The sequence below is a fragment of the Xenopus tropicalis genome, chromosome 4 (assembly GCF_000004195.4).
Source record: "Xenopus tropicalis strain Nigerian chromosome 4, UCB_Xtro_10.0, whole genome shotgun sequence".
Lineage (NCBI taxonomy): Eukaryota > Metazoa > Chordata > Amphibia > Anura > Pipidae > Xenopus > Xenopus tropicalis.
In genome coordinates, this window is record NC_030680.2 from 30,128,851 (window position 1) to 30,235,615 (window position 106,765).

The window sequence follows — 106,765 nt, forward strand, 5'->3', positions numbered from 1 at the left end:
TAACCTAGATTTTGTTACAGTTTATAAAACATAAATTTCATTAACAGAGCAGGCTTTTTCCTCCTTTGTGATCTTAGTCACTGTTCTAACAGCAATATCTCCGACAACTGCCTACTCCCTTTCTTCTGTTTTGTGTTGTCATTGTAACTAACAGTAAGTTTATTACTCCAAAGTGCATAAGGTGATGCAATTAAATAATTTACTGCTGTGGTGACTCTAGTAGTAACAATAGCATTTAAAAAAATACAAAGTAACCAAAGACAACAATACAACAACCATCATACACTGCTAGAATGCTAATTTACATAATGATGCACATCAATACTGAATTTATCAATAAAAGCAACATGTTTCCATCTATTGTACTGGACTCAATAGGTCTCACTTACTAACAAGCATCTGATCTGTCAGATCTTGCTAAAAATTCCTTGTGATCATGACACTGTTTCAAAACAAAACGAAACAAAAAAGGACACAAAGAACAAATACAGTAAAAAAAATATTTCTTCCACCTTCAGGAAGTATCAATGGTTAAATTTCTAGAAAGGAACGTGGCCCAAAAGAATGAAACGGCAAATTGCAGATTTCAGGGTTGCTAACAATAAATGTTTTCATTAAACGGAAAAAAAAATTCATAGCACACAACTTTGTATTAGTACAAAAGAATGTACAGTATATACAATACATTTATTTTTGTTTTTACAACAATATAGGAAGTAATGAAGTGTGTTGAGAGATGTTGTTGAGGTGAAGTGTGTTGAGAGATATATATCCTTGGCAGCAGTATAGCAATGATTTAACCATAGTTTAGTACAGTGATCCCCAACCAGTGGCTCAGGAGAAAAATGTTGCTCCCCAAACCCTTGGATGTATCCTGGAGTTTTACTCTGGCAATATTTTTCAGATGTAGTCATATAGATTTTGTGGGGGATAAGATCTGAAAAATAAAGGAGACTGCCAATTCAAATAAATCTGCAGTATGTGCAATAGATCAACAAGGAAGAATGAACAGAGCAAAACATGATAGATGCTAGTAACATCGTAATGTAGTGTTTTTACGCAATGAACTTGTGTGTGTGTGTGTGTGTGTGTGTGTGTGAGAATTGATTTCAGTGCCATTATGATGCCGCCATTCTATACTTGTGACTGTTAGCCACAACCAAAAATGATAAATGTACAGCTGCACATTGTATAGGGTGAAAAAAATGCACAGCTGTTTATTGGCTGCAAAAGATGTCAAAAAGTGACATTTAGGGTCTACCTAGTCCCTTTATTGATAAAGTTCTCAAACATTTTTCTGATTTCTATGAATCCATTCCTACCTCCCATTCCATCAGTTACAGTATCCTTTGCTCTCTCTGAGTCAGTATCCTCTATTTTTCACATCCCAGAATAACTGTGCAAAGGCATGGATTTGCAGTGAATTTTCTGCATTTCGCCATTGATGAATTGCACTAGAATTTTGTTTTCATACAGAGCAATGGCGACCGGGCGCGTGTTATCTCCCCACTTCTCTGTATGTGTCAAGTGGCGCGTATGTGTGGGGGATGTCGGGTGAAAGGGGGTGACCTCAAGACACCATATTCTGAAACACAGCAGTCATGTCAACAAAGGGTGTGGTCACAGTAAAATCCTGAGGCACCCGCATTTCACAAATTTACAGCCGTTTCAAGAATTTTTCCATAGTTCCGCAAATTTTTCGTGAAGCGAAATGGGACTGATTCGCTCATAGCTACTACTGAGCTTTAATTCCAATCCCCTAGATGTTCCTGCAAATTGAGCCATTGCTCCCTCCCTCAAGTATTTGTTCCTATATTAACTTTGTATCATTTCTCCAGTCACCCTTTTCATTACCAGCTAACTCAGATTGATTTTCTGGTAATGACCTTGGCTAAAGGAAGTAACTTGAATGGCTGATAAGAACCCTGGCTAGTTATACAAACCCTCTGTTTCTCCTAAATTGGCAACACATCATTGAGTGTTTTCCTGTTTTCTTCCCCTGGTTTGTTAAAAGGACTTATTGGGGACTACTTATCTTTTACTTTGCTGATTCTTCTCCTGTCGAATAAGTTAGACTATCATTATTACATACCACAATACCTTGTATAACAAACGAATGTGACCGTTACAGGGTGTTTCATTCAATAAGTTACTTCTTCCTAAATGTTACTTTCCTGATCTCAGTCCATCTTCACTGCTCATCTCTTCAGCCAACCAGATAAACAGAAGTTATGGCACTAGATATAGAGGGTTCTAACATTTAACATAACCTTTAGACAGCGGGTATTCTGAAAACTGCTGCCTGTGCTACAAAATGGCTGCCTGTGCTTAGTGCCTTGACTCATGTTACTGTAGGAGACCCAAGAGGTTAAATTTCCCTGATGGCTCAGGAAGTACCAGTTCTGTTAAGATTGTCTTATTGGCCTATGTATGTGATACCATTTCATGGCTGTAGTTCATATAATAATAAAAAGCATATTGGTGCTCATTTATAAGCTTCAAACAGTGCTGAAGGCTTTGCTCTGCGAACATATTTAGCCTGAGCATGTTTATATTTAGTAATGAGCGAATCTGTTCTGTTTCGCCTGAAAAGTCGCGAAATGACAGCAAAATTCGTGAAATTGCAAAAAATTCTCGAAACGGGTTTGTCGCGAAATTCTTTTGTTGCCCATGCCCATTTTGGCGTGACCGTGCTGGTTTTTGATGCGGCTGCGCCTATTTTGACAGGCCCGTGACTTTTTTTGATGTGCAACAAATTTTTCAGCGCCTAATTTTCTCGGAAGTTACGCAAAACAATTTGCCAATGGCGAAATGCGGAAATTCGCTGTGAATCTATGCCAGGCGAAAAAATTCACTCATCACTATTTATATTTGAAAAGCTAAACACAATTGGTGTATTTAATGTAAAAATATAATTGCATATTTTTATTCGTACTGTGATTGTCCTTAGGAGCTTTTTAAATATGGCATAATCACAGATTGCAAATATGTATGTGTATACTCTGCATCTAAGGTACACAAGGAAGCCTACTACATAGATTTAAAATGAGTGTTTCCCAAAAGGAAAAGCTAAAATGAAACAAATTAAAATGGAAATAATACCTGCTGCATGATTTTGCACCCAACATATATAAATATATATGGACTGGTGAAGATACTGGGTTTTAAAAGGACTGTGAGAGCTCATCTGTATGGGAAATATTTTGTAGGATGGTGTCAGATCAAGAAATCACTTCCTGGAGTTGCATTGGTTATAATGGGATTGATTTGATAGAAAAATCTGACCCCCTCTGTGTGACCCCCCACCTTTCTGGCTGCTTTGATGCCTTACCTTTGTGTTAACTTTAAATGGTATCAGTACTGAGATTAACTGGCCCTTGTATTGTTTAAATATGTAATCCCCTGTACTGTTCACACATTTTAATCTCTGCATTGTTAACCCCCTGCATTGTTCACACCTCAGGCTCAGACTGTAAACCCCCACATTTTTCACCTCTTCACACCTCAGACTGTAGAAGCAGTGCCAGCATTGTGTAACTGTATGTACTGCCTGCCTTATGATGCCTGTGTGTATGGCACACACAGGCATCATTGGACAGACAGAGCTTGGCACACACAGGCAGCATGGGGCAGGCAGAGTATGGCACACACAGGCAGCGTAGGGCAGGCAGAGTATGGCAGACACAGGCAGCATAGGGCAGGCAGAGTATGGCACACACAGGCAGCATAGTGCAGGCAGAGTATGGCACACATAGGCAGCATAGGGCAGGAAGAGTATGGCACACAGGCAGCATAGAGCAGGCAGAGTATGGCATACACAGGCAGGGTAGGTCAGGCAGGCCCTATGCTGCCTGTGTATGCCATACTCTGCCTGCCCTATGCTGCCTGTGGGAGGTGAAACTGGCAGAGGATTGTTGTGGGAGTTTGTTAGCAAGTAGAAATGGATGTGAGGGAGGAAGCAATCAACAATTTTTTTGCAGTGTGCAAAGTATGTATGTATGTAAAGCAAGAATGTCAGTTGAAGCCTTTTTTAAGCACATTGCACACTAATGTATAATGGAGCACAACTTCACTTCCCCTGTTAAGACAGGAGTGGGCAGAATGAAGAATGTAGATGTCCCTGGTCCCATTCCCCTACCCAGTGTCGGGCAGGGGTGTCTGGGGCCCACTGGGGCTGCCACCTCATGGCCCCCCACCCTAGTTGCAGTCTGCCAGCCTAAACCCAGATCATGTTCCATCTACTGTTGTCCACAATTGGATGTGAAGATGGAGTACCCAAAGTCCATCAGATAGTGGGCGTGGGTTGGCAGGGCAGGAGTTCACCAGTTTTTTTCCCGAGGCCTGCCAGCCCTGTCCGACCCTGCCCCATAACTTGTCATGATAAAATATGATATTACTGAAGTTATATTACCTTTGTCTACAATGAGAGTATAACACAAGTACACATATAGAATAGAAAATAAAACAATAAAAGGGAATGTGTCACACACTGAATTTTCTCTACCAGTGGGAAGATGATATATACTGCTCAGAAGCACACATGCAGACATTCATTGGGGCCGATTCCCTAAAGTGTGATAACGCTTATTGCATGCTTTTTTGCGGTAAAAAGCATGCGATAAATAAGTACCGATTCATCAAAGTCATTTCACATGCGTTAAAACGCATATCACATGCGCAAAAAAATGCACTATCGCATGCGTTAATTCTCGCGTAGATATAATGCTAACGCATGATTCACAAACACATATGAAGCGTTAAACGCACTAAATATTGCACTAGTCTGTGCAAAAATTAACACCTACTTGGGGAAGGCGGTCCTTAAAGAAAATTGTGGTTTGTGAGCTTTTGCCAACACAACATGGACTTTGCAGTGGGATTTTTTCAAGTATGTGTTGGCCCTAGAGTGATGCAGCCTCCAGTTTTCAGGGAAATGGTATTTTTCAGAAAAGTAGTTTTCCGAAAGTAATGGTTACGTGCGTTAAATCGTGCGCTAATATAGCACGCGGCAAAATATATCACGCACAGAGGGAAATAACGCACGTAGCGGGAAACAACGCAATAAAAACATTCATCGTGAGTTAAATAACGCAAAGAACATCGCGTCTAAATTATGACGCGTGTCCTTTTAGTGAATCGTTAAGTCGCAAAAAATAAGAAGCAATAAAAATTTTATTGCATGCTATAAATAGCGCTCGTTTTAACGCACTTTAGTGAATCAACCCTGTTGACTTTAATGGTATCCACCTGTTACTGCGCCCATGGGGCAGGTTTCAGCTCTTTAACAAGTGTGCATTTTCAGGCTAAACGCTGAGCTGGGTTGGCTCAGAATATCTAAAACAATATTTGATGCTTGTGTTGTATAGAGCTCTACTGGAGGTTAAGCTACTGTGTACATGAAGGTCAATCATTTACAGAGAGTACAGTGTTTATTATAGTAAAAGCACATAGTAAATTCTACGATCCCATCTCAGCCAAACTGCAGTGCCAATAGAAGCCACAGTCCAATCAGTGTTAGTACAGTATGATACATTTTCTCTTTGTTTATCTTTCTACATTTAACTTAGTTCAAGATTAATCAAGTTTTAGCTTGCATGATGCTGCTGGCTTTCACTCTTTCAGTAGGAAACTTAATATCATGGGGGATTCCAATTTTTTAGGCACATTCTAGTTTCCAAAAATGCTAATCTTATGCCCCAGGCCAATGTGCCTTTTCCAAAAAAGGCCTTTACCCTATCAGTTTTATATACAAGGAAACCATCTGCTCTTATGAATAGTGACTAGTCCTTCTTCTTGGACTTTTATAATTTCAGTTGCACTCAATTTGCCAAAATTAACACAAATGTGTGTGCATTTAATTACAAATTGGGCACAGTTACACCAAATACAGTATTTCCTAAGTCGGCCTGGTGTCATTTTCAGTGTTCACTGTGTGGATGATATGTGCCATTTGACTGAGGGAACCCCGGAGCTACCACCTGGACTGGAGGTGGGGTAGCTCCAGGGACCTCCTGCATTAATAGGCTCAGAAGCACTTGATTTTATCAAAAAATCCCAAATTAAAAAAAGCATTAACAAAAAAAGTCACAGAAAACCATAATTTGCCGCATGAAAACAACTCCTCTTTTGCATTGTTGTACAGTTTCAAAAAAACACGAAAATCTCTAAAACCACGAAGCAATGAAAGATTTTCCAGTTGTAAAAGGGACATCTTTCATTGACTTCTAAATGATCTTGACAGGTTTTAGCTGGCGTATTTTCATTTTCATACTGATTTGTTGTGGTTTTTTGGCATAATAAATTGCGACAAATTTACATTTTTTTTCTGCAACAAAATCAGATTTAAATTGAAATTTCTATCCTCCTTTCTGTTGAAACTTAAATAAGCTTGACTTACTCTGACCGGTAAAGTGTTCAATGTGGCTATTGGTGAGATTTCTCCTCGTCTTATTATGCATATATTGTAAACAAAAAACTGGGAAATAAACAATATAAAACAAAAAAAAAACCCAAACAGAAAAAATTGAGCAATAGTAAATGTTTCCTTCTCAATCTGTTTTTTCCCCCACTCACAGAGCTAAAAAATATATGGTCAATAAAATGCTCAGCCAAACTGCCATAAAGCTTGGAACACGCTTACATAAAATTGTGCAATTAGCAAAAGCATTATTCCCCCCCAAAATGAAAAAACACAGACCCGCCTTTATATCGGGATTGGGTCAGACTTATGGAACTAACAAGAAAAATGGAGAATACATAAGTTATATTTTATAACCTAGAATGACTCAGTATAGCTGGATGGATATAGCTTATTTGTAAGTTAACAACATGTAATTCACCTCATCTGTAAATATCATATGAGTAAGATGGGACTGCTCTTCTCTTATGCTCTTATTTTGGAAATAACAACTCATTATTCATATTGATGTTCTAGAACAGGCATCCCCAATATTTCTTACTCATGAGCCACAGTCAAATGTAAAAGTACTTGGGGAGCAACACAAGCACCATAAAAGTTAATGGTGCCAAATTAGGTCTAAGATTGGCTATTAGGCAGCCTCTATGCACACTATCAGCTTACAGGGGGCTTTATTTGGCAGTAAATCTTGTTTTTATTCAACCAAAACTTGCCCCCAAGTCAGGAATTCAAAAATAACTACATGGTTTGGGGGCACTGAGAGCAACACCCAAGGGGTTGGTGAGCAACATGTTGCCCCCGAGCCACTGGTTGGGGATCACTGTTCTAGATTGTACAGACTCAAAAGTATTATAAATTGAGACTCATTTTCTTAAATCTATGTTTTCTTTTCCCCCTCATCTGTCAGTGTGTGGGTGCTTGGCTAGATGAGAACATGAAAATCACCCATACCTTCACATCCTGCATTCCCAATAGAAACCAATAGAAAAATACCCATAATTCACAAATCTTTTTGGCCATGGGCTGATCAGTCAGATACCGTGCAAAGTCGAGTCGAGTATGGGCACCTTTTTTAACAGTAAAGGTACAAATTGTATGTATTTTTTATCCCAGACAGCAGCACAATAAGTGTTTATTGACTCAAGGAAACTATGCTGCCCACACGTCATGGTGACAGAAATTCCCCCCCTCCATTGAGACGATGGCAATTGCTGCAGGTAAAATATTGATTTGCATAATAGTGCACAATTTCCTTTTCCTGCTTTTAGAATGAATAACTTTTAAAGCAGTTCGGAACTCCATAACTACACTACTTTACAGTATTTCACATTGTTTTTAGGTTTAAACACTTTGTATTTTGATGTCAGTAACCCTTTATTAGAATCTGCCACTACAACATCTTCCATAGTATTCTGTTCATTTACTGCTCTAATCAAGTTTTCTGAAGGCCAAATTCATTTGCTCTAATGTTTGAATTTGATTAATTGGCTTAGGGATCACCTCCCTAAGTATGTTATAGAATGTCCAATTCCTAGCAACTTTGTGATTGGTCTTCATTACTTAATGTTGGGGAGCAATGCAAGCATTAAAAAATTCCCTAGGGGTGACTAATAAGGGCTGTGATTGGTTATTTGATAGCCCAATGATGACTGGCAGACTACAGGAGGCTTTGCTTGACAGTACACATGGTCTATGCCTCCAAATCTTGTCTTCAAGTCAGAAATTCAAAAATGAAAACCTTTGAGGCCATTGGGAGCATCATCAAAGGGGGTGGTGAGTTTTGCTCACGAGCCACTGGTTGGGGAATCACTGATATAGTGCAACCCCACCCATGCCTTGTTCCATTGTGAAGTGATGGATTCTGGGATTTGAAGTCCCTCTGCTTTACAGCAAATCTGCACACCACCTGCTATGGAAACGGAATTTCATATCCCAGAATCCATCTCTTTGGAATGGAGTTCAGCTCATCATCAAGTCTTTTGCTAAACTACATTCCAAGCTGTAATTTGAAGAAGAAAGTTCAAGAAAACTTCAATAGCTTTCAGATTAACACATTATAATTTATATTTGCCATAACTACATAATTATAATGGAAAATTGAGAAACTCTATTAATATTAATTCATCTCAATGGCCTTACTTCTAAATGGAAAATATATATTTTAACATATGGCATAACTTCCATCTGTTTTCATGTAGTCAGCACCGCAAAAGTACTCTTAGCTATTGTCACGATTGTCACCCTAAACCAGAACTAACGTCAAGATACCGGTCTCAGCTCGCTCTTCTGCCTATAGCAACCGCCTTTGGCTTCGGGAGGAGCTTCAGCCTACTCAGATGCTGCCAGGTCTAAATGCCTGAGGAACAGGATGAGAGTTCTGGGCAAGCAAAGGGGGCAAGTCTTAGCAAAGGGGAAGGCAGGAGGAAAGTGCAGTGGGAACTTAGCAGGAGTTGGTGAGGCAAAATATGAGCAAGGTCAAATAACAGGCCAAGGTCGGTAACAGAAGGCAATAAGAAAACACACCCAGGAACTGTGAATATAGAGCTACAACGAGTACTGAATCACTGGGCACAGGGGTTGTAATATTTGAATTTTCATGCCAAAGATGACATCACATGGCATGTCATCTTTTGGTGCCAATCAGTGTACATTACTTATTGGCGCAAGTGATGAGCAAATTTTTTCCCCAGGCATGGATTCGCAGTGAATTTCCGCATTTCGCCATGGAATTTCTGCATTTCGCCATTGACGATTATGATGCGAAACTTCCATGAAAATTCACAGCGGAAAAATTCATCACACATCACAAAATTCCACTGAGTGGCAAATTGGGCACGGTTGCTGCAAAATTGGGTGCGTAAAAAAGAGCGCGGACAAAAATAAAAGATGCGGGCGACAAAAAAAATCGCGTGACAAATGTATTTTGTGAATTTTTCGCCGCTTCGCAAATTTTTTTGCCATTTCACAAATTTTATGGTGCAGCGAAATGGGACAGATTTGCTTATCACTAATTGGCGCAACTATGCGCTGAGGAAACAAACACTTGGGTGCGCACTCAGTGTGGGCGTCCCCGCTGCTGCCCCACTAGGCCACCAGGTAATCTCACAGCTATCATTGACTGACAGGAGCAAATATTCTCCCGTGCAGTATACTATAGCAATGCTTAACCTATCTGCTAACAGATATTAATAATTATGTACAGATAATATCAACAAGGACACTTCTGTCAGTTATAAGTAGATAGAGCCAGGTAATCTTCAGGGATAGCATAATCTAGACAAGTTATTTATTAGCAACTAATCTACTCTCTATAGAAGAGATAACATATAGAAAAATGGCCTGCATAGTTTTTAAGAAGAACATTTTATTATCACAGTTTGATCTGTAAGATACTTTATGTCATGGCGAAAGATTTTTGACATTTAGCAGTGACATCTGCATTCCGAATCATAGATATCTGTATTGTGATGTGTTTGTCACCAATACATTGTGTATCACATAAACTTTGCTGGAAGGCAACTTTGCTGGAAGGCAAGTTCCATTGTTCAGCTTTATGAACATGTGGGAGTGTTTATGCAGGTATAGAATTTTGTGCTGGGGTTTATTAAGCAGCTAAATTGCTCTGATGTATTAGGCCACAAGGTACTATAGATCAATGTGTCAGAATCTTGTCTTCTGGCTTACTGGGCCAGTATTTACTAAGGTTGGTGAGTATTTCCTGGTAGTCGCATAGCCAGTACATGTAAGGGGTTAATGGACACCTGGACATGTTAAAAGTGTGCAATTCACTTGCTACAGTATCGCTAGCATACATTTAGAGAAAATAATGGATAAATGTTGTGTTTAGGTTTGCAATTCAAACTACTATTATCATTACAAATAAGTAGATGTATAATTCTTGTTCAAGACTAATTTTGTAATTTATGAGATCTTTACAGCAATGTTAGTGTTAGGGATCAGCAAACTAAGGAGATCATTATAAAGTTTTGCTGGGGGTTACTAGGCCTTTATATGCTGTCAAGCACAGGACATACAGTATATGCTATGGGGATGGGAGGGCCATTAGGTTCCCAGCTGGCTGTGGCAATATGTTCTGGGGCTTACTATTTAACTACCTTGTCCTGGAGGGGTCACAGGCCTCCTATAAGCTACACGCTGCTGGGTCAGCAGGTACTAAGGAGAGAGTTAGTGGTTCTGAATGTGATAGAGGTACTCTTTCAGCTATTGTTTGGGTTTAATATGCATGATATTTGTAAAATTTGTGCATGGTGTTACTAGTTTATCATGTTCTCGGATTCATTAAGCCAGACTTTGTTAGGATCGCTAGATGAGAACCTGTTGGGAGTCAGCAGTACAATATTTAGGCTGTAAGTGAGCACCATACTGGATCCTTGTGTAATGGCTACACATCCCACTGTGTTCACTTCCACAGATCACAAAACTTACAAATCCTGGACAGTACTCCAAAGCAACTTCTTCACATGGTTAAAATGCCTTTATTTCATTGGTATAGACCATCAGAGCAACATTCCAGGTCTTTGTCCCTTTGTGAAGCTTGGCAAAGGGTTAACATGGACTTGAAATGTTGCTGAAATGGTCTGTGCCAATTAAACAAATAAATACAATGATGAAAAAGTTGCTTTGGAGTGCTGTCCAGGATCTAGAAGGAGTCAATGGGGCATACATTGCTTATTTTTGTGTTGCCATCTTTTTAGAATCATCTCTATCATATCAAGCATCATGTCAATCCCAAAAAAATGTCTTCAACTGATTGCAAGCTCTTTTCTTTAGACCAGTGTTCCCCAAACAGTGGCTTGTGAGCAACATGTTGCTCCCCAACCCCTTGGAAGTTGCTCCCCATGGTCTCAAAGCAGTTGCTCATTTTTGAATTTCTGGTAAGGAGGCAAGTTTTGGTTGCATAAAAACCAAGTATAATGCCAAACAGGGCCTTCTGTAGGCTGCCAGTCCACATAGAGGCTATTAAATAGCCAATTATAGCTCTTATTTTACTTACTTTTCCCATGCTTGTGTTGCTCCCCAACACTTTTTCCATTTAAATGTGGCTCACGGGTATAAAAGGTTGGAGATCCCCGCTTTAGACTGTAAGCTCTATTGACACATGACTTAACTGGTTTAAAATCCTTTGCACTAAACAAAAACACATTATTGTATGTCATTATGTGCATGCAAATACGAAATTATTTAATATTACTTTCATTCATTACAGCATGCATAAAAGCAGATGGTATAAGTGCAGGTGAAAATCAGAAATTACTGAAATCTATTACAGGTGTGGGACCTGTTATCTAGAATGCTTGGGACCTGGGGTTTTCTGGATGAGGGGTCTTTCTGTAAGTTGGATCTCCATTCCTTAAAGGAGAATGCAAGTCAAAATGTAAAAAGCATACTGCCTCCTATTGTTTAGTAAAAACACCACACTTTTGGCTCACCTAATCAAATATTTACTCAGTCACACTTACTTCACATTTTCTAGAACAGGCAGCCATCTCTAAAAAGGTATTCTCCCTTCCTTTCCCTCCTTGCTTCATACTGCACATGTGTTTCATTCCCTCCCACCCCTCCCCTCTGCCAGATCCGCTTCTGATTGGCTGGTGGGCATGTGTAGCTCAGAACAGGAGACAGGATCAAGTTACACACATGCTCAGAGAATAGGAAGGCTGCCGCTGGCACCTACAGGAAGGGGAGAGAGATTTCAGTGATGTCACTGTAGGCTTCACACTGCTGTAGGCTGCCAGCACCATATCTCAGAGAAGCAAGCAGGGATCTGGGAATTTAGATATGCAGTAAGTACTTAAAAAGAATGCCTTTAGACTTACTTTTCATTTATATTAACCTTTCATTGCCCTTTAAGTGTACAAAAAATCATTATTACATTACATAAACCCAATAGGATTGGTTTGCCCCCAATAAGGATTAATTATATCTTAGAATTAAGTACAAAGTACTGTATTATAAATACAGAGAAAAAGGGAATCATTTTTAAAGATTTAAATTATTTGATTAAAATGAAGTCTATGAAAGATGGCCTTTCCATAATTCGGAGCTTTCTGGATAAGGGGTTTTTCAGATCCCATACCTGTATTTTGAAAATGTATGACTTATCATCATTGTTTTTTTCAATGTTTTTTAATTAAACTTCCATTCTGCTATTAAGCCCCCCTTAGTTATCTATTATTTGAAGCAATTTGAAGCTGTATCTATATATATGTTTATATGTCAATAAACTGGGGAGGCAACTGCAATAAACCTGTGGGTACACACCAATGACTCATTGCAATGGCTATTATATTCCTTTCCATTGCGAACACACCAACTGGCCGTCAGCCAAGGTGTTCTCCATGAAAAAATCTGCTGAGAAATACTGGCAGCTCATTTTAGCATATATATTGGGGTAATTAAAGTTGTACCCTTTTGATCTGTTCCACAAGCTTCATCAGTAGCTTGTATTCTGTAGGAAGTGACTGGAAGTATAGCCTGTCCTGCAGGAAAAGTGATTTAGTCTGTCTTCACTGCTATCTGCCCTATCAGTGCTTGATACTCTCTGGAGAATACCAGTGGGATCACATGATAGCCAACACAGAGAAAAGGACAAACAACAGGGTATTAGCTTGATGCTGTGTGCATGGGATGATTAATTGCTGGTGGGGCCATGGACATTGCTCCATTCTTCCGCTGAATGCCCTGACTCCACCCCTGCCCTGACTCCACCCCTCTGTCCAAATTCTTCCCTGGCCTGTCCAAGCCCCACCCATCCATAGTCCATCTTTTCTTCTCTGACCCTTGACCCATGACCCCTTACTGATATAGGCCACAGGCGACTGCCCAGGTAGGCCTAATGGGTATCCACTAATGATAAACAAATTTTTGTTGCCTGACATGGATACGCAGAATATTTCCGCATTTTGCCATTGGCGAATTGTTTCACAAAAATTCTGAGAAAATCCGGTGTGCATAAAGAAAAAAACCGGTTGAATTAGAAATGCAATACAAAAATAGGCGCAGTTGTGTCAAAAATAGTTGCGCTTGTGCCAAAAATAAGGCACCGATTTTTCCCAGTTTTGCAAATTTTCCTGTCATTTCTCAAGTTTTTCAGCGAAGCAAAATGGGACAGATTCACTCATCACTAGTATCCACCATTGGCTGTGTGTCTATGGAATTTTCTCCTTCAATAGGGCTTTGTAGGTACGAATGGATATCTCTGTGAGCATCCCCAGGTTTGAAAATCTGGTAATCTTAGGCTTTCCTAAAGTAATAAAGATCAAAAATCTGCGTCTGGCCTTTTTTGGCAGTTTAGAACAGTAGTTGAATCCTGCCTTTTTGCTTGCTCCGTCCTCAGTTTTTTAATAAAAACATTTATTTTGACTCTATGGTATTCCTTCAGTTTCTGACTGCGATGCACAATATGATTATAGGTTTGTTTAGCAATAAAATTGATGTGCTGCTGATCAAGAATGATAGTATGCTATTAAGACTGGACAGTCCAGGCTGTGGCTTCTAGCACTTCACCCATATCAGGTTAAAAATGTTATGTCCATATGGTATACAGCAGTTTGCTATTTTATGGTATCGTTTTATTAAATCAGTAAATGAATTAATTAAATTTGTTTGTGCATTTGCTTAAGTGTGCCATCCACTGCATGCAATATGTTGTTAGTGGTTGTTGGAAGGCTGATGCTCTGTGGCTTCTAGCACCCCAGCATATTGGGTTCATTGTTTAGGGTGTTAAAGGGATGGTTTACCTTTTTAATACACCTATAATTACATTTTTGCCAGTTCTCCATGTACTGAAAAGGATGTGGTATGTATGTTCTTAGATGAAACAGATCAAATGGGGCTTTATTATGTACAGTTTAATGCCAACAGCGAGCATGCTCAGATCAGCGGCCAGCAAGCAATACTCCCGCAGATAAAAGCTATTTAGCACTTCTGCCAAAGTCCATGGATTTTTATGCTGTAACTTCAGCAACTACAAAATCAACACCTTGGGACTCATTTATGAATACTGGGCAAAGTTGCACTAATTCTATCACAAAAAGATTAGCGCCCAAGGAGAAGAAACTAACCCATAGAAGCATCCCACACTTTCTCACAAAGCCTACACTTATTGTTGTTTCTACTCTGTTGTAGCGGGGGCAACAAAATATGCACCTTGCTTAATATTATATTAATCTTTCTAGCTGTTTGACAGGCAGAGTTCAATGAAATACTTTTGGACTTGTTCACATCCTCACTGACAGGGCACTTCCTGTTATGATCATTGACTGTAAATGATTGCTGCACAACATGCTTCCTGGAGGAAGAGAACAGTATTGTCAAAAAAACACTTTATTTCAAAGGTATAGTCATTATTCAATCAATACACATATATATTGCTTTAGTAATACTCAGGAGCACATTTAAGTGTGCAAAGTGCAATTTGAAACACAAAAGGGTTGATTCACTAAAGGTCGCTAAGCGTTATGGCATGCTTTTTTGAGTTAAAATTGACGCGAAAAAAAACGTGCAATTCGCTAAAGTATTATTGCATGCGTCAAGTTGCATGTCGCGTGCGTTAAATAGCGTGCAACCGAATGTGCTAATTTTACCATTAATACGTTAATTCTTGCACAGAAATAATAGTAACGCATGATTCGCAAACACTTAGGGGCACATTTACTAACCCACGAACGGGCCGAATGCGTCCGATTGCGTTTTTTTCGTAATGATCGGTATTTCGCGTTTTTTTCGGAAATTATCACGACTTTTTCGTTACCAATACGATTTTTGCAAAAAAACGCGAGTTTTTCGTAGCCATTCCGAAAGTTGCGCAAAATCGCGATATTTTCGTAGAGTTAAAACTTGCGCGAAACGTCGCGCCTTTTAAGTTTTAACGCTACGAAAAAGGCGCGACTTTTCGCGCAAGTTTTAACGCTACGAAAAATCGCCAGATTTTGTGCAACTTTCGGAATGGCTACGAAAAACTCGCGTTTTTTCGCGCAAATCGTATTGGTAACGAAAAAGTTGCGATAATTTCCGAAAAGTCGTAAAGGCCAATCGGAATTTTTCCAATTCGGATTCGAATTCGTGTCTTAGTAAATCAGCCCCTTAGACGCGCTAAATATCGCATTAGTCTGTGCTAAAAATAACACGTACTTGGGGCAGGCGGTAATTATAGAAAAGTACAGTTAATGAGCTTTTGGCAACACAACATGGACTTTGCAGTGTGATTTATTCAAGTCTGTGTTGGCCCTAGAGTGACGCAGCCTCCAGTTTGCAGGGAAATGGGCATTTTCAGAACAGGAGTTTTCCGAAAGTAATGGTGTGTATGGCTAATGTGGTGTGCGGTTTTTCGCACGTGGCGACAGTTTGTGCGCGCTGCGTTAATTAGCACTTGTTGCGTCAAATACCGCACGAAAATAGTCTTTGCGAGTTAAATAACGCAAACAGCATCGCGTCTTTATTAACGCAAGTATCCTTTTAGTGAATTGTGCGTTAAGATGAAAAAAATAAGACGCAATCAAATTGATAACGCATGCTATAAATAGCGCTCGTTTTAACGCACCTTAATAAATCAACCCTAACGTTTTTTAGCACTATACAGGGGTTTTTTTCTGATAATTCTGGCATAATGGCCAAGGGATAAGTTGTGCCCAATCTGTCAAAATGAATGCAATTTGGCAAATCAGATGCAAGTTGTGGCCAATATTTTTAGACTCCAGTGTTGCAGCACTTGGCATTAGTGCATGGTGTTACATCATGGTGCTTGTGATTCTTTTGCTCCAGCTACTCGAATGTTCAGGGTGGCAGTAACTCGCCAGAATAAATAGCTGCATCTAGGCATGATTCGGCAGAACAGGCAGCACAGATGTTATGGCACTTTATACTTTAAAAGTACTTTGAAAGTACCTTTCATGAATGGTGCCAATGAGAACAATATTTTCATGCATTTTAGTGCAATCGTTTTTGCTGCTGCTTTTCTAAATGAGCCTTACTGGTTTCTTAAAAAAATTAAAGATTGATATTGATTCTCCCCCCCCATCATATACTTTTAGGCTGATGCCACACGTGGCGTTTTTCCGCAGCGTTTTTTCTCAGCCTGAAAACGCCACACAAGCCACACAGCCCGAGACTATGGCGTTTTTCGGCCTAGTACTGGTGACGTAAGCAAATCCCTTTTCCATGGTGCTAATAGTGCGAAATAGCAAAAAACGCAGCTTATTTCGCCAGGTCTGGCAGCTGCCTTTGCGTATACATAGGAATAGCTTGCTTTGCAAATACTGGCGTATTTCGGCCTACGCTTGAAAAATCCGTGCTAAGGCGTTTTCTAGCGTATTTCCGCATTGTGTGGTTTGCTTCAAGTCTTTTCAAGCTGTTTCTATGGATGATGATATCAGGCGTTGTTTAGCCGCCGAGAGAATTAGAAAAAACGCTGCGGCAAAACGCCACGTGTGGCATCAGCCTGAATCTCCATCCCTAAAGATGTGGTGATGTTCCATGCGACCATAATGATTGGCAATATGCCATTTCTAAAGCTACATTGCTTTGGTCCAACAACCAACAGTAACTTATAGAAAGATAACTCCAAGAATTGCTCTGGGTATGTCATGCAAAACTCTCCCAATTTTCTGCAGAAATGACCTTTGGTATCAGACTTTTCCATAACACCATTACAATCTCCCTTCATTCACCCATTGTTGTAATGGCTTTGTTAGCAGGAGTCCATTATGTCAGGGAGGGGGAAGGAATTATCTACATAGTCACATAGGGGTGAAAAAAGACCAGAGTCCATCAAGTTCAACCCTTCCAACTAAACACAGCACTCACAAGCCTATACTTACCTATTTAGATATATACTGTATACTAACTGTACAATACTAACTGTAGATATTAGTATCACAATAGCCTTGGATACTATGCTTGTTCTGTGCTTTTATTATCTATCAAAAACTGTAGATATTCCAAGATGAAAACAAAAGGCAAAAAGTATTCCAGCCGAAACCCTATTTATTGCATTCATGTAGACTAAGGGGCTGATTTACTAAGACACGATTTAGAATCCGAATTGGAAAAATTCTGATTGGAAACGAACATTTTGCGACTTTTTCGTATTTTTTGCGATTTTTTTCGGCGTCTTTACGATTTTTGCGTAAAAACGAAAGTTTTTCGGCGTCTTTATGATTTTTGCGTAAAAACGCGAGTTTTTCGGCGTCTTTACGATTTTTGCGTAAAAACGCGAGTTTTTCGTAGCCATTACGAAAGTTGCACAAAGTCGCGATTTTTTCGTAGCGTTAAAACTTGCGCGAAACGTCGCGCCTTTTAAGTTTTAACGCTACGGAAAAGGCGCGACTTTGCGCGCAAGTTTTAACGCTACGAAAAAATCGCGACTTTGTGCAACTTTCGTAATGGCTACGAAAAACTCGCGTTTTTACGCAAAAATCGTAAAGACGCCGAAAAACTCACGTTTTTACGCAAAAATCGTAAAGACGCCGAAAAAAATCGCAAAATTACCGATCATTACGAAAAAAACGCAATCGGACGCATTCGGCCCGTTCGTGGGTTAGTAAATGTGCCCCAAGGGGTGCACTACCACTTTAATATCAGTTGATATGATATGGCCTTCCTGTACCAATAGTGTATATTTTGCTCTCTAAATACAAATCTCAGATATGCGGAAATTGAATACTTGAATGTGACTTCACTATTGGATCTTGGACTGAACCTGAAAAACAGGTTTTATAGCTTTTTTGAAGATACTCTAGCATGTACTAGAAGGCTAGGGCACACCCGACTTGCAGTGTGAGAACAGCTAGCATTGTAGTATGTATAGAGATATTTTATCGCGAAATAGGATCGTTTCGGAGATTTTAACTGCAGATAGAGTAGGTTTGATTGATTGATGGACTTACTATACATGCAACAAGCCCCATCCACTTTCCTACTCTAGCAATTTTGTCCCATGTTCTTTAGATGCACTGTTAAGGCATGTTACATGTATAAGTTAGTTGACCTTATATAATTACAATCCAAAATGTTTTTTTCATAGTGTTTGTATGGCAATATAAAGCAGCTACCAGCCTGGAATATTGTTTTCCCTCTTGCGTGCTATTGCCTGGTATGTTACATAATGCTATCCATGTCCAGGTCCATATTAAAGGTCTACTGCTCAGTAATGCAGCTAAAGGGATATTTATTACCTAAGGGGCTGCTGCTCCAATTATTGCAAGGTAGCTGTTGTCCTACATGTGGTGTATTTGTATTCTTTATAGGGGTCCCAAACAGCTGGATCCACATATGACAAAATAAAAGCAGAAATTTCACCCAAGGGAAGTAGAAAGGTCCTTCTCATTTATAAGCATAAGGCTTAATGTTGAAGGTAGAAGATTAATGTAAAAGGCATAAAGGAGTAACCATGAAATAAAATGCCAATGGTGGAATGTTCAGTAACAGACAAGTATGTGCAATAAAAACTATTTTTACCTAGAGTGGACAATTTTTCCTTTGCACAAATTTAGTACAGGTTTTGTAAAACCAAAAAAAGTATTTGGCAACCCATCAACCAATGGAAAACAGATTGTGAAGTTTATCATGGCCTTGGCTACCCCACAAAATTTTATTTAACCCCCCCCCCCCGAGAGCCACCAGCAGTGGGAGGGGAGAAATCATGTGTGATTTTGCATGCATCACAAGTCAACCATGGACCCCTACAGAGGAACCAGACTTAGAGCCCCTTTCTGTCCTTCTTCCTCTGTGGTTATGCCACTAAACTCCGTGTATGTCATAAAACTTCATACTGAGAAAATCTTTTTTAATTAGTTGTGGTTTTTGAATTATTTAGCTTTTTATTCAGCAGCTCACCAATTTGGAACTTTAGCAGCTATCTGGTTGCTATGGTCCAAATGACCCTAGTAACCAGGCAGTAGTTTGAATAAGAGACAGGAATATCTATTTGTGAGAGCCCAAATAGAAAGATAAGTAAAGTAACAATAAAAATGCAATTGTAGAAGAGCAATAGTAAATTGGCTGCCGGGGTCAGTGACCCCATTTGGAAAGCTGTAAAAGAGTCAGAAGAGTAAAGCATAAAATTCAAAAACAATCAAAAAATAAAAACCAGTTGAAAAGTTGCTTAGAACTGGTCCTTCTGTAACATACTTAAAGTTAACTTGAAGGGGAACCAACCCTATAAAAAAGGGATAATAATAATAATAATAATAATAATAATAATAATAATAATAATAATAATAATAATAATAATAATAATGATAATAATAATAATAATAATAATAATAATGATGATGATAATAATAATAATAATAATAATAATAATAATAATAATAATAATAATAATAATAATAATAATAATAATAATCATGTCTGAAACAATCTGTATAGATCCAGGTAGTCTGTTTGTGGGTACCAGGCCAAACTGTAAGTAGTAGTTAACAGACCTGTACAGACATGAACACATGTAAATTCTGAAAGCAGATTGAACCATGTTTTGCTACATACTCTCCCATCAGTACAGTCCCCGAGTAGAAGACTTGGGTCAGTCAACACATGCAGCTGAATGTACACATAAATCCAACAGCAGCATTTGTATAAGGGCCCTTAGGGTTTAAAAGGTAGGGCATTCAAGCTGGTTTGTTGCTGTTACATATCTTCTATATCTCTATTAAAAAAATGTTTGGTATAACAAATGTTTCTAAGGCTGACAATGATAAATGGATAATTCCATGTATGTTTGTGGAACAAACATTACTTACAGAAATGTAAAATAAAAAAATAATTTAAAAAGACATAGGGCATCAATATGCAGGGCAGCTGGCACAGTACCAAAATGGGTGCAATCAGACATTGCCACGGGTCTCAAAAATATGAGCAGCGTGTTGCAAGGATGCCAAGTTAAAGAGTGCCCACTAGAGCTGCACTCTGCACCTTGCGCCAGTTTTCTTATTTAGGGCAAGGTACCAACAAAGCCAAATCGTCTTCTAAATGAGTGCAAAGGGAGCACTTTTGTGCCACCTATAGTGTTCTTATACATGACTCCTAGGACTTATATAAGTGTTTAAGGAAAAAAAATGGTGCAATTTGATATTGAACAAAGAAAAATTGACACAAGTCTTACAAATGGTGTGTATTTATGAGGCGCATGGGTTGTAATAGGTGACTCCACTCCTGTCCTGTTCCACCTGAAAAAAAAACCATAGATATCACTATCATTATTATCTGCCTCTTGCCTTTCTCATCAAAATAATGGAATTAGAGCCTAACCCCTGTCTTTCTAGAAACCTTTTTTTCTTGAATGAGCAGTGGTAGCATAATAGAAAGGAGCTTGTCTAACAAGATAGGGCATTGTATATGCTTTTGTGGAGCTACGAATGCTCTAATCACAATATAATATTCTGGTGACTCTAAAGCTTTTAGGGAAATTTCAAGGATTTATTACATTTTGGGGGGTTAGGGGGTAAAATATACAGTGAAAAAAAGTTGATTATTACTGTTGGGATTGATTATTTTAACTTAATTGTAGACATTGGAATTGAAGACTTATTCAGCAACCTTATTTCCATATAAAAGGCACTAAGTTTGCCCAGTAGCAGAAACCTATAGCAACCAATAAGATGTTTGCTTTTAAACAGGTAACCAGTAGATTCTACCTGCTGATTGGTTGCTATGGGTTACTGCTCCTGGGTAAACTCAGTGGGCGTCATAAATAAAAACTGGGCAAATTTTCACCTGGGAATTAACCCGTGAAAACTTGTGGGCGCAATTCATTTTGAGGAGAAAAAAACCTTTCTACTAATTGAGTTCCAGTTTTTTTTCTATTAGACTCCAATAGAGTTTTTTTATGTTATCTCATCAAACTGAATCTTGCCCAGTGTCTGAATGTTGGGTATGGCTGTGGGGAGATGAATAAAACTGAGTGTGTGCATATTCCAGGGGGAATAAGGTTGGTATAAGTTACATTACATTTGCTGTCTCATTAGGATTTATGAGGATCTCTGGAGCATAGCTAGTTAGTTAAGGGGCGAAAAAAATTGTCAGGCATGGATTTGCAGCAAATTTCCGTGTTTCATTATTGGTGGATTTTTTCATAAAGCGGATGACAAAATATGCTGCAGAAAAAATCACATTGTCGCGCATCAAAAAGACTTGTCTCTTACCAAAAAAATTCTCTCTCATCAAAAGAATTGTCTCTCATCAAAAGAATTGTCTCTCAGATCAAAAAGAATTGTCTCTCATCAAAAGAATTGTCTCTCAGATCAAAAAGAATTGTCTCTCATCAAAAGAATTGTCTCACATCAAAAAGAATTGTCGCTCATCAAAAAGACTTGTCTCTCACCAAAAGAATTGTCTCTCACATCAAAAAGAATTGTCTCTCATCAAAAGAATTGTCACGCATCAAAAAGAATTGTCTCTCATCAAAAGAATTGTCACGCATCAAAAAGAATTGTCTCTCATCAAAAGAATTGTCTCTCGCATCAAAAAGAATTGTCTCCGATCAAAAGAATTGTCTCTCGCGTCAAAAAGAATTGTCTCTTATCAAAAGAGTTGTGTCTCGCATCAAAAAGAATTGTCTCTGATCAAAAGAATTGTCTCTCGTGTCAAAAAGAATTGTCTCTTATCAAAAGAGTTGTGTCTCGCGTCAAAAAGAATTGTCTCTCATCAAAAGAGTTGTCTGTCATGTCAAAAACAATTGTCTAACATCAAATGAATTGTCTTGTGCCAAAAAGAATTGCTTTTCTCATCAAAAAAGTTGTCTCTCACGTCAAAAAGAATTGTCACGCATCAAAAGAACTGTTACGCGATAATTTTTTTTTTTTTAAAGTGCAACATTTTTGCTGTTTCTTGAATTTTTCACCATTTTGCGAATCTTTCAACAGATTGTGAAATGGGACAGGTTCCCTCATCACTATAGCTAGTGACTAGTGATGGGCAAATCATTCGCCAGGCATGGATTCATGGCAAATTTTCGCATTTCACCATTGGCAGATTATTTATTGAAATGGGTGACAAAATTTGCCACATAAAAATTTGCCATGTGACAAAAAATTACCACCCACGTAAAAAAAAAGTGTCGAACGCACAAATAAATTACCACAAACACTGACCATTTGCCTATTCTGTATAAGTTCTATTGTATGTGTTATTTCATCATCTTATCATCAGATAATCATGACTGGTAAATATCCTTATCAGCATGGACTGCAGCTTGGGGCAATGGCACACCTGACAAAACGTCCAAAGTTCCAGTAGGAAAGCATGCATGTATGTATAAATGTATACTTTTATTTATATCACGCTATTTATGTACACAGCGCTGTACAGAAGAACATTAAACACATGGGGGTCATTACAATAATAGATACATAAATACAAAGTACAATAATGAATACAAAGAAGTAAAAAGTACTGTTGCATTAAAAATTCCACAGAGCTAAGTGACAAAAGGATGGAGTTCCCTGCCCTGTAGAGCTTACAGTCAAAATTTTTGTAAGCTTTACAGCTAATATGTATATTATATTAGCCCAAAGTTACTCCACAAGGCCATTTCAGGCCAATATGGGCAGCAGAGGGGATGCATATGTTTTGCCACTTGTGATTTATATTAATGATCACATTATACTAATTATTGTTATCAAATAACAATAAAATAAAAAATAAAATGGTTATACAATATTAATTATTACATTATATTAATATTTCTATTTTTAAGTGTGAAATTTGAAAGCTTACCTCAGAAAAACTCACCCACTTTCTATTCATTCCTATTGGATGTTAAAAACATATTCAGAAAATGGTGAACTCCAAATTTTACTTATTGATTAATACATTGGAATAAAATGAAAGTTGGTGAGTTTTTCTGTAGTGAGCCTTAATTTACACTGCCGCTAAGTATACACCAGTATTTAGTCATAAACATGACTTTAAAGAACCTTATAGTTTATAGAGGCTTTTCCAGGCAACTCTTTATCAGCCCTTCCCCCCAAGAGTCACCCAGCCTGATTGCCATGAATGAAATAATCTGATAACTGGTTGTGCCTGCGTGTCAGACAATTTCATTTAGTCTATGGGGGGGGGGGGGGGGGGGGGGGGGATTATACAATAAAAAGCCCCATTTGACTTGGAGTTACCTACTGTGCTTAGTGTAGATATATTCTTGCTGTATTTTGAAAACCTAATTTTTCTCATACCATCATACAGTACTGCAAGTACAGTATGTCTTTCCTCATGTTTTTCATTTTTGTGTGTCCCAATATAGACACAGGTGCTATATATTTTCCAATAGCAAACTAGCTACCCCAGAGACAAATTACTGAATTTTCCTTTACAAATAAATTGTTTTTGTCACATATTTTGGTTAACAGGTGGCAACATTTTTTTGTCTGTAAATTAAACTGCTACACAGCAAATAGCACCACTGCCCTTATTTATTTATATTTTAGGGATTTTATTGCATTCTCCAATGATTATACAATAATGTAGTGCCAATATTCAAATGGATATTCTGTTCTTAACATGATAACTATAGGTCTTTGAACTAACTTTGAAATCTAGGGAATCTTTTGGAGAGTGTAATAAGGTATATTATAGTTCAAATCACAATACAGGTATAAGATCCGTTGTCCAGAAAATTCCGAATTACGGAAAGGCCGTCTCCCATAGACTCCATTTTAAAGAAATGGTTCTAGTTTTTAGAAATTATTTCCTTTTTCACTGTAATATTAAAACAGTATTTTGTACTTCACCCAAACTAAGATATAATTAATCCTTATTGGAGGCAAAACTTTCCTATTGGGTTTAAAGTTTTAATATTTTTTTAGGAAACGTAAAGCACACTGCAAACTACAAAAAGATCCCTTATCTGGGAGACCCCAGGTCCCATACATTCTGGATAACAGATCCCATACCTGTTCTATTGTGCTTGGGGCAGCATGGTTTTGGAAATAATTTTTTCCCAGAGAAAGAGAATTGCCTAATATGAAGTGGTGACCAGTAACCTTGGGCATGCAAAGGATCTTTACTATTTAGATTTTTATAATTTGATTACATAGAATGGCATAGTATAGATTACATAGAATGGTAATGCAAAGTTGTTATGCAAGGGGAACTAGTGGAATCCTCACTAGGAGGCATTTACTAGTGTTCGTTTTTTTTCTGTTCAGGTTCTTTGTCACCAAAAAAAATTGGAAGATCTTTCTTTTCTTTTTTTTAACACTGGCTTTTATGTGATGGTATGAAAAAGTCACGGTTTTCATACAACAAGTTGAAAAACTTAAAAAAGTTTTTCCTGTCTTTTTCCGTAACTTATTTCGTTCATGCTTTTTCCGTTCAGATTTTTTAATAAATGACTGACATTCATGGAAATGAGTTTCGTTGTGGTTTTATCATTTTTTTTTTTCAATAACATTTTTTATTGATCTTGAAGTTCCAACATTACATTGTTTTGTGTCTTAAGGTCAGGCAAATAAGAATAAGTCAGTTGCATTGCAATTATACCACTTAGCTGATATTGTTAACATACCAATGCAAATAGGAAAGGAAGAAAAAAAAGTGAAATGCCTGAAAACATGAAAAAGAGAAATAGATACTGTTAAGAGCAGCACAGTAAGTAGCAATTTTGAGTTCGTCCTGTTGGAACCCCAAGAGTTTTTTTTATTTTTTAAGGGGTTGTGATTTTAATAAACACAAAAGTAATAATTACTATAAAGTAATAGTAAGTAATGAAATAGAGCAGTGGTTCCCAACCTTTTTTGCACCACGGACCGGTTTCAAGCAAGACAATTTTTCCAAGGACCGGGAATGGGGGATGCGGCGCAACTAGTGTTAGTTACATTTTATATTATGCACTTTACTATTAATATTATTATTACATACAGCTTAATAAAGTACTTTGGTCCTTTTCATAATCAGTAGAAATCTTCCTGGGCTTCGTATAGCTATTGTCATGGCTGTGTAACGCATCGGGGAGTTGGGATCACAAGTAATTGGGACCAGAGGTGGCCCGGTTCAGCACAGCCCACGGCCTGAAATAGAGAAATAGGGTAATAGGATAGGATATAGTGAAGTGAAGAAATATGTAAAGAGGGAAAGATAGTTCAGTACCGGTCTCAAAAACATACAGTAATAAATCAAACAAGTAGATGCTTTAAGTTATGTTTGCGCAGGCTCCAGATTCTGATGCAGAGGGAGGTTGCGCAGAGTGTGCACCGTTTGAGTAAGAGCTGTCATTCCAAATTGACCACTTAGAGTGATATTTGTGTAGTAGATTATTGTTATAGTAGAATTCCAAACTGTTGGTTTCGTTTATCAAATTGATTAGTTCTGTAGGTGACGGTGGTAGGGTAGATTTCCACGACCGTGCTAAGACCAATCTGGCTGATGCCAAGATATGTATGATTAAGGATTTTTTTGTTCCACTCTGTATTGTCCAAGTCCAAGTTTAACAGTGCCAGTCTTGGTGTGCAGGGTAACGGAGTGTGGAAAAGATTTTGTAGCATATCAAATATGAATTTCCAGTAGAGAGAAATTTTTGTACAGTCCCACCAGATGTGAAGAAAAGAACCAATTTGTCCGCAGTTTCTCCAACATGAGTTAGAAGCTGAGGAAGGGAAAATTCTGGACAACTTTAAAGGAACCATATACCATCTGTACATAAGTTTGATACTTGTTTCTAGCAACCGAACTGAGTTAGTTGCGGTTGTGATAAGTAAAAAAGCGTTATTTCAGTCAATTGGATCAATAGGTGAATTTGTGTCTTGCTCCCAGTTATTCAGGTAGGAAATAGTATTATGTGCATCTATTGGTAGTAGAGATGTAGCGAACCTCGCAAAAAAAGTTCGCGAACCCGTTCCGCAAAAAAGTGCGAACGTTTGCGAACTTTGCGAACCCCATAGACTTCAATGGGAAGGCAAACTTTAAAACCTAGAAAAGCTATTTCTGGCCAGAAAACTGATTTTAAAGTTGTTTAAAGGGTGCCACGACTTGGACAGTGGCATGCAGGAGGGGGGATCAAGGGCAAAAATTTCTCTGAAAAATACGTTGTTGACATAGTGTTTCGTTTTGTGCTGTAAAGGGCAGAAATCACACTACATTTCTAAACTTGTGTAATAAACTGCTTTTAAAATGTCCGGCGTTTCCTGCCAATCAAGTCGTGTAAAGGTTACTAGCCGGTTCACACGCAAAGACAAAACACGCCGCGTTTACTGCAACGAAAAAAAACGCAATGAGCTTTAATGATACTGTCAAGTGAGCGAATAATAGTTTTTACTAGTTGCTTGTCACCTCCAGGACGTTCGTCCTGTCTGAAAAATTAGGGTTTTTTTTGTCGCAGCCACTAAAGCACAGAGGCCAGAAAAAATATGTTAGATAAATTTTGAAAATATTCATTTTTTTGTTGTTGTGGCAGCCACTGAAGCACAGAGGACAGAAAAAATATGTTAGATAAATGTTGAAAATCTTTGTTTTTTTGTTGTGGAAGCCACTGAAGCACATTTTGCTCTGCAAACTCTTTCCAAAAACTAATATAGCGTACCAAGTAGAGATGTAGCGAACTGTTCGCCGGCGAACTAATTCGCGCGAACATCGGGTGTTCGCGCAAATTCGCGGACTTTTGCTGATGTTCGCCACTTTGGGTTCGCCGCGTTTTTTTTTGGCGCCACGTTTTTTCGCCTTGGTTTTTCCGCCGCGTTTTTTCGCTTCGTTTTATCGCCTATGCATATACATAGGAATAGCTTGCGGTTTTTTTTTTGGCGTTATTTTTTTGCGTTATTTTTTGGCGCTTTTTTTGGCGTTTTTTTTACAAGTATTTTTCAGATAAGTTTTTGCCCTTGATCCCCCTCCTGCATGCCACTGTCCAGGTGGTGGCACCCTTTAAACAACTTTAAAATCAGTTTTCTGGCCAGAAATGGCTTTTCTAGGTTTTAAAGTTCGCCTTCCCATTGAAGTCTATGGGGTTCGCAAAGTTCGCGAATATTCGCGAGTTTTGGCGAAAGTCCGCGAACGGGTTCGCGAACATTTTTGCGCGGGTTCGCTACATCCCTAGTACCAAGCACTGATCAACCATGTTTTAACAGCGACTCGAATTTCGATAACTCCAACGCCAGCCTGACTGTCCCTTCTCAGCCTGTCAGTTATAGCTTCTAATGCTAACAGACATCTACTGCACAAATATGGCCGCCCCCTCATAGAGGGACATGGGGGATCAGATAGGGAATGTAAAAGCTTGGACAAATATATGTTAGATAAATGTTGAAAATCTTTGTTTTTTTGTTGTGGAAGCCACTGAAGCACAGAGGCCATAAAAACTCAGGATTTACCTGTTCAAAAAGGAGGACGCTAAAGGACAGCTGTGTGTGGAGTCATGCGGCGTGCAGAGAAGGACAGCTGCATGGGGAGTCAGAACAAGTCTTCTGGTGTGCAGTAACCCTCCGAGATCCATGCCTCATTCATTTTAATAAAGGTCAGGAAATCCACACTTTTGTGACCTAGGCGAGTTCTCTTCTCAGTTACAATCCCTCCTGCTGCACTGAAGGTCCTTTCTGAGAGGACACTTGAGGCGGGGCAAGACAAGAGGTTTATGGCAAATTGTGACAGCTCTGGCCACAGATCAAGACTGCGCACCCAGTAGTCCAGGGGTTCATCGCTCCTCAGAGTGTCGATATCTGCAGTTAATGCCAGGTAGTCTGCTACCTGCCGGTCGAGGCGGTCTCTGAGGGTGGATCCAGAAGGGTTCTGGCGCTGCCTTGGACTGAAAAAACTTTGCATGTCTGATGTTACAGAGTGGCCAAAGTGCATTGTCCTTGCAGGTGTGCTCGTGGGAGGATTACTGGCAGCTCTGGCCCTGGAATGTGGAGTGACATCACCCTTAAAAGCATTGTAGAACATGTTTTGCAGGCTGGTTTGGAAATGCAGCATCCTTTCGGACTTGTGGTACGTTGGTAACATTTCTGCCACTTTATGCTTGTAACGAGGGTCTAGTAGCGTTGCGACCCAGTACAGGTCCTTCTTCTTAAGCCTCTTGATACGGGGGTCCTTCAACAGGCATGACAGCATGAAAGACCCCATTCTCACAAGGTTGGATTCAGAGGTATCCATCTCCCCTTCCTCGTTATCAAGGACTACGTCATCCACCACAGTCTCCTCCTCCCAGCCACATACAAGACCAGGGGTCCCAAAAAGGTGACCACAAGCCCCCTGGGAAGCCTGCTCCTGTTGGTCTTCCTCCTCCACAAAGCAACCTTCCTCCTCTGACTCCACTTCTGACACCTCTCCCTGCATTGCAGCAGGTGCCTGGGCTCGTTCTGGTGATTCCGCCCACAAATCGTACTCTTCCTGCTCCTGGTCACGCTGGTCTACGGCCTCATCTTTCACTCGTCGCACGGCACGCTCCAGGAAGAACACAAAGGGTATTAGGTCGCTGATGGTGCCTTCGGTGCGACTAACCATATTTGTGACCTCGTCAAAAGGGAGCATGAGCCTGCAGGCATCGTGCATAAGCACCCAGTAACGGGGGAAAAAAATCCCCAGCTCTGCAGATCCAGTCCTACCACCCAGTTCAAACAGGTATTCATTGACGGCTCTTTGTTGTTGCAGCAGACGTTCAAACATGAGGAGCGTTGAATCCCAGCAAGTCTGGCTGTCGCAAATTAAACGCCTGACTGGCAAGTTGTGCCGCCGCTGAATGTCAGCAAGGCGTGCCATGGCTGTGTAGGAACGTCTGAAATGGCCAGACACCTTCCTGGACTGCCTGAGAATGTCCTGCAATCCTGGGTACTTCGAGACAAACCGTTGGACTATTAAATTTAGAACATATTCCATGCAGGGCACATGTGTTAAATTGCCCAGTCTAAGTGCTGCCAACAGATTGCTTCCGTTGTCACACACCACTTTTCCGATCTTCAGTTGGTGTGGGGTCAGCCACCGATCGGCCGGTGAGTGCAGAGATGACAGGAGTGCAGATCCAGTATGGTTTTTGCTTTCCAGGCACATCGTGCCCAAGACAGCATGACAACGGCGTACCTGGCACGTCGAATAGCCTATGGGGAGCTGGGGGTGCACAGGTGTGGAGGAGGACACAGCAGCAGAGGAGGAAGAAGCTGAGGAAGAAGCCAAGTTAGAAGACGAGTTAGAGAGCGAAGGAGGAGTAGAGGTGGTGGCAGACCCGCATGCAACCCGTGGCGGTGACACCAACTCCACTGTTGTTGAACCACACATTCCCTGCTTCCCAGCCATAACCAGATTCACCCAGTGGGCAGTGTAGGTGACATACCTGCCCTGACCATGCTTGGAGGACCATGTGTCAGTAGTCATATGGACCTTTGCCCCAACACTAAATGACAGAGATGCGGTGACTTGGCTCTGCACATGCTGGTACAGGTGTGGTATTCCCTTCTGGGAAAAAAAATTGCGGCTGGGTACCTTCCACTGCGGTGTCCCAATTGCTACAAATTTGTGGAAGGCCTCAGAGTCCACCAGCTGGTATGGTAAAAGCTGGCGGGCTAAGAGCGCAGACAAGCCAGCTGTCAGACGCCGGGCAAGGGGGTGACTCGGAGGCATTGGTTTCTTACGCTCAAACATGGCCCTCACAGAAACTTGGCTGGGGGCAGATGAGCAGGAACTGGTGGTCAAGGTGGAAGGCGGAGTGGAGGGTGGTTGAGACGGGTCAAGGACAGCAGAGGTAGAGCAGTAAGATGCTGGACCAGAAGGAGGGTGGCTTTGAGTTTGGCTGCTGCCTTTGAGGTGTTGCTCCCATAGTGCTTTGTGTTTGGCGTTCATGTGCCTTCGCATAGCAGTTGTACCTATGTGGGTGTTGGGCTTCCCAAGACTCAGTTTCTGACTGCACTCATTGCAAATTACAGCGCTTTTGTCAGAGGCACAAACATTAAAAAAATGCCACACTGCTGAGCCTTTTGATGTGGGCTTTCTAGCGGTAACAGTAGAAGCTGGCGGGTGCGTTGGCTGGCTGACCACAGGTGCCGATTCATGTTGTTGCCCTACTGTTCCCTGCGAGCTGTCCCTGCTTCTTCTAAGTCTTATTCTCCTCCTGCCTCTCTGACTCTCTGTCTCTCCATCTGAACTATCCTCCTCTTGCTCTCTTCTTCTGGGCACCCACAAAACATCAATCTCCTCATCATCATTCTCCTCAGATGCATCAATTTCTTCTGACAGCTCACAGAAGTCAGCAGCAGCGGGGACCTCATCACACCTTATGTCCATCTCTGTTGTGTTGCCTGCCTGAGTTATGATATCTGGTGTAACGTCCTCATCTCCTTCATCTTCTTCTGGCAATAATGGTTGCGCATCACTCAGTTCAACAAACTCATGAGTAAATAACTCCTCTGACTCCAGTGAAGAAGGGGCGGCGGTGGTGGAGGAAGTGGTAGGTGGGGTGTCCATAGCAGAGGAGGATGAGGATGTTGTGGCAAAGTTAGAAACGGTAGAGGATGGGGTGTGCTGTGTAAGCCAGTCAACTACCTCTTCAGCATTTTGGGAGTTCAGGGTAAGTGCCTTCGGAAAACTGGGCAATTTCCTAGTGCCACAGGATATCATAGCAGCACGGCCCCTAGTGCCTCTGCGTGGCGGCCTGCCTTTGCCTGGCATTTTTTTTATTTTTACAAAACAACAACAACTTGGGTGATGTTTCTGGACACGGAATTATTATTGTTATTTAGACAGAATGTGAAAAAGCTCACACAGCTAGGTGGCACTTGGTTGAAGACACCGGGCAACAAGGCCTGCAAGGGCAACATATACAGTAGTGGATACGGAATATATTATTGCTGGTGGAAAACCGTCACTCAGCTGATGTTTCTGGACACGGAATTATTATTGTTATTTAGACAAATTGTGAAAAAGCTCACACAGCTAGGTGGCACTTGGTTGAAGACACCGGGCAACAAGGCCTGCAAGGGCAACGTATACAGTAGTGGATACGGAATGTATTATTGCTGGTGGAAAAACGTCACTCAGGTGATTTTATTGCAATGCAATGTCACTACTATGTGTAACGTGTTTGGTGCACTACTATGAGCAGCACGCCTGTCTCCAACACACACAGACAGAGCTGCAGCAGTCAGCAGATGAGATCAGCAGGACCGCTGCCCACAGCAGCTACATACAGAGCAGTAGAAAGTAGATTACTAGCCAGCAAACCTACTTAAACTGTCCCTCAATTCACTGCACAGCTTCTCTCCCTACACAAATACAGAGCAGTAGAAAGTAGATTACTAGCCAGAAAACCTACTTAAACTCTCCCTCAAATCAATGCACAGCTCCTCTCCCTACACAAATACAGAGCAGTAGAAAGTAGATTACTAGCCAGCAAACCTACTTAAACTGTCCCTCAAATCACTGCACAGCTTCTCTCCCTACACAAATACAGAGCAGTAGAAAGTAGATTACTAGCCAGCAAACCTACTTAAACTGTCCCTCAAATCACTGCACAGCTTCTCTCCCTACACAAATACAGAGCAGTAGAAAGTAGATTACTAGCCAGAAAACCTACTTAAACTGTCCCTCAAATCACTGCACAGCTTCTCTCCCTACACAAATACAGAGCAGTAGAAAGTAGATTACTAGCCAGAAAACCTACTTAAACTGTCCCTCAAATCACTGCACAGCTTCTCTCCCTACACTAGCTCTTCAAGCACACACAGGCAGAATGTAAAATGGCTGTTGGGCTTCGGTTTATATATGGAAGGGAGTGGTCCAGGGGGGGGGTTGTTCCAGGAGGGAGAGCTGCCTGATTGGCTGCCATGTATCTGCTGGTCTGGGGTGAGAAGTCAAAATTTGGCGCCAGCTAAGGCGAACTCAAATTGCGAACATCGCTGAAAGTTCGCGAACTTGCGAACACCCGATGTTCGTGCGAATTAGTTCGCCGGCGAACAGTTCACTACATCCCTAATTGGTAGTAGAGCGTAGTAAAAGTGGGATATCCTCGATGGCTGTTTCATTACATTAGTAAGGGTTAATTTTTGCTTTGAAAGGTTCTTAGGTCTATCAAGTTGGTAAGTTTTCAAATAGTTGCGTAGTTGTAGATAGGTGAAAAAGGTATTTTTAGAAAGCTTATATTTCGCCTGTAGTTGGGAGAAGGTTAGTAGCGTGTGTCCTTGATAGAGGTCTGCTACTTTTGTAAGTCCAGAACTTATCCAGGATGTTAGGTTCAGATTTGGTATTACTTCTGAAATCCCACTACTGGGTGGAGCGGGTTTAGGCCTTCCGAGATGTGGTCTGTAAATTGGTATTTGTCCCAAATCTTAAGAGAAGCTTGAGTGGTGAGAAAAAGTGGCCATATCGGATTCTTGTTGGACCCATTGGGGTTGATTGTCAGGTAAATATATTTTTTGTAGGAAGTTCAGATGTGAGGCATGGTAGTATTTCTTAAAGTGGGGTAGGCCAAGACCTCCGTCGGTTTTATGTTTACACAGTATCCTTACTGAGAGTCGTGGTTTACAGTCCTTCCATATAAATTTAGAGATCAACTTTTGTAGGGATTGAAAGTAATGGTTGGGTATCTGTATAGGGATAGTGCGGAATAGGTACAGAGTTTTTGGGAGCAGGTTAGATTTAATCGCTGCAATCCTTCCTAGCCAGGAGATGTCTTTGTACATCCATTCTTGCGTAGATTTGTGAAATTTGAGTAATAGGGGATTGAAGTTTTCTTTAAATAGATTTTTCACAGATATGCACAGTTTAATACCCAAATATTTTATAGAGGTTTGCTGCCAATCAAGTAAGTAAGAAGTTTTTAGCTCTGTTAATGTATGGTTATCAATCCATATAGGGAGCGCTTCGGTTTTTGAAGTGTTAACCTTTTAATATGAGACTAAGGAGAATTGGGATAGTGTGTTAAATAAGGATGGCAACGATTTAGCTGGGTCAGTGAGAGAGAGAATTACGTTGTCTGCAAATAATGAAATCTTATAGGCGTGGAACCCTATTGTATAACCCTTAATGGCCGGGTTAGTTCTAATGGCTTCCGCCAGTGGCTCCATGAGCAAAAATTAAGGGCGAGAGCGGCATCCTTGCCTAGTCCCATTTGTGAGATGGAAAAAAGGGGAATTATATCCACTAGCACAAATCCTGGCCGTAGGTTTACTGTATAACACCATGACACTATCTAGGAAAGGCCCCTTAAACCCGTATTTACTCAGTACTGCTGATAGAAAGGGCCATGCTATCCTATCGAAAGCCTTTTCAGCATCTAAGGAAAGGAGCAGGCATGGAGTCTTGTTTTTATTAGCATGGAGGGCTATGTTGATTAATTTCCTTGTGTTATCGGGTGCTTGTCTTTTTGGTATAAATCCAACTTGATCATTACCTATTAGCTGTTGAAGTATGGGATTCAGTCTAGTTGCCAGGATTTTGGCATAAAGTTTTATATCAGTGTTTAGCAGGGATATCGGACGGTAGTTAGCTAAAGAAGTAGGGTCTTTCCCTGCTTTGGGGATTGTTATAATAGTAGCCTGGAATAATTCTTCTCTGTGTGTTGTTGGGTTTTTCAATTCATTAAATAAAGGGGTGAGCATTGGGAGAATAGGTTGGGCCATAGTTTTATAAAAATTATTTGGGAATCCGTCAGGCCCGGGAGATTTGTCAAGCTTAAACATCCGGATAGCCTGGGTGATTTCATCTGCAGTAATGGGGTTGTTAAGTGAAGATAAGTTTCCTTCTGTTATCACTGGCAGGGAGAAGGTTGAAAGGAATTGTTCTATGGCTGAGGCTGAAGGTTGTGGGGTAGAAGCGTCTCTTTGTAAATTGTATAGTTTTGAGTAGAAATTAGCCAATTCTTCTGCTATGTGGATAGGATTAGTAATAGTTTTACCATCATCTGTTTTTATGCTTGAAATTCTTGTCTTAGATTTAGCTTCCCTTAACTTAAGAGACAGCAACCTCCCACATTTATTATCTAACAAATAATATTTTTGTCTTAGCATTGTAAGTTGAAAAGCAACCTTTTCAAGGTTAATATCATTAATCTGTTTCTTTAAGGAAGCCACTTTTTGGAAACATGCTTCGGTCGGTTTTAACTTTAGATTTGTAGTTTCTGTACTTAGTTGTAGATTTAGTTCCAGTAGTGTTTTTGTCCTTTTTTTTTTTAATACTTGATGTTAATGCGATTATATGGCCTCTCATGTAGGCCTTATAGGCGCACCAAATCACTTCTGAGTTATATTCTAGCAATGAATTGTTCTTTAAGTATTCATTAGTAAGATTGGTTAGTAACTCTATTTGCTTTGTTGGAAAGTATGGAATTATTCATTTTCCAGGAGGAGAATGGCGGAGGAGTAGAATTTAGTTTAAGGTATATGCCGACCGGAGCATGATCTGACCAAGTGGCTATCCCAATGTAAACCTTTTTTGTAGTTTGTAAAAGCACCTTGTCAAGAAGCAACAGATCTATATGGGAGTGGGAAAGATGGGGAGGAGAGAAATATGTAAAATCCTTTTCGCTTGGGTGCCATGCCCTCCAAGCATCGTATAACCCGTGTATTTTAAGAAGTTGTTGGAATCTTCTGGATAAATTATATGCTGTTCTCATAGATGGCCCTTTCAGGACAGGAAATTTATCTATATAGGGGTCAGGGAACATGTTAAAGTCCCCTGTTATAATTAAGTGAGTGGTATCATTGATTGCAGAGGAGATTTGCCGAAGCGTTTTAGCAATAAACTTGGTTTGTTGGGTGTTTGGAGCATATAAATTAAGTAAGGTATAATTTTTTGAGGCCACATTGAAGTTAAGAACAATAAACCTACCGTGAGGGTCTGACATTGTATTGGTTACTGTGATTCTTGAATTATCTCTAATCAGAACCGCTACTCCATTCTTTTTTACAGGAGCATTTGCATAATATGCTTCCGAAAAAAAGGAGGTTTGTGAGAAGGGATGGTATGTTGCTTTGAAATGTGTCTCCTGTAAACATACAATATCAATATTCGTATCCCTTGCCCAGTTCAGAACCATTTTACGCTTTGCAGGGCTGTTAAGGCCCTTAGCATTAACAGTTACTAGGTGTAATTGCATGTTAAACTTAATACAACCATAACTATAAAAAAGCAAAAGGAGAGACCGGTACTGAAGGAAATAAAGAAAGAGAGATAACTATCTAATAAAGTAAACATAGCACTAAATAGAATGCCCAACGACAGCACTTAGGGCTTGTCAGGGTAACTAAGCAGTATTAAACTTTTCTGCTTATTCTAGCTGCACATTCCAGCCCGTGGGGGAAAGTGCCTAGGTATCGTAATATTCCCAAAAGCTTGATCCTAGGTCTGTACGATTTCTAGGAGTTTAGTTAACATAAGGTAAGGTTAGGTGGGGGTAGGAAGGGACAAAACAGAGAAAAAAAAAATATTGAATAGGTAGGGGGGGAGGGGGAAAGGGAAAAGAAAAAAAAAAGGGGAAGGGACTGAGCTGAGTCCCCTCTTACATTAATAAAACTTACAAACTGTTAAGCTATTAATTAAGACCAAAACAAAAAGAGAGTTCTTTTCAACTGTGGAGATTTTGTACTCATGTCGGGTTGGATCTCTGCTGTTGTTTCTCTTTTCTGGGTGAGACTGTGGTCCAGTCCAATAGGCGCTTTTTTGGTATTTTAGGTGCTGAGATATCCATCTGTGTAGCTGTTATTCCCCAATCTGTGAGAATGGTTTTGGCTTCGCTTGGTGTGGTAAAGGAGAATTGTTGACCATTGCGCAGTACCATTAGTCACACAGGGAAGCCCCATTTGTAGGGAATACTTTGTTTCCTTAACGCATCCGTAATTAGGGAAAATCCCCTTCTCCTGTTTAGGGTGTGGACTGATAGATCCGCATAAATGTGTAAGGATTGGTATTGATCCAGAATTTGGCTGTTCATTCTAAAGAGTCTCAAAAGTGCTTCTTTTGTAGAATAAAAGTGAATTCTAGCAATCGTATCTCGTGGTACTTCTGTTGGAAGGTTTTTTGGCTTTGGGATTCTATGAATCCTGTCTACTGTTAAGTGAGTAGCATTCACGTGCGGTAGCAAAGTTGTGAGCAAAGTGTCAAAGTAAGGGGTTAACTCTTCTTGCTTTACTTGTTCTGGGATACCCCTGATTCTTATATTGTTGCGCCTTGATCGATCCTCCAAGTCAGCCAACTTGTCTTTCATAGTTAGCACTTGTTTGTTAAGGGATTTAAGGCAATCGGAGTACTGGTTTTGCACATTAGATATATCGTCCACATGTTTTTCTATGGCGTCTACTCTGTTACCAATATGGTGGACGTCAGATCGTAGTGTTTGTATAGCCTCCTTAATGTCAGAATGCAGAGAGATTTTTAGGTCGCTTAATAGTGATTTAAGTATGCTCACCGTAATAGGAGCAGTGTCGGTAGTAGAGGTGTCTTCCCCGTCCGAAGCATTCTCCGATATCGCGCGTTCACCCGCCTCCAGCCCAACTGCGCCATCAGATGGTTTAAGGCTCGGTGGGTTTGTTTTAGCCAAAAATGAAGTCAAATCAGCTTGGGGATGTTTCTTGTTACCTTTAGAAGGCATAACTGCATTGAGAGAGGACTTCCGTTTGGTTAGTTCTGTGTGTAGCCGGAGTAAGACCAGGTCAAGCAGCGGAGCTCCTTAACTCACATCCGCCTGCATGCGCGTCCAAGCCACGCCCCTCGGTTTTATCATTTTTAAAACCACAACTAAACTAATTTCCATGAATGTCAGTTATTTTTCAAAAAAATCTAAGCTGAAAAAAGCATGAACAAAATAAGTAATCAAAATCCGAATGTTAATAAATATCCCTGTTAGATAAGGGATGGTGATGAGTCTTTCAGACAAGTGACAATCTGTTCTTAAAATGGGTATAGAACAGGACAGACTGGAGCAAGATGATGGGTGGAGAATAGAACAGCCTAGAATAGGCTAAGGCAGTACTAAGATACTCAAGGGATAGCAGATGTTGCGAGAACTAGGAATAGAATATAGTACTTAGGCTACTGGGTGACCAGCACAGAAAGCGAGAAGGGGGAAGGGTTTGTATAAACAGCTGAGATACAGTAAGTTATAGATAAAACAGACACATTTTAAACACATATTAAAAAAGGCAGGTAAGCCCAAATACACCTAAAACCACTCAGTTGCCTTCCAGACACAATGATATGAATAATATTATAATATGATTTTGGTTTAGATACAAGCAGAAATTTTTCAAGTTTTCACAATGCTTTCAACTGGAAAACTTCGGGATTTTTGAATGGAAACTCAATGATCGAGTTTAATTTGAATTTATACCATGTCGAGTTTATATAACATTTCATAAAAACTAATTTTAGTAAATGTGCCCCTAGATATATAGACATAATAGGGTATGTTTAAACATATAGACAGTATACATTTTTGGATAAGAATATTCACCATGCAAAGACGAAAAAATCCTGTTTACTGTAAAGTTTTCTGTACAGTTTTTAATTTGTCAGATTTTATAGGAGGGAATATACAGTATATATATATATATACAAGGAAGAGTGGAGCACACCCTATAAAGCAGGGGTGGGCAAACTTTTTGGCTCATGGGCCACATTTACTTACCCCCGGGCCAGACCGGGCCAGGGCGGGCAGGGCCAGGCCAGCGTTACGCCCCCTTAGTCTGTTTAATTCCGGCCTGCCAATGACACCAAGTCTCGCGTGATGAGACTTGGCGTCGTCGGCGGGCCGGATTAAAAAGGCCAAGGGGCCGGATGTGGCCCGCAGGCCGTAGTTTGCCCACCCCTGCTATAAAGGCTCAAATGCCTTGGGTGCTGGCAAAATGAGGAAATATAAGGACAGAGAGCCGCACACACAAGGACTTAGTGATTGGTGAAAAAATGTATTTGAAAAAATCCAAAGAAGAGTACAGTCAGTACTCGAAACGTTGGATTTTTTTAAAATAAATGATGTGAAACAAAGAAACAACATGAGTTGTATTAATAAAAAGAAGTAGACAAAGACAATTGTAAATAATTGACATCAACTGAATATAACTATCCATATATAACGATGCCAGCATTTGCAGAAAAACCATTACATTGCATTTTTTTAACTAATTTAAAGAACAGTCAAAGACCTCTAACTATAATTTTTTTTTTAAAGGGGATAAAGATCATAGAAACTCCATTCAAAACCAGTTTGTCGGGTTTTATCAGATTTCCTTGTTTGTTCTGAAAAAATAACTTGAGTGTAACATATATGATTGATATTTTCACATAAGGAAATATGCACCATTCCTAATGAACCAATCATCCTGTATGTGAGGTAATAGGAATGTAGCTTGATGAATAAGATATAGATTTTCTTAATAATGAACCAGAACATTTGGGCAAATTTCTAAATATTAGTGCAACAAATTCTACATCTTTTAAAACACATACTTGATCCCCCTCCCCATGTTATTCTGAACTGAGTTTACATAAGTAGAGTAGAGTAAATCCTTTATTTAATATATAGATTATTTTAATGGCGGAGAGTAAGGAAGAATGTGTGAATTGAAATGTACTTAACAAAACCTAGGGGCACATTTACTAAGCAGTTTTGAAATGAAGTCGGATTTTTTCTTATTTCTATTTAATTTCGAGATTTATGAATGGGTTTTAATCAGAATTTGATTTTTTCCTTATTGTTCCCCAAGTTTTTTTAAAATAACTCCCATAATTCATGATTTATTAATGTTTAGTACATTTTTTTTGTTAAAAAAAATGACAGGTTTGATATGCCGAGTACAATTAAAACCTATAGAGGCTTAGAATAGTAGAGGAATAGAAAAGTCAGTGACAGCCTGTCCTTGACACTTTTCAAGGACAAGTTAATCCCCTCATTGTTTTCAGTTTGACCCAGCTTCAAGAGTAACTTAATCCCCTTATTGTTTTCTATTTCACGCTTTTCAAGGGGAAATTAATCCCATCCCATGTTTAAGTTTCACTGGAAACTCGGTGAAACTTAAACACATTACTGTTATCCAAGAGTGCCAATGCTTCTAAAATGGCCGCTGGAGCATTTCCTGTTTGGGAAAAATTAAAAAGAATGCATGGAAACGAACGTTCATTTAAACTCAAATTTTTAAAGTTTTAACAATTCTTTCAACTGGAAAAATTCGGGATTTTTGAATGTAAATTCAAAATTTTTGTACAAACGATTCCAGCATTATCATGACATTTTATAAATACAGCAATGATCAAGTTTAATTTGAATTCATACCATAGGGTTGATTCACTAAAGTGTGATTACGCTTATCGCATGCTTTTTTGCGTTAAAATTGACGAGAAAAAAAACGCGCAATTCGCTAAAGTATTATCGCATGCGTTAAGTTGCATATTGTGTGTTAAATAGCGCGCAACCAAATGCGTTAATTTTAACATAATATATAAATAGACATAATAAGGTATCTTTAAACATATACACGGTATACATTTTTGGATAAGAATATTCACCAATCAAAGATGAAAAAAATCCTGTTTACTGTGTAAGTTTTCTGTACAGTTTTTCAGTTGTCAGATTTTATATATATATATATATATATATATATATATATATATATATATATATAGGGAATCTAAAGCACTTATTTATTTGGGTAGTTATTACGAATTCAGTGTTTACCTAAAAGTATTGCTAAAATATATAAAACAAAGAAACATGAGTTGGATTAATAAAAACAGTAGACAAAGACAATTGTAAATAATTTACGTCAACTGAACATATCATTTAATCATTAACTATCCATATATAACGATGCCAGCAATTGCATAAGAACCATTTAATTGCATTTGTATATCCAGTTAAAGAACAGACAAAGACCTCTAAATATACAAAATGTTGTAAAGGGGATAAAGATCATGGAAAGTCCATTCAAAACCACTTTGTCTGGTTTTATTAGATTTCCTTGTTTGTTCTAAAAAAATAACGTGACATGTATATGATTGACATTTTCACATAAGGAATTATGTTCCATTCCTAATGAAGCAAGCATCCTGTATTTATCAAGGTAGCTTGATAAATAAGATATAGATTTTCTTAGTAATGAACCAGAACATTTGGGCAAGTTTCCAATGTTTTAAAATACATAATTTTCCCCTCTCCCCATGTTATTCTGAACTGAGTTGAAGATTACATAAATACAAGTAGAGTAAGTTCTTTATTAAAGGAAAAGTAACACTAACATTTTTAAAAAAAAAAAGCATCCACTATGCGGCGATCGATTGATTGATCCTAGCCTGTATAGGAAGGAGTCAGGCTAGGATCGATCAATCAATTGCCGCATAGTGGATGCTGCCCCTGCATCGCCGTATTGCCTTTTTTCAAATGACCAGAAGTCAAGTTTTAACAGGTATTTTATAATAAAGCATTCAAAATACTAAATACTAAAGTTTGAAGCATAGGGCAATTATTGGGGCAGGGTAGAATAGATTCTTTATTTAAACATTTTTAGTGTTACTTTTCCTTTAAAGAGCAGTATAGATTATTTTAATGGAGGAGAGTAAGGAAGAATTAGTTTGAACTGTGCGCACTGAAATGTACATTACAAAACCTAGGGGCAGATATATCAAAAAGTGAGTTCAGAGCTTAATACATAAATACTCACCCACATTCTATTCATTTCTATGGGATTTTCTAGAAGCGTATTTATCACCCAGTTATAAATATGCTTCTAAAAATACCATACGAATTAATAGAACTTGCGTGAGTTTTTATGCATTAATCTCTAAACTTTTTGATTTCCATTATTCTGAATCTCCTTGAAGACTACACAAAAAAAATGTCATGAAAAGTAGTGATGAGTGTAACTGGCGCGTTTCACTTCACCAGAAAGAAATTAAAAGCATGATTGGAAAAAGTTTGGAGTAACCACAATAATTTCTGATGTGTGAAAATGCTTTTCTTGGTCGTATGAAAATATTGTGGTTGCGATCCGAAAGTCACAAAATTTTCAGACCCTAACGATTGTAAACAGCGCAAAAACCTTACTGGCTTTGAAACTTCAATGTGTGATTTTGGAAGCCTTCCATAGGACTCAGTGGCACTACAGATCCAACCCCGCCAAACGATAGTCACGATACCAAAGCTTGAATGAATTCCGAAATAGTCGTAGTCTTGGCACTCTAAGGGGGACATTTATTAATGTACAAACGCTCCAAGCGTATTTTCTGTGACAATTTTGTACCTTGCGCAACAATTTTATACCTTGCGCGACAATTTCGTACTTTGCAACAAAATTTGTGCAACAAAATCGTATTGCCTCGCCGAGTACGAAAGTTTTGGATTCATTCGAGCTTCGGTATCGTGACTTTCCTTGGGCCAGGTTGGAGCTGCAGAGTGCCATTGAGTCCTATGGGAGACTTTCCTTGGGCCAGGTTGGAGCTGCAGAGTGCCATTGAGTCCTATGGGGAGGCATTCCTTGGGCTGGGTTGGACCTGCAGAGTGCCGTTGAGCACTATGGGAGGCTTTCCTTGGGCCAGGTTGGAGCTGCAGAGTGCCATTGAGTCCTATGGGAGACTTTCCTTGGGCCAGGTTGGAGCTGCAGAGTGCCATTGAGTCCTATGGGAGACTTTCCTTGGGCCAGGTTGGAGCTGCAGAGTGCCATTGAGTCCTATGGGGAGGCTTTCCTTGGGCTGGGTTGGAGCTGCAGAGTGCCATTGAGCCCTATGGGAGACTTTCCTTGGGCCAGGTTGGAGCTGCAGAGTGCTATTGAGCCCTATGGGAGACTTTCCTTGGGCCAGGTTGGAGCTGCAGAGTGCCATTGAGCCCTATGGGAGACTTTCCTTGGGCCGGGTTGGAGCTGCAGAGTGCCATTGAGCCCTATGGGAGACTTTCCTTGGGCCAGGTTGGAGCTGCAGAGTGCCATTGAGCCCTATGGGAGACTTTCCTTGGGCCAGGTTGGAGCTGCAGAGTGCCATTGAGACCTATGGGAGACTTTCCTTGGGCCAGGTTGGAGCTGCAGAGTGCCATTGATCTCTATGGGAGACTTTCCTTGGGCCGGGTTGGAGCTGCAGAGTGCCATTGAGCCCTATGGGAGACTTTCCTTGGACCGGGTTGGAGCTGCAGAGTGCCATTGAGCCCTAGGGAGACTTTCCTTGGGCCGGGTTGGAGCTGCAGAGTACCATTGAGCCCTATGGGAGACTTTCCTTGGGCCAGGTTGGAGCTGCAGAGTGCCATTGAGTCCTATGGGAGACTTTCCTTGGGCCAGGTTGGAGCTGCAGAGTGCCATTGAGTCCTATGGGAGGCTTTCCTTGGGCCAGGTTGGAGCTGCAGAGTGCCATTGAGTCCTATGGGAGGCTTTCCTTGGGCCGGGTTGGAGCTGCAGAGTGCCATTGAGTCCTATGGGAGACTTTCCTTGGGCCAGGTTGGAGCTGCAGAGTGCCATTGAGCCCTATGGGAGACTTTCCTTGGGCCGGGTTGGAGCTGCAGAGTGCCATTGAGCCCTATGGGAGACTTTCCTTGGGCCGGGTTGGAGCTGCAGAGTGCCATTGAGCCCTATGGGAGACTTTCCTTGGGCCGGGTTGGAGCTGCAGAGTGCCATTGAGCCCTATGGGAGACTTTCCTTGGGCCGGGTTGGAGCTGCAGAGTGCCATTGAGCCCTATGGGAGGCTTTCCTTGGGCCGGGTTGGAGCTGCAGAGTGCCATTGAGCCCTATGGGAGACTTTCCTTGGGCCAGGTTGGAGCTGCAGAGTGCCATTGAGCCCTATGGGAGGCTTCCAAAATCATGCACAGAAGCATCAAAGTTGGAAAGGTTTTCCCGCTGTTTACAATCGTCCGGTACGAAAATTTTGTGACTTTCGGAGCACCAATTTTTTTTGGGATTCGAACTCGTGATTTGATGAATGTAGGCCTATATATATATGAAAAACAATTATTGAGAAAAACAACGTGCGTAACAATCTTTTTTTACTTGGGCGACATTTCTTTTGACGCAGATGAAAATTTTGTTGCAGTGAAACATGGAAATTCGCCATGAATCCATGCCTGTTGAATTATTTTGCCCATGACTTGTTAAAACTTCCGAATGGTTGCCCTTTTATTGGCTCCACTGGGATCACCTGACTGTAGCTGGGAAGGGTGGGAGCTACAACATGGAACCCACTATAAATGTTTATACAGTATATTGCCAGAGAATTAAAAAAGGCTATATACATACAGTTTTTTTAAAGAAGAACATTGATGGTGGAAATTTTAGATCTATTATTAGAAAGCTTTTTCTTTTAAGAAATGTGATACTGACAGTGGAAACCCAGCATTTCTTTCATATACAGTAGAACCCCCATTTTACGTTTTTCAAGGGACCATGGAAAAAAGATGTAAAATCAGGGAAAATGTAAAATCAGGGAAATGTGTTAAAGACACATAAATGTAAGCTATTTAAAGGAAATAAGCTCTCTTGTAGATTGTAAACTCTTTTGGGCAGGGCTCTCTTCACCTCTTGTATCGGTTATTGATTGCTTTATATGTTACTCTGTATGTCCAATGTATGTAACCCACTTATTGTACAGGGCTGCGGAATATGTTGGCGCTTTATAAATAAATGTTAATGTAATGTAATGTAATGAAATAAGTACAGGAACCATTTTTTATTTGCAACACAGTTACTTTACTGATTTATTTCAAGTTTAAACATACAGTACATTGTATAGTAGTACAGTATTGCAAAGTACTTCACCACTGACACCCCATTGCCACAGGACACTGACACAGAGGAATCCTTTCCCCCCCCACCCCAAGAGCGTTCACCACTGACACCCCATTGCCACCCCATTGCCACAGGACACAGAGGACCCCTTCCCCCCCTCCACCCCAAGAGCGTTCACTACTGACACCCCATTGCCACAGGACACAGAGGACCCCTTCCCCCTCCCTCCACCCCAAGAGTGTTCACCACTGACACAAAGGCTTTGACTTGCTTTTAAAACCAAAACCTTTAGCATTTTTAAGAGAATTCTTAAATGCCCACCTTACTTTTAACCTCTCAGAAGGAGCCTGGCGTTCTTGTGGCGCAGTCACAGAAATTCCCCCTGTGCAACTCGCAACTCACGCGAGATTTTGTAAGCTCCCAATAGGCGCGCATGCGCAGTATGCATTTCTAGCCTCAAGTCATGACGCTGACCTTCACAAGATGGCGTCCGCGATCGCTAGCGATGGGGGAATCTTTAGTTTATAAAGTAAGTGCACTTTTTAGCAATCAAATAAGCGGTTTGCTAGGCAGAGGAATCTAAAAAACAGTGCAAAATGCGGGAAATAAAAACGTAAAACCCGGGAAGAGAGCCCATAAGAATGAATAGAAGTTGGTGGGACCACAAAAAAATGTCGGAAATGGCGGGAAAACGTATAATCCGGGGACGTAAATTCGGGGTTCTACTGTATGTCACATCAAACAGGATGATGAATTGAGATTGTGTTGCTTATTTAGATTATACTGAGACTTTTCAACCAGGAAACTAGACATGAGCAATGGGATTCACAATGTGTCACATTTTTAAATTCACAGAATTGTTTTGTGAATGAGGAGCTCAGTGTGGTTTCAGCTTTCCTCCCACTCGGCCTAACCAGAAGTTACTTTGTAAAGTAGAATTTCATTTGTTTTCTAAAAGTTTTTTGCCAAATAATAGTTATATATCACAAATACAAATATCAATAACTTAATAAAAATATCAATAATTTTATTATAAATACATTGTACAAAACTTGATCTTTTGTACAATGTATTTATAATAAAGTTGATAGATAGTTGATTGATATTTTTAAAGGTTGTGCTGGTCTGAAAATAAAATCTATATACAGATAATTATATACAAATAAATATGTATATAGTGTATTTTCAGATGTATACCACATAATAGCCTGATTTGTATTTGCCATTTTGCAATTTTTTCTCCGCGGAAATTCACCGCGAATCCATGCCTGGCAAATAATTTCACCCATCACTATTTACTGTAGCTCTACCTCCATTTGTCTGTTCTCACACCCTTTTAGCTACCAGAGTCTTATTCCCTACCACCTTTACCTACCAATCATTGTTAATCTGTCCATGTCCAATTGTATTGAGCTAGACTGCCCCATGTGGCTTTGCCGAAAAATGCGATTGGACCGATTGAATGAACGCTCGGAGCATTCGTGGATAAGTAAATGTGCCCCCTTGTGTGGGTCTGATGCACAATTTTCCATATATCCAAGCAAAACATGGGACCTATAAGATTTTGCGGTTGGAACATCTATTTTTGGTTTGCTAGTGCCTGTTATCTTTTCCACCTACTTTTTTCTTCTCTCTGCTTCTGCTCTTTTTATGTGCCTGGTAGTAGTGATGGGCGAAAAGTTTTGCCAGGCATGGATTCGCGGCGAATTTCCGCGTTTCGCCATTGGCGGATTGTTTCGCGAAACGGATGAAAAATTTTGCCGCGGAAAAATTTGCCGCACGTCCAAAAATTGTCGCCGGCGTCAAAAAAGAATAGTCGCAGGCGACAAAATAATAGCCGCGGGCGCCGAAACAATAGCGCACGACAAAATAATAGCCGCGGGCGACGAAACAAGAGCCGCGCGCGACGAAACAATAGCCGCACGCGACGAAACAATAGCCGTGCGACAAAATAATAGCTGCAGGCGATGAAATAATAGCCGCGTGACAAAACAATAGCCGCGGGAGACGAAACAATAGCCGCACGACAAAATAATAGCCGCGGGCGACAATTTTTTTTGTCGCACGACATTTTCGCCGTTTCGCGAATTTTTCGCCGTTTCGCGGATCTTTTCAAAGATTCGCGAATTTTTCGGCGAAGCGAAACGGAACAGATTCGCTCATCACTACCTGGTAGCTGTTAGTCATGAGAAAAAATTTTCTCCAGGCTTTTTTTTGCTAAACGGAACATAATCACTCATCACAAGGAGTTGTACTTGCGTGCCAGTAGTTTCTGTTTACATTGTGTGACTGCATATGTTTGTGTATATCAAGTGTGTTACATTCACGTATACCAAAGTTACTGATGGACCCTAGACATTTACAGAGACATCAATTTTACTGGTGCAACCAAGCTACCCCAGTTTGACACTAAATAGTGACAGAGTGGCCTGATAATTGGTGCATCTTAAGCCCCATCATAAGACACTGAGATAAGACACAAAAAATGAGCACCAAGCATGAGTGTTTGTATTTTGTATTCTCAATTCAACTGTGGAGAACCCTTGGGCTACCACCTGGTGTGGAGGAGGCGATAGCCCTAAGTTTCTCTTGCGTCAGTAGGCACAAAAGTGCTCTATTCAAAATGTAAGGCAAGAAGGACTAAGTTCTGCCAGGAGCAACTATAGTCAAGAGCAAGGAGTGCATTTTGATGCAAGTACCTTTAATGAAATGGGTTTTTCCTGCAACTGACTACAGGGAAGGTGCAGGGGCTGCAACTGAACTTGTTCTTGTAAATGTGCCCAATATCTGCATGCCAGTGATCCTTATACCTGAGTAATAATCTAAATATTCTTGAGTAAATAAGGATTATCCTTTGCTTTGAGTCTGAAGATATTTACAAGAATCCCAAAAGAGCCTTAGTTTTAATTTCTCAGTACATTGGTTAATGGTTCTTAGAGATGGGATACTAAAGATGGGATACAGGTAGGTGTTGGGCTGATAAAGATATGGGATCTATAATTGAGAATTCTTAGAACCTAGGGTATCTGTATAAGGGTTTTTTCAACTCTACTCCAGTCTACTGATAGCATTGCTGCCATCAATAGAAATTGATGCAGCTTAGTTAACTTCATGTTCTGAGTCAGAGCACTGTCCCAGACTCCAACCTGAACAGAGTCACCACCAGATGCAAGAGGCCGGACATCACAGGAAGGGCAGGCCTGCTGTATCCTTTCTCAAATTGTGAGAGTGGCACTTAAGTTGGATGGGTTTATTCTGCATAATGCTCTCCAGTGGTTCTTAAATGGTTGACCATTTCTACAGTGTGCCTAAGGTTAGAGCAATCACTGCCCCAAATGCATTTATTTATTTATTGCACCAGTAAGTGAACCACATACTTTACATAACTGGTTTCCTCTAGTCTAGGAGGCAAATTGTTCTGAGAGTTGTTTAAACAGTCTCTGAAACATTGAGATATGTGTTTTTTCAGCAAGCAGTAGATGTGTTATGGATTGCTTGCTATTGGTTGGTGAGCCCTTGAAATTAGATTCTCCAGGTTCTCTACATAGGTCATTGCTCAATTAAAAACAAGCTTTAAAGAAAAGAGGGTATCAGAACTGGGTGTACCCAGAACTGGGTGTACTGTTTAAGATTAGCAAATTTTTCGGCAAAGCAAAACGGGACAGATTCACTCATAACTATACATGGCCCACTCTCAGAACATCGAAACTTCCTCCTACAAAACATATTCCTGAATATACAATAGCATATACCATGCTGAATATAACACTGAATATACCCAGCTTCTTATTTTCCTTTTACCGCTAAATACCCGAATAGTAAAAAAAAAAGACATTATTAAAATGCTAAAATAGATTTTTTAATCTCTCACATTGCACATTTGTAAAAATGAGGATACAAGTCAGATAATCACTTGTTCAGACAAATAAATAGCTGAAAGCTTTCCTTGCCCAAGAACATGGAAATAAGAAGTGCGTACAAGTTCTGAAAATACATTTGTTTAAGTTAAAAAAATAAAGTTTACAGTCCTTCATGTTTACCTATTGGTTAAATACTCAAATATAACGTTTTGCCCTTGTTTTATTGTTGTGTTGCATTTGTAAACAATATCAGTGTGTAGACACAAGCCAAAGACTTTTGGTGGACAATTTTATGTGTATATTCACTTTCTCTCTTGATTATATACATTAATGTTTGTTAAACCCAGAGAAAGGGCAAAAATGTGTATTTTGTTTCCTACAAATCTGACCTATGTCTTAAAGTTAGAAATATAAAGAGGAAATGAAAGTTTGCACTAAATGATTACTACTGGCAACAGAGGAAACAGTGGACATGTAACAGTATAAAATAATGGCAGTGTAAAGTAACAGATTATAAGTAGGCTAAATGCTTTTTCATATATTCATTATTAGGTCTTAAGTTGCATTTACATGTATAGATAATGATATAACTAAAATGTGCTTACAGTAAGAGAAAAATATCACTAAAGGGAAATTGATAGGTTGTGTTTTCCAGAGGAAAAAAGGTGTCATGGAAGATCATGCTTAACATTCTGTCATTGTTAATGTCCACTTTCATCATCAGCTTAGAGCTTCTTCTTTGACTGCTGAGTATTGTCCTGGCATTCAGTACTTGTGCAGCCACACTCCTCTACATAGGTGTAAGAGAATACTGATTTGCTTCCATCTTTGCATTTCAGATCCACCTGCCGTTGGCTAGTCTTCTTCTCCTGGCAACAACTGCACGAATGCTCCATTGAATTGGAATCTGCAGAGTAGCTGTGGGAATAAAATTTCAGATTGTTAGTAATTATATTATAACCTTTATCAAAAAGTCTGTTTTCCCTTCCTATAATTTGACACAGGTAAGAGAAGAGGTAAGGAGAAAATACAGTTCTTGATGTATTGTACATTTTTGTACCCTTGTTTTCATCTTTTTAGGGCAATGTCACCAGTGTCGGACTGGGAACCCAGGGGCCCACCAGAAAACCTTAGACTCTAGGCCCACTTTCCTATTTTTCCTCCTTTCCTCACCCAACCTCTTTATTCTCCTAGTCTCTTTTATTTACATGCTAGCATTTATTCATCCATCTATTTCTCCTCTTTCTTCCCATTCGGAAAAAGGGAATGACCATGAAACAGGCCAAATTATCAGGAGTAGGGGGGCCCACTGACACCTGTGGTATCCTGGTGGGTCGGTCCAACACCCAGGGCAATTCCAAGCACTTTGTTCACTTTGCTCAAGCAGCTAAAAGCTCAGTGGGTGACGACACACTTTTCGTCACTGACTTCAATGGGAATTTCCTGCACTCATGATTTGGTCAGCATTTTCTAGCAATAATCAACGGAATCATGATTGCACCCCACTGGTGTAAAAAATAGAAATTAATAGGAGGGACATTCCATGCATTTTGTCATTTACACACTGAGCTGTAAATCAAGTGGGCAACAAAATATTTGGAATATCGCCATGTACCAGTGTCCTTAATGAATATGTAACAGGAAAATCTTTGAAATTGCTTGCCACTGCCAGTTTAGTAGGGATAGGATGTACTCACTCATGAAAAACTGTCAGTCAAAGATAGAATTAAAAGGCCCAATTACTTCTGGTGAGGATTCCATTAAGTAATAAAAGTTAAAAAAAACAAATAACATTCTTATACTTGCAATGTATCCCTTTTTTATGATTTGAACATTTGTAGCAGTATTTTTTAGTACAATTTGCACCTAAATATAATGATAAATATATGATATGGTTTCTGCATATCAGCCACCCACAAAACTTACATTGATTTGGTACTGCAGGTTCCCTCACAGTAGGCCATTTCCACTGTCTGTTCAGACTCACAAGATCCAAATGTGATGATCTTGACATCTTTTTGGACAAGGCATCCCGCCTTTTGATGAACTGGAAATGAATATACAGTTAATATCCAATAGACTACGGCAAATCATTTGATATTAATAGCTTATATATACATACAGTAGACTATCATTTCTAAAGATATTAGAAGTCACCAAGGCTTTTGTGATCATATAAAAACACAAAGGTTTTATTCTGGGCACAGAATCCTGAAAAGCCTTCTACTATATATGTAAAATACAGATTGGGATATAATATCCCCATAAATAAATAATATACAAATAAAAATTAATTTGTAAGTTGTTACTGTTTATAACCCCTCTACTACCACTGTCAATGCACAAATAGTTGGAGTCCAAGGTTAAACATATTCAGTGCTAGCTTCTACTGACTGCATGTCCCTTGTACTGCGTGACCCTTGCAGTGGTAGCTAATTTTGTGACATGCAGAAAAACTAGATTTCCCATGGTGCACCATAAAATCATTACTTACAATAGTCAGGTAAGTACCATTGTTTTACAATGTTTGGCGTTAATTTCTAAGACTGGTCATGGTTCAAAAGACTACAAATCCAGTAATGCACTATATAATGTCTGATGACTAGAACAGATGGAAGGCTCTCTATTACTGGTAATGCAATGCTAAATGTTGCAGTGACTTGTTGAACCACAAACAGTAGAAGCTGGAACTGGCAACATTGTCAAAAAAAAGTCACGATCGCATCAAATTGGGCGCGGCCATGTCAAAATGGTCACGGTCGTGTCACAATAAGTTGTGTGCGACAAAAAAGTCTCGCGACAAATGCTTTTTGCTAATTTTATTTGCTCAGTTGTAATTCCCAGAAAGTCATTTTAGAAGGTAAAAAATAACTGGACGTTACAGCAATATAACAGAACATGTCCTTACTTTCACAAAGCTGGCAGCAGCCATTTGCTGACATCTTTACAGTACCCTGTTTCTAAAAAAGGGGATAAAAGAAAGAAAATTAGTAAATATGTAGGATTGTTATAGAAATTCAAATAACAATTCAAATAGCTTTATATAGAGAGATCTCTATGTTATGTCATTTTAATGATTATATCAGTTAGTAGAATATAATAACACCAATTTGCGTTTAATTAAGAATTTAAAATGTTGGCTTGAGAACAAAATTTACCTCTTTGCATTCATTTGCATCAAAAGCAGGACAGGATTCCATTATTTTTATGATATCATAAGTAGGTGAGCACTTATAGGTGATGCACTTGTCGTCTTTAGGGGTATAGGTCTCGTCAGGCTGAGAGATAAGCAAAAGTTAAATGTGCACAGAGACAAGATATTATTGAAATCATTAAGCAGAAGCAGTGGAATATCACGACTGATGTTTGTTTTATATTATAAAATCTGCGCTAGTAATCATCCTAACCTTGGAAACAATAGCAAAGTCTGTTTAATATTATAGGAACTGCTCTGAGCTTTCTTATTGGTGGATTTCTTACACTGGAACATCTTTCTCTAGAAAAAAAATCATTGTACAGGTATGGGATCCCTTATCTGGAAAACTGTTATCCAGAAAGTTCCGAAGTAGGGAAAGGCCATCTCCCATAGGCTCCATTATAAGCAAATAATTCTAATTTTTAAAAATGATTTCCTTTTTCTCTGTAATAATAAAACAGTACCTTGTACTCGATCCCAACTAAGATATAATTAATCCTTATTGGAGGCAAAACAAGCCTGGGTTCAATTTTTTAATTATTTTTAGCAGGCTTAAGTTATGGAGATCCAAATTATAGAAAGACCCCTTATCTGGAAAAACCCCAGGTCTCGAGCATTCTGGATAACAGGTCCCATACTTGTACTTGAAAATTGCATAAACGTACCTTCATGGTTTTAGTGGAATTGTCACTTGTGCTCATTACACATTCTACTTGTTTGCATGATCCACAGCATTTGCCATCAGGTTTTTCATATTCATATCCCTTGTGAGACAAAAAATAGCCTTGAGAATAATTATGGATCCATGGACTCCAATGCAAAAGTGGAGACTTGACCAAAGCTTCCTGACACTTGATCGCTTATAGTCATGGAATGACCAGTTTTTCATTCCTACCTCCTCTCTTCACTGGCATCACCCTTACAATGCCTATTTTCTTTGTTTGAGGTAAAATATCACATTTTTTGTGCCCTTGGAGACCACTCAGGCATCAAGATCTAGTAATGGTTGAAACCTCTACAAAATTTTTGTAAAATACCCAGTCAATAAAATGTGTGCCATACAATACCCATAGAACTTCCTGATGCACTGACATTAAAGGCAAATACTAGATTTAATTCTTTATTTTCTACCTTCTCTAGATAGCAAACTGGGGCAAGAATATAAACTTACCTCTGGACACTGGGATTGCTCATTGATGGCACATTTCTCCTTCAATGTTTCCACTTCTAAGTCTGGTTTACATGTGTATGTGATGCATTTGTCATCCACTGGTGTAAATGTCTCCCCAGGCTAAAAATGGAATTCAGAAGTAAAATAATGAATACTTTATAAATATATTTAGTTTTATTTAAATATATATAGTGAATAAAGTACCCCCAGTTGTAAAATATAAAGATATTATAAGTCACCGAGGTGTTCCATGATTATATAAAAGGCTGAGGGCCGAGTGCTTTTATACAGGTCATGGAACTCCAAGGTGACATAATATCCTCATATTTTACAACAGGGAGTACTTTATTTATTATAATATACAAGTTTTATTGAGTCATGTGACAGGATATTACATCACTAAGCTCCGATTATAACCGATGACATCACTACTCACTGTTTATAAGGATATAATTTATGGTTTGGTCTCATAGGGAAATGACCAAACTGTACATTATACTCAAATTAAGTACTATTATAAAGTTATATAACTTTTCTTCTGAAAGAGAATTCATTTACAATAGTTACCAACCAAGCTTTGCTTTTTAGCATGTGTCTCCTGATATAAATTCTTTATTTGTTTTTAAATGTACTGCTCCAAGTACCTTTAAGATGTTAACAGAGTTGTCGCTCATCTTCACCGGGCATGCCACCTTAATGCATGACCCACAGCAGGCATCTTTGGCTGGTTGATATTCGTATGCCTATGGAATATAGAACAAGGTGAGGCAGGAGTCAAGACAAGAAACCCATTCAATAGACCTGTAGGGGCACATTTATCAAAGTATGACAGGTCCGAAATACAAAAAATTTGTATTTTTTTAAGGTTACAACTTTTGCGTATTTTCTGCAACTTTTTCGTACTTTGCTCGACCAAAAAGTGTGTCAAAATTGTATTGTTGCGCCGAGTACGAAAGTTTCGGATTCATTCAAGCTTCGGTTTGTGACTTTCCTTTGCCCAGGTTGGAGCTGCAGAGTTCCATTGATTCCTATGGGAGGCTTCCAAAATCATGCACTGAAGGTTTAAAGTCAGAAAGGTTTTCATCCCGTTTACGATCGTTCAGATACAAAAATGTTGTGACTTTCGGATCGCCAATGTGAAATGGACCATTAATGGATAATCCATTGTGAAAGCCAAGCTTATTCTTACTTGAAATGCAGAACCTTACCTCTGGGCAATCTGATTGTTTTGTGATGGGGCATGTCTCCATATGTGTTTCCACTTTCAAGTCTGGTTTACATACATAGGAGGTGCATTTGTCTTTATCAGGTGTGTAGGTCTCTCCAGGCTGCAATTTAAATACAAAAATAAAATAGATGTATAAATTAAACTGCTAAATTTCATCCACGCTACTATAGCTATAGAATTTTGGTGATATATAGTACCTTCATGACTTTAATTGTGTTGTCTTCCATCTTCACTGTACATGCCACTGGTACGCATATTCCACAGCAGGCTCCCACCTCTATTTTGTATACTTCGGCCTGTGAAACAAGAAAAAAAGCACCATTATTTTCTTTATTCTACCGTAACAGTTTATAAAGGGTAATACATTAGAAAATGTACCTACTTTATCACTTTACATATAAGGTTCTTAATTGGTAACTCAATGTAAAGGCAATGTGGATTGTATCTAGAAATGCAGGATCTTACCTTTGAGCATTGTGATTGATCTGTGATGGCACATTTCTCCTTTTGTTTCTCCAGGTCAAAGTCTGGTTTGCATACATAAGTTGTACATTCATCTTCTTTAGGTGTGTAGGTCTCTCCAGGCTGAAATGTGAATGCAACAATAAAATACTCTAGTTGAATTTCAAAATTGTATCCAGAAATGGGATTCTAGATAGTCTCACAATAAGGTTTTCTGGCATCATTGTGGACCTTTAAAAGTAAAACACTGCTAATTAAATAGATGTTTATATTAATGTTCCATCCATTCAGATAAAGAGATGGAATTCTAGTCTGAGGGATGTTTGTTGCTTTTAGAGTAGATATTTATAAACCGTATGGCAGTTTTTTTGGACCTTTAAAGGCTTATTTATGAATACAACTACAAGTTCAAAGTGCTAGTTAAGATGAATTGGCACTTTTTGTGAAAGCAACTTTACATGCTCCCACCAACATGGACACTAGGGAACTTTGCCAGTCTAGACGTGGCAGTAATATCAGGCTTGACAGTTGCATCAATAGCCACAACTGACATGAAACATGAGAATTTGATGATAACAACACCACATGACGGAGGTGCCACTATCACAATCAGGATTTTGCCACTTGTATGCAATTAACCAAATGGGTATTTTGTATCCATTTTGTTGCATGATGTATAAGTTGCAGCCCAATTGGGTGCCTGCAACAACTCTGACATTCTGTAAAAACACTGCATTGTACAGAAAAACATGGCAAATTGAACCTAAAAATGTAATCTTGCATGTTGCACTATCTTTGTCTTGTCAACTATTACATACAACAACATTCAGTGGGATCACTGGTCAGCTTTTGCAAATCTAAACATTAACATTGTGTTGTACAAGAGACCAGAATATCTACTTTAATTGGTGATTTCCATTCCTAGATTATACAAATTGTTATAAATGTCATGGTTCAACAAAGAATATAATGGATCATTTCAAAAAGTACCTGAAGGACTTTGGTTGTGTTGTCATCCATCTTCATTGTACACGCCACACGTACACATGTTCCACAGCAGGCATCCACCATCTTTTCATATTTATATCCCTGTTTGATATAAAGCACAATCAGTTTATGTTATCCGAAAGCAAGAGAGCACAAAGTACAGTTTATAACAAGTAGTAAGGAATATTACTGCTAATAGGACCTTATTGGACAATTCATTCTGATAATCTGAATGTGTAGCTGGATATGCAGAATCTTACCGCTGAGCATTCTGACTCTGTGATGGCACATTTCTCCTTATGTGTTTCCAGCTCAAAGTCAGGTTTACATACATAGGTGGTGCATTCATCGTCTTTAGGTGTATAAGTCTCGCCAGGCTAAAATGTAAATACAACAATAAAATAGTATAGTTGTCCATAATTATATTTGCTATTTTATCTATGCATATATAAGAACGGAATTCTAGATAGTCTCACAATAAAGTATATTCACTGGCATTATAATAAACATTTACAAAGCAAACAGCTATTTTGGAACATTTGTGTATTAGTTTATAGGACTTTTAGAATTGTCAGACAGATTTCTTTACATTGGCCTTGATTTAATGGTTTAACAAAGCATATCATTTTATATATACAGGTATGGGACCTATTATCCAGAATGCTCGGGACCAAGGGTATTCCGGATAAGGGGTCTTTCCGTAATTTGGATCTCCATACCTTAAGTCTACTAAAAATTCAATAAAACATTCATTAAACCCAACAGGATTGTTTTGCCTCTAATAAGGATTCATTATATCTTAATTGGGATCAATTACAAGGCACTGTTTTCTTACTACAGAGAAAAAGGAAATCAGTTTTAAAATTCTGAATTATTTGCTTAAAATGGAGTCTATGGGAGACAGGCTTTCCGTAATTTGGAGCTTTCTGGATAATGGGTTTCCGGATAAGGGGTCCGATACCTGTAATAATTTTTGCAGTTAGTATGAAAAGTACCTTAAGGACTTTGGTTGTGCTGTCATCCATCTTCATTGTACATGCCACACGTACACATATTCCACAGCAGGCTCCCTTCACCTTTTCGTATTCATATCCCTGTTTGACATAAAGCACACTTTTTTTTAGCCTATAGCAAGAGATTAATAAGTTCAGTTAAGTGAGTAGTTAAGAGAGTAGTTAAGGAGCAAACATTTCAAATTTTGTTTGTCTAAATACAGCCTTTAATGGATAATTCCACCTGGAAACGCAGAACCTTACCTCTAAGCATTCAGATTGATCTGTGATGGGGCATTTCTCCTTAAGGGTGTGCAATTCAAAGTCTGGTTTGCATTCATAGGAGATGCATTCGTCTTCTTTAGATGTGTAGGTCTCTCCAGGCTGAAATGTAAATACAACAATGAAATATTGTAGTTGTCTACATTAAAGTTTATATTTTATCCATGCAAATACAAAACAGGAATTCTGGATTGTGAGTGGGGACTGGAGGATGAGCGGAGAGGAAGCATTTATCATGTACCTCAAGGAGTTTGGTTGTGTTGTCATCCATCTTCATCACACATGCCACATGTACACATATTCCACAGCAGGCGCCCTTCACCTTTTCATAGTCATATCCCTAGTTGACATAAATCACAATACATTTTTGGTTATCCGAAAGCAAGAGAGTAATACGTTCATAAAGTGTAATAAAGCAGTCAAAATGAATACCTTGGTGCTCTGAATAGGGCTCTGAATGGACAATTCAGTATAAAAGTCAGATGCATGTAGAAATGCAGAATCTTACCTCTGGGCAATCTGATTGATCTGTGATAAGACATTTCTCTTTAAGGGTATCCAGTTCAAAGTCTGGTTTACATTCATAGGAGACGCATTTGTTATCTTCAGGTGTGTAGGTCTCTCCAGGCTGAAATTGAAATGCAACAATAAAGTAACCTCTTTGAATTTCAAAATTGTGCATATACAGAAATGGAATTCTAGATAGTCTTAAGGTAAGGTATATTTGCTGGCATTATTGTAGACCTTTAAAAAGCAAGAAACTGTTATATTCTAGAACACATATATTATTATTATTATATGCTTTGCTAATCTTGCTGTACAGCAGATAATCAACTTTTGTCAGTGATACCATTTCATGGACAGATGTTTCACATTGGTCTTGATTTTATGCTTTATGCAAAGAAGTGGCATTCTAGATAGTGTCTCTACAAGGTATTTTTGATGCCATTATAGAAAAAGTACCTTGAGCAGTTTGGTTGTCTTGTCATCCATCTTCATTACACATGCCACAGGTGGACATGTTCCACAGCAAGCACCCTTTACCATTTTATAGACAGTTCCCTGTTTGATATAAAATACAATCATTGTTTGTTATCCTTAAGCAAGAGAGTAATAGCTTCACTTCAAAAAGAGTATATATATATATATATATATATATATATATATATATATATACTGTATATATATATATATATATATATAAAAGCAGAACCTTACCTCTTGGCAATCTGATTCATCTGAGATGGAGCATTTCTCCTTAAGAGTTTCCACTTCAAAGTCTGGTTTACATACATAGGAGACGCATTTGTTATCTTCAGGTGTGTAGGTCTCTCCAGGCTGATATTAAAAACAATACTTATAGCAATATAATAGTAATAATAACAACAATAAAATATATAGGAATGGGATTCTAGATAGTCTCAGCATAAGGTATATTTGCTGGCATCATTGTGAACATTTAAAAGCAATATACAGCGTTTGTATTCTGGAACATTTGTATTTTATTATATAAGGTACAGTACCTTAAGGATGTTGGTTGTGTTGTCATCCATCTTCATTACACATGCCACACGTACACATATGCCACAGCAGGCTCCCTTCACATTTTCGTATTTATATCCCTGTTTGACATAAAGCACAATCATCTTTTGTTAGCCTATAGCAAGAGAGTAATAAATTCCGTTTATAAAGAGTAGTTAAGGAGCAAACATTTAAAATTTTGTTTGTCATATCCCTGTTCGACATAAAGCACAATCATTTTTTTTATCCTAGCAAGAGAGTAATAACATTTAACTTTTAACCGTTCACAAAGAATAGTAAAGAAGTAAATGTTAATACTTTGGTGCTTTATAAACAGGACTCATTTTCATTGGACAATGCATTGTGGAAGTCAGATGCATATAGAAATGCAGAATCTTACCTCTGGGCAATCTGATTGATCTGCAATAAGACATTTTTCCTTAAGTTTTTCCAGTTCAAAGTCCGGTTTACATTCATAGGAGGTACATTTGTCTTCTTCAGGTGTATAGGTCTCTCCAGGCTGAAATTGAAATGCAACAATAAAATACCATCGCTGAATTTCAAAATTATATTGTGCATATACAATATTGGGATTCTAGATGGGATTTTAGATAAAGCAAAACACTGTTATATTCTGAAACATTTGGCTGTTATTCTAGAGTTGTCATTCTATGATTCATATTTTGCAAACCAAAACATATAAATCTATTGTTTGCTGTACAGCAGATGATGAACTATTATGGGTGATGTAATTCCATGGCCACATTTTTCACTTTGGTCTTAAAGGGGACCAGTCACCCTAAGAAATAACTCCAAATTATTTTCTATATTGTTAGTTGAGCAAAATAAACTTTACTTACTCTATATAAATAATATAAATCTTGTTTCCTTCCGTCTTGGAATTACTCAATCAAAGCAAGCAGGCAGGCACCATTTTGTGGACACTGTTATTAAGGCAAGCTTTGTATCATGCCAACATCTTGTCTATGTGCCAGAATGGGGGACCAGATGCCCATGCCCATGCACTGGCTACACAATTAGATGATGAGGAGGGAGAGGAAAAGTGAGATGTGCAGTGACATCTAGGTAGTGCTGAACGGAAAGCTAAAGTTACTGTCTGCCCCGCCTCTATGCCTAAGGCATAGAGGCGGGGCAAGCAATATATGATTGACAGCTGGTATTTTTAATTGCCTTTATAATGGGTTTGGATGTGTTAATATAAAAATAAATTTGGGTTTCATGTTTAATTTGAAAAGGACTTTTATTATAGAGCTTTTTATGTCTGGGTGACAGGTCCATTTTAATGTTATGGTTTTACAAAGCATATTATAATATGTATTTTTTTATTTAGCTTGAAAAATACCTTAAGGATTTTGGTTGTGTTGTCGTCCATCTTCATTGTACACGCCACACGTACACATATTCCACAGCAGGCATCCACCTTCATTTCATATTTATATCCCTGTGAGACATAAAGCACAAGAATTTGTTGTTATCCTAAAGTAAGGGATAAGCACTGCTAATTTGGAAACAGGACTCTGAATGGACAATTCATTGAAAAAGTCAATTGTATGTAGTAAAATAGCAGAATCTTACCTCTGAGCAATCTGTTATGGGGCATTTCTCCTTATGTGTTTCCAGTTCAAAGTCTGGTTTACAAACATAAGTGGTGCATTCATCATCTTCTGGTGTGTAGGTCTCTCCAGGCTAAAATGTAAATCCAACAATGACATGTGGAATTCTATAAAGTGTCTGTACAAGGTGTATTTGCTAGCTTTAAATTAGGCATTTAAAAAGCAAAGCATAGTGTCATATGCTGAAGCTCGTATTTACGTTGCAAGTACAATTGCTAGCTTAGATGCAGAGGGGAGCAAAAAAGCACCTGTCAAACTCCCTCTAATAAATTTGGTACAAGTACATACATGGTTGCTAGGAAACCAATTCCAAAAAAGATTTTTCACACTGGTCAAGATTCTATGATTTAATATATTTAAGCATATCTTTTGCATTTATCGTACCGTAAGACGTTTGCTTGTTTTGTCATCCATCTTCATTATACACGCCACACGTACACATGTTCCACAGCAGGCTCCCACCTTCCTTTCATATTTATATCCCTATGAGACAAAAAGCACAAAACCTCAGCTCATAAAATGTAGTAAAGGAGTAAACAGGACTACTTTGGTGCTTAACAGGTCGTTGTGAGAGCCAATAGTATATTGAAAGGAAGTAACTTACCTCTAAGCATTCTGCTTGATCTGTGATGGGACATTTCTCCTTAATGGTTTCTATTTCCAAGTCTGGTTTGCATTCATAGGAGATACATTTGTCTTCCTTGGAAGTGTAGGTCTCCCCAGGCTGAAATAAAAATGCAAAAATAAAATACTGTAGTTGTCTATATTACAGTTTAACATTTTATCAAGGCAAATACAAAAAGGGATTCTAGATAGTCTCAAGGAAAGGTATATTTGCTGGCATCATAACAGAATCCGGAAACCTGTTATCCAGAAAGCTCCAAATTATGGAAAGGCCATCTCCCATAGACTCCATTATAAGCAAATAATTCTAATTTTTAAAAATGATTTCCTTTTTCTCTTTAATAATAATAAAACAGGACCTTGTACTTGATCCCAACTAAGATATAATTAATTCTTATTGGAGGCAAAATAATCCTGTTGGGTTTATTTAATGTTTAAATGATTTTTAGCAGACTTTAGGTATGGAGATCTAAATTACTGAAAGACCCCTTATCCGGAAAAACCCCCAGGTCCCGAGCATTCTGGATAACAGGTCCCATACCTGTATATATATATATATATACAATTCCTCAGGCCGTCTTATTCATGTTGGTCTTGAATTATAGTCAAGCAAATAATATTATTGATACTTTTCTTGAAAAATAACAGGGAAAAGTACCTCAAGGACATTGGTTGTGTTGTCATCCATCTTCATTGTGCATGCCACACGTACACATATTCCACAGCAGGCACCCACCTTCTTTTCATATTTATATCCCTGTGAGACATGAAAAACAAGCTTTTTTAAACTGAAGTAAGAGAGCAATTGGTTAACTTAACTAATTTATCTCTTTGATGGGCAATTCATTGAGAAAGCCAAGTGTACATAGGAATCTTACCTCTAAGCATTCTGATGACTCTGTGATGAGGCATTTCTCCTTCTGTTTTTCTATTTCAAAGTCTGGTTTACATACATATGTTGTGCATTTGTCTTCAGGTGTGTAGGTCTCTCCGGGCTTAAATTTGATTAGACAAAAAATGAACATTACATAAAACCACAATATGCACTAATAGCATCTTGATCCAAAAACTTGTTATGACACTTAATAATGGCTACCTGAACAAATTCTCTGGATTCTAGTTTCATGACCTAATACCTTCATGTTTTAATATATTCTTTTAGAAAAAAAACACAAAATATTTATTCTGTCAAATAAATCAATATCATACCTTTAAGACTTTAGTGGAGCTATCACTCATTGTCATTACACATGCCACTTTTCTGCATTTTCCACAACAGTCACCGTCAGCAGGTTTTTCATATTCATACCCCTGTGATAAATGGTAACATAGTAATTTAGGGTGAAAAAAGACACACATCCATTAAGTTCAACCTTTTATGTCTATATAAAACCTGACCAATTGCCAGTTGATCCAGAGGAAGGCAGATAACCTCTTCTAAAGCCTCATGAATTTACCTCAGAAGGGGGAAATTCCTTCCTGATTCCAACATGGCAGGATATACCGAAGAATTGACAAAGGCTAAATAATACCTTCTTGAAATACTCTTAACTCCAACTAAACTAAGTTGGATATATGATTATGATTATTTATATCTGTGTTCAATGACTTCTGTCTAGAATGGACATATAATGACATTATCTATGCTTTACAGTGTTATATATATTTGTGAACAGTTCCATTTGTTTAAACAGATGGAACTGCCCTGGATGCAACAACTAAGAGAGTATTTTTGACTAAATCTTGTATGGATGTGTTAAAACAATTGTAAGTACAAATGGCTGATTAAGGACCAGCTGGATACTGAAATGTGTTTTCTTAGATTTATCTTACTAACCTATCCACTCTTATACTTAAATTCTCCCCCTGTTTTTAATGTAAATTGGTCACATCCAACCTCACACCAAAAAAGTCCTCCAAGAATGACCAACATCTCAGAGTAGTCATTCTCTTCTTTTGTTAATGTGTACAATTTGCCCTCCATACAATGCTGGAGGTAAACAGAAAGCAACAGAAATCCATTTATTTCAGTTTAGGGTCTTAAAATAAATTAATTTAGTTTTTAATTTAGTTTTATTATATTCAAACTCTGCAGAAATGAACAGTTTGACTAGTACTCTCATTCAATCAATCATCATTACAGTCCATCCACAAAGATATAACAAATCAGTCATTGGTTTGCTAAACTGACCTCTGGGCATTGTTGTGCTTCAGTGATGGTACATTTATCCTGCTGCAATATCACTTCATTATCATGTGTACAATAGAAGGAACTGCAATTGTCTTTTGGTGAAGGAATAGACTCGCCAGGCTAAAATTTAGACAAAAATTATAAGAACATCACAGTATTTCAGGATATCAGTTATCCCCAATTAAACAGTTATCACCCAATTTTCCATTTAAATGGAAAAGCGTAAAGGTTGCAATATTTTATTTTACCATAAGTGTTTTAGTTGTGTTGTCACTCATTGTAATTGTGCAGTCTGTTGAGATGCAGTCTCCACAGCACTGTCCAGGTTTAACCTTGTATTCATATCCCTGATGGAAAGATTAAAACATATTAAGGTTAATGGGTAGCCCAATTAAAATCACTGGTCATAGATGAAGTATTGGTAAAAGTTGCCTACAAGTGGGCAGTTTTCTTCACATGTTTTCTTCACTGTGACAGGAACAAACTGGTCTTCGACTTTATTGCATTCATGGTGAAAACAGGGCCTATCAGGCAATGTCCAGATATCACCAGGCTAAAATAAACAAAGAATAATTTTAGGCATTTCAATTAAAATATTTCATGTCCAGTTAAGTTTAAATCCAAAATCTACCCAGATTCTAACTGCTTTGAATCTGCCACATTTTTAGCTGGAATTGCCAAAGTAACCCAAACAAATTTGCCCAGTAACCCAAAGCAACCAGTAAGTGGAACACGTGACTAAACCTGTAGCAAATTTGCACTTTTTATTAAATAACCCCATCTATGTTCAAAAACTGCCTACATCAAAGATCACACATAATAATACCATGATGGGCAGTCATGGTCTGTGCAATTAAATACCATTGGTACTCATTTTATTCATGTAAACAGGAAATATACCTTTAATATTTGGATCTTATCATCTTCCATCTTTATAATGCAAGCCACCTGTACACATTTCCCACAGCATTCATCTTTTTCTTTCTCATATGTAAACCCCTATTACAAAGAAGGTTAGACATTATTATTGAGGATCTTATAGAAACCCGAGTTCCCACCAGGAACAAACTTCACTCTATTACATAAGGCAAAGACAGGCCAATTCTTATTATTTTACAAATAATTTACCAATAAAGACTATTAGCATTGCAAATAGAATGTAAAACATTCATCATCTGCCTTTTCGTATTTGTATCCCTGTAGGGGAGTAAGACTTTTTAATTAAAATGTTCTTCTTTCTTCTTTTAACATAAGCATACATATTTTTGTAAGTCCTTCATGTTCATGTTTTTTTTTATTGTTTACACACTGCAACACTGTCAGTAATACTTTTGTTAAAAGTTAAACCATAATCAAATGGCCTTTTTATCCTCAGCTAGCTACCATTATGTTTATTTGGCAGAATAAAATAGATTATAATATAATATGGACATGAACATTGTAGATCAGCACAACAGCTTTAGAAAAAAACATTAGAAACTAACCTCAGCACATTCCTCTGAGCTAGTGATTGGACAATGGTACTTCAAGGTGTGTATTTCATAAGTAGAAGTACAAAGATAGGAAATGCACTTGTCCTCTGGTGATATGATGCTCTCAGTAGGCTGAAATATAAATACAAAAAGTCTTAATACAGAATTTTACAAAGTAATATATTATCCATTAACACTAGTTAGTTATGATTTCCTAAACTTCCTAAATAAACTTTACAGCCAGGTTTTAATGAAACGTTTACTTTTTTTTATTGTGCAGGACATCAAGTTTTATGGACCACTGTGTTCTTGTTCTATTCACAAAATACATATCTATTTCAATTCATTTCATATGAAAATATGGTACCTTCAAAACTATGGTGGAGTTGTTCTCCATATCCATTCATATCATATGAAAATATGGTACCTTCAAAGCTATGGTGGAGTTGTCCTTCATATCCATTCATATTGTATGAAAAAACAGTACCTTCAAAGCTATGGTGGAGTTGTCCTTCATATCCATTCATATTGTATGAAAAACAGTACCTTCAAAGCTAAGGTGGAGTTGTCCTCCATATCCATTCATATTATATGAAAATACAGTACTTTCAAAACTATGGTTGAGTTGTCTTTCATATCCATTCATATCATATGAAAATACGGTACCTTCAAAACTATGGTGGAGTTGTCCTCCATATCCATTCATATTATATGAAAATACAGTACTTTCAAAACTATGGTTGAGTTGTCTTTCATATCCATTCATATCATATGAAAATACGGTACCTTCAAAACTATGGTGGAGTTGTCCTCCATAGCCATTCATATTATATGAAAATACAGTACTTTCAAAACTATGGTTGAGTTGTCTTTCATATCCATTCATATCATATGAAAATACGGTACCTTCAAAACTATGGTGGAGTTGTCCTCCATAGCCATTCATATTATATGAAAATACAGTACTTTCAAAACTATGATTGAGTTGTCTTTCATATCCATTCATATTATATGAAAAAACAGTACCTTCTAAACTATGGTGGAGTTGTCCTCCATATCCATTCATATCATATGAAAAAACAGTACCTTCAAAACTATGGTGGAGTTGTCCTCCATATCCATTCATATTACATGAAAAAACAGTACCATCTAAACTATGGTGGAGTTGTCCCTTCATATCCATTCATATCATATGAAAAAACAGTACCTTCAAAACTATGGTGGAGTTGTCCTCCATATCCATTCATATTATATGAAAACATAGTACCTTCAAAACTATGGTGGAGCTGTCCTCCATATCCATTAGTATCATATGAAAAAACAGTACCTTCAAAACTATTGTGGAGTTGTTCTCCATATCCATTCATAGTATATGAAAAAACAGTATCTTCAAAACTATGGTGGAGTTGTTCTCCATATTTATTCATATTATATGAAAATACAGCACCTTCAAAACTATGGTGGAGCTGTCCTCCATATCCATTAGTATCATATGAAAAAACAGTACCTTCAAAACTATTGTGGAGTTGTCCTTCATATCCATTCATAGTATATGAAAAAACAGTACCCTCAAAACTATGGTGGGGTTGTCCTCCATATCCATTCATATTATATTAAAAACAGTACCTTCAAAACTACAGTAGAGTTGTCCTCCATATGAATGACACATTCCACAGGTACACATTCTCCACAGCATTTACCTTCTTCTTTGATTAGTTCATATCCCTATGAAACAAAATGCATATTAATAATGTCCCAGTTTTTGGATCATATAATATTCCTCATTTCTGTGTTGTTTATGCTAAAAATAAAAAGGCCATACCAAACTACATTTAATGACAGGGCAGGACTGTGATATGCTGACAACAACTAAGTGCTCGTTGGTTTTATTGCATTCAAAGTAAGAACACTTGTTGGTAGGCGATTGCCATGTCTCCCCAGGCTGTAAAACAAAAATAAAAATGAATATTAATTAGCATTGCTAAATACATACACAAAAATAAGCGGAGCTGCTCTACTACTGAAAATGAGGCAACAATTTAGAATAATGGGATCCTTATTTCATACATATAGTTATATTTCAAGTCTTGCTTGTATTTGCATTATTTAGTTATCAAGTGATTTTTTAACTCAAGTACTGGGATGCTTACCTTGATAACAATAATAGTTTCATCTTCATCCTTCATTATGCATTCCACTTGCTCACATTTTCCACAACATTCACCCTTCACCTCTGTGTACTGGTAACCCTGTTGTAAACAAATAATGGGAATATTATGTTATTATACCTGGTATTAGTGTATTATTGTTAGTAAATAAAGGCCTGGAAGCACAGAACTTACTTTGTCACAGTCTTCATTGCACTGGATTGGACTGCACTGGACCTTGTTTAGAGATGTGCTGGAATCCATTTCATCTGTGCACTCACAGTTATCACAGGAGTCTTTGGCTCTTGGAATAGGGGTCCCAGGCTGGAATGTCAGAAAACAGATGAGTTTGCTTGTGAAATGGCTTTTTCTTCGTTTATTAGCTGTCTTTTTGATTAAATAATGTTACCATTTTCTCAGATATTGTAAAACCAAAGCATGCTGCAACTTTGAGGATTGCTATTCCCACCAAGACCATAATTAAGGGAAAACTATACCCCTAAATGATGTAGGCCTCTAAAAAAATAAATTGCATGAAACAGCTTATTAGTAAAGTCCTACGTCATCTAAATAAACCATTTAAATATATATACATATACTTTTTCAATAGTATATGCCATTTAGTATTCCTAAATAGAAAACTGACATATTAAGTACTAAGGGCCATCCCTTGGGATCGTATGATTCACAGTGCACACAAACAAACCAAGGGCACATATACTGTACATTAGGTCACATCAGCCAATTAATGAACAGACTTCTGTCTTTTACTCTCACACTACTTCCTGTTACAGTTAGAGCTGCATTATTTCCTGTCAGGTGATCTCTGAGGGAACACACCACATCACAAAATGGTGGCTCAAGGGAAATATATAAATGGGCAATATTTACTGAAATATATATATTCTTGAAGATAAGATTTTTGAATAGGTTACTTAATGTGATATAAACTGTCTTTTGGTTAAGTATTCATTCTGGGGGTATAGTTTTCCTTTAAACTAGTATTTTTTGCTATGATTAGTGGTCTTCCATGGTCCTCAAGGCCGTCATTTCACTCTTTTCATTTCATGACATTTGCTCACCTTGTATATAATGTCATCCACAACACAGACTTTCATGGGTTCTGGAAGAACATGAAAATAAAGTTTGAAAATGATAGATTGGTACCGAAATAATCCAGAAGAAAAGTATTTGTATAGCATCTTTTTCTATGTGGCTTGTTGATGAGATAAGGTCTTTTAATAATAGTCTCAGAGAGCCGATCCTGAGATTTCAGTCATTATATCTGTCTTGGGATATTTATGCTTTGTTGCCATAATTCATGTGATATAATAATTACCAGTATTTAATACTACTAAAAAAAAAGAAACACTTACTGCAATCGAATGAGGGGCAGCAGTCTCCTTCCTTTACAGACAGGACTGCTTCAAATCCAAGAGGACAGGTCTTTATATCATTCAAACAAGTGCTAGGCTTACACACTGTGGGGGAAAAGAGGGTAAATTGAAAATCTCTAACTTAACAGTCTTTATAAATCACACACATTGCTTCGTTGTTATTATTTCTTTTAGAATAAAGAAACCATTTTTGGTCTTACCGCATTTGTATTTCTTGCAACAGGGTTCACTTGGGTCGATCTCTTCCTCAGATACAAATCCATCTTTATCGCAGGTCAGAATTTCAGGTTCACTACATGGAAGCGGCTCACACTTGGCAGAAAGAGGTGTTTTCTGACATGTGCATTTGTTGCAGCCACTGGTCCAGGAATCTCCAACCTGGTGAACATTTTATGGTGTCAAATTAGAACATGTAATTGGGGGTAGAATATATAAAGCATTTTCCTGTGAATCATATATGGCAGACCAACAATTAAAGCTAATTCTTCTCAAAACAGACCAGACCATTGTCAGTCTAAACATTTAGAAAACCAGGTTTTTCAAGTGCCTTAGCCAATAAAGTTAATACAATACATAAATAAATACACCATCAGTTCCCTCAGCTGCACCACATCTTCTTTTAGTCCTTTGACAGAAGCTCACTCCCACTCATTAATTCCAACACCTCTATCGGCTTTTCAGCCTGAGTGAACACAGCCCCTGTTGTCGCCCACATATGCTCTGTCATAAAGAGCTTTCTAAGGAAGAATTAATTTCCTTTAGGGTTTTATAGTTATTATATAATATATATATATATTTGACTCACATTCATTGGGCTTCCATCAGGTCCATAGCAGACTATATAAAGAAAAAAAAGTTAAAATACATTTATACAATATGTTCAATTTGAAATGCATGAAATATTTGCATGGGTTTTATAACATTTTACATCACTGATAACTTTCTAATTTGTATACAACAGTGTAAATTGCAAAGCTTATATCCCTGGTTAGGAATCATCCGACTGTAATATTATGTCTAGTGATCTACTGTGCTAAAGATTTGATAATCGTATGGTGAAGTGGAAAGTAGTAGCATCCTCCACACTGTTAGAATGGATTTATTTAGTAGAAGAAACCAGGAAACTACTATTACAAATTGTACTGGGACACATGGACACCATGGTTGAGAGCAATCAAGATACTGTAATTAGAGATGTAGCGAACCTAAAAAAGTTCGCGAACTTACACCAAAACCCGTGAATATTCGCGAACTTTGCGAACCCCATAGACTTCAATGGGAAGGCGAACTTTAAAAACTAGAAAAGCCATTTCTGGCCAGAAAACTGATTTTAAAGTTGTTTAAAGGGTGCCACGACCTGGACAGTGGCATGCAGGAGGGGGATCAAGGGCAAAAACTTCTCTGAAAAATACTTTGTTGGCACAGAGTTGCGCAAAAAACGCAAGCTATTCTAGCGAAAATACGCGGCTTTTTTGCTATGTCGCGCTAAACACCATGAAAACGGGATTTGCGGAAAAACGCCATGTGTGACTTATTATTGTGCGGCGTATTGTACAATACTTTTGCGACGATAAAAAACGCGGCGGAAAACGCGGCGCGAACCCAAACTGCAATCATACGCTTAAAGTTCACGAACATACGCGTTCGCGAACACCCGATGTTCGCACGAATTTGTTCGCCGGCGAACAGTTCGCTACATCTCTAACTGTAATATTACATCTGATTACCCATAGAATGACTTGTTGGTGACATTCTTTATAAATAATTTGTATAAAATAATTGTTCATTTATATAAGACCTTCCCTCCCTTCCTTCCTACTTTCCCTCCTTTCTCTTCTGTACCGGGGTGGGGAGGAGGTTGGGCTGTGATGTTGTGGGGTGGAGGCGGGCTGTGACATCACAAGGGTGGGGCAATGGCACAGTGATCAGCGATTGTCAATATTACTGAGTCCTGCCAGGTTTTCCTAAATAGGGAAACCGGGCAGGAGGTTTTGACCTTGGCAGTCCTTTCGAAAACAAGGCTGTCCGGGTCAAAACCCTATCGTAGAGTGATAGCAGAGATGCACAGGAAGTATGGGATACTATTAGACACATAAGGACACTTTTGTAAAGAAAGTATAATCCATGCAGCAGCTTGTGACAAATAAACTTCATCTTACACCTCAAATGGCCTCCGGTATCTGAATTTCCACAGCAAATATTACATGGAGATTTTATATAAATGCTAGATATTTGCTTATCATTTCAACCTACCCTCACAACTTTCTTCAACACAGATGCCACTGAAGGAGTTGAAGAGTACAGTTCCCTTTGGACAGTAGCAGCCTTCAGTCTGATAGTCGCTGACCTTATTTATATCCCTTTAATTAATTAATAGTGGAAATAATTTAATCACAGGGTTACATTAAATACATTTAAATACATAAAATAAGGCAAAATTATGCAATTCAAAATAAACATGCTTTTACAATGTAGTGAATACAACAATAATAGTAGAAAACATGCTAAAATACTCTGCTATCTTTGATAAATACTCTTAAAATGAAAACTTACCTTTGTTCACAAGTTGCTGGATGAACTGGACCACAAGCGTCATAGACTTTTCCAGCAGGACAACTGTATGCTGTGTGGCAAAACAAAACAGAGGTTTCTATTGTGCTCATGTGTTGTGACTCAGTAGAAAACAGTGATTGACAAGCTTATTCATCCCTTAGTTTGTTAAGTGTATACAGATATAAGAAATATTGTACAGGTATGGGACCTGTTATTCAGAATGCTTGGGACCTGGGGTTTTCCGCATAAGGGGTCTTTCCATAATTTGGATCACCGCACCTAGTCTACTAAAAAATTATTTAAATGTTACATAAACCCAATAGGCTTGTTTTGCCTCCAATAGTTGTATCTTAGTTGGAATCAAGTACAAGGTACTGATTTATTATTACAGAGTAAAAGAAAATCATTTTTAAATTTCTATGGGTGATTGCCTTCCCATAATTTTGAATTACAAGTTTCCACATAACAGATCCCATACCTGCATTAGTTATTTAACTATAGCTTCAAGAATATCTAGGACAGCAAATATATATTTATACCAAATCTCACACTAAGCCGCCCCCAGCACTGCTTCAACCCCCAGCCGCACAGTTTGGGATCTACTGATATAAAATATACTTCTGACCTTTTTGACCATTGCTTTATTAATGCCAGAGGTGAATTTACTCAGATTTCTTGAAATCTGAGCCTTGTGGATACTTTGGGATAATCCTATTTACATTTAATAATACCTACTTACTTTTATATTATAAGTCATAACAGGATTCTGGGAAGAAATTCCTTAAGGCTCCTAGTAAAGTCCCATTTACATGGGTTTAAACTATAGGCTAAAGCTCACCCACTGGGTTTAAAGCAGAAGCCAGGATAATAGCTGATCAGATTCCCAACTACAGACCGGTTTCGCCCTTTTTGGGGCTCATCAGTGTTGTGCAGGGTTTTCTGATCAGCTTAGGCTGATGCCACACCAGGCGTAGGGCTGATTTTTTCGGCAAGCGGAAAAACGCTTGCCGAAAATTCAGCCCTACGCCTGCTACTTGTGCCTGCACCCGAATGAATGGGATACGCTCGAGTGCAGGCACATGTAGCCGATAGCCGAAAAGCGTTTTTCCGCTTGCCGAAAAAATCAGCCCTACGCCTGGTGTGGCATCAGCCTTAGGTAGAGCCAGGAGTGGGGATTCACGAACAAACTAAGAGGATTGAGGAGAGTGCCTCATACGTATGCAAATAAGTCATAACAGGATTCTGGGAAGAAATTCCTTAAGGCTCCTAGAAAAGTCCCACGAACAAACTAAAAGGACCGCCTCATACGTATGCAGACTGTAAGGACTGTACTACTACAGCTCCAATAATATATTAGAAAATGTTTAGGCTAGAACCTGTTATTCTCTGCTTTAGCACTCATAAGGATGCAGTCTGATAATTCTACCATACCTACCATATACTGCAAGCTTTAATAAATAGGAAACTAGTTAATGTTGTTTTCTTTTCCCTCTATTCTATACTTATATTGCTCCATATTATATCTCATAAGGCAGTGATTCCCAACCAGTGGTTTGTGAGCAACATGTTGCTCCCCAAACCCTTGGATGTTGCTCCCAGTGGCTTCAAAGTAGGCGGTTATCTTGAATTCCTGCCTTGGTGGCAAGTTTTGGTTGCATAAAGCCTCATGTAGGCTGCCAGTCCACATAGGGGCCACCAAATAGCCAATAACGGCCCTTATTTTGCACCCCAAGGAACATTTTTCATGCTTTTTTGCTCCCCAACTATTTTTACATTTGAGTGTTGACAAGTAAAAAAGGGCTGGGGATCCCTGTCATAAGGGGATTTTATATAGGAAATAATTCCCTTCTTTGTAAAATATATTGTCGATTTGACAAGTTGAAGTCTTGTTACTGTTGTCCTTAATAGTTTTGGTTGCTTCCATCTTATAAGTAACTTACGGCAATGGCCATGTGTCTTTTCCCTCCAGTCAACACAGACTCCATTTGAAATACACAGGGATGCATAGACTTCTAAACTGGCACATTCCACCGAATCATTTCCAACTCTACAGGCATCATAAACACAGCCTTCATGGTAAGGCGTAGGAGGGATAATTTCATGGCATTCAGCAAAGACCCTGATTAAAAGCAAAATATATTCAATAAGGGTTTCATTTTGCTAAGTAATTTACATTTTAATTGTATGTTTGTTATAAACAAGGACTGGCATGCTAAAAAACAATATACTGTATTAATGGAGATCTTTTTATTGCATTAATCGTACATGCATATTATCTACAAGGAAATATATGTATGGTTCCATAAGTTACCAATGATTATGTATAATTACTACTACATTATTTGCTAACTCTGAGTAATATTACTTACTCGCTTAAGATGATATCACAGATAGCGGAAGGTGCACATGTTGTTGGTGCTGGAGTAATCACATTTGGTGGAACTGTTGGTGGTGGGGCATTGCAGTATGGCTTCTCAGGTACCTTAACTTTCCAGTGATTGGCCATCTGACTGCAGTCTTGCACAATCTTGCCATCTGGCATTCTGCATTCATCAGTACGGTTGTTGGAGCAGACGCCTGGTTGGGAGTAATGAAAATGGTTATTTATAATAATTTAAATAAGAAATCAAATAATGTATTTTGCAAGGTCCGAAACATGAAAGTTTAGTTCACTATGGCTGTTTCTAGGCATCAAACAATAGGAATACATACATGAAGTGTTTTGTTTTAGAGCACAATTTACAAACTAATAATTGCAGACAAAAGATTTGAGTAGCTTACCACATTGGCCTTCTGTATTGTGACTAAACATGCTAAATGGAAGTTTAACCATGAAGATCATTCCACTAAATGAGATGTAGGCACCGATTTCAGGGATTTCCACAATCATGTTTATTCCGGCACTGGTAACAGTAATGCCATCTGTGGTAAATCCGGGTGTTGTCCAGACTTGGTTGAATCTAATCTGTTGGTAAATGACAGTTCTCACGGTTATATATTTTATATATGGTTTTTATTGTAAATGCATTGGCCATTAATGAACAATTACAAAATATATGTGCCAGCAGCAGAAGAACCATGGCTTAATTTAGTCAACATATAAGCTAAAGCTTCAAGTTTATGAAAATGCTTATTCCTCAAAATATTTTTGTTGGAAAATCCAGTTTCTTCTTGAGAGAGACGTAAACTACTGAGGGATACATATGGAGCAAGCTTTATTGAAACCAGTAGTGTGACATTGAACAAAATGGCACAATAAAGTGAAGGGTGTTCCTGACTTGTATATAGTACAGTTTTGTGCCAGATGTTAGATAACATTTATTGACCCCTAAAATCCCCCACAATTTGGAGTAGATGCCCTGCTATATGCATATATACTGAAACAGTGCAGCATTCAGAACCCAACAGCAGAATTCCTATATTTCTAAGGGTTCTTCTGTCTCAGTGGTCATACCCATGCCAGATTGTATAAAAACCCATATAAATCAGTATTCCTAAGCTAATATTCATTTTTTAATTATTATTTTTTTAATTCCAACATGGTAAAAATATAGCTAAAAAGCAAAGGAATATTTTACAAGCACCTACCCTGTTTGCCATCCTTCCTTGAAACATCATACGTGTCAGCAACACCTCATTGTTTTTGTAGTATACCATAATAGACTGTGGACAGGACAATCCATCTAAAGCATTGCAGAAATAGTTATCGACTAAGACACGGAAGTTATCGTATTTTGGTGTGATTTGTTGCACAAGGACATAGGTGCAGTTTTCTAGGAATGTGTAGTATATTCCATCAAAGGTGATATAATGAGGGTCTCCCCAGCCACTGCAGACACCTGTAAGAGATATTTTCAAAGAGAGTTTCTAGAATGAGAATATTAATAAATCATCTTTCAAGACCATTTTCTTTAAGTACTACAGTACAATTGTACAATATCCAATTTACACACTAAGGGGCCCATTTACTTACTCACGAACCGGCCGAATGCGTCCGATTGCATTTTTTTCGTAATGATCGGTATTTGGTGATTTTTTCGGAAAATTGTCGCAACTTTTTCGTTACCAATACGTTTTGCGCGAAAAAACGCGAGTTTTTCGTAGCCGTTACGATGAGCTCGTATTTTGACGCGACTTTTTCGTAGCCTTCGTGCCGAGTACGAAAGATTCGGATTCATTCAAGCTTCAGTATGGTGACTTTACTTGGGCCAGGTTGGAGCTGCAGGGTGCCATTGAGTCCTATGGGAGACTTTACTTGGGCCAGGTTGGAGCTGCAGGGTGCCATTGAGCCCTATGGGTGACTTTCCTTGGGCCGGGTTGGAGCTGCAGAGTGCCATTGAGTCCTATGGGTGACTTTCCTTGGGCCAGGTTGGAGCTGCAGAGTGCCATTGAGTCCTATGGGAGACTTTACTTGGGCCAGGTTGGAGCTGCAGAGTGCCATTGAGCCCTATGGGTGACTTTCCTTGGGCCAGGTTGGAGCTGCAGAGTGCCATTGAGTCCTATGGGTGACTTTACTTGGGCCAGGTTGGAGCTGCAGGGTGCCATTGAGTCCTATGGGTGACTTTACTTGGGCCAGGTTGGAGCTGCAGGGTGCCATTGAGTCCTATGGGAGGCTTCCAAAATCATGCTAAGTCTGAAAGTTTCGCCCGCCGCTTACGAGCGCTCAATACGAAAAAGTCGCGACAAGATACGAGCGCATCGTAATGGCTACGAAAAACTCACGTTTTTTCGCGCAAATCGTATTGGTAACGAAAAAGTCGCGACAATTTCCGAAAAAGTCGTAAAGGCACCGAAAAAATCGCCAAAAATACGAAAAAGTCACAAAATGTTCGTTTTCCAATCGGATTTTTCCAATTCGGATTCGAATTTGTGTCTTAGTAAATGTGCCCCTAAGGGGGCACATTTTTTGTATGTAACACATTAAGTGCCCCAGTTTTAGTAACAAGATAGTAGATCTATCTATTCTTAGGGAAAAAAAGCACAAAAAAACTATAGAAGATAATTCAGCTAGACAATATAGTATAATGTATGACAATAGATAGAAAGAGTTCACCTCCCACCAATTTATTTACACGAAGAGTAAGTAGTGAACAAGGTAGTAACCATATATTGCTGGTCAGGTAAATAAACATAAAATATATTTGTAGCCATGTATGCCCACATAAAACTAAAGATATCCTTATATCAACAACTGCACTGCATTCTGATTGTGTCAAGGATTGATTAAACCTCATATAGCCAACCCATGCAGTGAATTGCACTTACATTGACATTCATAATGGAAGCAGCAGCCATCTTCACTGTAGACTTTGACCGATGGGAAACCATTAGCGCAGGTTATCTCTTTCACTTCTGGGCATTTAACTGAATCATAAGTTATGACATTGTGCCCATGACATGTGGCCGTTGTGCAGTTGCCAACCTTCCAGGATTCATTAGGCTGTAACCAGAGAAAACCAGTCAAGGCAAAAACTTTGTAACAATACTATATAAGACCTACTAATATTTTTACTTATCACTTAACTTAGTTACTAAGTTATTAGTTATAGTCAGTCAGTTGTTGACTCTGAGCAGCAGAGCGACACTAACTTTTCCCCTGAGGTTAATAACTTATTCAGTTTTTTATTTTATTTTCTACAGTGTCTTCCAGCATAATGACTCAGTATTTGAGGTGCAAATGGCGCTGTTGTTGCTGAACTTGCAAAAAAAAAACAGTCCATCCGCAATCAACGCCACATTTATACCAACCATATCACAAAACTTTTTCTAGGTTGGTATTAATGTGACCTGTTAATTGTCTTTGGACTGAGTTGTTGGTAATAAACATGAAAATAGCAAAATGGCTTTGCTTTAAAGTAGGTGAAACCAGAAAGTGTTTGTCGGCAAGGCATATTATACCAGTGGGTGTGACTAATAATTGTGGGTGCGACTTATTTTTTTGCCCATATTTATATACATATATATATATATATATATATATACAGGTATGGGATCCCTTATCCGGAAACCCATTATCCAGAAAGCTCCGAATTACGGAAAGCCTGTCTCCCATAGACTCCATTTTAATCAAATAATTTAGAATTTTAAAACTGATTTCTTTTTTCTCTGTAATAATAAAACAGTACCTTGTAATTGATCCCAACTAAGATAAAAAAATATCCTTATTGGGGGCAGAACAGTCCTATTGGGTTTAATTAATGTTTTATTGATTTTTTAGTAGACTTAAGGTATGGAGATCCAAATTACGGAAAGACCCCTTATCCGGAATACCCTTGGTCCCGAGCATTCTGGATAACGGGTCCTATACCTGTATATATATATATATATATAGATAGATAAATATATATATATATATATATATATATATATATATATATATATATATATATATATATAACAAGAAGAATATGCAGATTTTACCTTTATATTTGATATTATTATTATTACTACCTTTTTATCAGGTTGACAGCCAGCAAAGGTTGTTGGTTCTGTAGTAGTCTTTGTAGTAACAACAGCAGCAGATTTTGGAGTAGTTGTAATAATTGGTGGACATGGTCCCTGGAATCTTTCAGCTTCACACATGTCATTGCACATTGCATAAAAATGGCAGCCGGCATGATCTGTCTTGTTGTAAATCATATCCCCTGGGGTAATAAAACGAATATGTTGGTCAATAAACAATATCTATATATCAATATATATAATGAGAAAATAAGTTTTAACCTTTCTTGTTTCCCATGAATGCTCCATTTATTTGATGGACATGTAATGCTTTATAGACTGTACCTGTTTGTCACAATACATTTTCTATTCTCACATTAGTCATTCATGGACTCTACCTCTTTATTGTGAATATAGAGGCAAAATCAGTTTAGAGAATATTTTTTCCACCACCAAAGCTGTGGCTTAACTCTGATGCAGTTTGATTATGCCATATTTAAAAAGCTCTTTAAGGACAATCGCACTGTGAATACAAATGCACAATTATGTTTGCCCATTGAAAGCTGATCTTGTCCAGCTTTATAAATATGAACACGGGCAGGGCAAATATATTCACTGGGAAATATATATATATATGTGGGATCACTTATGAACAAAATGTCCTGTCCTTATACTCTTTTTAATTAATAGTAAACTAAAAAAAAACCTTAACTTACCTGGTGAAAAGAAAACATCATCAACATGACAGAAGCAGTGAGTAGTATGACGTGTTGCTGGAGTTTTGGTTGTTGTGGTTGGTGTTGTAGTTTCTGTTGTTGTCGTTGTTTCTGTGGTTGTGGTAGTTTCCGTTGTTGTGGTTGTAGTTGTTGGAGTAGTAGTTTCTGTTGTGGTTGGGGTTGTAGTTGTTGTTGGAGTAGTAGTTTCTGTTGTGGTTGGGGTTGTAGTTGTTGTTGGAGTAGTAGTTTCTGTTGTGGTTGGGGTTGTAGTTGTTGTTGGAGTAGTAGTTTCTGTTGTGGTTGGGGTTGTAGTTGTTGTTGGAGTAGTAGTTTCTGTTGTGGTTGTAGTTGTATGCACAGGTGAAGTGGGGCTTGTAGAACAATGACTAATATCATCACAACAAAGTACTTTCACTTCGTAGTTGAGACATTCTTTAAAATCACTTTCTTGCTCTTCATCTTTGCAAACAAGGCCAACTGTTATATTACAATGAACAACCTGACCAATGCTACCAATAGGCACTTTAGGGAACTTTTTTGCTCTACACTGAATATCATCAGGCTTCTTACAAATATTTTTTCCTGCTGCACGGATATTTTCATAGGTTTCAAAATCTCCTTTGCTTTTGCCTGGCTCATCAACATCAATCCAGTCAGTCCACTTGCATTGTGGTTCACATGGAATGGTAGTTGTAGTTTCTGTTGTGGTAGTAGTGGTAGAAGTTGTAGTTTCTGTTGTGGTAGTTGTGGTTGGTGTTGTAGTTTCTGTTGTGGTTGGAATTGTAGTTGTAGTTTCTGTTGTGGTTGGAGTTGTAGTTGTTGTTGTTGATGTGGTGGAGGTTGTAGTTTCTGTTGTGGTTGGAGTTGTGGTTTGGGTTGTTGTTTCTGTTGTAGTTGTTGGAGTAGTAGTTTCTGTTGTGGTTGGAGTTGTGGTTTGGGTTGTAGTTTCTGTTGTAGTTGTTGGAGTAGTAGTTTCTGTTGTGGTTGGGGTTGTAGTTGTTGTTGTGATTGGGGTTGCAGTTGTTGTTTGAGTAGTCGTTTCTGTTGTGGTTGGGGTTGTAGTTGTTGTTGTTAGAGTAGTAGTTTCTGTTGTAGTTGTTGGAGTAGTAGTTTCTGTTGTGGTTGGAGTTGTGGTTTGGGTTGTAGTTTCTGTTGTAGTTGTTGGAGTAGTAGTTTCTGTTGTGGTTGTAGTTTCTGTTGTGATTGGGGTTGCAGTTGTTGTTGTTTGAGTAGTAGTTTCTGTTGTGGTTGGGGTTGTAGTTGTTGGAGTAGTAGTTTCTGTTGTGGTTGTAGTTTCTGTTGTGGTTGGGGTTGTTGTTGGAGTAGTAGTTTCTGTTGTGGTTGGGGTTGTAGTTGTTGTTGGAGTAGTAGTTTCTGTTGTGGTTGAGGTTGTTGTTGGAGTAGTAGTTTCAGTTGTGGTTGGGGTTGTAGTTGTTGTTGTTGGAGTAGTAGTTTCGGTTGTCGTTGTAGTAGTAGTAGTTTCTGTTGTAGTTGGGGTTGTAGTTGTTGGAGTAGTAGTTTCTGTTGTGGTTGGGATTGTAGTTGTATGCACAGGTGAAGTGGGGCTTGTAGAACAATGACTATAATCATCACAACAAAGTACTTTCACTTCGTAGTTGAGACATTCTTTAGAATCACTTTCTTGCTCTTCATCTTTGCAAACAAGGCCAACTGTTACATTACAATGAACAACCTGACCAATGCTACTAAGAGGCACTTCAGGGGACTTTTCTGCTCTACACTGAATATCATCAGGCTTCTTACAAATAATTTTTCCTGCTGCACGGATATTTTCATAGGTTTCAAAATCTCCTTTGCTTTTGCCTGGCTCATCAACATCAATCCAGTCAGTCCACTTGCATTGTGGTTCACAGGGAATGGTAGTTGTAGTTTCTGTTGTGGTTGGAATTGTAGTTGTTGTTGATGTGGTGGAAGTTGTAGTTTCTGTGGTAGTTGGAGTTGTGGTTTCTGTGGTTGTTGAATGGGTAGTTTTAGGTGTAGATGTTGTAGTTGTTGTTGTTTCTGAAATTGGAGTTGTAGTTTCTGTTGTTGTGGTTGTAGTTTCTGTTGTTGTTGTTGGAGTTGTTGTTTCTGTTGTAGTTGTTATTGGAGTTGTAGTTTCTGTTGTTGTGGGTGTAGTTTCTGTTGTAGTTGTTATTGGAGTCGTAGTTTCTGTTGTTGTGGTTGTAGTTTCTGTTGTAGTTGTTATTGGAGTCGTAGTTTCTGTTGTTGTGGTTGTAGTTTCTGTTGTTGTTGTTGGAGTTGTTGTTTCTGTTGTAGTTGTTATTGGAGTTGTAGTTTCTGTTGTTGTGGGTGTAGTTTCTGTTGTAGTTGTTATTGGAGTCGTAGTTTCTGTTGTTGTGGTTGTAGTTTCTGTTGTAGTTGTTATTGGAGTCGTAGTTTCTGTTGTTGTGGTTGTAGTTTCTGTTGTAGTTGTTATTGGAGTCGTAGTTTCTGTTGTTGTGGTTGTAGTTTCTGTTGTAGTTGTTATTGGAGTCGTAGTTTCTGTTGTTGTTTCCGTTGTGGTTGGAGTGGGGCTTGTAGAACAATGACTAATATCATCACAACAAAGTACTTTCAATTCGTAGTTAAGACATTCTTTAAAATCACTTTCTTGCTTTTCATTATTGCAAATAAGGCCAAATGTTAGATTACACTGAACAACCTGCCCAATGCGACCAATAGGTGTATTAGGATATTTCTCTGCTCTACACTGAATACCATCTGGCTTCTTACAAATATTTATTCCACTTGCACGGATGTTATCATAGGTTTCAAAATCCCCTTGACCTCCCCCTACTCCTGGCACATCAACATCAATCCAATCAGTCCATTTGCACTGAGGTTTACACTGAGTGGTAGTTGATGTTTCTGTTGTGGTTATTGTAGTTGTTTCTGTTGTGGTTGGAGTTGTAGGTTTAGGTGTAGTAGATGTAGGTGTTGTGGTGGATTTAATTGTTGTGGTAGTGGTAGACGGTGTGGTTGTGGCGGGAGCTGAAGTTTTGAAGTCACACGGCCTCATCTCACAGCATTTGACCCTAATCTCATAGTTGTAGCACTTAGGTGGCAGCTGATCCTTATTGTAGCACAGCAGTCCAAAGGAAACATTGCACTGGACATTTTTCTGCTCTAATTCACTAAGTGGAGTATCGGGGAAATCTTCGGCTCTGCATTCTAGTTCTTCTGGGTGAATACAGATGGGGTATCCTTTAGCTCTAACGTTCTCATATGTATCAAAATCTCCACCGTCAGGTACTGATTCAGGATAACTTGCATCAATCCACTGGGACCACTCACAGACTTTCTGAACACAGATTGTTGTTACTACAAGAAAATGGAAAAAATACATTCACCGTTATTTGTTTTACTAAAATGAATTCCTTAACTCATTCACGTGTTGCCAAAGTATTTCATTGGCTCAGCAAATTGTGAGCTCCTTTTTCCACCTGAGCTTCAGGAACAATAACTTTTTTGAGGGTAGTGATATGTTTTGGGGTTATCTAAGTTATTCATTTGTATTTATCTCCTCCCACTTATTAGAACACACGATTAGTAGGACAATCTTATACTTAGTACTTGTATTAATTGTTTTTTTCAATAAGCTTCTGTTTTCTTACATTTCATCTTTGTTCAGATAGATGTCAGTTGATGGAACGTAAGGGTTTGTGACTTACCATGAGGTGTGACTGTAGTGATAGTAGTGGTTGTTGGTGTGGTAAATGTAAATGTGGTTGTGGGGATTGTTGTGGAGCACAAAGTATCTCTCAGGATTGTTCCATTCTCCTTACAAATGGCGCTGAGGCACCCTCCGGTGCTATCCCGGGTGTTATAGATCACCTCATCATACATGTATTTGGTGCCATTGTACATACAGGTGCAAGCTGTAAAAGAAAAGGGGCAGAACGTAAGAGTAACGTAAGAGCGTAAGAGTATGAGAACCTCAAAAACGAAAAGTACATATGGCACAGGGCTCATTATACCTGCCAATATTAAGTGTAGTTGCCATATTGTACAGTAGAGGACTGGTCTGGACTGAGGTTCGAATAGGCCCTGGAATTTTATGTAAACAGAGGCCCAAACAACCCCCCAGCAGCCTAATAAATAGTGACTGTCTATGGCATCTTACAGCAGCCCCTCTGGCATTTGCCAGAATCCACGGATTACCAGTCTGGGCCTAGTAGAGGAGCTTGTTAAATAAATACAGAAAGCAAAATTGTTCCTCCTATAAATTTTAAAGGATAGTCAATAACTACATGGACTTGCTTGGAACCTATGTATTTCTTATTTAGGTCTCTAGCATTATATGAGACTACTAGACAGATTCATCTGTCCACTGGCAGCCCTTTAGCTGCACAAATATTAAACTTGTATTTTATATAAACTACTTATCACAGAATAACATCCTCAAGGACATCCTCATCCGTATTTCTGACTAGTTGTGTTTATTGCCAAGATATTCATATCCTTTTCTTTCCAAGCTTACCTGCCGTATCATACTTGCATTCAGTACGGGAAGACATGCTGCATACACTGCAGAAAGAAACAAATATGCTTTCAGAATGGAACACACTACAGAGCAACACATATTTCAATCATGTTAATATATACAAGGAGAAACTCCACCCTAATTGGGTGGCTGGGGAAAGAAGACTTTTATAGTTACATAGTCAAGTTGGGTTGAAAAAAGTCCATCAAGTTCAACCCTTCGTGAACCCTAGCGCACACACATAGACTAATACCGATCTATCTATCCACTCACATACAGACCCATACCGATCTATCTATCCACTCACATACAGACCCATACTGACCTATCTATCCACTCACATACAGACCCATACTGACCTATCTATCCACTCACATACAGACCCACACTGACCTATCTATACACTCACATACAGACCCATACTGACCTATCTATCCACTCACATACAGACCCATACTGACCTATCTATACACTCACATACAGACCCATACTGATCTATCTATCCACTCACATACAGACCCATACTGACCTATCTATCCACTCACATACAGACCCATACTGACCTATCTATACACTCACATACAGACCCATACTGACCTATCTATCCACTCACATACAGACCCATACTGACCTATCTATCCACTCACATACAGACCCATACTGACCTATCTATCCACTCACATACAGACCCATACTGACCTATCTATCCACTCACATACAGACCCATACTGACCTATCTATCCACTCACATACAGACCCATACTGACCTATCTATCCACTCACATACAGACCCATACTGACCTATCTATACACTAACATACATAAACCATATATATCAACATCAATACTAACTGTAGATTTTAGTATCACAATAGCCTTGGATACTCTGCTTGTTCAAGAAATTATTCAAACCCCTCCTAAAAGCATTACTAGAATCTGCCATCACAACACTTTCGCTATAGTGTTTTAAGATTTACAGACAATAGTACAGAAATATAAAAACAAAAACTGATTTCAGTTAAATTGAGTAAAGTTCTCCTGTAAGTTAGCACTTAAATAGAAGTTTCAAATGAGAAGCCAAAGAACCTTACCAGGTCTGGCAATTTTCCTTGCTGGGAATTTCGGCTCCTCGTGGGTAGTGATTTCCTTTATCATCATAGCAACCACACTGGGCTACACAATCCATTGCGTCTTCATCAAAAAAGGGCTTTTCTGCTGGGCAGCTGGGATAGCATCCTAAAGGCAAAAAAAAAATACAAATTTGTCAAGTAAAAAAAAAAAATACAAATGTGACCATTTAGAGAATGGTGGTGAATTTACAGTTATGTCTTAATGCTCATTAACCAAAGCAATGAATTGTGAGTGTAATGTTATATATTTCAAGGAATTACCTTGAGTGCAGTACATCAAAATATCGTAGATTTGTCAAGCTTTATTACTGTCATCGAAAACCAATTCTAAACATTAGGTCTTTTGAAACCTTGCCCCATGGATTCAGCGAATATTATTTGCTGGCACACAGAACAGAATTTACCGACATTGAAAACCTGGCCCTCCAGTGAATACACTCTTAAGCCCATAAGGTTACCCAGTCCAACACTGCCTATGCAGACTGTATGCTTCTAACTCCCATGTTTTATTCCATATACCAACACAACATGTTTTACACCATTGTATATTTATGCACAAAGACTGTGTGTGTTGTTGTGTATGTAGCTGCCACATTGTGTCCATGTAATTTTGTATGTTCAACACCACCCCTTGTATCTTTTATGCTACATACTCATCTCACCCCTTAGTCCATGATTAGATTTATGCTCCCCCAGCCATCAACCTTAAGTGCCTTGTAGCATAGGATCCCCCTCATTGCCTTAAAATGCTGAGCTGCTACCCCACATAATGGTATTTTTTGTGCAGTAGTCGTGCAACAATATCTGCTTGAAAGCAATATGCTTCCTTTCCTTGTAAACTGCTTAGCTAAAGAGTACTGTATCTCAGTAGTCTAACCTGACTCTGAGTAATAACAACCACTTAGCATCTTCTAAAATGATCTATAAACCATTTCTTACCTTCCAAACCTGGTAGCTCATAAAGACATTTCCCTGTGGGGTTTCTACAGGTCTTTAAGCAGCTGTGCTCACATGGCTTGTAATGCCATTCACATTCACCTTCCGAGTTGTAGTAGTCACAGAAGATAGCTAAAATACACAAACAGATACTGTTATATCTAAATTCGAATTTTTGTTTATTTACTTTGCCATCAGCCAGGATCTAACACAACCTTCAGATGAAAACAAATACATGAATAATAAGATATTATGCATTACTTACGACAGATGCTTGGGGTTCTCCAGGAAACACATATGCCAGCTTCACTACAGGCAAGAGCATAGGTGGCAATTGCAGAACACATGCACTCACAGTCTCCACCGCTGTCACAAGCACAGGAGTCGGAAACACAGGCTTCATAAAATGCAGTTGGGTCAACCTATAAAAACATATTTTTATTTTAAATTAGCATCCCACAATCTAAATGTGTAATTCCAAATGTTCTGCTGTACCTATCTGGTCCCGGCCCAACTAAGCAAAATTTACCCTGCATGTGAACCACATTGCTTCAGAGGATGCCCGGAAGAAGGCACTATGCTTCAGATATGGTGGGAGTGCAAAATAGGCTCTCAATACTGGGACATGGTGTGCCACATACTTAGGGGCACATTTACTAATCCACGAATCACGAATTGGAAAAAAACGCATTGGAAACGAAAATTTCGGAAGATCGCAAATATCACGAAAATGCTTACGAAAAAATCGTATTAGTCACAATAATATCGTATTGGCGATCCGAAAGTCACGAAATTTTCGTACCGAACAATTGTAAACAGCGGTAAAACCTTTCCGATTTTTTCGTGCAAACGTCCGAAAAAGTTGTGCGCCGTCCGAAAAAGTTGTGCGCCGTAAGAAAAAGTCGTGCGGACGCCCGAAAAAAATGGGCGAAAATACACTTGGAGCGTTCGCATGAACGCTCAAGCGTTCGTGCTTTTGTAAATGTGCCCCTTAGTATCTAAAATACTACATGCTCCATTTCAAAAAGACCCCTTTGCCATACTCTTAAGAAAAAAAACCTTCAGAAATTCACGAACTCAACACACAGATTGTGCCAACATATACTCATGGCAGCGAGGCTCATAGTTGCAAGGAACTGGAAAAAACCTACAATCCCTCTGACAATGCTGAAAGCAAAAATAATTAACATAGCAGCCAACGAAAAACTGACATATACAGTATGCTGCAAAACAACATGGAAGCCTACGATAAGATATGGCTCCCCTGGTTAACATATGAAAATGACCCCCTGTTATTCTCAGCTTTACATGCCTGAAACTACAGCCGGCGTAAACCCAGAGACAACGTACCATGCCCACTATCAGCCCTTTCTCCTACCTCTTTACTACCTTAACCCAAGACAACAAAACCCATCCACCGACACTTATCTCACTCTACTTTATTATATATTATTTTACTTACCCCTTTTATGCTCTTTTCATATCTGTTATTATTTCTTGTCGGGACTTAAAGTCCCTATTATTGATGTACCACAATGTTTGAAAACGTCAATAAAACATTTCAGTTTTAGAAAAAAAATGTTCTGCTATACTAGTTTAACATACATCATAGTAGAGCTATATTTAAAAAGTGCTGAGTGAACTACACCTACATGAGAATGGCAAGCAGAAAATGCCTTGCTGTTGATGATGCTGCATTGCTTTTGTGCCCATGATTTTCTATATGGGTTGGCAGAACAAGGATCCCTGGTTGGATTGACATCGGGACATGTTGGGTTGAGTTTCCAGCTGTTTCCAAATTCCACAGGATCCCCTACTACAGACAAGCTCCTAGTAGTGAAGTCATTGTTTCCATTTCCATCATAATTACCGCACAGACCACAGACTTTACCCTGTGTATAAATAACAATTTTTTATTTATTACCTGCAGAGATAATGACAGAAACTGTGGATAATGATATACCATGTAAAGCTCTGGTAAATAAGTGTTTATGTTTATATAGGTAGCAAATCTTACCTCAAAGTCTTTACTAAGCTTGATGAAGATGCTAGTCTTCTTATCCCACAGCAGGATCAGCCCACTGTCAGACTCAATGACAAGGTAGATACCCATGTGTCGGGTTTTAAAAGGTACCTTAGCTCCAGGCTCACTTTTCACTATTTCAAATTTCTCATTTGTGAAAATAAGTTCAAAGTTCTGGTTATGGGGGAAAAGGAAGGAGATGTTAATGTTGCCTACTTGACCAATTTCCTACATAGTAAAACTGTTATTAAAAAGGTTGATATCACTTAAATAATGGACCTGCTGCTTTAGGAAACTCTAGGCTCTACTTCTGGATGAATAATAATGTCATTAAGAGCAAAGTTCACAACTTACCCCTAGATAGACCTTGATAGCTTTAGAACAGGTTGTGCCGGTAGTTCCACATGGGATATTCTCAGTAATGACTCGGAAAGAGCTTCCGCTATCAGATTTACCCGATTGATCCTGAAATTATAGTGTAAAAACCATGTTGAACCCAAGTTTTAGGCTGAGATCCCTCAACGTGTATTCTAAAATGATTAAACTCATACTGTACCTGAGCAAGAATATATTCACAGTCTCCATTAAAGGTGTATCTTTTTCCATCAAAAGTAATATAATGTCCATCTCCATACACAGCACAGGTCCCTAGACATGGTTCATTAGTACATTCCCACTTTCGATTTTTGCATGTACTGTGGAGAGAGGGTGGGACGTTAAATGCTGTTTCCTCAATAAGATAGTACTATTCATGGGTCTGTATTAATAGACATACCAGGTATTGCATTTTTCTTTAATTTTATCTCCTGGCTGATAAGTGGCTTCATTGTGGACACATGGACATTGGTCTTCTTTAATGCAGCCTCCTTTTCCATCTGACAATAGTCCATCAGGACAGACACAGCCAGAGACACATTTTGTTCTGTACTGTAAGCAGCATGAGAAAAACATAAATAATTGGTGAGTATGGTAATTTGGCGAGTGTGCTTCATATACCGTGTGTATATTATTCATCTAGTACTGTTCCATAAGTACAGTTTTAACAGCTGACTTACACATTCCATATCCAATGTCTGGCAACTCTTCTGGCATTCCGCTCCCTTTGTGTCCTCTGTTGCATTCTTGCAGTCAAAATAAACCATTGGAGCAGCACATTCTGTGGGAAGAAATGTATATGAGTATAAATGATATAAATCAGGGATGTCCGACTGGTGGATTTTTATGGTCCCCATGCTGCTCAAAGGCTTTATAGATTTTACTTTACGGGATCATCATTTTGATTTAATGTAGCCCATGAACGTACTATAATAATAAAAGTCATCACACTAAGGGGCACATTTATCAAAGTACGATTGTTTCCAATTACAAAAAATGTGTACAGTGCATATTTTTTGCAACTTTTTCGTACTTTGCGACAATTTGCGTGACAATTTGTGCGACTAAATTGTATTTGTCGCGCCGAGTAAGAAAGTTTCGGATTCATTAAAGCTTTGTTATCGTGACTTTGCTTGGGCCAGTTTGGAGCTGCAGAGTGCCATTGACTCCTATGGGAGGCTTCCAAAAACATGCACTGAAGGTTCAAAGTCAGAAAGGTTTTCCTGCCGTTTCCGATCGTTCGGATACTAAAATTTTGTGACTTTCGAATTGCCAATACGATATTATCATGACTATTACGATTTTTTCGTAATCATATTTGTGACATTTCCGATCATCAGAAATTATTGTATCTAATCCGAATTTTACCCATTTCGGGATTTGAACTCGCACTTTGATGAATCTGCCCTCTAATGTAATAAGTTGGACAGCACTGATGTCTTAATGTTCTTAATGAAGGGGGTAGTTAATATACAGTAGGATTATCCATAAACCATTGATATGGAAACTCACTACTGTATTAATATAGTCTTAAAAATATGGCACTATTATGCACCAATTTGCCAAATTTACCTTTACCTAAGGGAAACACCCAAAAGGGCTAATTTATCACTTACACGGGTGCAGCAGCAAAGGCCCAGTGAATGGAACAATTGTTCCCATGTTGGTACATCTGCTCGCTATAACTGCCATGAATGTAAAACCCAGTGGAAGGCAAAACAGGCAAATGACTTTCAGACTACTACCTACCAAGCTGTGATTGCAGCTTTAATGCATAATGGCCATTTATCTTAGTATGGGAGCTAAATGATTTCATATTCCCCCCTTCAAGCATTATTCTATATATTGATATTGAGATATTGATTTATAGGACATTACCTGGCTTAATAGATCCAATACAGCTCAACTGCCCTTGAGTGCAGGAACTGTAAAATTAAAAAGAAATAAATAACAGCAGCACAATGCATTAGCACCCTATTCTAAACAGGAAAAACCTCCAAGTATGACCCCCATTCTACATATATTTTCCAATAAAACAGGTGAATTTGGAATTTCAGAAATCAGACCTAATGGACAAACAAATGGTCAACACAATTATATTTTGTTCTTTCAAACCTACTCCTATTTGCTAAATTGATGTTAGTTTCTAAAACAAGATCTTCAGAAGCCAATATATAATATATTCTATTGCCCTGGATTAGAGAATAAATACCACATTTTTCAACTTACCACTGTATTCCATTGTCATGGACCACTTCTCCAGAGGGTATGGCACTTCCTTTGTAGTAGCAGGGGCAGGCAGCTTCAGGGACACAATTGCCACTGTCATCCATGTAGAACCCTTTAGTACAGCCGCACCCATCTACAGGGAGGAACTTGATGTTGAAGGTGATATCCGGCTCAAAGCGAGAGCGGCAGGTTGGCTGGCAGGTGCTCACAGAATCAATATAAGTTTGCGATTTGGGACAGTTTTGGGTATATTTAGCTGAAAATAGAGTGAGGCAAAGTTGCCAAGAATTAATAGAATTCAGATTAGTTTATATTCTATACACACCATTACATTTCATATACATGTCAATATATGTGCCTACATAATAAATCAGGCACAATTGCAACTCAACTATCTAAGATATTATCATTGTCCAGTTCAATACCTGAAACCATTGATTTTACCAATATCTCTTATATCAAAGCCTCTTCAACTTACTGCAGGGGGTGGCTGCTTGCCATCCTGTTAATATGACACCTTTGGCTATGCAAGCCCGGGTATAAGAGGAGAGGGAGGCACACATACAATCTTCACTCTTCTGACAGTTACAGGTGTCAAACATACAGTTCTAAGAAAGAATAGAAAATATTCCATGAAATTTTTTTTAATGCTGTGTTCATAAAGAAGCTGAATTATCTTTACTCAAAAAAACATTTGTAATATGAGCACTAAACATCAGGAGATATAGCCGGAGGGCATTTGGCACTAGGACAATTTGGGAGCTATCTTTTTCATGACTAATTCATCAGAGGAAATGAGTGGAGAAGGTTTCCTGAGTCACTTTAAAACAGGTAGATATTTCACTAAATCTTTGTGTGTGTTTCTGTGCATGTGTGAGCTTTGAACTTACCGTTTTGTATATTTTTGGGTTCACTAGTGGGTGACATGCAGCAAAAGGTCCAGTTGGGTCAGATATGATACTACACCAATGTGAAGCATATTGTTCTACAAAAGGAAAGCAATGCACATTGTTATTTTACAATCCTTAATTTTTTTCTCATGTGGATCAATTTTACAGTGCTAATTTTCAGATAATTAGTGCTCAAGTTGCCCTTTGGAGTTAAACGTATTGTCAGTGCCCTGCTTTACTTGCAATACTTTCAGTAGTATATAGGAGATCAAATAAACGTTCACCCCAAGTTTCAGTCTTTTTACCTATAGAATGGACCCCGATTCAGTTCAGTTTTGGAACACTCTCCGAGTAGCCCAGTGGTTTGGGGACGTTTTTCCAGGGTAGTTTTCTAGGGTATCTTGACATGCACTGATTTTTACCAGTGTATATCGATGTACATCAATGCCACCCTACACTTGGACTTAGCAGTAACATAATCTAAATGAAATATTATAGTTTCTAAAAGATCAAAGTACCAAGACTGAGAAGTTTTCACAATATTAAATAGTTCATATTTTGTTACAGATATGTACCATTTTCTACACTGAGGGAGCATGGATCTTCATAGATATTTATGATGTTAGGACAATCGCTTTGCGTCTTGTATGTATTTGCAAATGATGTTCCAGTTCCTTCTATCACTCCATTTTTTGTTTGAAAATCATCACTTTGCTTGTCATTGAAGTTTCCACAGAGACCTGAGGAAAGAGAGCAGTAAGGCTGAGCTTGTAGAACTACTTTGATTTTCCTTGAGCAAAAAGCAAGGAAACAAACTTACCGCATGTCTTGGTTTTGAAGACTGGGTCTAGTACCACATGGACCTGCATGACGGGAGTAAGTTGAACAACCACCTGAAGCCCAAAGTGGGTATGAGCAATAATGTAGAAGGAGCTAGGTTTGAAGATGGTGACACTTGCTAAAAAACAAAACAACACAATAAGTGCAGATATGGACATGCCTCATTAATATTTTGTCCCAACTCTAAATCACTACTATTTAATTCTGATCAACTTCTATTTCTTTTTTCAAGAATGATGAAAATGTACAACAGGAGACACATGAGATTTCCATGCAATATAGTATCAAACATGAATATATCTTACCAGTAGATAGAGGCAACTGGGTATAGACATTGTTCAAATATACACTTCCACAGGGCATGATCACAACATTCTGTTTGGGTTACAAAAAAAATAAATAATAATAATAAATAAACAGCAACTTAACATGAGAAAACAAGGCATATTTATACATTTATATATTGATGTTCTTAATGCAGAACTTAAGCTCTAATGACTATGAGATAATGACTAGAGAAAATACCAAAATAACCTGTTGTTCTGTCTACTGGAAACGTAACACTGGAAAATATGTGCATTAAAGCTTAATGTAAAATTCTACATATACTGTCCCAGGCACATGTATGCTAGAGTAGAGAAGCTCTTATAGAAGTGGCAGCATCTGTGGACTGCGGCACAATGAGACCTAGAGGCTTATTTACTAAAGGGAGAATTTTCATTTTGTCCAAATCCACCAAAGTTTGCCTCCATTTGTTAGGTGTATTTTCACAGTGCATCTCATACTTAAAATTGTAAGTACAATGACGTCAGAGAAATGTGCCAATTTATCTCTTGGCCTAAATTCACCAGTGCATTTTCCTCAACACAATTGTCATGGGCAAATTCTCTAGAGAATTTACTCCACAAAAAACATGACTACAACGTGGACCTGAATAAATTCCTTGTGGTGAACATTCACTTTTATGCTTTTGGGAAATTGGTGAATTACAGTTTTTGGACTAAAAAGATGTGATTGTTCACCAATGCAAAGAGACTTTTCAGCAATGTGAAGTTAATTCACTAAAAGTTGTTGTATTGTTCTTTTAGTACGTTGATGATGTTGTAGTAAATTTTTTTTTTGGTGAAATTTCTAAATTTCACTCAATATTTTTGCCATCTGTATTTTGCTTAAGGGTTACAATACCAGGCTATTATCACTCATACAAGCAGGTTCTTGGACTGAAGAATCTGTTTGTAAGAGTGGTGAAACATCAACAAGAATACTCAGAACGTCTAGTTGCTTTAGAACTACAGATGCAGCCAAGTTGATTTACCATGTTGCCACGTTCCAGCTAACACAGGGGGAAAAGATACCAATATTCACCACCAGGTGATACATGGTCTGTGGAGTTTTCTATTATGTTTTGCTGGCAAGTCTTTGCACCATCTAGAGGCAGGATTTAACACTCACAAAATGGTGTCTGGACATGGTGAGACCAAATGTGAAAACTTGCTGGCTGCATTTGAATCTCTTCTAGAAACTGAAAATGATGACCTGGCTGAATGAAAGTCTTTAAAAACATTTGTCACTTAATGTTTAGGATAAGGAACATTTGTTGAAGCATCTGTGAGACATCACAGGTCTGAAAGTGTAGGTTCTGGAAACTAGCATGGTCTTACCATATATTATCTAAAGTTTTTATTTCTCCTAGAAAGAAAGAGAGTCTGAGGCTTAAGGACTTACAGTTTTTCCTCCATTGAGCAGGAGCATAATGCTCTTTAAACAGGTCTCACTTGCTGTTACACCACATTTGCGAAGTTCAGTAACAACTGTAAAATCTCCACCATCACACGTCTGCAAAGACAAAAACATCAATAAACTATTTTAGCACATTAGTTAAAATGTTGATTTTGTGTATATTTGTATAGCACCTCAAAGTAATTTTTTTTCTCTATACATGTTACTGAAGAATTTTGGAGGCTTTACCTTGGTAAGTACATAGTTACAGTCGCCATAGAAGCTGTAACGAGTTTGATCAAAGCTAGTTATGTGCGAACCTCCTTCGATGGAGCAGGTTGAGGGACAAGGCAAATCCTTACAGTTCCACTTCCCTGAAGAACATGTACTGTAGGAGAAATAATATCAAGCCAAATCATTTATCCACCACAATATATTATTGGTCACTAGAGGGGAAAACACCTAACATCTGTTAAAAGAATTATTTATTTAAACAGCCTCCAAACAGCCTCCATAAGGATTTATTTAGAGTATTATTTAAATGGAGAATGTTCTCCAAGCCATTGCTAAATATACCCCTATACCCCGTAGTGCAAATAGTTTCCATAAATGACTGAACTAATTACATTAAAAAGTGTTTTTTAAAATTAATTCTTTATGGAAAAAAGGTAAAACTTGGTTAAATTTTTATTTCTCTTTAAAAAAATCAAAAGAAATGAAAGAAAATGAACTTATCTTAAGGCAATTTTGAAAAATATGCAGGAACATCACAAAATCATAACATTCAATTCAATGAGAGTAAATAAAGTCATAAGCATAGAGCAAAACAGTTTAAGCTACATCGATAAAACTTATTATATATTATAGTTGGCTTTCTAAGAGAACTTGTGAAAATAGAAGGCGTGGTGCTGGCACATTCAGCAGAGGCCTTATCTCTGGAAAGCCAAAGTCAATATACGATTAGAGCCAAGCGGAGGACAAAGTAGATCAGGGTGGTGGAATGCTGCAAGCCTTTGTGCAATGCCATATATGTATTAAACAAGGAGAGAAGTTTGTAGTTAAACACTACTTGTTTGGATGAAGGGTGTTGCTTCTGTTATAGTTAGTTCAGGCTATCATTATAACTGATACTAAGTTAAAGGAGGGCACCACCCTGTGGGTGAGAGGGTTTGAGAAGTATGCAGAAAGCCATTCCCAACTAAAAATTCTGAGCCAACCAAGCAGGCCTTGTTGCTGGTACATTAAATTGAGATCTTAGTGCCCATGTTGCAAATTGTTTGTGGTATATTGCATTAGAGATGCCCTCAAGTACCAGTGGAAGGTGGCTATTGGTGAACGCATACTGCTGAAGATATCGTTGAATTGTTGTGCTAACTACTTCTTGCTGATTAAAGTTGCTCTCCCCATCCTTCCCCTCCCTATCATTCCTCCATCAATATAAATAGACCCCCAACTTAATCTAAGGTACAATGTTAGATGCTGCAACCTGTATCTTGTTACACCCCTACAGTTACATGATGAGACGGATGACAATTAAAAATTGAATGAACTGACCAGGTGCTGCATGGAGTAGAGTAACTTGCTCCAGAAGAGTATGTATCTCCCCTAACTGTACAGTGGCACTTATCCACAGGAATACAGCCTGAGTTGTTGATGTCATCAAAAACAGTTCCTACAAACAACAAATGTTTTGGGTTAAACAGTGTGGGTTCAGCAGAATCCTGCTGAAAAAGGCGAATCTTGGCCGAATCCCAAACCGAATCCTGAATGCATTTGCTGTATCCCTACAAAATACATTTCTAAATCACTTAATGCACAGTCTATTTTTATATGGCAAACTGGTAGAGCATACACTAGAAAACTATTATTACCTTTAGGGCAGTAACATCCTTCCAAACAATGCTGATTACAAACAGCTGCTCTTTCTTGGTTGGTACATGTGTCAGTGCAAGGAGACTCACATTCTCGGTATTCCATGTTAAAGGGGCACTTCTGGGCTATAGTGAGAATCAGAAAGTATTGAATGATAACATCAATGATACAATTCAAAATATGAGTTCTTCCTAGGCCAATAGCACTCAATAGTTTTATTAGCTGTTCAGACAAAGGAAAACACTCACGACAAAGATCTTTTGTTCTCCAGTTGATTGGCTGACCCCCAGCATGGGCACACTGTCTTGAGTACTCAGCGAATGTGTTACACATACAGGTAGAAGCCACACTGCTATCACAGCGGCACAGATCCTGCACACAGGCTGCAATATATGGTTCAACATCAACCTTGGCGTGACAGTTTGCAAAGGCTGAACCCAGTAATATTTTCTCACAGATGTTCTCCTGAAATACATTGAGCACTACAGATGAATATATTGAGCACTGAGGATGAATACATTGAGCACTAAGGATGAAAACATTGAGCACTAGGTAAGAATACATTGAGCACTACGGATGAATATACAGTATTGAGCACTGAGGATGAATACACTGAGCACTAAAGATGACTTCATTGAGCACTACAGATGAATATTTTGAGCACTGAGGATGAATACATTGAGAACTAAGGATGAATACATTGAGCACTACGGATAAATATATTGAGCACTGAGGATGAATACATGGAGCGCTAAGGATGAATACATTGAGCACTAAGGATGAATACATTGAGCACTATGGATGAATACATTGAGGATGACATTTTGCACCCCATAATGCTCTAACCCACCATGAAGCAATACTGGAAAATATACTTTGTAATAGTTGTTTTCTTCTTGAGCAAATTAAATAAATTAATCTAAAGGTTAATTCAGTATCTTTGGGTGTAAGTTCTATGCAATGATCTGCACAAATTATGGCCATCAGGGTATAATACATTTACAGGTCAATGTAAACAAAGATGCAAAACTTTTACCAGTTCTAGTTAAACATAGCAACAAATCAACAGGTAGCACCGGATAGCAAACTTTTGACTAGTTACTGAGGAATTACCCACATGGTGTTGTGTCAAATAAAGGTTCTGCACTCTGCACCCTTGTATTGGTTGTACCCGTGTGATGCACCTTACAGGTGGAGATATTCTTGGGACCTCTAGTACATTTCCCCATATGTGTTTTACTTACAAAGTCTGTACAGTTGCTTTTTGGTATTGCTGGTACATCTTGGCACTGTTCTGTGGGACCATCCAACCTCTGAAGGTTTCCAAACTGAGTTTCTGTTATGTGGACACCTTTAAAACAGACGTAAAGACACTTATAGAAAAGTTACTTCTGTGACCAAATGCCTGTGCAGATTACAGTATGGGGTTTTTTTTTGCCAGTTAGTGCTATTTCCATTGCATGGAACTGGTGAAAGGGTATTATTAGGTTAAATGACCGGTAACTCCATTACATAATATCATAACTTTTTTTTTTTTTTACATTTAAGCTTGTTTCTGTTATATCTAGTAGAAGTAAATCTAGAGCAACTAGCTGAGTATTCATTGAAGAAGTTTCACTACTCATCTGAGCTGAAGAAGCTGCTCGGATGAGTAGTGAAATGTCTTCAGGATTACTTAGCAAGTCCACTTGCTCTAAATTTACTTTTTCTAGATATACCATCACCTTGATGAATAAAAACCTTCATAGACAAGTTGTAGGTTAGGTTTTCATTCTATATATTTCTGTAATGAGATCTTCAGTTAAATACAGATCTATAAGAATGCATTTATTTAACCCTCGGTGTAAATGCTCTAAGGGGCACACAATTAGTGCCTTATGAATTTTATAAGGAAGCATAATAAAGTGGGGCAAGTAGTACAACATACAAAAGGAGACTAGAAGAGAGCAGGTAGAGAAAGGCAAGTAGATGATAGTGAAGATAAGATAGTGGGTTATGAGAGAAAACAAAATGGAAGAGAAATGCAAGTCAGGTCAAGACAAAAAGGGAAGGGATAAAAAAGAAATAAGACTTGAACTGACCATTGTTAATGAATTCATTGTGGACAGATATGCCGTTGTAGTCTCCGCACAATCCACAGGTCTGGTTAGAATACTTTTCATCCAGCTCCAGCTGCACAGAAAAACACATTTACCCAATATACTGCATTTTATAAGCATAAAATAATAAACATAAGCATTCATAATAAGATAATTAAATTATTTTATAAAACTTTCTAGGCCTCTGTAAACTGTGGCTTAAAGTGTTCTCTTACCAGGAGACTATTATCATCATTCCACATCAGCGTTAAACCAACTTTGGATGTGATTTCAAGGTAGACACCGCGCTTCTCAATCTGGACACCAGACCCAGTGTAGGGCAATTGCTCTCTGTATGAAGAATAACATATATGAATAGATAACTTGGTGTGTGATTGCTCTGACACTAGCTAAATATGTTTCTATTGTCTTTTTACAGAATAACCATAGTAAATATGTTGCTAGAAGAGGGATCATAATTCAGAAAGGATATGCTACATGCTTGTCTACGGTCATATTAGCAGCATTACCAATACATAAGAAGGAATGTCAATAGAGTGTAGTGTAAGTACAACAAGAAAATAGGTCAGGGATTAGATTCTATTATCAAACTGAGCACTAAATTGGAAGCCAGCCAAAGAGCAAACAACTGTACTGCGAGTTTGCATTTCTTAAGTAAATAAAGGGTTTACCTATGTTACCACTATTTTAGTGCCGTGATTAGTGATTCATTCAGTGTGATAACAGCTGCCGTAAAACAACTGGAAAATTTCTTTGTGAATATGTATTTTCATAGCAACTTACACACCAATGACTCTAAAGAGTTTATTGTATTGCAAGTTACAACCTCTGGGTTATTGCAAAAAAGAATGGAAAGCAAAGTAACCTACACTGAGCCATCAACCACCACTTTATTCTGATAAAGCTGTATCGCCACCCCATTTATCTTGGTGGTGATTTTACTGATCTCTGGGATACTGTTGGTAACAGTGCGTTGAATCTGGATGTTGAAGTCTTCATAAACGCTTTTGCAATGGGAAGCGTAAACATAGTTGCAGGTTCCAGGGAAATGGAATATATCACCATCAAAATTTTTGAAGTTGAAGTTTCCCCAGGTGCTGCATACTCTGTTATTGTGAACCGGGTTGATAACTGCAAATAATGATAAGAAATAGCAAGTATTAATAATCATTTTGCCTAAGCCTTGTTTACTATTAGCGCAAGGTGCAAAGTACAACAGAAATCTGCATTATTTGCTATGCTTTTTAACCCCACAATGCAGAGGTTTTCCTAGAAATGTATCACAAGCAAATGCACCCAGCCAGGACAAAATGGGCATCACATAAGGTTATATGGGTATTTTCTTACCTGCCTCCCAGTGGATTGAGATTGTGCAAAAATGTAACTAAAGTGGGTGCAGGGCTCTTTTACAACTATGTACATTACACCTAGGGGGAGATTTATTAAGACACGAATGCTCAGAGCATTCATTCGAACACTCCAAGCGTATTTTCGCCAAATTTTTCAACGATTGTATGACTTTTTTCGGACGCTTGCGCGACTTTTTGGCATGCTTGTGCGAAAAATTCGGAAAGGTTTTGCCGCTGTTTACAATCATTCGGTACAAAGATTTTGTGACTTTCGGATTGCCAATACGATATTATCGTGACTAATATGATTTTTTTGTAAGCATATTCGTGATATTTGCGATCTTAAGAAATTATCGTATCCAATCCGAATTTTTCCCATTCTGGATTCAAACTCGTGTTTTAATGAATCAGCCCCCTAGTGTGTCATTCATGTTTTAGGAGAATGAAAGTGGTTCCCCAACCAAAATGTACCTACAGTCAACCTGAATATTACCATGTTTATGTTACCTGTGCAGCGGTGTTGATGGGAGATATTTCACAGTGCTTGATATAATTTCCCTAGTAGTAATGAGTGTAATTTCCACGTTTTGACATTGGTGGATTTTTTTTGTCAAACGGGCGCCAAAATTTGCAGCGGAAAAATATACGTGCATCAACAAAAAGCAAATGGAGACAGATTCTATCATCACTATTCCCTAGCCCCACCAGTAGCATGTGGCTGAAGCCATGATTGGTTCAGTTTCAACTGTGCATGATCCTGAGGCAACAACACTGGAACAATAACATCAGACAGTGCCTGCCAACCATGCTTTTCTGCTTGTTCTTAACAGGTTCTCCAAACAGGGTAGAACTGGAGGTCTATTGTGGTGTGATTTCGTCGGTTAAGGCATTTGGAGGAGGGTCTAGGATTGTTAAACCACTTTTATTCTCCCTTAAGAGCCATAGTAATTGCACTGGTGCAAAGTACAAACAAATTTAGGTGCAATAATTAGAGTTTTAATGAGTAGACACATGCGCTCATTTTTGCATTTAACAGTTGCCCCTGTCTAAGGTCTAAGGTCCCTTTATGTCATACCTGCTGAGAAGTGACATGACTTACCTTTAACCACTGGTGTTGGGTGCACAGCTGGAATCATGGATATTTTTGCAGGTCCATTCCCCACTGCAAAATAGAGTTGTAGCAGGACAGTTAATCAGGACATATATAGTATAGTAGGCAATCAAATATACAACACATTGTGGCTGAAAAAGGCTTGCTTGAACAGACAGATCATTTTACAGTGCGTAAACAGTGGGTTGGGACATCTAAGGGTCACCATATGGAAATCCTGTATAGATGGTTATGTTGTATTAATGCATGGTTTTTCTGATAGAAATCTGTATAGATGTTTGTTTACTAATAACATGCAGGTTAAGAACACTTACCTGGCTGTATGAGATTTGTTCCATTTGTAATACATGTAATACTCCAGGGGTTTATGCAAATAGAGGGGGCAAAGCAGCCAGTCAACAGTTTGCTTTTATTACTTTTGTGAAGTTGCATTAAGGAAAGCAAACAGTTGGATGGCTGTATTGCAAATATTGACCTTGTTTCTTCATAACCCTGTTTTGAAACCTATTCTCACAGATTCAAAGAAAAATGTGTAGAATAACACTTATAAAGGGAATATAATTGGCGAGACTTACTTGTCTCCACATTTTGGATTGTTTCATGAAACGTGTAGTCATAAGTCTCACCGCCAGACAAGTCCTGTGATTGCTCGCTATAGTCCGAAAGCAATTGAGCTGCCAAGACAGGAATTGAAAGGAATAAGATCAATGTTCAATAGAAAGCGGAAAAATATAACAATATTAGCTGGACAAATATTGGACTTGTGCCAATTTACATTTGGATGGTGTTAATTCTCTAAGTAGTTGTTAAAATATGTCAACTAGGCAGAGGAACCAAGCCCAGTTACTGAATCAACTGGTTCTGAATTGAGTTTGTTAGGCAGATGAGTTCTTGCCTCAGGCAAATGATTCAGACACTGAGTATATGATTGCTCTGAGTAGAAATTGTGGCAGCCAACCAGGATGCAGCTTCTTGTACAGTAAGGATAAAGTATTATGGGCCAAATTTAAGTTATGTACTATTACTGCACAATAGGGATGCACTAAACCCAGTTTTGTGGATTCGGCCAAATACCGAACTAAATCCGGTGGGGGTAACAATGTTTTTCCCCCTAACATTGAACCCTTCCGAATGCTTATTCATGCTAATTAGGGTTCGGATTCAGTTTGGCCAGGACCGTGGATTCAGCCGAAACCGAACCCTGCCAAAAAAAGGCCAAATCCTGACTGATTACCAAACCAAATCCTGGATTGGGTGCATCCCTACTGCATAATGAGCAAAATTATTTAGTAGGAGAAATATTTTAGTAGATTTCAAAATCCATGTAGGTAGCCATATGTCAGCTAGGGAATGTACAGGGTTGAGCACATAGAAGCACCTACAAGGGTGCATAATTAGTTCCCCTGTCTAGCAGTAGAAGCTCCCATGGGATGCTATTGATTAGGCATAGCTGGACAAGCTAGTGTACAAATATGCTCTCCGATTGCAGAGAAACTTAGTTCAAATACAGCTTATGTGCTCCAGATATTTAAACATTAAACATCCTCACTTTCGAAATTGAAATATGTATTATCGTTAACGTACCAACAGTAAACTGTCAGCATTTGTAACACGTCTTCCCATATATAAGTAGTACTAGCCCCATTCTCTTAACACTTGCGCTTCTAGCCAGAGATACAAATTGGTATTAAACACCTATTCATATAAAACGTCCTCTGTAGTTCATTAGAAGTCATTTTTACTTGCATCTTGCCTTACTGAGGCAGTGGTGTGCCTTGTACCAGGTTAAGAATCATGCCAAATGTGCAAAGTGCAGCAGTCACCATCGGTCGCACAAAACATTGTCAGATCCGCCACACACCATTCAGGGCTGAATCGGCAGGTAAGGAGGTAGAAACAATAGGATTTCTACCTCCTTCTGCCAATTCAGCGCTGAAGGGAGATTTTGGTCAGGCGCCTTCTATGGCGCCCGATCAAAATTTTCAAACTGGTCCGATCGGCGAGTCGGCCGATATCAGCAGCTTCCTGCGATATCGGTCGACTCGCCGACATACCATACACGCACCGAATATCGTACGAAACGAGGTTTTGTACGATATTTCCGGTGCATGTATGGCCACCATTAGGTGTTTTAATGATGTGCAAGCAAGGGGAGTACCAATGTTTTGCAAACTCTAAATACAGCACTAACAAATGAGAGCAATTGCTGCACCTAAGTACAAAAAACATTCTCCATTCGTACAGTTTTCATATTGCCCATGTGTGCTAAATGAGCCCTATGATGTGGACTTTATCATAGTTGTAATGCTACTGCTGCAGGAAAAGGTAGTTAAACTGATTAGTATTAAGGAGTGTACTGTTACAAAGGTTCCTAAATGCACATTTAAATACATTCCAACCCATATAATATAGCTGTTGTGCAAGAGGGCTTTATAACAGGAAAAGCTAATCATTTTGGTACAGTGATCAGAAAAATACATATATTGCATTTAAACCTAATTTATAAGGCTGCATCTCTTAGCTGTAAGCATGTAGTGTGTATTTATTACTACTTAACCCATTATCCAGAATGTTCAGGACTTGGGGTTTTCCAGATAAGGGGTCTTTCCATAATTCAGGTCTCCTACCTATAGTCTGCTAAAAACATTATTTAAACAGTAATTAAATCCAATAGGATTGTTCTGCCCCCAATAAGGATTAATTATATCTTAGTTGGGATCAAGTACAGGTACTGTTTTATTATTACAGAGAAAAAAAAATGTGAATTATTTGATTAAAATGGAGTCTATGGGAGATGGCCTTTCCGTAATTCAGAACTTTCTGGATAATGGGTTTCCGGATAAGGGGTCCAATACCTGTAGTACATAAAATTCAAGTGTGTGTGTGTGCTCGCTCAGTGAAGTGGTGCACAGATGCCAAATATATCAATAATCTGCCAGTTCAATGCAACATTTTAGTAGTAATGGACTCTCAAGAAAGATGGAAAATAGAAAAGTATAAATCTATATTATTCACCCATTAAAGAACATGCTAATATCTCATAAATTAAATCATCTCTGAACATTGGGCAGTTCTTTCTAATTATATGCATAAATCTAACAAACAGTGAAAATTCTTCATCAGTTTGGTTACATTTTTTAAATCAGAATAAAATCAACTTAATTTATCCCCCCCCCTTAGTAATCAAGCAGAGAATTTGTTCTCAATACACTTATGTAACTAAACACCATCAGTAAACCAATAATACATATAAATTACACTGCAGCAAAGGGTTCTTCTTCTGGTTTACTAATCATACATAGAGGTCTCAAAAAGCTATCTCTACCATTTAAAACACTTACAAAAAGCAGCAAACAGCAACTCTAACTCAGTAGTCTGATTCTGAAATAATTGATGTATATTTCATATTTAAGGCACCTACCATTCAACAGACTGAAAAGGAGTGGTAGGATCCACAGTGGGATCCCTTTGGAGGTTCCCATAGTCTTGCAGCTAGTGTTGGAGAGGACAGGGGACAGATTTCTCCGCACTCAGGTGATCCTTATATACAGCTCTTAAGGCACCTTGGCCCAGGACCAGGATTTTTCCACACAAGTCAGTTGGGAGGGGCTGCTGCAGGTGTAAGGGAGGATGCTGAAAAAATGTGTACATAACTGTGTTTGCTATTCTTGCTGCATCATAGAAAGGGTTTAATGAGGTAAAGATCAAGATGCTAATACATAGCACCACAGTATTAATATTTGTCCAAGGGAGCTCTTGTGTCTGAAGATGTCAAAAGACTGTCAGATTAATCCAGAACACATAAGCTTTTCCTTCATCCCAAAATCAATTTCACAGCAAAAAAAATAATCTTTACCTATTTTGGATTTGTGAGAATGAGAACTTTCCAAAAATATATGGTTTCCTGGGGTCTTTGTAAAGATTGCAAACACATTTGGCACATAATACACAGTCAGGGGTCCTTACAAGCCACATACTTTGGTAAGTCTATGTTTATTAGGGATTCACCATTGTATGTATGACATTTTGAAAAATAAATGTGGTAAATTGCAGCATTTTTAGGTGATTTAGGAAAGCTTTGGCGTTTAGTAGTTTGGAGTAGAAAAGAAATATTTACCCATTTTAGATACAGGTATTGGACCTCTTATCCGGAAACCCATTATCCAGAAAGTTCAGAATTATGGAAAGGCCATCTCCCATAGACTCCATTATAAGCAAATAATTCAAATTTTTCAACATGATTTCCTTTTTCTCTGTAATAATAAAACAGTACCTTGTACTTGATCCCGACCAAGATATAATTAATCCTTATTGGATCCAAAACAATCCTACTGGGTTTAATTACTGTTTAAATAATTTTTTTAGTAGACTAGGAGATCCAAATTACGGAAACACCTCTTATCTGGAAAACCCCAGGTCCTGAGCATTCTGGATAACGGGTCCCATACCTGTATATGGTTTTTATGGGGTCACTTTACTTTTTTGCTGCTTTCCTCACACATAAAACTGGCAATGTGTTTATGAACTAGTATAAATGTAAGCCATGAAATTTGTATACACGAAAAATATTTTGGGGCCCCTACATGCCACATACTTAGGTAAACCTATACACACTGGGCATCAAACTGTGGAGTAGATCCCTGGCAATCATATTTAGGATGTCATATATTGAAACCTAATGATAAGTGGAAAATAAGATGCTGCAAAATAGAAGCTTTGATGTGATTTTTAGAAAAATTGCCAATTTTAGGAAAGCTTTTGATAGTTTGAATGTGTGCCCATTTTGGATTTGGGGAAATGTTTACTTTCCATAAATATATGATGTTTTAGCTTTACACATAAAATGCTGTAAATGTGTCTTCATCTTGGGGCCCCTACACACCACATACTGAGGCAAACTTATGCATATTGGGCATCAAACTGTTCAGTGGACTCCTGGCCTTCATATTAAGGGTGATTTACCTTGGTACCTAATGAGATGAAGGAGACAAGATGCTGCAAATTGGAAGCTTTAAAGGCATTTTCAAAAATGTTTGGCCTCAGTTGCAATTGTGCAAAGTGCAAAAACACTTTGCTTTACATTTTGCAACTTGCCCTACCATAAGCACTCACAGGCTAGTAGTGGGGACTTTACTATGGCAGATGGTAAGGACAGGACATCATTGTGCACACCAGCACTGTGCAGCAAGACCCTTGATGCAAATATTTATTCAGTGACCACTGAGGGGCGCTGCCCCAGCACTTGCATCTAGAGTTTATGTGCATGATATCCCTCATATCTTAATCTGAAACAGCAGTCCATACCACTCACCAGAGAGGGCACTAGAATTTGTCTGTCAATATATATATATATATATATATATATATATATATATATATATATATATATAGCTATAAATCAGATATGCAATAACCTTTTTATTTGAAAAAATGTATCTTTCATATTTCAGTTACACCCATGCTGAAAGGTGTCTCAGGGTACATGGTGTACAATAGGTTACAGCAACAAGGTGTGATCTAATTAAAAGAATAATGAATGACACATTATTTGAACCCAAACTCATAGGCCAAATTACAAAAGGGAAGGCAAATTAGGTTATGTACACTGGAAATAGGGTCACAGAGATGAAATACTAGGGATTTAAAAGAGTCACTATCCCTTAAAATGGAAGGACATCCTGGGACAATGAGAGCCATCTGAGCCAAAAGTCTAGATAAATGTGTGGATGCTTTTATTGATAAGAAGTTAAAGAATACCGTCATCAGAATAAAAAGTCTTTATTGTGTATTATTATAGAAAGAAATTTAGTTTATAAATTTCCCCTATCCCCATTTCCCAAGGGACACGCCTGTTTCTTGCTGAGATCATATCCACCATCTTACATCCTCCCTCTTGCTTTAACTGAAAAATGTCTCCACGTCATGCTTATCATATGCCCCCCTTGCGCTTCTGTGACCAAGACCACCACCACTTATTCCAAGCAGCCAAGTCAGTGTTGAAGCCACAGCCATGTGAAAAGACGCATTATTAAAAAGGGCATTATTATCTCTAAGCAGTTCTTGGAAAAAGGCCAGGGGAAAACTACATAAACTAACTTGCTTCACCCCAACTGCTGTCTTATCTAATAAACATATCTCTCATTGATGACTCCCCAGAAAACATCTGATGATTATTACTGCCCTAAGCATTCACAACTAACAAGTGTTCAACTGTGCCCCTTGTATCCCTAAGAAATTGTGCAGATTTTATTACTATGATTTGGTCTTTTATTTATCACGAGTTTAGCAGCCAAATTTTTGATAGGAACTTGAAGTTGGCACAGCATCTATACTACTGTGTCTTCTGGGGCCATTAAACCTGAAGTTAGAGCTCCTTTTATACTAGTGTGTGTTCTGGGGCCATTAAACCTGAAGTTAGAGCTCCTTTTATACTACTGTGTCTTCTGGGGCCATTAAACCTGAAGTTAGAGCTTCTTTTATACTAGTGTGTGTTCTGGGGCCATTAAACCTGAAGCTGGATCTACTTTCATGCTGCTGTGTTCTATTGCAATAAAATATGAACATGCTAGTGCATGTAATAATGGATTAGCATGGTTTTCCATATGGCATTTGTACAGAAATTAAATTCTGCTTTTGCAGAAAGCATTAAATATGAGGCCTTGTGTGTTTTATTACAGTTTCCTCTGCATTATAATACGTACCCTTACTGGCCTAACACATTTTGCTCAGTTTGGAAATTCCGTATGACCATTACATTAGTTTGTCAAGCCAAACAGTGTTGCAAAATGGGAAAAAATACCAATGCCTCATAATTAAATATTTCCAACACCTGCATAAGGATCTCAGATGACAAATGTAAGTACCCATGACTGAAGTTTTAGAAAGTAGACAAAAGAAAGCATTGCACAAGGATATGGATGGTTAAATGACAAAAGAGTTCCCAATGACGCTTAAGACTTTTTGTCATCATTCCAAAATTACTTAATATTTTATAAATGTCTGCAACCTGCTTGTGCAAGTAACAAATGGTTAACATTTTTGCATACTCTGGTAGCAGGTGTTCTGCAATTCTGCTTAAATGTTTTCTGTGATTGTTCAGTAATAAATAAAAGAGTGGTTACGTACACAGCATGGGAGATTCCTAAACAGATGTCCCATAATAAAATAAGGGACATCCAGCATGAACTTAGGAAATTTCTATGGCAAAACGGTTCTTAAATTCTAAGCTTTCTCTTCATAACTTGTCGGATGAATGATCTTTGTTTCATATAGAAGTGAACAAAGGACAGTTGTGCTCATCACTACATTGTTAACCATTAGGCAGGGGTGCAATGAGGCAAACAGCAACAAGAGATCCTCTGCACTCACCCATTATCAATATAAATATAGGACATTAAGACATTCTGTGCATTAAGCTACCAATACCCTCCCCTTTAAGCAAAACAAGGGTTGTTTGTCCATATATTGCAATATACTTCAAGCTGGCCAACTACGTCAAAGTCATCCCAGGTTTGGCTAGTCCTACGCTCACTTTCATTTGATTGATTAAGAATTCTACTGTTTCAATATACATTTAACAAAGGGACTGAGTTTTACCTGCAGCTTGCTTGCTTTCAAGGTTAAAACCCCCAAATGGTTGCCCTTTTTGTCCATGTATTGCAGTATACTTCAAGTTGGCCACCTACATCAAACTTATACCTGATCTGTGGGGATCCATGTGCTGAGCACAAATTCCACTTTTTTTTGCTATATTTTATACAGGAGTAGTGGCCAGCTCCATGTTGTAGCTCCCCTTCCTTTCCAGCTATGGTCAGGTGATCCCAGTGGAGCCAACTATTGGTGCTCCTGATGTGAAAATGATTCCTGCCTATGATTAAGTGCCAATGGGGCACAAAATGCACAAGGCCAAGAAGTGTTGGGCTGGTATGTTTTGAATGATGGACTGATAAAGGTTTGTTTTATTTTATTATATATTTTTAATATGTATCATTTTAATATATTTTTGAGTGGTATATATTTTTGAAAGTTTGTTAGGGTTTTTGTTTGAACAGCTGACATTGGCTGATAATTTATATTTCTAAAAGGTGCAGAAAAAAAATAATATAAATTTTTCTGGGGGTGTCTTTTTTCTTATGCTCCATTGCTAACATGGCCGCTGTGATTACTCTGCATATGCGTGAACGTTTCTCTGCCTGCTGACCTTGCTGACTATAGCTAATGGTGTGTACCAAAAACTTTGCAACCTTCCACCCATTACCACCCATTACAAACCCCCCTTCCACCCATTACACCCCCCCTTCCACCCATTACACCCCCCCTTCCACCCATTACCCCCTCCCCATTATACATACAGCAAATTCTTAGAAAGGCAAATTATAGCAACTATAATGAAACAGGAATGCGCCATTGGATCCACCATTAATTTGCAATGACATTTTAAGGGTGCAAAACAAGATTTGTGGGTTCAATTCTTGTGCATCAAGGCTATGTATGTGATTGACACATTTGGTTTGCACAATTAAACAGCTTTTATAAATATTCTAGTCACGCTATGCAATAATTCATTACTTGTAGTTGTATTTGAGAAATCTGGTTGAGCTGGTAGCCTTTTGAATTTTGCTCTTTGGTCGAATATCAGTTGGAGCACTTATTATTGATGATAAAAGCAACATAAAAGAATGCACCATGACCACAAAGATTACTATATACACTTTTATTTCCTAACACTTAGCCCTGTAGGCAGGAAAAAAGAATCAAAGTGCCCCACATTCTTTGCATTAACCCTTTGACAAATAGCAGTT

The 106,765-nt window shown here is 38.4% G+C and overlaps 1 protein-coding gene across 1 annotated transcript; it reads right to left on the reverse strand.

Moving 5' to 3' along the window:
* Positions 1–47,868: 47,868 nt before the first annotated feature.
* On the reverse strand, positions 47,869–101,470 carry muc5ac (mucin 5AC, oligomeric mucus/gel-forming). The gene is made up of 80 exons (XM_031900603.1): positions 101,386–101,470; positions 98,540–98,638; positions 97,953–98,015; positions 96,374–96,635; positions 95,720–95,834; positions 95,487–95,577; positions 94,650–94,756; positions 93,654–93,870; positions 93,405–93,530; positions 93,088–93,205; positions 91,783–91,921; positions 91,540–91,650; positions 90,120–90,189; positions 89,795–89,932; positions 89,550–89,714; positions 88,975–89,069; positions 88,563–88,692; positions 88,085–88,340; positions 87,734–87,780; positions 86,536–86,636; positions 86,256–86,407; positions 86,037–86,175; positions 85,835–85,945; positions 85,475–85,654; positions 85,110–85,349; positions 83,723–83,879; positions 83,461–83,589; positions 82,483–82,627; positions 81,389–81,435; positions 80,580–80,786; positions 76,906–80,229; positions 76,199–76,392; positions 75,014–75,188; positions 73,337–73,587; positions 72,530–72,713; positions 72,118–72,325; positions 71,689–71,867; positions 69,749–69,818; positions 69,449–69,555; positions 68,001–68,032; positions 67,396–67,573; positions 67,175–67,279; positions 66,881–66,921; positions 65,994–66,122; positions 65,802–65,900; positions 65,474–65,593; positions 65,278–65,376; positions 63,664–63,783; positions 63,352–63,376; positions 63,080–63,153; positions 62,616–62,732; positions 62,428–62,526; positions 62,180–62,299; positions 61,198–61,299; positions 60,867–60,983; positions 60,647–60,745; positions 59,969–60,088; positions 59,749–59,847; positions 59,327–59,437; positions 59,094–59,192; positions 58,131–58,250; positions 57,733–57,831; positions 57,428–57,547; positions 57,173–57,271; positions 56,718–56,837; positions 56,451–56,549; positions 56,192–56,311; positions 55,931–56,029; positions 55,196–55,312; positions 54,939–55,037; positions 53,952–54,071; positions 53,684–53,782; positions 53,467–53,586; positions 52,903–53,001; positions 52,259–52,378; positions 51,753–51,851; positions 51,050–51,169; positions 50,800–50,851; positions 49,818–49,938; positions 47,869–48,809 (listed from the first exon to the last, which is right to left on the reverse strand). The coding sequence occupies exons 1-80, from the start codon at positions 101,444–101,446 to the stop codon at positions 48,617–48,619; spliced, it is 13,050 nt and encodes a 4,349-aa protein (XP_031756463.1). The 5' UTR covers positions 101,447–101,470; the 3' UTR covers positions 47,869–48,616.
* Between the last annotated feature and the right edge of the window lie 5,295 nt (positions 101,471–106,765).

Bases quoted from the DNA above. Each gene is read 5' to 3' on its own strand.
- muc5ac (XM_031900603.1), bottom strand. From the start codon at position 101,446: ATGGGAACCTCCAAAGGGATCCCACTGTGGATCCTACCACTCCTTTTC. The intron at 73,588-75,013 runs GTAAGTGCAATT...TATCTCTTACAG, and splicing joins CTTCCATTATGAATGTCAAT to GTGTCTGCAGTGGCTGGGGA. The intron at 65,594-65,801 runs GTAAGCATCCCA...TTTGTTTTACAG, and splicing joins AAACTATTATTGTTATCAAG to CCTGGGGAGACATGGCAATC.